General features: G+C 35.7%; 1 protein-coding gene and 1 long non-coding RNA gene across 3 annotated transcripts; one reads left to right on the plus strand and one right to left on the minus strand.

Annotated features, from left to right (window-relative positions):
- Positions 1–11,737: 11,737 nt before the first annotated feature.
- LOC127544390 (uncharacterized) lies at positions 11,738–71,912 on the plus strand. Of its 2 annotated transcripts, none has more exons than XR_007949434.1 (3): positions 11,738–11,822; positions 20,208–20,328; positions 71,830–71,912. It is a non-coding gene; the product is annotated as an uncharacterized LOC127544390 (long non-coding RNA). The 2 variants fall into 2 exon arrangements; XR_007949433.1 differs by lacking the exon at positions 71,830–71,912 and adding an exon at positions 47,546–49,023.
- A 4,239-nt stretch (positions 71,913–76,151) lies between these two features.
- RAD21 (RAD21 cohesin complex component) lies at positions 76,152–106,106 on the minus strand. The gene is made up of 14 exons (XM_051971010.1): positions 105,817–106,106; positions 101,377–101,538; positions 94,417–94,546; positions 93,244–93,343; positions 90,401–90,507; positions 89,338–89,544; positions 88,956–89,081; positions 88,462–88,584; positions 85,692–85,915; positions 84,459–84,624; positions 83,939–84,090; positions 81,384–81,533; positions 78,989–79,072; positions 76,152–78,200 (listed from the first exon to the last, which is right to left on the minus strand). Exons 2-14 carry the CDS (start codon positions 101,518–101,520, stop codon positions 78,009–78,011), a joined length of 1,905 nt encoding a protein of 634 aa, XP_051826970.1. The 5' UTR covers positions 101,521–101,538; positions 105,817–106,106; the 3' UTR covers positions 76,152–78,008.
- Between the last annotated feature and the right edge of the window lie 38,073 nt (positions 106,107–144,179).

A 144,179-nucleotide genomic window follows, 5' to 3' on the forward strand; every position in this document is an offset into this window, starting at 1 on the left:
TTTGACAACCCTTAGAATAATAATCTGAAGTGTATAAAATAAAATACATAGGACTACAAAGGAAACTACATTAAATCCAGTTGTCAAAATATTGAAACCAGTCTACAGAGCTTATGCATTGTATACACATTGCAAAATACATGAAGTAAATATCATTGTCCAAATTGTAACACTGTCATGGAGGAATGGGCTTAGTTTTTCTCTGTAGATCAAATAGCTTGTTTTCTCTTTTCATGTCTGAAAAATCAGTGTGCAAGTAGCTTTTAACCCCATGGTTCTAAATTGTATTATCTCCCTACCACCTCCAGCTTAACTGCCTCAAGCACTCTTACACTTGCCCCCAGTAGCTGCTTCCTGAAACGTGGTGGGGGAGAAAAGTTAGAGGTTAAAAGTGTCCTTGTTTATCAAAGGTCAGAAAACTTCCCACCCTCTATACAAATAGAGCATAGGAGAAGGGGAGAGTTGTTATACATCAGCCTTATGCTATCAGTCACATGAGATAAATGCTTTGAAAAGTCTGAAGTGCTATATTGATGCGAATTACTATAATTACTACATAAAGACCCGGAGGAAGAAAGTTGCCATTATGGCATGTTTAGAGCACTAAACTTGGATTCAGGGAGACCTCAGAGAGTTGGGATGTCCTACCACAGACACTAGCTGTGGGTACCCTTGGCAAATCATTTAATCTCCCTATCAATTTCCTCTTCTGTAAACTGGATATAATAATAGCATCTATGTCCTAGAACTGTGAATATTAAGTGCTTTGTAAAATTGGTTATTTAATACTAGCTTTCTACACATGTTTGAAATAGGAAAAGAAAAGGGGAGGGAATAAGCATTTTTAAAGCATTTACCATGTGCCAGACACTACAAAGTACTTGACAAATATTTCATTTGAGTCAACAACCATTGCAGTGACATAGATGTTATTATCATCCCTACTTTACAATTTAGTAAATTAGTTTGTTGTTTGTCCTTAGTTTTTGAAGAGGACCCTGACATCAGGGAGGTGATGCCATGACATGCAAGTAAATTGGATTTAAGTGAGAGTGGGACTGTGCAAAGAGAGAGAGGTTAAGTGACTTGCTAAGGATCACACAGCTAGTAATTTTTGACACTGGATTCAAACTGAAGTCTTGCTGGCTTTAGCTAGGCCCATTGTTCTACCTATGCCTCAATAAGAATTAGATTTATGTAGCCTCAATAACTGCCTCAATAAGAATTAGATTTATGTAGTTCAAAAAAGAGAAGCAAAGTGGGACTAATGGATAAAAGTAACAAGTGGCAAATTTCGGCTCAGTATGTGGAAGAACTTCCTAATGATTAATTCTATACAAACTGCTATAGGCAGACTCATATGATGCTGGATTTTCCACCACTAAAACTTTTTTTTTTTTTTTGCTTAGGCAATTGGGGTTAAGTGACTTGCCCAGGGTCATACAGCTAGGAAGTATTAAGTGGCTGAGGTCAGATTTGAACTCAGGTCCTTCTGACCTCAGGGCTGGTGCTCTATCCACTGCCACACCAAATACCCCTACTGGAACTCTTTAAGTGGAAGCTGGTTAACTGACTCTTTACTGGGGATTTTGTAGAGGAGATTGATGCATTGTGTAGAAGGGTGAACTAGTTAATCTTTCCAATTTTAAGATTCCATGATTATGGTCAAAAGATATTAACACACATTAAAATCATTTCTAGTCATGTGAAAAAAATGCTCTAAAACATTATTGATCAAAGAAATGCAAATTAAGACAATTCTGAGGTACCATTACATACAAGATTATGCCATGATCAATTGTGATGTACGGGCTCTTTTCAACAATGAGGTGATTTAGGCCATTTCCAATAGATTTGTGATGGAGTGAGCTGTCTATACCCAGAGAGAGGAATGTGGGGATTGAATGTGGATCATAATATAGTATTTTCACCTTTTTTGTTGTTTGTGGTTTTTTTTCTTTTTTATCTGATTTTTCTTGTGCAGCATGATAATGATGGAAATATGTATAGAAAAATTGCACATGTTTAATGTATGTTGGATTACTTGCCATCTAGAAGAAGAGGTAGCGGGAAGGGAGAGAGAAAAATTTGGAACACAAGGTTTTTTGCAAGGATAAATGTTGAAAACTATCTCTGTGTGTATTTTGAAAATAAATAGCTATTAAAAGAAAAGACTCTATGATTGCCATTGCTTAGTGCTCCAGTTCATGCAAAGTTCACTGTCTTATCCAAGAGAGAAAGCTTTGAATGAGGCTTACCTTACCCTCCTAAGCTTTCACAATCATTCAGACAAAGCAGTCTTCTACATGGTTGACTGAATATAACTATAATATATGGGATTATGTTTAGTTTCTAGTTGTCTATACTTTAATGTTCATAAACCTTTTCTAATTACTAACAAAGGTACATGCCAGCTCACAATATGATATTACAAATACTGCTGATTTCCAATAACCATCAGAATCCCTTTAACCTTTTCCCCTGATCATTTATGAAGGTGATGATTCTTATGTGTCTTTTCTCTTTTCCCTCTCTTCCATGGCAACACGACCTTATATTCAGCAGAACTTTCTTATCACTTTTCTTATGGTGTGATGAACTTGGTGTCCTTAGCTAACAGACATCCTATCCCTGGCCTCTTCTACCTTTACAAAGCAGTTAAGAAATAAATGTGGGTCACCTCCTTAGGATATTGGGATGAACACTCCACATACAGGGGCAATAATATATTCCAATGTATAAAACTACCAAAGTCAGAATATAAAACCAAAAGTATAATTTCCCTAAGTAGCTACATACCAAATTTTTTAAAAACTTGGAATGCTGGCTTTACACTATGAACATATTATTTCCTAGATAAGAGGAACAATGATTTTAACTGCTAAATGCTGTTTTACTCTCTGTTGGATTTCTTATTTCTGAGTTGAGTTGGATTTTCTTTGGTTTTTTGTTTTTGTTTTTTGGTGATGTTGGGGCATGCCCTTGGAATCTTTCTAACAGTTGATCTGATCTAGTTACAACATTCCACAATGATAATTAATCTGTTTTATGTTTGTTTTTTATAGACTTCAATATACTCCTTACCTACTTAAATGCCCCAAATTTACTAAGTCAACTGATGTTACATTGCATTCATAAATGTCACTTCTGACTTTTGAGTTTGGTTACTGAAAGCTATACAAATTGTAACAAATAACAAAATGTTGAGTTTTCTAATTTTCTAATACAAGGATGAGCATAATGAAAAAGTTCTGATAGCCTTGCAAGAAAACATCTTTATGGGAAGAATTTAAAAGATATATTTATCTTTTTTCTCACAATGTTTTGAGTAAATCATAATCACAAGTTATAGTGGTCCTTGATTAGCTCATCTACTTAATGCTGTCAGCAGATGTTCAGGAAATGATTTATATTATAAACAAAACCTACCAATGTTATCTCTTGCCTGGACCAATAGCCTCCTGATTGATATTCTTTACCCCAATCTCTTCTTCATTTTCTAATAGTAATCCTTCCCACAGCTGCCAAATTGATAATTCTAAAACATAAATCTGGCTATGTCATTCAGGTCATTCAAAAAATCTTGAGTGATTTCAATTCCTTTAGGATAAAACACAAAATGTTCAATTTGTCATTTAAAGCCCTTCACAATGTACCTTTTACTTGTATTCCAGTCTTATTGTAGATTATTCACTTTTATTCATTCGCCATTACAGTCAAACTGGCTCATTAATATTTCCCTGTACTTGAAATTCCATTCCTGTTCTTTGAGCTTTTGTATAAGTGATGTTTCATTTATGGAACTCATTTCCTCCTCACTACTACCTCAAAGAACTTCTTAGGTGCTCCATTTTACCTGAGGCTTATCTGTTGGTGCCCACAGCCACACCTAGTTCTTTGGGTATTTTACAGGAAAGACTACAATTGGCTGCAAGAAACAGGGTAGCAGTCACTTTTTAGGTACAGAGGACACAAAGACAAGCAGAGAAAGGGGTACAGGGGCAGAGGGCAGGCTGGGGGAAAGTGTGGCTAAAGGAGGTGGGCAGCATGGGGAGGAGGATAGGGCAAGGCAACAATAAAAAGTATCACTTCTGTAACCATGCAAGAGTGCTGGGGTAGAGATGGGAGGAATAGGAGTTTGACTGCTCGCTTTTATAGTTTTTTTAATGGGGGAAACAGATCTATTCCTATCTGTGCCATTGGTTGGTACATTAACATCCAAATTATCTCAAAGTTATCAGCACCTTTTGATGTTCTGCTGGTCTGGAACTGTGGAGGTCTAGATTTTTTTTTTTCCTGAGGCAAATGGGGTTAAGTGACTTGCCCAGGTTCACACAGCTGGAAAGTATTAACTGAATGTTGTCACATTTGAACTCAGGTCCTCCTGACTTCAGGGCTGGTGTTCTATCCACTGCACCACTTAGCTGCCCCAAGGTCTGGATTTTGTCTGGATCTTACATATCATAGAACCAAAAGTCCTGATAGCACCTATATCGTAGACTGGGTTAAAGTCTCCATAACCTTGCCATTTACCTTGAGCATTTGCCCTAAGTGCAAAAATTCTTAGATAACAGTTCTGAGTGTAGAATTTTCTGCCTTTAAAATGAGGATGTTTGACTACATGAGATTTAAATTTCCCTTCCTACTCTGACAGTTTATTATTCTTTGACAACAACAGGTGCTGAATGGAATTAGCCTGGGAAGGCAATGTTTTATAATTGCTATCAACTTATGCCATATCCTAGGAGTCATTTCTATATGGCACCAAACAAAGGCTTGTATCCACTGATACAGGAAAAAAATATTGGACTGACCTCCTAGTTCCCCTGGAAGATCCAACAACAATGTGATTCATTACCATTTTTATTTATATTTACCTACAGAGACTACCTGGAACATCATTGGAACAGAAGTTGAACTACTCTATCCAGGCTTGAGGGCTGCCACACTGGTGACTCTCCTAGCTCATCTTGCCACTCTATGGAGAATGGTTGGATTTACCCTATTGCTCCCTTAGAATTTGGACTAGCAACTTCACTCCTGTTTGGTTCTCTGTGATTTCTATGTCAGGTGACAATGAAATTTTCATTAGGTAATTGAATGGACTATTCTAGGGTCTATGTATATGGAGGAAAGGGAAGGGGATAACAAGCTTCCTTTCCTACTATTATCTTTATACTTTAGAAACCAGTGATGACACTGTATAAATATTGAACTCATTATACTTGTAGGAATCCAAGTAGTAAGATCTTTTGACTGTTTTTCATATCCTACTGAGTCACAAAATCATGGAATTTCAGAATTAGAAAAGAACTTCTTAAGTCAATACATCAATAAGCATTTATTAAGCCCCTACTATGTACCAGACATTGTGCTAAGTACTGGGATTAGAAAATCAAAATGTGGTCCCTTCCCTCAACAGTATTCTATTGAAAGAGTTCACAATATAATGTTTCACTTAAATCTATCCTTCTCCAGATCAAACACATCCAGTTCCTTTAACCAGTCCTCATATGCCAGAATCTCAAGACCATGTACTATACTAGTTGGTGAGTCCACTTTCTGTGGACCACTCTCAAGCTTTTCTATAGCCTTCCTAGGCTAACCAAAAACAACACTCTAGACATGTCTAAATGGAACTAAATATAGAAGGGTTATTGCCTTTTTATTTCTGGCATCAGTTCAGTTTTTCATAACATTGGTTCAGCTCAGTTGCTATAGCCTTTTATAGCTCTTTTAAATTTATCCCCAAAGGCAGCTAGGTTGGCAGGGTGTTTAGAGTCCTGGGTTTAGAGTTAGAAAGACTCATCTTTATGAGTTCAAATCTGGCCTCAATACTTCCTAGCTGTGTGATCTAGGAAAGTCAACTAACCCTGTTTGCCTTGCTTTTCTTATCTGTAAAATGAACTGAAAGAAGTGGCAAACGACTCTAGTATCTTTACTAAGAAAACTCCAAGTAGAGTTAGAAAGAATCAGACATGACTGAATAAACACTAAATGACAGCAACAACATACCTTTCAACTTTGTGAAATATATAAATTTGGGAAGCATGCCATCTGGGCTTTCATTTAAATAAATGATAAAAACATTTAAAACCACAAAGTGAAGTAGAGATCCTTGGAAAACTCAACTGGAGACATCCTTCCACACTGAAACATCTAACTGTGCCTTCTTACTCTATGCTGTTTAATTTCTTTTCAACACTACTCCCATCACTACTTTCAGTCTTCCATTAAAGCAATAACTTAGCACATATTTTATGTCTTTGTTTATATTTTGCTTTGCTTTGTGATTATAAATTAAATGGTGCTTTTGTGTGTGTGTGTGTGTGTAAGATCTTTTCTCTTTGACTTGACTCCCTGGAGAAGTAATTTATAATTCTTTGGCACCCTTCAAAGGAAGGCCCTCTCTTCCAAAGTCTGTTAATATGGTATTAGACACGTGAGAAATGTAAAATGAATACTTATTAATGGATTCAAATCATGTAACTGCGTGTTTGGATCAGAACACAAATCAGCTCTTTAGAAGTAGTTTAATGTTTGAAATTAATTAAAGCCTGATATTAATGTCTGAAGGAGATATCTTTGTACTTTGAATAAAATTTTAGGAAATAGGAATACTATTTTTCTGGTAAGCAGTTCAGGGGCCAATATTTCAATTTAATTTTCCTCATGAAGTGAAAGTCAATGACTCTTTGCTAGTGCTAACTGTCCATTCCCTAATGGTATCAGAAAGACACCATTTGTCATCTTTTGCCTGCCAATCTATTATAATGTAAGTCTTTCTACACTTAGTAGGTGATACCTATTGAGAATGTTAACTTGTTTTGCTTAACAACTATTTTTGGAATAATATTTTATAGCGGTTGCTCTCTCTCTTTAATAGTTATTATAATCACAAAATATCTTAATCTCTAAAAAATGGATGAGATGGCCTCTAAGAATCTTTTCAGGTTTAAATTTAAGGTTCTTTAATCCTTATATTTGTTGTTTTCAGTCTTGCTGAGATCTTGGAGAAGTTTGTCATTCCGTTCTCTAGATCATTTTATAGATGAGTAAACAGAGCAAACAGTATTAAGTGACTTTTCCAGCTAATAAATGAATGTTTGAGGATAGATTTTGAACTCAAATCTTCTTGACTTCTGGCTCTGCACTCTGTCCACTGCACCACCTAACTGCTCTTACATATTAAGTGAATTCAAATATTGGAAATGATGGATTAGAAGAATAGTGGATTCATTAAAAAATGAATTAATTTAAGCTGCTCTGGTACTGTGTAGTTTACTGAAGTAATATCATTCAAAATAATACTTTAGTTTTCATCTTTCATAAGTTAAATTAATATTTAATTTTAATGAATTAACATTTAATTTATAATTATTTAACAGATAAATGAATAAAGTTTAGAAACAGATTTTATAGTTTACAGATTTAGAGTTGTCTAACCCACTTATTTTTAAAATGAAGAAACTCCTTAGTGCTAGAGTTGTCTTTCTGTTGTTTATTTATAATTTATCTTGTATATTGCTTATTTGTTCCCCCTAACTGGTGTCAATTGGACTGGAACCAGTCCCTGATTGGTGGATGACTGGAGTTGCACCAAACAAACTAGAGGTAAAGTCAGGACACAAACAGACATTTAATTAATTTCAGAGAGAGGGAAACAATACCTGCAGGCATAAGTCCACCTCCTAAGGAGAAAGCTCAATGCTACTGATGCTGGGACCACTTATATACATGAAAGGTGTTGGACTACATCACAGTCATTCTTAGATCTTGAGATTGGTTTCATGGTTAGCATTTCTTGGGAAAATACAGGTGTTTTGGGGTCCTGGAGCCATTATTTCAAGTTTTGCAGGGTTGTGGCTATCCAGCAGGACACAGAATCAGAGTTCTGTAATGGGAATAGGGTTTAGTACCTATCAGTGACAAGGAACAAGGATTCTGAATATGTGATGGACGGCCCTGACAAATAAGAGGAGCTAAACACCTTAGTGAACTGGTACTGGTTCAAGCAATATACTTTGTCAGAGGGTGATATCATTTAAAGTGCAAAGGATTATTGTTAAGCCAAGTCCAAGATACAAACTGCTTGCTAGGCTTAGCTCTGGAAAAGTGAGTATCTCCAAAATATTTTGATACTTATATGTTATTTCCCTCGTTAGTCTGTGAGCTCTTTGAGAGCAGAGGCATTTGTATCCCCAGGACTCAGCACAGTGTCTGGCACATAGTGAGCTTTTAATAAAAATTATTGATTTAATGAGTCAAAGAGAAATTAAGAACCCAAGATCATTAAGAGATTTGAGCTTAGATTTTCTGACTTTCAGGCCTACTGTGGTGTCCCAAGAATGACTTTGGGTTCTCAGTCTCTGAGATTTGTACATTTTGGTATAAAAAAATTGGTTCTTGAAAGTCCAGTACTGAATCACAGAAAAGGGGGCCCATGATAAGGTGTTCAATTAACCATGAAAATTTGATCCATTTATGAGGTGTGAACAAGTCCCCTGAGTGATTTAGAAAGAAAGTAACAAGGCAGAGGATGAACAATGAATGGGCACTGACATTTAAAAATCCATTTAAGCAGTTTAGAAACCAAGCATAAGAGGAAACCAGCTCCTGATGAAACAAGCAGAATGTATAAAGAGCTGGAGAATGGGAGATCATGAAAAGTCATGTGGAATAGGTAAAACAGAAGCCTTCTAATTGAATGAAGGTTCAAAATGAAGCTGTTTGGTGGCAATAAGGCAGAAAAAGTGTAATTCATATAATCTGGACCCCTTTCTTTGGGGCACCTATCTCTACTTGTGATTCTGCTCTCTCAGTTTAAGAGGTCATCTCTAGCAATGGGGATTCCTTTATATACATCTTCTGGAGATTTGGAAGAGAACTGAGATTCTCTTCAAATGCGGCTGCAACTTGGAGTGGCTGAATTGATTTTGCTTCCTTTTTTTTCTTCTTCTTTTTTTTAATAATAGCTTTTTATTTTTCAAAATATTGGCAAAGATAGTGTGAGGAATAGATAAGGTGAAGAACTTACAGGGATGTATGCATTCTTTTTCTGTATTTTATTATTTCTGTGTCTCCCCTATGACCTGTATAATATGTGCAGGCTCATATCTATTTGAGCCTTGGCCAGCTAGAAACATATTTACTTAACCTGAACTGATGACATTTATTGGTATTTGACATTTATCAATATTTAGTCTATTAGCTGGACCACTGTCTGCTTGATTAAGCCTGAAGGCCTGACTTTGTTTCCCAGAAATCAGGAGATTTCAGGGAAACAGAAACCTTCCATTCCAATCTCCCCAACTAGCAACAACCTTAGATGCCTCCCCCTCCCCTTCTCAATGCTCTCTTACTTGTGATGTAATTTCTTGTATAAAAGCTATGTATCTTTACTACTTCTTTAGCCCTCCTACCTCGAGCTTATCTTGCGATGGGACGGCTCATCCTCTGGAGGTTTTTCAATAAACAACTTTTCTGCCTTCTACTGAGGGATCTCTGAGTAGTCATTTTGGGTAAGGGTCTTCTACATCCCTCACAATAGTTTTCAACATTCACCCTTGCAAAACCTTGTATTCCATATTTTGTTCCCTACCTTAGACATTTTGTTTCTTTTTTAATCCACATAAGGGATTGCTCCTGATCAGTTGATCACTTGGTCTGGACACATTTTTGCAGTTAGTTTATCTCCTTGTTTTAGGCACCTTTTCGGTAAAAAAGCCCCAAACTTTCAAGGATCAACTCTGTTACAACTATATAGGTATTTGTGTTAGTATTTACTCTTAATATGATAAAGTTTCTCATGGCATTTTTTGGTAAATACGTGTGAGCAGAACAAAAGAACAATTGGATAAATTTAGAAATTTAGAAAGGGATGGATCCAAAGAATAGTCATTATTAATGGCTCTATGACAACTTGTAAAGTCCTAATTGGAGTGCTCCAGAGATCTATCTTGATCCAGAACTTATTTTTTTTCTTAGTGATTTGGACAATGATATGAACAGCATGCTTACCAAATCTGTAAGTTCCACAAAGCTGAGAGAAGTAGTAAATCCACTGGAGGACAGTTTCAAGAGTTAGTCCCTCTTATAGAGCCTCTTGGAAGAAATCTGTAACTACTTAAAAAGTAGAGAAAGAACAATTAATGATTTAGGACCTAGACTAAGTGAAAACAGGGAGGGTAAAGGTATTTTATTTCAAAATACTAGTGTTGATCACATTTCTTTTGTTTCACCATCTTTTTTTTTTTTTTTTAAGAGATTTAACAGCAAGGAAAAGAAGAAAGTGTAAGAGGATGTGATGATGGGAAAAATAAAACTTAAAATTATAACCAGGATTGGGAATGGGAAGAATTCACCTATAGAAGGAATGAGGGTAGCAAAATGGATGAGAAATCAGACTCAAACATATGTGTTTTATAATAAACACATTTGAAACATAAAGATTCACACAGATTTCATGCAGGTTTTTGGGACAGCACTGTCTCCTGAAAAGTCTTTTTAATGTCCCCTTCCTTCTTAGTTTCCTCTGCTGGATCTACATTCAGAACACGCCTTTTTATAATCCTGTTAACTATAAGGGTTCTGTCTGGACCCTATTCTCTTCTCAGTCTGTACTATTTAGTGATCTCATCAACTCCCACTGATTTAATTATCATTTCCTGCTAATGAGTCTTAAAATCTGCCTATCTAGTTCTAAACTGCTGACCTCTAATCTCCCATCTCCAAGGGCTTTTCAAACATCTCAAAATGTCCTGTAGATATCTTAAACTCAATATTTACAAAACATGATCTTTCCCTCTATATTCTCTCTACCTCCAACTCCTACTTTGTTTGTTACTATAGGGGGCAATCCAATCCTCCCAGTCACTCAGGTTCACCACCTAATCCTCATTCTCTCTCGCCTTCCATATCTAATCTATTGCTAAAGCCTATTAATTTCACCTTTGCAGCATCTCTTGAAAGTACCCCCTTATTTCCTCTCTTACTGTCCCTACTGTGACAAAATGCTTCATTCATCACCTCATGTCTGGATTATTGCAATAGACTACAGGTCTGCCTTAAGCCTCCCCATTCTAATTCATCCTCCATCCAAACATTAAAGCAATTTTCCTAAATTGCTAACTTGAACATGTTAACCCTTCACTCAGTAAACTCCAGTGGCTCCTGATCTCTTCCAGTATCAAATATAAAATATTTTTGTTTTGTTTTTTTGTTTTGGCATTCAAAGCCTATAACCTAGCTTCCTCCTATCTTCCCAGTCCTTTTACACCTTATGCCCTACCACATATTCTTTGATCTAGTGATACTGGCCTCCTGGCTCTGGGCATTTTCTCTAGCTGTCCCTCTTGACTGAATGAGCTCCCATTTCTGTTCCAACAGATCTCCCCTAGCTTCCATTAAGTCCTAACTATAATCCCACCTTTTGCAGGAAGTCTTCCCCAAACGCTCTTAATTCTAGTGCCTTACCTCTTTTAACGATTTCTTATTTAACCTATAGATAGCTTGCTCTGAGGGTAGAGACTGTTTTTTTTTTTTTTTCTCTCTCTCTCTTTGTAACTCCAGAATGCTTAGCACAATTTCTGGCACATAATAGATTTTAATAAATATTGATTGATTGATTGAGATAAAAAACCCCATTCAAAAATTTGGTCTACAGAAGTTAGAGGAACAGTTGTTACTTTCTCTTTAAGATCATAGAAGCAAGGAATTACCATTGTAACTGTCATTCTATGAAATGACCCCCTGTGGAGTTAGTGTGAGGGTGGTGGTAACTTTGATCTTCGAGGATCTATGAGAAAACAGAGGAAAAGAAGGTAAGAAGAAACTTGCATATTATTAGAATTGTATATGCTAGATAGTTGTATAAAAAAAATTATAAAGACAATTTATACAGAGGGCAGAAAGATTGGAAAAGAATAGAGAGAAAGAAGTTGCTGTCTTCTGTTATGAAACTGACATAACTTTCATTTTGTGGGGAGGATAAAGAAAGGGGATCTAATAAAGATAGTAATCGGCTATCCTATGTCAACTAAATGTGGTGGGACTCTTTTTTTTCCTCCCTAAAAGTTTAGAGAAGTCATCTGCTTTATAGTGAGCATTTGAAGTGATTTTGGCCATGGTCATTCTCATAGGTAAAATATAGTAAATAATGAATTTATTGTTTTTAATTATTAATAAGTTGTACACTTAATAGCTTTAATAGAATTTAATTGTAAGAAATTAAGGGCTTTAATATCTCTATATACATAATTTTATGTGATATATAATTTAAGTTACTGAATTTATAATATATTCATATATCTAGCCATATAAGAACAGAGACAGAAATAGGAATAGTCAAAGACAAGGGAAAAGACTGAGATAAAGAGAAAGAAAGATAATAACAAAGACAGACACAGTAATGAAAAGATGAGAGATATGAAAACAGAGACTGAGATAACAGAAAAAGACAGAAAAGAGAAAACAAAAGACAGAGAGAAAGAAACAGGGAAGAAAAGACACAGAAGAAAAAAAAAGACCAAGACAGAAGAGACAGAAAGGAGATGATCAGAGAGTCAAAGAGAAAGTAAAAAAATTTGTGTATTCAAATTGAATTGTGCAATAATGTCCATAATTATAGCTTTCTGATTCCTAATAAAAAGTTTAAAAATATAGAAAATTTAGTTATAACACTACTAAAATGATTTCTACTTTTAAAAAATGGAATATTAAAGAGGTTAGATTTAGAAAATCTTTAAGATCTTTTCCAGATCTAAATCTGTTTTTTTTTTATTTTTAAAAATGCCCTATTGATGCTTTTCAGTATCATTATAGTTTTTCAATAACCCTCCCCACTCCAAAGAATCTTTTCCCTGCATCAAAGGGATATAGTTAAACTTTAATGCTGAGGTACTGCTATTAGGCCTACAAGGCCTGGGGAACATCAATATCCTTGTTCTACAAGCATGACATTTGGACTGGATTAATTTCAGGGGTGCCTGAGCTCTCTCTAATAAGGGGATCTTCATTCTTTTTGGCCTCCCGATAATCTTTGACTCTGTTGATCACAGTCTTCTCTTTGATACTCTTTTTTTCTCTTGGTTTTTGTGATATGCACTCTCCTGATTCTACTCTTACCTATTTGCTACTTCTCAGTCTCCTTTACTGCATCTTCATCCAAGTAATGAAGTAGGGTCTGGAGTCAGGAAGAACTGAATTCACATCTGACCTCAGATAGTATTAATTGTGTAATTGAACTAATTACTTAACTTCTTTTTGATTCAGTTTTATCACCTATAAAATAATAATAATAGCACCTACTTTATAGCATTTTTGTGAGGATGAAGTGAGGTATTAGTAAAGTACTTATCACAGTGCTTAGCACATAGTAGGTACCATATAAATGCTTATTTTGTCTCTGCCTGCCCCCAAGAGACTCATTTCCAACATTCTATATAAATCTGTAAATATAAGCTTTTGTAAATCTTAAGTTACTGTATAGGTCCTAAGAAAGATGTAGTTCTCCAGAGTAGAGAGCTGGCTTTTATGCTTCTGATATTCTTTGTGTTTTCCATCATGTTAAAGAAAACCTGTTCTGTATTTTATGTTTTGCTAATCTAGATGCTTACTGGGGAGCTAAGGATCCTCTCTTAGAAGTATATGTACTAGGAGAAATTTAAGGGGTTTGAGAGAGAAACCTGCAAGGTGAATCCTGGTCTCTTCTCATAATATCTAGATCTGATTGACATAATAATTATAAGATTCACTAAAGTTAATAATTAATAACCATGTATAAGCAAAATACTAAATTAAAGGCTAGTTAACACCTGACTACTAAAATATTAGGAAAGAAAATAACAATAAGATTTATTAGTTGGAACTTGTTTGGAATTAGTTGGAAATGAGTTTAAAATAGCAAATACTGTTTGCATAATTCATTTGGAAATAAATCATGTGTTGACTTAACTATTCTAGATTTAACTTGTTAAAAGACCCTTTATTGTTATATAAGTTTCCACCTGTTTATGTCTTATCTCCTACCTATGTTGTAAGCTTCCTGGGAGGCCAGAAACAGTCCTTTAGTATTCTTAGTATCCCCCCCAGCACCTGGCATACTGCCTTATGCACAGGAAGAATTCAACAAATATTTATTGATCTGATTGAAAAGGACAGGAAAAAAAATCTCATTAATTCAGATTGTCTTAATACTTTTCAGTGGCATGTTTTTTTAGGTGTTTTTCACATTACTTGCAAACTTTGTATAAATAGAGCAAAGAAGGAAAAAAATAATAATGTCCCCGGCTCTGGAACAGAGTTAATGGTTTCCGAATTGAATCAAGGGGTTAAGTATTATGGAACTCTGTTTAGATAATGGGTACTTCCAAAGAAGAAAAAAGAGAAATCAATTATTTCTGCCACCAAAGATTCACTTATAAGGTAATATCAAATTTAGATTTGAAGAATTAATTACATTTATAGTCTGCATCTTAGTGTACTTCATATAATCATACAATATGGAAGAGCTAACTTTATTTTGGGTAAACGCCTATCTCTCACCATTATCTGACTGACTCAGACAGGTTACAGTCCACTGAACAGAAAAGCTAAATGAAATAGCATTTATAATGCAGAATGACTAATCCTGCAGTCAGGGTGATCATCTAAGAAAATTCTCTATGAGTATTTGCTCTATCTTGAGGGAAAATAGATTAATAGAACTCCCGGTGACTTCAATGGACATGGTCCATTTAATTAATTACCATCCATTCTAGATGCCAAAGTTATTACTGAGTTTCCAGCAGATATAATGGGCTAAAAAGGCTGGAGAGAGAGCTTCACTGTTGATACTTTCCTAACCCTCAGTGACAAAATCAGACTCAAAGAGATTACCAGAATTTCAGTCATATTCATGGATCTAGAGTAAGAAGATACCTCTTAAAAATAGGAATGGGCACTAACTCAGGAAGCCACTTGGGAGAAACCTGAATGACTGTATAATTGGCTAGCTCTCTAGCAATTCTCTATGCTAATTCTCTAGTAATGCAAGTTACTTGTCTATAACCTCGTTTTAGTTGCCTAAGGGACTGAGTAAATTACACAGCTAGGTATGTTACAGGCAACTCTTTCTGAATCTTAAGGCCAGCCTTCTACCCATACTGTTTTTCATAATTTTATTGATGTTGAAACAATTACATGTTCATAAAGATATAGTCCTCTGTTTTATTAGCAGATGTTCTTACCAGAGACTAGTAGGGACTATTTTGCATACTAATTAATGAAAAACGTAGACCACCTTTATATCTACAGAGAGAGCAATTCTTGATATAAAATTTAAAGTACTGTATTCATTTAAAAAAACCTTCAAAAAGAATTTGGTCAATATCACTTCTTAGAGTGAAACTTGGCTGTTACCTGATACTAAGAGGAAAAACTCATTGGTTTTATTTGTTTCTGTGAAGATCTGTGATAGAGTTTCGATCCCGAAATTTTAGACTCCAAAATCCTTTTCAGCCTCTGAATAATGGCCATGAGAATTCTGCATGATAATATCCCCAATGCCATAAACCCCAAAAGCTGGATTGAGCTTTAGAGTATCTTAACAAGTTTGACCCTGCTTACTTTGACTTCTGAGGATAGATTTGCTTATGTGTTATATCTTTATATATCCTTATGAATTACATCTCTCTCCCTCAGGGCTTCAGCTCTGGGTTCCTTAGGGAGAGGAGTGCTAAACCCAAAGAGAGAGAAAAGAGTTTTCTCACATTTTCATTATTACTACTCGAGAATTCAGGGAAATAGCTTTTAAAGCAAAGATTAGGTATGGCTCATGCCTAGAATAAGTGGTCCCTTTTTAGAAAGAATTCTCAACGTACAAAGTACAAAGTCTCATACCATATATGGGGCAGTTGCTTATTTCCCACATGAAATACCACCTGGGAAAGGATTTAGGGGAAGTTCCCTTGAAGTATAGTTCTATGACACTGTGTGTTGTGTACATCAAGGGAGATCTACACAGAAGTGTAAAGATACTTCTGAGAAGAAACAGAGGAGAGAGACTGAGCAAGAGATGCATGCATGTCAACTTCTACATAGATAAATGAATTCCTCAGGGCCACAGGCATGTGAGGAAAGCCAGCACCCTACCATTGTTACTCTCTTGATTCCCATCCCCAGAGATGGCTAAGAGCATACTTCTTTAGTTAGATTGTTTATTTTCATTGTTTGGGGTAAGCTTTTATTTCAATAAATAAATTGAAGATTACTTTTCCCTTTATGTATTTGGTTGTTATCAATTAATTAGTATAACTTTTCTAGGTTTTGCTTTACTACTTTCTTGGACAAATGTTTGCTTGTTCTCTGTGATTGTCTTTTGTGTAACAAGGAGGAGCTTAGTTAGCTAAAGGTAGGTTAACTATCATCTTCCAGTGTGGGATGGGACCACTTCCCAAACCAAGTGAACAACAAGAATGTCATTTATCTTCAACCCTTAAAAGAGCATCCTACCTAACCTAGTGTGTAGTAAATACAGTTCTAACCCAGGACCTCTTGGAGACAGGAGAATAAAGAAATGAGACCCAGTCAAGTCCTTCTTCATAAGGTAGAAATCAGTTTGTCTTGGAGATATGGAATAAAATGTTCCAGATCTTATTTATTTAAAAATATCTCTATAGCTTGGGCTGCCCTGGGTGTCTGTGGCTTGGGTTAAGCTCTTATACATAAAATAAAAAAAGTACATGTAAACAAAAAGATAAAGCATGAAATAATAACCTTATATTTTTACTACCCTCTCCTAATAAAGTTTGTCTCTGTTTCCACATTTGTAAAATTAGATTACTAATAGCACCTACTTCCCAGGATGGTTGTAAAGTTCCGATGAGATTTGGCCCACAGAAGGTGTTAAATAAATGCTAGCTACTATATTGATGATGATGTTAAAGTTTTGCAAAGTATTCTCCATAGACTTTCTTGAGCAGGTATTCTAGCTGCCAAGTGCATGATAATAAATGTCACTGTGTACTGTTCCTGAAATAGGGATGGGGAGGACAAGCTTAAGAATGAACTGTCACTGGCTACATCTCAACCAAGAGATTTTCTTCAAGTTTCTCTTCATTTCTTATAGCCCACAAATTAGGCAGCTTTCCTCATTCAGTTTCTAACCTTCTTTGATATAATCCCTACTTCAGAGTTACACGGAGACTGAGCAGGCCACTGGAAGGGGTCAAGATAGTCATACTTATCCTCATCACCTAATTTCAAAAATAAAGCAGACTGAGTGCTCTGAGAGAGGAGCCAAACCACAAACGAACAAAAGGAAGTTCAGAAGGAAGCACAGATAAACTAGGATTGTTTTGAAATTTATTTTTATACTTTATTATATAATATACTTTGTAATATTTATTATATACTTCTTTTAAAAATCAATTTGTGTAGAGATTCCCAATCTATTTATAACACAAAAAGCATATGAGGATCCTTTGTGGAGTAAGTTCAAAATAAAAATAAATAACATGGTACAGAATCTTTTGGAAATACAGAGAAAGATAAAATTGTACCCTCTTCTCTCCTCATTGGCAGTATTGGGCAGAGTTTCATGAACTTGGTTGGGGGTACTAGTTGAGTCATCATACATTAGTCCTGGTACTTTACCATGGTAGAGGACAGCACTTATAAAAATGGCCCATAAATCAACTTGAAAGACCCCAGTCTCATATTAACTCTATTTACTTACATTATTCTTGAAGAGTAAATTGGAATCATACAACAGTAGTTTGACCAGAACTACAACTTGTATAGATCAAACTTGAGATTAAAATGAAATGAGATCATTGTAGATAGAGGTGTGCTGACTCTTCAGTAAAGAAAAAAAAGGGACATGACATACTTTTAAGTTAAAACTGCATTATTAGAAACAGCTAGTTGGTGCAGTGGATAGGGCACTAACCCTAAAGTCAGAAGGACCTGAGTTCAAATCTGACCTCAGACACTTAATACTTCCCAGCTGTGTGACCTTGGGCAAGTCACTTAATCCCAATTGCCTCAGCAAAAAACAAACAAAAAATCTGCATTATTAACATTTTCTCCATCACTTAAGTCTAAACAATCAAGAAAACAACCAACCCCAGATTTGTAATAGTTAGTGATTTCTGAGGTATAAATGATCATGGAATATTTAATAGTTAGCTCTTGAGCTAGTTCAAGTTGGCTCCAGTACACTTCAGTTTATAGCCTTTCTGACAGTTAACAAAACATTTCCTTAGGGATAAACTTGAGTTTCCAACAGTAAGAGAAAGACCTAGGAAAGATCTGTAAAATGGCTGTGGAAACCTTCCAACAACTCTGGCATATGAGAATGAATCCTTCAAAAAGAGGTGAAATGGGGTAGTGCCTTTTATTCAGACCACCCATCTCAACAAAATTCATCTAGTTCTCTAGGCAGTTATAGATCAGGGAGTTTATCTGGCTAGATTCAAACCACTATCTGGCTAAGTGGTATAACATAATTCCAAAGGCCAAGGTTGGACATGAGTTACTATTTTAGCAGATCCCTAAAAAACTCTTTGCTTCTTCTTTCTTTTGGCATAAAATCTGCTAATTCCTTGTCTCCAGCAACATTGTGTGAGATCATTACATTTTCCTGTCTTGAGTTTTCCTTTTCCGCTTAAATTTCTATTTTCCAAGCATAACCATATTTCAGATCTTGGCTTTCCTACTAAAGAAAGAAAAGGCAACACAGCTTGCTTCCCGCCCTCCTGACTTCCCTTCCTTACTTTCATTTTGTATGTGGCAGTTAGGAAAGACTTCTTTTTTGAAGCTATCACAAATTCCCAACCGCCAACTCATAAGTTTGGCAGTACAGTCCCATCCTGTGGGAACAAATCTCATTAAAAATCAAGAAAACTCACTAAACTCTTTTCTACCTAATATTTTTTAATATAGACTCTTAGTCCCTATTTTCAGTTATTTATTGACTATCATATTCCCTATAGTAGTCTGGGATGGGATGATGCCATTCCAACGTTTGCATGGAATTGCATTCATTTCATTGATGCTGATGGCTGACAATTGTTGCTTTTCATACCTGCAATAAAACTCCTGTTAGTCCACAGTTGTAAATCTTTTATGTAGCTATCATTCTATGTATCACTTAATTTGCAGTTCTGATTGGTTTTTCCATCACACAACTATGAGTGTAAAGACCTCAAAAAAAAAAAAAATCTACATTCCAAGCCTACATGAAAGACATACAGACATTTGTCTTCTTAGTTTATTCTGTTTTTACTAAAATTGTAAACTTAGAAGTATTGGTTGCTGGTCAATACTCAGAAAAAGTTATTCAGAAGAAGTTGAGTCTAAGATGAAGGCATAAGAAATAGAAGGCTGCTTGACATTCAAAAATAATTTTATTTCTTGAGTGAGTAACATGGGAGAGAAACTAGATAGGACAGAATTTTTAAATTGTGTGTGCTTTAAAAAAATGATAACTGTATTTTAATTGGTTTCCTTTGTAATCCTACATATTTTGCACATTTAAAAATATTATTTAGAGAAGGACTTTTCTAGATTGACATAGAAACCCATCATACACACAGAAACATATACACATATAGACACATACAGACATACAGACACAAGGGTAAGAACTCCTGGCTAGAATTAAATATCAGTGAAGAGATCTGGCAATATCTCTTCCATCAAAAACATTCAAAGTAGAGATATTTGAAATCTCGTCAGAAAACCACATTCATAAAATGAGAACAATGTACAGGGCATATTGTATTGAACTGAATACGAACTTATCCAGCTTACTTCTCACTTTGATAGAATCTTCTTAAAATAGGCAGTTTATACTGAGGAGCATGAAACTTCTGTCTAAAATGAATTTCGCAACATGAAATTCCAGTCATTCAAGAACCTCATTTAAATTTGTTTTCAGAAGAACTGCAGGCCATGGGGAAAATAAACGATTTGGGGTATTCGTGTTGCTCTGACACCTTTTTTTTATATTTGTGCTATTAAATTCACTGACAAAGCCAAACTGAAGGATGAATTGAGTAGAGAACCTATCTTCATCCATTTGTTACCCCAAAATGGATTCAGCTGCAGTCTGAGATGCATTGTTTGACCATAACAGTATTTAATCCCTAGCTGTCATCTGCAGCGATCTTGATGGATAGGAGCTGTCAAACTGACCTTGACAAGCTTGCTGTATTTATTTTCAGGGGCATGTCGCTTCCATAGAGCAAAGGAACCAAAATGAGCTCAGCTCAGCTCCATCAATCAGCTTCACAACTCAAACCCTGGACACATCAGACATTCCTGTAGAAATTGCTCCAATATCAGGTCAGTGACAAGTTGGCCCAAGTCTGTAGCTGATGTAATACTTGAGTATTCCAAGTCATTCCAATCTACTCCCCCCACCCCAAGTCAACAAACAAGCATTTATTAAGCACCAGCTATTTTCCAGATATTGTGCTAAGTGCTGAAAATATGAACGCAACCAGAAAGAAAGATTATCTGTTTCCTCAAGGACCTTACATTCTAATGGGCTAAGATAGAACACAGAAGGAAGCTTTTTTTTTTTTGGGGGGGGGGGGGCGAGAGTGGAGGGTGCAAAAAAAAAAAAAAAAGATACTTTCACTGGGGCATAGTAGAGAGAGTCTGGAGAGTCAGGAGAAGAGCCCAGAAAGGAAAGAAGATATAATTAACTTGGGTCTTTGAATGGAAACTCTGGAAGGAGTCATCAGTAGGGGCCCTCAGGATGAGTGTACTTCCAGTGTGACAGGTCCAGGGGCAAAACAAACTTTGACTTTGAGGAGGCTTCTGTTATTGTCAGCAAGGAGAAAATAAAACAGGACTTTCAGTTCTGGGCTACTTATGAGAAACAAGCCGGTGTTGTCCTAAACATGCCAGAACATGAAAGGGCTAAGTGATCTATTTAGTCCAACCTCATTTTTTTGACAGGCAATTGAGGTCCACAGTATAGCTGACCCAGTATTCTGCTTTTATCAGACCTTATGTGGAACATTGGGTTCAGTGCTGGGGCCCACCATTTAAGGACTTTAATAAGCTGGAGGATATCTGAAAGAGGGAAACCAAAATACTTGGAGTCCATGGCAGAAAAAGACTTATTGAAGGATATGGGCTGTGAAGCCTGGGGTAAAGAAGACTCAGTAGGATATGATAACCATTTTTAAAACCTGAGAGTCTACTATGGAGATAAGGGATCAGAGCTGATCCATTTGGCCCAAGCAGGAAGAATCAGAAACAATGCTTGGAAGATGCAAAGAGAAAAACTTCCGGACTGTTTTCAGATCTCCTGGGCCAGTTTGGAGAACAAGAGCCACAGGCATGAGATAATAGTTGATTTTTTTCTTTAGTACCTTACAGTCTCAGAATATTTATAAATATAATTACTTTATTTGATTTTATCAACTCTGTAGAGAGAATATCACCATTCCTAGTTTACAGATAAGGAGAGTGAAACTCAAAGAATGTTAGTGACAAGGTTGAGAATCATGGGATCCTAACTTTAGAGGCCATTTACCCTCATTTGTAAGGATTAAAGGACCCAGAGAGAAGCAATTTCATTAAAATCACCCAAGTAATCAATAGAAAAGCTGCAACATGAGTCTAGGACTTGCCAAAATAAGAATCTAACTGCTAACTTTGCTGTCCTGCTCTGGGCAAAGTCAGAGCTCAGGGGACCTCTGTGGGTTTTTCAATCTCTCCCCAAATCTCTCCATGCTTGGACTTTCCGTTAAAGCTTTGCATGACTGAACATCTTGCACAGATGTTCCACCTACGGTTTGCCCAAAGGACAGGGCTTTCAGCTAGCTCTTTGTTTGATGTTTCTCTTCTCAGCACTGTTCAGCATAGTATTAAATGTCATTGTGATCACCACATCCTTTCCTTTCTTTTGACTGGGGCAAAGGATAGGGACCAATTTATTTTGTCTCTGTATATGTAGGGCCTAGCACAGTAAAAGAAGCCTAGGTCCACTGCTCAACCTCATAGACTTTTCTGGATTACATTGCTGTTCATCATTTTTCTTTCTTTCATCTATGTTTTGGTCCTCAGGGGAAAGTTACTGGTTGGTAGAGCTGAATAGTGCAGGGGAACCTGACAAATGCATTTCCCTTTGCAACAGGATTAAAAGTGAGGGCAAAATGCTTTCTATTATTTACCTCTCTAGGACAGAAAATAAATTGCTGAGAATTCTAAGGATGCTTTTGAATTTATGCAATTAAAAGTAACAGAGACTCCAAATTGGTTCTGATAAGCAGAGAGAAATCTGAGGGTTTATTATATATATATGATCATATAAATGTATATTTTGCATGTTTTATATAATGTTTTTATGTGAAACATCACAATTCATTTAAGTCCTCCTAAAATAGCATGCCACAGTGGTTATACTATTGGATGTAGAGTTAGGAAGACTTGGGCTTAAATCTTTCTTCAGCTGTCAATAATCACTTAATTTGAGATGTTTGCTTCTATAAAAAGGCCATACTATTAGCACTGAACTCGTAGAGTTGTTGTGAGGATCACAAAAAAAAAAAAAAAAAAATGCATAGAATGTAAAGCACATTGCACATATTACAATGCTTAAAAACTATGAACTATTACTATTCTCTGAGTTCTGTTAAGAGTTGGACCATCATAAAGTGAAAACTTTAAAGTTCATTATTTCAGTCTCTTCCTGTTGAAATCATAACTTAGGAATGGTGTCACCATGCATATGCTGCAGCCAGAATTCATTAGCACTGAAATGGGAATTGGGTGGGGCTGCTTCAAGGAAAATTTGGGGGAAGAGATATCAGAAAGAAAGGACCAAGGAAACAGGTTTAGAGTAGATGTAGTGGCCTCCATCTTGGCACCATTTAGGAGATGCTCCCTCTCCCTTCTCCCTCTGTTTTTCTTCAAAGAAACTATAACCAGCCATTGAATTTTTCAAAGATGTGTGTGGCATTGATAATAAGGACAACTGGTGAGCTAACATAAACAGCCCTGACAAATGTTACTCATCATCCCTATTTTGGAATAAGGATGGGGGGGAAACCCTACCTCTCTACCTGAGAAAAATTTCCAAGTTTATCTTTCCCTTCTCCCTATAGTAGGGGAGGAAAAGACAAAATATCTAAGCAGACAAGCCGTTTCTGCTCTTGCTGTCAGAAGCTCCTGAAGCTGGCTACCATATATCCAACCACCTCTTTTTTGTTCTTTTGCTTTCCTCCTGTTATTATATCATCTACTCCTTTTAATAAAAAAAAAATCACTGACCACTAACCTTTGTTTCTTGTTTGATGTTGGCTAAGGAGATGAAGGTTTGGAAATTGGGTAATCTGGGAGAAACTGGAGATTACAGCTAAAATTAGGTGAAGTACTAATCTCCACCCTGGGCATGTAACTCACAAATTTGACTCTGCTGTGCTATTGTTCAACCATTTCAAGGAGATTAGCTGGTGTTCTAGTAAGCAAAGAACAAATTAAACTGAAGAGTTATTAGATTTTAGATCAGGGCTTCTTAACATATTTTTGGAAATCTCATAAAACTTATGGAGCCCTTTTCAGAATGTTTTTAAATGCCTAAAAATAAGATACATAATATTACAAAAGAAATTAGTTAAATTGAAATGCAGTTATCAAAATATTTGTTTTCAAAAGTTCCTGGACCCCAAGTTGTCCTGGGCTTATAGAAGAGATATTTCTTATGAGCCAAAGTTCAAGAGGAAGCAGGGAGAGAGAAAAACGTTTGTCCTGTGGATCACACAGGTGCTGTTGGATCCTTTATAACTCTATACGTGGAGTTTCTTTTCTATGTACTTACTCTTGAGTAGTTTACCCTGAAAACCTACAACTCATAAATTAAATGATATATATGAGATGGAATCTTAGAATTTCTTTAATTTACATTACTCTTAATTGGTAATGTTTTGGAGAAATTTGTAATTTGTAATGTCTAGGTTTCTTTCCTAAAGAAATTCTCTTTATACCTATAAATCATTAATTGGGTAATGTTTTTTTTCTTATAAATTAAAATCAATTTCTTGGAAATGAGACCTTTATCAGAGAAACTTGCTACAAAATTCCTATTTCATTGTTTCCCTTATAATCTTAGATTTATTATATTTTTTGTGCAAAATCTTTTAAATTTTGTGCAATCTAAATTGTCCCTTTTATCTTTTGTGACATTCTATGTTCTTTGGTTACGAACTTTTCTCCTATTTATAGCGCTCTGATAGGTAACTTAAAATATTTCTCTAATTTGTCTATCATAAGTCTTATTGCTAGGCCATGTTCTCATGTGGAATTTATCTTTAAGATGTGAAGCACTGGTCTCTATTTAATTTCTTCTATACTATTAGCTAATTTTTTAAAGCAATTTTTTTGCCAAATAGTGAGTCCCTCTCCCAACAGCTGAGGTCTTAATGATTATTAAATATAGAGTACTAGATATGTTTATATTTGCATGTTGTGCATCTAACCTGATTGATCACTGCCAAATTATTTTAATAACTGCTATTTTGTAAAACAACTTAAAATTTGGCACTGTTAAGTTACCCTTATTTTGTATTTCTTTTCATTATTTCTCTTGAGATATTTTTTACCCCTTCTCCATCTGTAAAGATGCTATTCATTACATATATGAAACAGATTTAGAGTACAAAATGAGACATATGTATATATACATATATATATGGATGTTTATATGTATATGTATTAATATGGGTGGGTGGGTGTACCAACTGAATAATTTATTTTGCTTGACAATGTATTTTTGTTACAATTTTTTTCTGTTAATTTTTTTTTTAAATAATGAAGTGGTTGATGGATGTGACAGATGTAGAATTATTCATGTACTTTTGGATGAATTCAACAAATTATTAGTTTTACTTGACTATTTTATTTTGTTACAAGAGACTTCTTACAAATAAGAGTAATCTATAAATATTTATAAAGTAAAAACAAAACAAATCAATATTTTTCATAAGAAAGAATATTAAACCTAAAAGTCAGTACACCTGGGCTCCTGTCTTGACCCTGCAATAATTTAATTCACTACAACAAATAGCTATTAAATGCCTTCCTTTTGTGGCTAAATTTCTTCAGAACATTCCATAATTGAAGCCTCCACTTCCTTCCTCCCCAATCTTTTTTTATAGTAGTCTGGCTTCTGATTTCATCATTCCATGATCTCTTAATTGCCAAATCTAATGTTCTTTTCTCATTTTCCATCTTTCTTGGTGTCTCTGCAGCTTTTGATACTATCCATCACTCATTCCTCCTTGCTGTTCCTTTTTCTTTAAATACTACTCTTTCTAAGTTCTTTTCTTACCTATTGCATCACTCTTTCATAGACACTTTTGCTCAGTCTTCATCCAGATCACTAATAATCATGGCTGCTCTTCTCTTTCCTCTTTGGGCTATTTCATTCATCAGATCTCTTGGAATCAAACATCATCTCCATGCTGATGATCCTCAGGTAGATTTATCTATCCCTAAACTCTCTTCTAACTTCTTGTCTTGCTTCTAAAACTATGTACTGGACATCTCAAACTAGATGTCCCAAAGGCATCTCAAAAACAATGTATCTCAAATTAAACTCATTATCTTTCTTTCCCCTTTCTCTAATGTTTCTAATACTATGAAGATTATCACTATCCTCCCAGGCACTAAAGTTCACAACCTAGATAATATCCCCAATCTTCAATCTCAAATCCCACCCCCATTTCTAATCTGTTGCCAAGTTTTATAGACCTTACCTTTGTAAAAATTTCTTAATATATCACCTTCTTTCCTCTAAATTGCCTCACTGATACAAGCCCCCATTATCTCACCCTTGGACTATTACAATAGCCTCCTGGTTGGTCTCCTCCTAATCTAGTCTATTCCCCACTCAGCTGTCAAATTGATCTTCATAGAGTTCATGTGATTATGTCACATGTGCACATACATGCTTTCAATAAACTCTAATTGCTCCCTATTATCCCCAGAATCAAATGAAAAATCCTCCATTTGATATTTAAAGTCCTTCTTAGCTTACTTTTTTCCTATTTTTCCAGCTTCTTACATTTTATTCTCCTCCACATACTCTGCAGTGGAGTGACACTGACCAGTTGCTTTTCCATGCTCAAGACACTCCATTTCTTGACTGAACATTTTCACTCATTGTCTCTCATGTGTGGAATTCTATAGTCCCTTATTTTTGACTCCCTGCTTCCCTGGCTTCTTTCAAGCCCGAGTTAAAATTCCATTTTATGTAAGAAACTTTTTTTAATGTCCTTAATGCCAATGCCTTCCATCTATTAATTATCTCCAATTATTTTATATGCATATTTTAATTTAATTTAAATTTTAAATTTATTTTTATTATATATTATATACATATTTTATATAAATATTTCACTTAAGTGAATATATATTTATTTAATATCTACATGTATATGTATTGTTATATGTGTGTGAGTATATATATGCATATATACACATAGTTGTTTGTTTGTTATCTCCCATTAGATTAGTGTTTGAGTTTTTGCACTCACTGGCTTTTAGACTTTTTAAAGGTATTATCTTTTGCCTCTTTTTGTGTCCCTAGACCTTAGCACAGTGCCTTGTACTTAGTAAACTCTTAATTCAAATGTCAATTGCTTGGCTAATAATTGCTGTGGCTAATCACCATACCAGTGGTGGTATGAAGTTCCATCACTGAATCTCTGTTCCACTGACCTTTTGAAGCCTTGTAAAGCCCTGTACCAAAAGAAGGAAGATATAAAAAGAAAGTGGACCTTTCCCAAACAGAGGCTCCATTAGGAGGTGAATTCCTCCAAATTCCTTAGCTATACAATATGCTTTTCCTTCCCAAATGATTATTAACTTGCTAAAGTTCTTTATAACAACAACAAATTATATATATATATATGTACACATATATACATATATGTATATACATATAACAACAATAACAATATAACATATTATATTCTTAACATGCAATGTATCTCAAACTAAATTCATTATCTTTCTTTCCCCTTTCTCTAATGTTTCTAATACTGTTAAGATTAGCACTATCCTCCCAGGCACCCAGGCTCACAACCTAGATATCATCTTCAATCTTCAATCTCAAATTCCACCCCTATTTCTAATCTGTTGCCAAGTCCTAGAGACTTTACCTTTGTAACATCTCTTGATTATATCATCTTCTTTCCCCTGACACTGCCACACTGATGCTACATGTTAAAATGAGATAAGAATATTCTTCTGGACCAAATTATCTGACCCAGTTTTGCTCTTGGATGCATCTCAGCTTATCTAAACCTTCCGTCAAGGTCACAGCTGTGAGAGGGAACAGGTGAGGATGACCAGATCAGGAAGAACAAAAGCAAGCAGCTGCTTTTTGGAGATCTCTGATAATACTGGCAAGATTATTACCTCCCTATTTTAGCCTCTTTCACTATGGGTTGACTGAGCCAGAATAGCCAAGAGCTACAGCCATTTCATCTGAAACAGTTTAAAGAACTCCAGGAAGATGTGCCTTTGCCAAGTGACCCTGGGATCCCTCTGTGTTAGACCTGGGCCCTCCTCCACCATCCCCAGGAAGCTTTCAGCTTGTATTTCCATGTGTTTGCAATTAAAACAGGACTATGGGGGATGATTGCCTTGCCAGGGTAAAATGGCAACCTTTTATTACTTGCTCATGAGTTTTTCCCCATCATACAGAGAAGCAGGAACACAGTGCTCTTGTGAGCATTTAGATTAATTTGAAAGGTAGCTTTCTTTGTCCAAACATTTAGTTTTAGTCCTAGAGTTACACAGGGGGAAAAATCAACCTTGAGACACGTAGGAGGGAAAGCTAAGGAATTTGGAGAACACAGAGTGCTAGAGATGACTGAGAGGCTGATGTGCTTATTAGGACAAAAGTCTCAGCTGCAGATAGCAACAATTTTGAAGACCACATGAGTTATAGGCTGGAAGTGTTAGAGGTTCCAGTGATCTCCTTTCATGATGATTGATGCCTGGTCCCTTCTTCATACCATGAGGTTTGAATGCTCCTTTAATTACTAAGAGTGCTAATCAGGGCCTTTAGGCCCTGATTTGTACATGTCTCATACATTATAGGGTTTGGGTTGGATGAACAAGCACCAATCAATGCAGCATATTATAGTAGAAAGAGAGAAAAGGATTTAGAATCAGGAGCCTTGCATTAAAGTGTTTGAGTTTTTGCACTCACTGGCTTTTAGCTATGATTATTTTATGATCAACTTAACCACATGAAGTTTGAATTTCCTTATTTAAAAAAAGGGAGAATAATACTTCCAATACCTACCTCACAGGTACTGTGAGGAATTTGCTTTGTAAACCCTGAAGCCCCACAGAAATCTAAATTATTGTTAACATCCATTCACTTAAAAATTTTATTATTCAGTTATCAAGCATTTTTCCCTCCTTCCCACTTCTTCTTCACTGGAAAAAGAAAAACAAAATCCTTGTAACATTCATTTATTAACACCACAGGAATTCCTTTGGGGATATAGCTAAATTTGTTCTCCTTGAATTAGGGGAAGGGACATACCATCGTGTTCCCCATACTCCTAGGATAGGTAATTGCTTTTATATACCTGGAGCACAGGATGATCCATGAGTTTATAGAGGATGGGCAGGAACAGATATCCTGTTGAATAGATACCAATGAGCAGAATCCTAAAGAACAGTTCTACAAGTGTGGAATCTGGCTAATTCACCTGTCTCAAGTCTTGTAGTGGGGCAATTAGTTCTGTAATTATAGATGTGCAGGTAAATGTTTAACAAATTAGCTCTTTGAGCAAAAAATAAATAAATAATCTGTGCACATAAACTTTTAGTTTAATCTATATTATTAAAACCTAAGAATAAATCAAGTCTTGATTTTTAGCAATTTTTGAAATGTAAATGGCCAAACTAAAAATCTAATAATAATAATCTGCTCTCACTTAGAGCTAGCACCAGTCCTCCTCAGAGCTCCACAGATGAGATAGGGTACTTTTGAAGTAGCCAAAACTGTATATGGAACCCTACCTTCAGGGATAGTTCTCCATCTGGGAGAACTTGTCTAAGAGTAACCCTGGCTAAGAAGAATATGGGCCAATAAGCTTGTTTATGAGATCCTACAATTCATGGAACTGCATTGTCAATTTGTCAACCATAACAGAGATCACATTAAGTCATGGTCAGTCTAAGTTTAAAGTGTGCACGACAAAAGAAATGGCACTGGATTTGGGGTCAGAATATTTGACCCTGGTTCTTCTATTTACTGCTCATATCACATTGGCCAAATTATTTCACCTCTCTGTGCCTCAATTTATTCATATTTTTATTGGCATAGAATGGGCAGGCCATGTGACATGGCACTTGCATCCCTTTTCTCTTTTGAGGCTGGCTCAATCATTTCAACTTATAGTCATTCTGGCAAGTTGGTGGACCTTCCTCTGGAAGTTAAGAGGAAGAACAGGTGGTTATGCTGTTATATTTCAATCTCAGTATCATAGAGGTAATTAAATGTGGATGAAATACTTGTCTATATACATAATGATAGTTGATGAGTCCTCTCCAGTGTGCTTCTCATTTATACAAATCAGTAATAATGACTTTATTAACTCTTAATCATAAAATATTTACTAAATGAGAAAACAAAAGCAAGAATAATCATTCTTTCTTCCCTCCCCCCCCCCAGGCAATTGGGGTTAAGTGACTTGCCCAAGGTTACACAGCTAAGAAATATTGTGTCTGAAGTCAGATTTGAACTTAGGTCCTCCTGACTTCAGGGCTAGTGCTTTATCCACCGCACCACCTAGCTGCCCCAAGAATAATCATAACACAACATTTAGTAAGCAGAATAATTAGACTACTAAATAGAAAGTCAAAGCAGAAATAATCTAAAACATTAACAGTCTACTCATATACCTTAAACTTGGAGTTTGCAGTGCTAACCAGGTTTGCCCCTTTGACCAGGCAAGGCAAAGATATTTACTGTAAAGCACTTCTCATTAATTCTACGATCTGCAATGCCAGTCAGATCTTGATCTCAAAAGACTTTAAATAGTTTCTTAAGAATATGCCAGAGCCAGATCCAACCAGCTTGTGATGCTGATTGTTACATTTTCAGTGTGAACATTTACACTTGAAAATTGGCAAATTCTATAATCAGGATTTGTTTTGTTATGTTGTTTGGTCGTCTAGACTGAAGAAGTGTTTGAGAAAGTGTTGATAATGAAAATTAAATTTTAAAGTGTGTTATGAGTACATTTTATTTTCTCTGAAAGTCAGTTGGTAATTCTTTATCAGGCTTGCCTATTGTAGCCAACTTCTCTTAGGTTCAGCCGCTTCTTAGCTCTTTAGGCTTATGGATTGTTTCTATGTACCCTTCATATTTCTCCTACACTGAGTTTCTTCAGTCCCTGACTCTTGCCTGATCTGATCAGATATTTAATACCTAAAGTCATGTGTAGACTAGGACATTCTCAACCCTTAATATAGGTTGAAACACTAAAAATCCATATTTTCGTTGGATAAGCCACAATTTTTTTCTTATAGTCTTCCCAACTGTTCTTTGATTCTATTTGCCAGCAGTACACTTCAAAGTCCTATAAACAATTGTGCTAAAAGTAGTTGTTGCTATCTCTGTAATCATTCAGTACTTGATAGAGCACTGAAGTTGGAGTCAGGAAGACCTAAATTCAAACCTGCATCAGATATTTACTAGCTGTGTGACCTAGACAAGTCATTTAACCCTTCTGATCATACCTCAGGTTCCCCATCTGTAAAATGAGGATAATAATAGCACTTTGCATGGTCAATAGGAAGATTACATGAGAAAACACTTGTAAAGTGCTTTGTAAGCCTTGAAGCCATACATAAATGCTAGTTAGAATAATAATAATAATAATCACCATTATCATCTGCACTGTCATTATTATTGACTTTTCCTTTGAAGAGCTGTTCCCTCTCAGGTCCTTAAGAATCTTTATTTAAACTGCTTTTCTCTCAACACATTTTTTTTTTTCTGTTCAAGCTTTTGTTTTGTTTCTTTGGTTCACATAAAATGTCTTTTATGCACCTATCAGCAAATAAAACATCTACATAAGAATGAGGACAGTATCTTATAGGTAAAATGAGATTGTTGGACTAGAATAATGATTCTCAATGTGTGATTCAGAAAATCCTGAAGTCTCTGAAACTCTTTCAGAGGGTCTACAAATTCAAAATTAGTATTTATTTCTAATATGGTAAATATCTATAACTATAACCCACATAAAGCAAAAACTTTTGGACTGAGCCTCAGCAATTTTTAATAATATAAAGACATCAAGAACAAAAGTTTGAGAAGCACTGGGATTAGCAGACCACTAAGGTGCCTTTTATCTCTCTCACTCTCTGGCGCTACAGTTGTTTGTTTCCTTGGATACAATGCCACCTTGGATTCCATGCTATTGTTTGCTTTGCCCCCTCTACTTGCTCAGATTTGTCCTGCAAAATGATGTCCTTATAGCCGCATTCTCTCATCCTGTAGGGCATGGATTATCACTGGATCTTGCAGGTCTCTGTGCTGGAGATGGGGAACGGCAAAAGCAACTATGTGGTTCAATGGTTTGAGCAGTTGGCTTAAGATCATGAGAAGCAACTTGCTTCACATACTTATCTGTGTGAAACTTGGTAAGCCTTTTTAATAGTCTACCTCAGTTTCCTCAACTATAAAATGAAGACAATAATAGTTATCTACCTCCCACGATTGTGAGAATAAAGTGAGATTATTTGTAAAGCACTTAGCATAGGGCCCAACACATAGAAGACATGATATAAATGCTAGTTATTATTAAAAATAGTATGTGTTTTGTCATAATTTTCTTTTAAATGTAGTCTTCCTTAGACTTGAAGCCTTTCTTTTCGGAATGATCATACTGGGGGCATTGGGGAATTATCTGGAAAGTCACAAAGTGACTATGGTCTCAGATTTATAACTTAGAGTGGTAAAAACTTAGAGTGTGTATAACTGTAATCTTTTGGGGAGACTTTCCCAGGTTTCCCTTATGGGCAGCCTGGAGGAAAGCCAAAAATTGGCACCTTATCTCTGAGGTCATGTCCAAAAGGAAATGAAGGTTCCTGGCACTAAAACTTCTGAAGTCATTCCTTTTGTATCAACCCTAACAGGAAGTCCATGTCTTACCATTTTGAACCACTTAGGGCTCATTTTATAGATCTTCTTGACCAATCAGATAGAATTAACTAGGAATATTATTTTGCTTTATCTCAAACATTGTGGAAAATGAAGTTCTCTCGTTTTACCTGCTATATTAAGGCGACCAGCATATGCCATCTTGACAACTTTCAACTTTTGGCAAAAGAGATGCATATGTCAGAAAATAGGAGCTAAGCCTCCCCTTCTAAATGAGACTGACTCTCGAACATTTTCAGACTGAGAAATTCAGTCCCATCTCTCTCCAGACAGCTTCTGTGATCTAGGGGGGTCTGGACAGTCACTGGAGATATATGACTGGGCAGTGTAAGCCCCAGAGGTGGCCCTGCCCCCAGCCAGGCCCTGTCTTACCTACCAGACATCCATTCTTGAGGCAATCTTGCTCATTTTCTCCTCAGCCACCAAGCATAACTCCAAAGATAGGTAACTAACTCTTAGGCTGAGTTTGTTCAAGGGAGAGAATTTGCTAAGTAAGAAGTCCAACTGTACTTTCATAAGCTCTTGCCCTCTCTGTGACTTGATTTTCATTCAAAGCTTCACTCCCAAAAAATAAGGTCTACATTTCATTGTACTGCTTTGGGCAATGAAGTGCTTAAGGATCTTCCTTGATCATTTTGCAGCCAGGGGTGGATTTCTAGGGAAAGGTCAGAGCTCTAATTAATCACCCATGGAGAATAAAGCAAGTAGGACTTGCAGAAATGGGAGATCTTATTCTAGAAAGCCAAACACATAGAGAAATTATTGGAGGAGACTGTCCGTGGCTTTCAATCATACAAAACCTTTTCAAAGTCTGTTTTACTAGCTCTGTTATTTTTCATTTGTTTTGGAAGAGGAAAAATTCTTGGGATTCACTGATGCTGAGTTTGGAAGGAATTTCTTCATTTAGATGGTAATGGTTGTAGCTGGTAAAATGATCCTGAAAAGTAATATTGCCCTTGGAACTGAGGAGCCCTCTCCCTGTTTGTCCAGGTGCGGGCCTCATTTGCAAACATATCCACTCACCCCCTTTCTCTGTTGCTCAACAGAGAAACCCAGGGGTGCTGATTGGCTACAGCTTTGTCTCATATAAGTATGCAGTTTGATTCATTTCAATTTAACAAATGCTGATTGAATCCTTAAGCGACATAGCAGATAGAGTACTAGATTTGGAGTCTGAAAGACCTGGATCAAGTCCACCCTCTAATTCTTTTTAGCCATGTAATCCTGGACTGGTTTCTCAACCTTAGCCTCATTTTCTTTATCTGTAAAATGGGAATGATAAGAATACATCACAGGAATGTTGTGAAGATCAAATGAGATAATGTAAAAATCAACTGTTAGTTTTGAAAGGCCTTGTGCTGGTTCCCTGGGGACCCCAAATGAATGGGCTACATCTGGCCTCATAGAGTTTACCACTGGTAATCTAATGAAATGGTGTGTAGTGGTGGCACTGGGAGAGATCAAGGCTGCAAACAGCTGTGGCACTGCAAGGTGAACTGATATGTTTGTAAAGAATCAAAGCAAAGCAATTTAAACTAACGAAGTACAATAATGAATGGAAAATATCATAACTGGCACCCAAAATGGAACAAGGGCTAACCAGTCAAGAGGTATAGAAGCATAAGTAGAAATGTACAGCATTGGTGGTGCAGTGGAAGAGCACTGGGCCTGGAGATAGGAGGACTGCCTTCCCGAGTTCAAATCTGGCCTCAGATACTTACTAGTTGTATGACTGTGGGCAAGTCACTTAACGGGGTTGATCTCAGTTTCTTCATCTGTAAGATGAGCTAGAGAAAGAAATGACAAATCCAATATCTTTGTCAAGAAAGCCCCAAATAAGGTCAGGACTGAAATGACTGAACAATGAATAAAACTTTCAAACTTTTGATTGGTATTGGTTAAGTAAATGTTTTCGGTATTTTCTTTAGAAAGATTAATGTTAATTTCAGAATCCTACAAACATGTATAGTGGTTTTTTGGAACTGCTATTCTACCCATCTAACTGATATTTGTGGGTTTAGGGTCTAATAGGTTACACAGTGTATAGAACATTAGACTTGGCATCAGGAAGGCTTACATTCAAATCTGGCAAGTCATTTAACCTCTATAAGTCTCTGTTCCACATCTATAAATTGGGGATTAACAGGAATTGTTAACTCTCTCCCAAGTTTGTTATGAAAATAAAATTTGTAAAGCTCTTTATAAATCTTAAAAGGAATAACTAAGGTAGGGAGAATATAAACTTGCCATCTTACACTCTAACTCTTGGACCTCCCTAGTGCGCTTTCCATTTGACAAAGCATCAAGTTGAATTCCATTAAATCTTATAAAAAGAGTTTATTAAACAGAAAACAAAAGCAAGACTCATAACCTAGCATTCCATTTCTAAAACACGGACACACTGTCCCATGGGTATACACAGTGTCCATAAGGAAAGAATGAACACACAATTTAAGAAGTAGTAGAGAGGCACATATACAGCAAATGCACGTCCAAGGTAACTCATAAGATAACTCTAGACCCAGGGCCTTGAAGTCCTTTGTCTCCTTAGGAAGAGTAATTCCCTGATGGCGGGGAGGACCCTTCTCTATGGGCTACTCTGGTTAGGGCACTCCTCTTTTACTCTCCAGAGGGAGTATTATGCTCTTTTCAGAAAAAGCAAAACCTCTTAAGCCAAGGATTTACAGAATTTTTAAAGTCAGTTCCTTTTCCACCTCTTAGAGAAGGAGATGGTCATTTAGGGAAAAGCAAAGTTCAGAGATTTTCCATTTTCAGGCAGCTGTGTCACAATGTAAATGCAAGGTCTTTCTTCTTCTGGTCAACTCTGGCAAGCAACAGGTGGCAGTGCAAGCCCACTTCTTCTCAGGCCTGACCTGAAGTTTCTAATGAGATCAACTTTCTGAGGTCTGAGCTCTTCCATCAGTTTAGGTACCCTACTGGTCCAAAGCAGGAACTCCTTAGTGAGATGATCCACTTCTACCTCATGGTAATAAACTAAAACACTCCTTTTTATCTTCTGGACCAGAGCTAACCAATATGGAATTGTCCCAGAGTCACCAAACAGTTCTGGGAAGCAAGGCTTACCTTCAAAGTCCTCATCCTAGTCATATGCAAATCAGATGTTCAGAAGCAGGACACTTTATCCCTCTTTACCTTAAATGCCTCTTCTCGGTGGGGCTGCTTTTTTTTGCTGCTATCCTTGATACTCATCTTTTCATCAGCAAAACTGTCCACATTTGAAAGGGGCCATCCTTGACATAAAAAATAAATAAAAGTAATTTGGAGATGTGGAGAGGTCACTAGCAACTGGAGAAGTTAGGAGAGATTTTGTATAGGAGGTAGCAGTTAGGATGGGCTTTGAAAGAAGCTAATATATCTAAGAGATAAAGGTAAAGAGGGACAGCATTCTAAAGGACAGCCTGTGCAAAAACATGGAGATGGGAGATTGGCTTTTGTGTGAGAGAAACAGCAAGCAATCAATTTAACTGAAACATTGAGTGTATGAAGGGAAATAAGAGGCAATAAACTTGAAAAGATGGAGCAGAATTAGATTATTATGAGCTTTAGCCGCAGAGTCTCTGGTACTGTATCTAGATTACTGGGGGTTACTAAAGCTTTTGGTGTGGTAGAGGAAACTTTTCAGGGCTGTCTTTTAGAAATGTCCCATTTAGCAGCTCTCTAGAGAATAGATTGAAGAGGGAGAGATGAGGCAGAAAGGCCAACTAGTGCTTCAAGTAGCCCAGACAAGATGTGATGAGAGCCTGAACTAGAATGATAACAGAGAGAAAAGGATAGGCACTAGAGATATTGTGAAATAGTATTGCGAATAATTAAGCATACTTCTAAGATTGCAAACCCGAGAGACTAGACAGAGGAAAATGGGAAAGGGGGAAGATTACTGAAAAAAGATAATGAGTTTTGTTTTGGACTTGATAAATTTCAAAAGCCTATGGGACATCTGGTTGGAAAGGTCCCTGAGCTGGTTGGTGGTAGGAGCCTGGAGCTCAAAAATAACACCAAGGTTAGTTATATAAATTGGGGTGATATCTATATAGAGATGATAGTTGAATTACTAGGAGCTGATGAGATCATCAAAAAGGAGCATTGAGAGAGAAGATTGAAAAGATTCAGTAACTCAGATTAGCCTGAGCTCCCCATTAATTAATTTATTTTGTATCACACTTTTTAACACATCCCTGACAAATTATCATCCAGCCTTTGATTGAATACTTCCAAAGACAGGAGATATAACATTTCTTTTGAAGGAGCTAGTGCCATTTTCGAGCAGCTTTCATTTTGAGGAAGAACTTCACCTTAGCAACAGGAGGATCAAGATAGTTGAATGAGGTTCTTTATGTTCCTCAGTGTGGCTTTTAGTGGCAGAAAAGGTTAAGGATCAAACAAGAGAGAATAGGAATAAAAAAAGGAAAGGTTTGGAACTGTTTATATTGGTCTCATAACTCATCCTTGAAAACTCAGCTGTTTATTTATCTTCTCCTTGTGCCTGACACAATATCATGAACAAAATAGGTGCTTATTAAATGCTCATTTGCTGGAGGAACAAGGGAGTTTTCTGATAGAAATTCATCAATATATCTTGAGCAGAATCTGGTTTCAATTCAATTCTTGAAACCCCTTCCAGTACTAAATTCTATTATCCTATGATCCTTAGTCTCCCCGTTCCCCTCCCCACCCCCCTACTCCCCATCTATCATCTATCTTCTAGCCCTCCTGCTTGGGAAAGATTATTTTGTCACTTTTTTTCCCCTATGACAGCTGAGTGTGGGATAAAATTCACCAGTGAGCTGGATCTTTGCCAAGATAAAGTGATTCAGAAAATTTGGGAACCATGACTGAGAAGATTGTGCACACTTGGGATTATTTAGAACTTGAATGGACTTCAGAATCAACCAGTCCAATCCCTTCATTTTGTAGATGTGGAAATTAAGATTCAGGGAGGTTAAACGAGAGCTTAATTTTTAATGCTTTACTGCACAACTTTGCAGGTGAGAAAACTACCTTTTCCAAAGTCACACAGGTTTCCAGAACAAGGTCATCTGACTTCAAATCACTCCCTTGCACCAACCCTCACCAGGAACAGTGTGAAAGCTGGGGAGAGAACCAGAAGATGTCCTTTTGAACTGTATTTAATATTTTCTGGTTGCTCTCAGAGTGCATCATGCCAAGGAATCCCATTTCATAACCAAAACAGAAGAGAGGAGGAAAACAGAAACATTTCCCCTCCATCTAAATGAAAATTTTTGACTTTCCCATAGAACGATGCTGTGCTTTCCATATTTAGCCCATCATCACCATCCCTTTCCCATGACCCTAAGTTATTGGAGGATGGCATCTCAGTCCATTTTATTTCCATTGATCTGTCAGACTTTGGACTAGATACAAAGGCATAATTCCAGGAGAACAGGAGAGTTCCAGTGCTCTGATGAATCAAAAGTAATACCCAAGTTGCAGATCGAAAAGAAGAGCTATTTAATTTTAGAAGAGTATTTCAAATGGAGATAGAAAGGCCAAGGGATAGTTTGGCAAGGAGACAGGTGTTTCCTGCTATGCTTTTATTGAAATGTGGTTGATTAAGACACTGGCTATGGATCAATGCAACAATTTATCACAGCTCCTGCCTTCAAAGATAGCAGTTTTGGTCAACATTAACCTTCTGCTCTCATTACCTTCCAAGAACCTGGGGCTGATTTCTCCCTGAGGCACAGAAACCAGCAATGACCCATTCCTTGGTGATCTTGAAGTTGGATAAGTCTAATGTAAACTCTCTAGGAGTTTTGGTTTGAGAGGAAATGTGTTGACTGATATCTAAGGAGTCAAGAAAGAGAAGGAAGGCACATCCACAGAATGGGATTTTAAAACTTTTTTCATTGGAGGAGGGAGGGGAAAAGTTAAATGAGTTGGTAGAAATAGCCAAATGTATGAGATGTAGCTCTTTGGACCATTACTTCATACTTCATACAATAAGACTGAATTAGTGGAAGGAGCATTGACTTAGAATCAGGGAGAACTCACTTAAATCCCACCATTCATGCTTCCTAGTGGGGTGATCATGGGCAAATCATTAAGTCTCTTCTGGCTTTCAGTTTTTTCTTCTGTAAAATGATTTTCTAAAACATGCATTTATCAAGCACCTTCTGTTTGCCAGGCACTATGCTTTACAAATACAACAATCCTTACTAGTGTCTTTTATCTTCCCCAAATTACCAAATGAGGACACTGAGGCAGGCAGTGGTTAAGTGACTTGAATTTAGGTTTTTCTGACTCTATCCACTAGATCACTAATTGCCTAGATGGAATTAATAATGCTTGCCTAGGAATCCTTCTCTGATGTCTTATGATGATGGGAGAGTGACTGATGACTCTTGAAGGCAAATCTGGCAGAGTATAATCTCTAGCAGGTCCTACTGAGCCAGAAAGGCTTTATATGTGGGCCCATGGACAGAGCTTATTTTCTGGTGAAGGATTAGTCTGGCTAAGCACAGAAAGAGCAGCCACTATTCAGTCAGGATGGTGTCATAGAGAATGTGTTAGATTTAGAGTCAGGAAAAACTCAGTTCAAATGTTACCTCTCAAAATCCTTGGTGTATGAGACCTTGAGTAAATCATAGCCTTTCTGAGATTCAGTTTCTTCATCTACAAAATGAAAATTATTATAATTACTGTTTGTAGGGTTGTTATAAGACTCAAGTGAGATCACCATGTGAATAAAATGCCTTGCTTAATGTCAATTATTAGGTGATAAATATTTTGGCTTTCCAATACCATTAAATAGAGAAAAATATGTCACTCAGTCAACAAGAATTTAAGTGCTTGCCACATTCCAAGCTTTATGCTAAGCACTGGGGATAACAAAGAAAGGCAAAAAACAAACAAAAAACACAGGCCTTAATACAACAATTCAGACAACATCAAAGGACTAATGATGAAGCATACTATCCTCATCCAGAGAAAGAACTGATATTATTTGAATACAGACTGGAGCATTTTTTAAAATTTCTTTTTATTTTATTCTAATGTTCTTATACAAAATCACTATTATGAAAATGTTTTACATGATTGCACATATAAAAGCTATGTCTGTTTGCTTATTGTCTCAGGGAGAGAGGAAAGAAGGGAAAGAGGAAGGGCTAGAATTTGGAATTCAAAACTTTTTAAATGTTTAAAAAATTGCTTTAACCTGCAATTGAGAGGAAAATACAATAAAAATGTAAAACATATATAAAAAATAAAAAAAATCAGATAGGCCTTACCTTTAGGGAACTCACATTCCAACAGGGAAATAATAATATGCCAAAAATTATGTAAATATAGTAGATATTCAGTATAAAGAGGGTGTAATCTCAGAGGAAAGGAAGGGAATGAGGAAGGACTGGTAAAAAGTTCCTTTGAGAAAGTAAGCTTGGAGCTGAATCTTGAAGGAAGTTAGGGTAGCCAGGAAGCTCACATTTGAAGGATATGTCTCACAGTTATCAGAGCATCTCCAAACATCAATCTGTTAATGAAAGAGCAAAATGTCATGGCACAGCATTTCCAAATATAGCCACGAGGGGGCTGTAGTTGTGGAGAGAGAAATGGCAGTCGTAATTGGCACGGATGTCTCAAAGCAAAAGGCAAGTCATGAGCAGTACTTATGGAGAGGAAAACGGGAGTGGAAGCTGGCACTGTTTCCAGTCAATGCCAATTACAAAAGGGGGAAAATAAAGTAGGAGGAAAACAGGTAGCAGGCTAGGGAATGGGTAGATGTTTACTGGTAACTTAAGGAACTTGACTAGTTGTCCATCAGTGTGGATTGACAGACACTCAAGACAAGATTTGACAATCTTATTGGAGACCTAGAGAGAGAGTCAGCCTAGAAAAGTGGGGATGCAGTGGATATAAAGGTTCTGCATGGTTGAAATGAGATAATAATGATTAAAAAAAACCCACCACCACCAAAAAACTGAGCAGTGGAAATGAATGGGCAGCTCCTTGGAGCTTGATTGCCCTTCCTGTCCCTCAGAGGCAGATTTTTTTTTGCCTTCAATACTTGGCTGTAACTGCCCAGACTAGAACGGCAACATTTTCAGCTTGAGCATTTATACCTTTGAAACTGGCAAATCTACAAATGATGGCTTGATTTGTCAGCTTGCTGATTATCTAGACTTATGGAAGTGATGGAGAATGTTAATACTGCAGATCAAAATTAAAACACTCCTTCATCCCAACTCAGAGAGCTGATTGTAAAACAGTACTCCGGTGGATGGATGAGATCTTTCTGACCTAAAGAGGGCAGCCCAAAGAGTGAAGAAACTTGAAAAATCCAGAAGCTGGCTCCATTCCTTGCCTTAAGTCCTGCCTAGGCTGCGATCAAAGTATTTAAAGCTAGAAGGGACTTCAAAATTGTCTGACTCAATCCCCTTAATTTACCGAAGAGATAGCATCTGTAGTATCTCTTCTATAAAAAGGGTTTCTTTTCTTTCCTGTTTTTATTTTTCAACCACACATGTAATTTTAATATTATAGAGAATTTTTAGAGAGGAATCTCCCTCTACAGGAGCAGATCTTCTATCTGTCCTGCAAATCTTAGTCCTAGAACATGATGGTGAGGCCCTGAGAGGGTTGCCAATTTGTCAGAGGGTTAGTGTTCATACAAGAAGAGTCTAAGATTCAACCACACTCATGCCCAGAGCAGAGGAGAGGCTCCATGGTTGGAATGGAGTGTGGTATAGGGAGATGTGGCACCTGGAGAACAAAATATAAAGGAAGAAAGATGCATTTGGATGATGATTTCAGCTATCTTACAGGCGCACTTGCCTCATAAAAGACTCTAAAGGAAGTCTTAAGTTTTCTCAGAAGACTAAGAAATGTGTCTCAGTTTAATATAACAATATATGAAAACCTATATGTTTGCTTCACCTTGGGAACTCCCAATAGGAGATTTCCATCCACCCATACAGATTGCAATTCATCTATAACTTAATGTCTTTGAGAGTTGCTTGAGGTCCACAGAGGTTAGAGAGTTTGCCTATGTCATTATTATCACTATCCATGAAATGAGCTAACTGTTCATCCCTGGTCCCTAAGAATTCCTATCCATTGTGGCACACTGCCTTTTGTGCTGGTTCAATAGTAAAACCAGGTCTTAAGATTTAATGATTGGGTCCCTTTTCCTCAGGCATATGGTAAAACTGGACTATGAGAAAAGAAAAACTATTTGGAGGTGGGAGGGGAAAAGAAAAGAAAAATAGTCTGAAAGGTGAAAGAATAAGGAATGAGAGAAGAGAGGTTCTACTTGGGGAGGAGTGCAAAGAAAGCTGGAAGAGATAAGAAAGAGAGAACTGGCTTCCTTAGATCACAAGACACTGACCCAAGCAAAGGGAGATATTCTGTAAATAGTAAAAGAAATCCCAATGCTGATTTAAATGTCATATAATTTGAAACCTATTTCCTGACCTACCTCTTGTGTGCCTGGCTTTAGGACTCAGCTGAAAGAAAAAATCCCAATCTGCTCAGAGAATATAATAGAAAGTGACCTTCATTTTTCTGTGTATCCAGAGGTTGATACTTTAACAATGGAGCCAGAGAGAGAGACAGAGATAGACAGAAAAACAGAGAGGGATGGAGGGAAAAGGAGACAGAGAGATAAGAGAGAGACATATACACAAATGACAGAGATAGAGACAAGAAGAGGCAGAGAAACAGAGACAGACTAGGGTGCTGTGTTGTGTGTATATCTATTTTGCAAATATATCAGTTAAAGAACCTCTCTTCTTACATATGTTCCCCCACCAAATATATATACATACAGAGACAGAATACATATATAAAGCTATCTAGGGTTCAAGGTATTCTGCAACTATATCTGCTCAGAATCAGAGCTCTCCAGCTGCTTGGATGTGCTTTTTACAAATCAGTCAGAAGACACAATTAGATCCAAACAAAGGCCTTTAATGAAAAATAAGACAAGTGGCTATAGAACATTCCCCTCATCAAGCTGGGGCACACTTCCACAAATAAACACACCATCTGTTGGAAGAGTAAACTCAAAAAGAGAACACACAGGAGGGCCACTGGGCCCGGGTGAACACAAGTACTCGGTACACATACATGGAGGGACAACTCTGGCCTATAGTGCTGCAGGGACCTTATTGGGGGCTAGGTTCTGCTGCTCCGTACCATTCTCTGCCTCTGGCAGCTAAGCTTTAGCTGGACTTTTCAGTCCAATGGACTTCACAAAGTTTGTGTGAACCCCGTTTGGCTCCAGAATAAGGCAGCTTCTGGTTATCTGCAGGCAAGAACCTTAAATGACATCCACCATGAGATGGAAGCCCAGTATGTGATGACAAAGTGTGACCCGGTAGTGTCCTTAGGTCTGTAAAAATTTCCCTGGCACCCTTCCTACTACAATCGGTTTTTCTCCCCCACCTCCATCCCCCACCCCACCAATGGGGATTTGGATCTACTTATTGAGGCCTTGAGACAGAAGATCTAATTTAGCAGGTTGCAAAACACTGCAGCAATTATGATCCCAAAGAGATTATTTTAAATGATAATTTCCTCGCCTGTATTTAACTGAACCATAAAAGCCACTTAGGAGAGAAAATGATTTGAGTACACATAGCCTGTGTACTCAGCCTATGAATTTCCATATCATATTCATGTCTTGCTGAAACTTGGTAAACATGTGGCTTCATCATTCTTTTTGCCTTTCAATTAGGTTCTTGCAAATGCAGCTTTTTGTTGTTGTTGTTGTATACACAGGAGGCCCTATTTCATTAAACTTTTTCTGCTGCATGGAGATTCTGGGGTAGAAGAAGATTAGATTAAAGAATGAAATATTATAAATCCTATATTCCCTTTCAATGGCAGGCTAAGCTGGTAAGGATTTACAGGTGCCTTATTTATGTGGGTTATTTTGCAGGGCTATGAAATTAGAGACCCTTGCCATCTCTCATGTCATTGTTTGTAATCCCAGGGCAAATAGTTCATATTTCTTAGGGCCTAGCTTAACAATAACAAAAATCTACCACTGACAATTTTCTCAAAGCTTCCAAAGTTTAATTTTTTTGATTTGTCTGTTGCTGAAAGTAAATACATTCCCTTCTCCATTCCAACTCTCTCTTTAGTAGAATAGTGTTATCAACCTGCATCTGACTTAAAGAAATAAACCTGGCAAAATCATGTGAGATTTTCCCTTTCACCCTCCCACCCCCATAGAAAAGAAAACAAAAATAAAAACAAAAAACAAACCCCAAACATCATATTTGTAACATATATACATAGTCAAGCAAATACAAATCCTTCCCCTGCCATCCTATCACCACCACCATCACTATCAATGGCCACACCTAAAAAGGTATATCTCATTCTACTTCTTTGAGTCTATCACCACTCTGAGGAGACAGATAACATGTATCATAAACTCCTGGATTCAGTTTGTTATTTCACTCAAAATTGTCTTTACAATGTTGTTTAATTGTTAAGTGTTTTTCTCCTGGTTCTGCTCATTTAACTCCACAGCAGTTCATACTAATCTTCTCAGGTGTCTCTGAAACCATCTCTTTCATAATTTCTTTAGTTCTTTCTTTTTTCTTTTTCTTTTTCTTTTTCTTTTCTTTTCTTTTTTCTTTTTTTTTTTGCTGAAGCAATTGGGGTTAAGTGACTTGCCCAGGTTCACACAGCTAGGAAGTGTTAAGTGTCTGAGACTAGCTTTGAATTCAGGTCCTCTTGACTTCAGGTCTGGTGCTCTATCCACTGCCCCTCTTTCATAATTTCTAATGGCACAATTACATTCATTACTTCCATGTAACATAATTTGTTAACTTATTCCAGATTTATGGACATTGGCCTTTGTTTCCAATTTTTTATGATCACAAAAGAGCTGTTAAAAACATTTTTGTGCATATGGATCCCTTTTCCTCTTTCTGTGATCTCTATAACATCACTTTTGTATAACTTTGGGGGCATAGTTCTCAAATGCTTTCCAGAATGGCTAGACCAATTAATTCATAGCTCAACCAACAATACATTAATATGTATGTTTTTCTCAAAATCCTTCCTACAATTGCCATTTTCCTTTTTTTAAATCAGTTTTGACAATAAAATAGGTATGAAAGAGAATCTCAAAGCTGATTAATTTGCATTTTTTCTAATTATTAGCGATCTGGAGTATTTTTTTGAAGTATCGCTGTTGATAGCTTGAAGTTTTTTTTTTTTAATTGTCTATTAATATTCTTTGATTCCTTCTCAATTGGAGAATGGCTCTTACTCTTATAAATTTCAATCAGTACTTTATATGTCTTTGGAATAAGTACTTTATCAGAGAAACTGGCTAGATATTTTCCTCCAGTTTATTGTTTTCCATTTAATTTTAGCTGTACTAATTTGTTTTTTGCAAAAACTCTTTTAAATTTTATTTTATTAAAAATGTCCCATTTTATCTTCTGTGATCTTCTCTATCCTTTGTTTGGACTACAACTCTTCTCTTATCCATACATTTGAAAGATAATTTCTTCCTTGCTTCTTTAATTTAGTTCATGATATAACCTTTTCTACCTAAGTCATACATTTTTAATGGATATAGTGTATAGTGAAAAGCACTGATCAAAATCCAATTTCTGCCAGATTTCTTTCCAGTTTCTCCAGCAGTTTTTGTTGTCCATAGCCAATAGCTTGGACTCTGGGGCTTATTGAATGCTGAGAAACAATGTTGATATACTTTTATATGTTGATATACTATACCATTGATCAGTCTCACTATTTTTTAGCCAGTACCAAATAATTTTGATAATTTTGGAGTAAAAAGGATAACTTTGAAGTAAATGTTGAGACTGAGATTGCTGGGGTCCCTTTCTTTAGTTTAATTTTTTTTCCCTTGAAATTTTTGGTCTTTTGGTCCATTAAATGAATTTCATTTTTTTTTCTGAATAAATAAACATAATGTAGTATTGCCATTTTCTTGTCATTTATTTATTGGCTCAGCCTGCCCTCTTTTGCTAATCTTCAGTCAGTTTCTCATTACCTATGGCTCCTAGTTACAAACACATTTAAGTCTCCTCCAGCTTTTAAAAAAAGCTTTTTTTGATTTGCCTATTCCTGATAGCTATAACCCAACATTTCTCCTTCTGTTTTGAGTCATCTATACTAGATGCCTCTATTTCGTGTCATCTTTCCTTTAAATGCTCTGTAATGTGGCATACAGCTTTATTATTCATTTGAAACTGTCCTCTCCGAAGTTAATGATCTCAAAAGTTAAAAAATCTAATGATCTTTTTTTCAATCTTCATTCTTATGAACCTCTCATCTGGTTTTGACAGAGTTAATCACTATTTCTTTCTGGATACTTTCTCCTCTCTAGGTTTCCAAGGTACTGCTCTTTTTGGGTTCTCTTCCCATCTATTGGACTGCTTTTTCCTACACTCCTTTACTAAATTTTCATCTAATAATTCTAGATATTCACTACCCTTATCCCCAAGCAGGGACGAGTGGGCAAATGTTTAACCATTGAATGTCAAAAAAAAGTACTCAGACATTTTAATGTTAATCTTATTATTAACACTTTCTTAAGTCCAGGGAACAGAACAATAAACCAAGCTCTGCCTTGTTTTTGCCTAGGTATAAAAGCCCATAATGAAAATTTAACAATCTGCTTTTGAGAACCGGTTCAAGTTAGCTTCAACTAGTTCTCTCTTCATCTCTCTTCTCTTTCTAAATTATCTCATCAGCTTCCTTCAGGTCTGTTATCATTTATATGTTGATAAGTAAAATCCATGTTTATTGATCCAGCCCTAATTTCTCTGTTGACCTTCAATTTCATATTTCCAACTGCTTATGGATGTCCCACACAAATCTCAAACTGGAAGTCTACATCTAAAACTCAGTATGTCCAAAATAGAAGTAATTATCTTTTCCCCAAAATCTTAACCTCCTCCTAATTTTCCTTTTATCATTTAAGATACCACCATACTCCAAGTTTACTCAAGATCTGCAATCTCAATGTAATCAACTCCTTACATGAAGTCAATCTAGTCTATCAATGAATCTTGTCATTTTTCACAACATCTCTGGTATAAGTCCCCCTTTGCTGTATTCACATCATGTTGGTATAAACCCTCATCACCTCTCACCTGACAGTTTTCTTATTGTTTTCCCTCTCTCAAGTATCTACCCTCTTCATTCTATCCTTCTCTCAGCTGCCAAAATGATGTTCCTAAGGCATGACCAGGTCACTCTCTGTATTATACTACATGTAGTATACTACATTATACTATAATGTGATCCCTATTTCTTTCAGGATCAAAAATAAACTCTTATGGTATCCAAAGGCTTTCATAACCTGGCATCTTCCTAACCTTTCCAATCTTCTTATATTTCAGTTTATGTACTCTGGGTTCCAGCTACAGAAATTTTCTTATTTTTTCTCACATGTGACACTCCATGTCTGAATTCCATGTCTTTCATTGGTTGTTCTGTCATTTATATCTTTTATCCCTGATTTCAATCTAAATTCAGAAAATGTAGACCAAAACAAATCCAAACAAACAAAAAACCAACTCCCCAAACAGTTTCTCCCTTTTAAGGAGCTCAAATTGTAATAGAGGAGATAGCAAGCAAACTCATACATACAAATGTATGTACAGTCTAAAGGGGAGGTAGGGGATTGGGGTAAATGGGAAAGGTCACTTTCAGATGGTAGGATATGAGCTGAATAATAAGGAGCCACTGGAGTTTACTGAGTAGGGAAGTACTAGGGGTGGGGAGGAGAAACGAGGGAAGGGGATAAACAGACTTGTATTTTAGTAATTTACAGGAGGAGGATAAAGTTCAGGGCAGGGACTGGGGGAACAATGCAGTTATTAAATGTGACTCTCTATGCAACTCAGTTTTTTCATCTGTGAAAATGTTTTGCTTTGATTAGATTATTTTCTTAGGCCCTTTGAGTGCTAGGGACTATAGCTCTCAATCCTAAATCCTTCTCTTACATAGTATTAGAAAACAAATTTTCTCTTGTTCCCTGGATAATAGATGTAAAAAGTAATCCAAGTAGTAGTGGAAACCTGTCATGGAACACTTTTTTAGGGGCTATCTTGAGTTATGATTTCATTTTATCAATAGGCCTTCATTTCAATTTATATGTGATTATTGAAAAGAGAATATAAAAGGATTTAGTGAAAGGGAAACTGATTATTGCTAAATTTCTCTGCAAAGTAAGCCACTGCAGGGAATTCCAGTCCACAAATACTATCACAGACTGTGAAATGGCAGTTTGCCGCTGTCATACAGCAGGAGGATTGCTCTTTGCTTCCTTCTAAGTTTGCCCTTTTTTTTTTTTTTTTTTTTTTTTTGCAGGCAATCAGTAAAAATGACAGGAGGGCAGAGTTGGACCCTAATTAGCATGTGATTGCTGTCTGTGAGACCATTAATAAAGACAAGACTGTCTGCCAACAAGGACTGTTTTCAGTAAGCATGCTTTTGCAGAGAGAGAAATTGGTTAAGGCCTTAGTATTTTTCAAAATATTTCCCAAAGATTCAGGTGGCAGAACCTTTTTTTTTTCTCAAAGTTAAAGAGTATCATAGTACCTCCTTTTCCACAGAGGCAGAGAAACTGGGGCCTTCAAGGCCTTCTCTTGCAACTGTTCCTTTAGAGATGAGGAAATAAGAGCCCACATTTGATGTGATTTTGCCAAGCTGAGACAAGATAAACCTTGTTGTTCATGTCATGGTTGAATTGGGGGAAGAGCCTTAAAAAGATAGAGGAGAATGGAATGATTAGATAATAAGACTCTCTTATTTGGAACCTTCCAGATCATACCTCCAAAGGCTTTTCTGTGGGACAGGGAATAGGCTCCCATTCAGGGAGAGGGATTAGTTCAGTGAGGACTGGAATAAGGTCCAGAAAAGGTTAAAAAAAAAAAAAAAAAAAAGCACCAAAGCCAGCATTTTCTGATTGTTGACTTTTGCATATGTTGGAATGCCAGCATTAACACACACCAAAAAAAACTAGATTGACTCATTCAGCATCTAGAAATAAAACTTTCAACTTTCTAGGACTCAAGATCATCTAATGAAAGATATCTTGATAAGTATCTTGATAAAGATAAGGACTGAAGGGTTTGATCCAGGAACCTCCTTAAACAGACCATTCCTGCTTTACATAAGTGAACAGTTCTGCAGATCTCTATATAAGGCTGTTTTTATTTATTTATTTTATTAATAAGACAATTTTTAGAGAAAACACTATTTCAGGGACAGAAAGTGAGAGCAGGAGGAGAAACACATGGGGGCCCAGCTTCACCCCAGAGGAAAAGGCAGAAGCAGAGGGCCAAATATGGACACACTCATGAGAAGACTCAGGGCAATAGGCAATACGTTGGGGCTAGGGACAGACATGCAATACCTAACGGCAGATGAATGGAAGACATTCGTGTTGGGGTGGGCAGGCAGAGTGGGCGAAGGTCTCACCTCTTTGCATGGGAGGTCCCAAGCCAAGCCCTCATTATTCTGTTTTTACTTGAAAAGTTTTTTAGGTTTTTTTAGTTGTTTTTTTTTTTTGTTTTTGTTTGTTTTTTTTGGCGGGAGAAGTTTGGGAGATAAAAGTGGTTGGTGGGAAGCTGTGGAGCTGAGGGGCAGGAATAGAGAGAGAGTACAGTACTGTACAGAAAAGTTAACATAGGTATGTAGAGGTGTGGGGGTAGTTTTTTGGAATGCAGATTTCTTCCTTTTTTTTTTTTTTTAATAACTTTTTATTGACAGAACCCATGCCAGGGTAATTTTTTACAGCATTATCCCTTGCCTTCACTTCTGTTCTGATTTTTCCCCTCCCTCCTTCCCTCCATCCCCTCTCTCAGATGGCAAGTAGTCCTATACATGTTAAATAGGTTGCAATATATCCTAGATACAATATATGTGTGCAGAACCTAACAGTTCTCTTGTTGCACAGGGAGAATTGGATTCAGAAAGTAAAAATAATCTGGAAAGAAAAACAAAAATGCAAGCAGTTTATATTCATTTCCCAGTGTTCTTTCTTTGGGTGTAGCTGCTTCTGTCCATCCTTGATCAATTGAAACTGAATTAGCTCTCTTTATCGAAGAGATCCACTTCCATCAGAATACATCCTCAAACAGTATCGTTGTTGAAGTGTATAATGATCTCCTGGTTCTGCTCATTTCACTCAGCATTAGTTCATGTAAGTCTCGCCAATCCTTTCTGTATTCATCCTGCTGGTCATTTCTTACAGAACAATAATGGAATGCAGATTTCTTTCAAAATTTTTTACTAAAGTCAAATTCATATGATGTGAATTTACATAAAACAAAAACTGTCTGTAATCTCTGACCCAGAAATTCAGGTTCAGAGTAAGATAGGAGCCTAGACATTAGAGGAGAGCAAAATTGGGGCTGATGGGGGAACTCCCACTCCCGGTAAGAATGTTTCAAGCTTATCCTATCACTATTCTTGAGACCAAAAAGAGTGATAACTTGCCCTAAGAGAGCAAGAGGTAGTTTGCTTCCTTCATGTAGGGTTGGAGAAATTCAAACAGAAATCTAAAAGGTGCCTGGTTCTTTATTATTATTAATTATATTATCTATTAATTATTTATTAATATTAATTATGTTATTATTATTATTTTGTTTTGAAAAAATAAATTTCTCTTGGAGCCAGCTCACCAGCCCTTAAATAGGAAATAAAGTTCCTAAAGGAAATGAGTGTGATAATTTGGATTTATGCAACATCTCCTTTCTCAGTCCCTATGGACTGTCACACACTATACCCAGTCTTTCTCTGGGGCAATTAGAGCTTACCTTCTGAGTGGAACTCCACCCAAACAGCTTCAGATTTTAGCTATGGGTTTCCCCAATTACATAATCATAGAGATGTGGGCTGATAAAATTGGTAAAATTTGGGTTAAATGTTATAGTGATTATGGTTTGGGCAAATACTGCCATCAGTTTGAATAGGTATTCTGGGAAGGGAGGCAGAAGGGAGAGGCAGACAAAGCCCTCTGTCTTGTTAGATAGGAGTGAGCTTTGAGTGTGGCCCTGAAATATGGACTTGATAAGAGTGTAAATTGATGACTGGCCCATGGTGGGGAGCTAGTAAAACTATACAGGGAAATTCAGCACCAAGGCTCTCTCCCTTGCCATTGCATTTTCCCTCTATTTCTGTGGCAGAGACTAGTCAGGAACAATTTGCTTTCAACTGAGAAGTAGTCGGATATATCTTCACCATGCTTTTCTGGAGCTACCTGAACTCATGTTCATATTGCCACTTTATAGCAGGCACAGACCTCCTTCCTGAGGGCACTGATACACTATATCATTGACGTAATGCTTGATGGGGCCTTTGCCTTTGATGATGGCCCATCTGATGGCAACTCAACTCTAAGAAAGTCTTAAGGTCCAACCTGCTCGGTCAAGTTTTGGAGAATATACTGAGTGGGGAAAACCTATGGAATTCCAGGCCCAGTCTGGATGGAATAAGTTACTACCATTTGCTTCCCCACAATCTAAGAAGAAAAACCAGACATTTACTACATATTTTGGAGAACCCATATTCATCACCTAGATCAAGTGGATGGCTCCCACTTAACTTTCAACTCTGTCCCTTGCAAGTAGAGCTCAGAGCAGGCTATGATTGTGGCAGATAAGAGTAGGCTGTCTTAACAGTGTCATCTTTTGGGTTCTTGGGACCCTTCAAGGCTTATGTTTCTGGAGATCTGTTCATAAACACCACGCTGAGTATATCCTTTGGCAGGCACCAAGAGGTGCCCAGGGTAAGCTATTGTTAAGAATCTGGAGTTCCAAAATTTCCTAGGACACTCACTCCTTAAGTTGCTTCTGAAAAACAGTTGCTTGCCTCTTCCTAGGGAGGCTACTGAACTAATGGCACAAGGTCATACCATTAATCACACTTTGCCCAGAGCTGCCTATTGTGGGCTGTTGGTACAAGATGGTTCCTCTTAACAAAATGGGTAGAACACAAGAGGATTCTATTGCTAAATGGAAATGGCACATCAGAAGCCATGCTTCCCTCTGGTATTGATACTTTTCACAAAAATTCTGCCAGAGACAGAGGTATGGTCCAGACCTTTGAATGCTATCTATTCTTCTGGTCCAGTGGGCCCTCACCTATAAGGAATTAGCTCCTGATAAAAGCAGTTTTGCCTAGTTAATTGATAACTGCATCCATTACAAGAAAGGTTTATGCAGCTGGACTAAAACAGCCACTAATCTGCTAGCAGGAGAAAGCAGAGATCCTAGAAAGTCCTTCCAGTCTGCTGAGCTTCAGACAATAAGGCTAATACTAAGAGAACCTTGAGGAGTAAAGCAGAAAAGATCTTCATCTGTACTAGTTTCTGGACGATGATTATAGGTCTGACCAACTAGACTTGGGCCTGAAGAACACAGGGTTAGATAATGAAAGCCTCTCCTCTTTGGGGTCAAGATTAGTGGAAGAATTTTGCCAATACCTCCTATTGCATAGTTTGCATATATTGCATAGTTATTTGTAGTACATGTCAGCATTTATCAGTCATCATATGCTAAATGACCAAGTAGGATTTATAACAACAGCAGAGGTTGAGAAGTAATGCCAGGGTTAATTTGGACCTTTGGGTGATGTTACCATACTGTGTGGGACCATATAATCCCCCTCACTAAGGACAAAGCAGATATTCCTAATCTAAGTTGCTCTCAACCTGTCGTCAACTAACAAGATGGCATTCTTCTAGCTAGGGACAAGAAATGTGTCCCTCCTGATTCACAGATGTGTCCTTATGCATCTGACTACCCTTCCAGAAGTTATGTCTGCAACAAATCAGTACTGGTATGGACAACATATGAGCTCTTTGGTTCAATGGTTTCTTGGAGTCTCTAGGAAGATGTATCTGCTAATAATAGACTATTTTTTACTGGGGTTCTGGCTGACTCTCCAACCTTTCTTTATTCCTTCCTAAGTTCAGAGGCCTTAAGGTCTTTGTCCCCTCGGAGGCTTCCATATTTGGAGAAGTAGCTCCAAATTCCAGGCTGCCCCTCCTCCAGGATAGTTCATGGAACTCTCCCAAAAAAGGTTTGAGCTGGGAGGGGATTAAAGAGCGGTATCATGGGGGTGGCCCTTAGCTTTCTAACAGAATTAGAGAAATGAAATTCTGGCTGTGGTGAGTTTGTATTGACCCGAGGGGATCCCTTAGTTGACTTTGTGATTATTCTGAGTCACTACACACAGGTGAGAGAGATCTTTTTTAGCCAGTGTGGAAGAAAAGGATAGCTCTTTCATAGAGGCCTCTTAAGGACGTAAAGATTTTGTATCACATCTCTGATGTGACTCTTGGAAAGGAGGAGGCTTTAGCAGACAACTGGGAATACTGAATATATGGCTGTACAGGGAGAATCTCAGTATCAAATTAGATCGGAGAACAGGTTGTATGTAAGAGGCTTAAGACCTCTTAGTCATTTTACTTTACAGATGACCTTGCTGTCTGAACTCTACTGGGAATGTCCATCATGTGGCCCTGATGTGACTGGAGCTGCCCCTGCTCATTATTACTGCTTCCCATCAGGAAAAGAAATCCGAAGGCATAATTATCTGTGCTGTGTTTCTGATATTCTTGGTGCTGCTCTGATTCTCTGTCACCACCTTGTATAAAGAGACCCCTGGGAACTGCAGGATTTAACATCACTCACTACATGGACCAGGAAAGGACTTGAGACTTGATACTTCTACAGTGGAGAGGGGTGGGACCAATCTGTTACAACATTAAAGGGATAGAATCATCTCACAGAGAGTATGTACTCAGAACAAAAATGGGGAGAACCATAGTCAGGGAACTATATACTCATTAAGTACATGGGTCATCAGTGGAATACATATTCTACTTCTGGGCTTCACATGAGTTGTTAGGACCCTTACTAACTTATTCATGTTCCCTAGAAAATGAATTATGGTGGATTTTTCCTTTTCTACCCATAGCATGTCGGCTAAGTGGCAAGTGGATGGAGAGGGGGACGAGTCAGGAAGGCTCCTTTTCCTGAGTTCAAATCTGGCTTAAGACACTTACCAGCTATATGACCCTGGGCAAATTATTTAACCCTTTTGACCTCAGTTTCCTCATCTATAAAATGAACTGGAAAAGGAAATGCAAAGCACTCTAGAATCTTTGCCAAGAAACCCCCAAATGGGCTCATGAAGAGTCAGATGTGCTGAAAACAACAACAAACCCACAGCATAAAGAAGCATAAAACCAAATAGTAACCAGGTTAGGGAAATCAGCACTTTATCCTATAGAATTGATCATTTAAAGGGCTGTGACAGTGTTTGTGATCTTGTTTCAGACAATAATAATAGCTAACATTTCTATAACACTTTATTATCTCCTCTGATCCTCACAATACCCCTGGGAGATAGGGACTATTATCTCTATTTCATAGATAAGGAAAGTATTGCAGAATTTTAAGTGACTAAGCCAAAATCATATAGCTAGCAAGGGTCTGAGGGTGGATTTGAATTCAGGTTTTCCTAACTCCAGTCCTGGTGCACTAACTACTCCACTACATAACCTCTAGTTATGTAATCCTGGGGAAGCCATTTACTCTATCTGGACTTCAGTTTTCCCGACTATAAAATGGGGATCAGAATAGTACCTACCTCTTAGAGATGTAAGAATCAAACATGAGACCCTTTCCACTTTTTCTCCCATGGCCTCCTCCCTGACTTTGCCCTGTCCTGTTATGGACTATTTTTCCAGAACTCTTAATGCTAGTTTTGTGGCAGAACACTGAAAGCCACTTCTAAAGAGCCAATGTATTGATGTTGGAATAAGCATATGGTTGACTAATATGCCTACTCTTAAAGTCCACTCATTTGAATGCCTAATCTCTTGTTATTAGGGGCAGAAGAGGTAGTCAAACAATAGCTTCATTTTAGAGTCACATTTCATCTAAGTCTCTGTCATGATCCCAGAGAGTAGAGAATGTACACCAATACTGAAGTACTTCAGAGAAAAGGGCAAATGTTCTCAGTGGGGACTCTGCTTGACAGATCAGAGAATGTAATTTAACTCCTGGATCACCAGAGACCTTGGACCTTTATTTCAGGCTTGATAAACTGTCAAAAATCCCAAAGTTTCTTTCTGATTTGATAGCTCCCATTAGGAGCAAACCTTACTGGGCTTTGGGAACTAAACTTCTCTTTTCAAGGCTTTGTAGAGGACAGATTCACCTCTTAACCATTCTTCCCTAGGAGCTGCCTCTAAGATGACTTTTTACATCAGTTAAATAGCTTAAAATGCTATCTCCTTTCTTGTTGAAGTTTGCATTTTGGCAGGTTAGCTTGATCCCCTGCCTCTGCATTTGCCTTTTATGCTTAAAGAACATGATTTATATCATCTTAGTTTTTTCTTCTTTCTTACTCCTTTGGCACTTTCTGTGGCTGATAGGTGAAAGTGCCAAGTGATTAAAGAATTTAAGCATCCTATTCTTGTAGGCTCCTTATATTGTGACCATCTATCAACTTTTGCCATTTCATATAAAAAAAAAAGAAAATGAGTTGTAGGCACAAAGGTCATGTAGGGCTTGGATTGAATTTGACCACAAATCTCTCTTTGAACTCTTTTTTTCAAGATGATCCAAGAATAAATCTTAAGGTAATAGAAAGGGCTATTCCTGAAAGTGAGAAATTGATGGGGATTCCTTTCCCAAAGTAAAGCACACAAATGTATTCTTTAACTGTGTCCTGAATTCCTGAGTTCTAGTTCAGGATTCTTTCTACTACAAACTTTCTTAGTCAATCAATCAACATACATTTATTAAGCACTTCCTAAGTTCAGAACACTGAGCTAAAAGACGCAGGTACAAATACATGCAAAAAGATTAACAAAGAATAGATTAGAATTAGAATTAGAATAGAAAGTTCTATTCTAATGAGGAAGTTAATACATAAAAAGAAACCAAAAAAAGAGTAAAAGTAGAAAGGGGGAAGATACCTGAGCGGAGGCAATGATAGGAATGTCTTCAGGGGTCTCAAACTTCGGCCCGCGGGCCAGATGCAGCAGCTGAGGACGTTTATCCCCCTCACCCAGGGCTGAGGGACAGTGAACTGGCCCCCTATTTAAAAAGTTTGAGGATCCCTAAATTAATTGTAGCCTGGTAGGGAATGAAGAAATGACTGATCCAGGCTTTCTCCTTAAATGAATGTTCTGAGAAGATTCTACCATCCTCCATTCAGAGGAAAGGGCCTCTGGAAATGGAAAGTTCTATTTTTTTATCTTCTTTTCTCAGCTGTCTCATTTGATATAGGGTTACCATGATCCTTTACCCCTCATTCCATGTCTAGGAATTGTTTCATGCTCTACTTTCCATCTCTTTTCCAATGCAAATAGAACCAGAAATGAAGTCATGATTCCCTGATTCTTGATCCAAAATCACCTATCTGCTAGGCTATGCAAAGAAATCCAGGTTTGATAACAGTACCTTTTTTTTTTTTTCTTTTCTGTCTTGTATTATTTTTGAGTGTCTAGCATAGTGCCTTTCATAAAGCGCTTAGTCAGTGTTGGATAGGTGAATAAATAAATGAGTGGGGAAATACTTCTGCACTTGAATTTCATTTCTACAGGATCCTCAAGTGGGACTCTGTCAAGATATTTTTTCCTCCCTCTTTTTCCCCCTCCTTCTCCCCCTCTTCTGCCTTAGGAACTTTCCTTTATCCAGCAACTTTCATTCTTAACTCCCCTTCCCCCGCTTCCTGTCCCCTCACAGTATCTCCATGTATTGAGGGAAGAATAACTTGGTCTCAAGAACCTTTGTTTGCTAGGTCATGTGTACTGGATGGTATATGCATCTGTGTGGTTGAGACAATATTTACTTTTTAAGCACCAACCTATATAAATATAGCAGGGCTTTTCATGAAGACCAACTACTTGGTGATGAATTCTTTAGCCATGGCAACCTGTGAAACAAATAAAAATACAAAATGGCCCTCAGAGTGTCCTCTGCTACCCCTTCTTCTTTTGTAATGATAGTGGCAAAAAGGATATAAAGGAATATTAAGACTCAATAGTTGGTTTTTAGATTAGGCAACTTTTAATTTTCCTTTTTTTCTAGGCATAGAGACCCAGATTAGGAAGAGAATAAACATGTAAATAGTGTCTACTATGTCCCATGCTAAGCTAATATCATCTTATTTAATTCTTACAACAATGCTGTGAGGTAGGTGTATTGAAAACTCCGTTTTACAGTTGAGAAAACAGGTTAAAATTTGTCTAAGGCCGGCTTTAAATCCTATTCTTCCTCACTCCAGTCACTGTACTCTATCCACTGTAGCACCAGTAGTCTCTGATCAAGGCCTCCATGTCAATCAGCAATAGCATTGACCCATAGGTAACTGTAGCACCTCCATTCCAGGCAAAAGTGGGAGATAGTCTCAACAAAAACTCCCCCAAAACCAGCAAAATAAAACAAATACATAATTTTTGACAGCATTTTAGACACTCACATTAGAAAGCTAATGAATCCTTATTTCCCTGGCTCCCCTCTCACTTTTTGCCTTCCCTCTGAGATAATCTTCCCTTTATATTATATATCTTTTATATATAGAATGTTGCCTTTTTTACTAGAATGTGCCCTCTTTGAGGGTAGGGACACTGTTTTTTTGTCTGAATGATTAGTTCAGACAGTGATTATATTTAGAAAGAAAAATCTTCTTGAGATAAGGACTATATGCTAGTTTTATCTCATCGTTTTATATCTGCCCCAGGACTTTGCACAATGTTCTATACATCATAGGTGCTAATTAAATTTTTGTTGAATTGACCTGAATTTACAAAAGATTTCAATTATCAACATGCCTATTAGTGTATGTATGGTGATTTATTTGTGTCTAGAAAGATATCTATCATAGGAAATGAACTTTGAGTTCTTTATCAATTGGGATTTTATTGTTGTTATTCAATCATATCTGACTCTTTGGGACCCCATTTGAGGTTTTCTTGGTAAAGATATTGTAGTGGTTTGCCATTTTCCTTTTACAGCTCATTTTATAGAAGAGAAAACTGAGGCAAACAGGGTTAAGTGATTTACCCAGAGTCATATAGTTAGTAGGTGTCTAAGGCCACATTTGAACTCAGATCTTCTTGATTCCAGATCCAATGTTCATCCATTGCACTACCTAACTGTCGACATCAGTGGGGAATGGATTTGTAGAAATCACTTCCCATGTTTGTTAAATTTCATTTGTGATCAATGGGAGACATCTGCTCGCTGAGAGTTGCCTCATTCCTGATTGCTATATTTAGTGAGAATCACATAGTTTTAAGACTGTCTATAAACATTAACTTAGCAGTTGGTATTCTAAATTTGAGATCTTTGTCCAACAATCAGTGGGTAAGTTGGCAAACTGCTAGAAGAATTGAATTGTTTCAATTTTTAGTATTTATACCATAAATAAGAGAAGACCAAGTTGTAATAGAAGGGGAATTGTCACACTTGATTTTATTGTATCCAAAAAGTTATAAGCAACATAAAAACTTCACACTTGTATATCTTTGTGTACCTTTTAGAAAAGAATTCAAAGGCATTGAGCATGGAAAGTCCCAAATAATATCACAAAGTAGAAGATGATTATGTTTTAAAAGTCAGGAAATGACTAACTACTCTGGGAGTCATTACTGAATCAACTGTGTGTATAATCAGTCAAACAACTTGTTAAGAGTAAAGACACTCATTATCATGAAAATAAAAGAATAAAAAAGAAAACAATTTGGTATGCAACTTTTTGAAAAAAACATTTAAAAAAAATTTTAATAAACATGGCATTGGTGTTGAAATTGGGAAATAGATGGAGGAAAGGATATCAACACTGGTTATAAAAAATTCATAGAGAATTTTAATATAAATTAATTTTTTATAATAAAGAGATTAGTAATTTTTCAGTCATGTCCAACTCTTTGTGACTCAATTCAGGGTTTCTTGGTGAAGATAAGAAAATGGCTTCCATTTTCTTCTCCAGTTCATTTTATAGATGAAGAACTAATGTAAATAGGGTTAAGTGATGGGCCCAGGATCACCCAACTAGTTAGCATCTGAGGCTGGATTTGAACACATGAAGAGATCAGTCTTTCTAACTTCAGATCCTCTACTCTTAATCTACAGTGACACTTAGCTGCCCAATAAAGAGAACAAAGCAGCCTAAAACATGCCTGAGCAAACAACTGAATTGTATACCAAGTAGAAAGGATAACACTGAAATAGAACATTAATTTTCTATAAAATTTTATGCAAAAGGCTTGTGTAAGATTATGAACAGTATCACCTCAGGAAGCAAGATGATAAGTGAAGAAAAATGACTTTTTAAGTTATAGTTATAGTTATATAGTATATAGTTATAGTTAAGTTATAGAAAAAGCATCCACCCACATCATTACAGGGAGTTTTCCCATTTAGAAGTGCCCCTTAACAATTAAATCACAGGACCAATCTCTATCCTCAAAGAAAGCTCAGAGTTCTGAATTCTAGAGACTGAGAGATCCTACTAAGCAAAGTCATGCGGAAAGCATCCAGGCATGAAACTGGAAGGACTAAACAAAGGGAAGAAAAGATCTGCAAAAATATTCTAACATTCTTTTTTTACTCTGGGAAAGTGGAACCTCCCCATTTGAACTGTAATATTACAGGCCCAGTTCTACTTACCAAAAAGCACTAATGTAAAAGTAAACAAAAGAAAGAATGGAAAAGCAGCATAGTGTACAAATAAAAAAAAAGTTTTTATTTTTTAAGAAAACATAGTATTGGTGCTGAAAATGGAAAATAAATGGAAGACAGATTATCAACACTGGTTAAAACAATTTCATAGAGAATTTTAATCAATATAAATTAATTTTTATAATAGATTAGTAAACTATTTTTCAGTTATGTTCAACTCTTTGAACTACATTATTTAGGACATGGGGATTATCTATGCATGCATTAAGGATATCATTGATGAGAGAGTTAGGAAAGAACAAGTTATCATTTGCAAGTAGTCCATACAAGTCACATCTTTATCGTTTTAGAACTGACTGAAAGATGTGGAGAATAAAAGATCTCCTTGTATTTATTTTTTTAAGGTGATTCAGTAAAGCAAAACTATTCTTTAACAAAGTGTCTTCCATGCACATACCAAAATTTCCTTGAAAGAAAAAACAACAAAAAACAAACTTCTGATAGAGAAAACAAGGAGCAGTACTCTAATTAGAATGTTCAGTAATGCCAAGGAAGAAAATCAGAACAAGTCCTGGCAGAAGAGGGAAGTTTAACTTGGGGTCCATGAATACTTTTAGGATAGATAGGTGACACAGTAGAGAGAGTCCTCAACTTGGAATTAATGAAGACTTATCTTCATGAGTTCAAATCCAGCCTTGGGATTTACAGTATGACCCTGAATAAGTTACTTAACTCTATTTGCCTCACCTCCCTCATCTATAAAAAGAGCTAAAGAAAATAGCCAATATCTTTGCCAAGAAAACCCTATTGGGATTATGAAGAGTTGGACAAGGCTAAAAGCAACTAAAGAACTACAATGATGAGCACTTTAAAAATATTTTGATAACTATATTTAAATATAATTTATTTCCTTTATGACCTTATGTATTATGTATTTTACTTTATGTATGCAAAAGCATTATTTTAAGATGGGGTAAATAAGACTTCACCAAACTGCCAAAGTAGTTCATGATAAATAAAAAATACATAAAGATTAAGAACCTCTGTTCTAGATGGCAAGGGTTTGTAGATGCACTTCTTTGTGAATGACTAAGCTAATTGCATGAGGCCTCAGAATACTCAGTCTCCTAGATGAGATTCACACTCACTCAGAATTGGACCTATCCACACAAGAAGAAAATAACAAAGATTATGATTTGCAGTATGTAAATAACCTATAGATCTCACCCATCAATGCATTGTCTTAGACATTTTTATAAACAGGCGAGTTGGGCATAGAATTAAACATGAGAAGGAGAAGGGGCTGCAAATTTTTTTTAATGACCTTAAATTTATCCCTGAAATAAAGGTCCACATTTTTAATACCAGAATATTTCTGGTGGTACAGGGGATAGAGTCTTAGACGCCTCAGAAGACCTAAATTCAAATGCAGCCACAGACATTTACTAGCTGGGTGATTCTGGAGACATCATGTAACCTTTGGTTACCTCAATTTCCTCTTCTGTAAAATGGGAATAATATACTCTAGAGTTATTATGAGGATTATTGAGGTAATAATTGTACAACACTTGGAACAGTGCCTGGTACAATGTAAGTACTTATATAAATGTTAGCTGTTATTATTATTGTGATGTATGATTGTGAGTCATGGAACTCTACCTGGTCTAAGAATTAAAGCTGAAGTTTATCCAGAGACCAATAGAGAAACACTAGTGAGAATGAGTAAGGCCTAACACATTGCAAAGCAGTAATTGTGAAGGAGGAGCCAGGTAATAAAGGATATGTCTAAAGTCATCCTTTGATATATTAAAAAATGTGTATAATTTAAAGAGATGTAATGAGAGTGAGAGAAAATTGATGGACAGTTCACATATTCTGTCAATATCTTCATGGTGTCAAGAAGAATCAAGAAGGTCCTTCAGCACTTTTGTTGGATCAACTATGGTGGAATCTTGGGAAGACAGACAAGAATCACTAAAAAAGACATGCCAGGATTGCAAATGTGCATAGCTGAAGAGAATACCCATGTCAATGAGATCACTGATAGGTTGGAATATTGGAGTATGTGTAAAGACTCTATTTAGATGCTTTAAAACAGATTATTCTTTGCAGCAGATGGAACACAGACTTAACTTCATTTATTTTATTAATTTATTTAGTGGGTACTTTTTTCTAGATAATGCAGTAGATTCGTAGAATCTGAATTGCTTGGTTTTACTTTACATTGGGGCTGCCAACTATATACTCTATAAAAGATTGTCCTAGACTTCAGTTTTTTGTACTATTTTGCAGTGTCAAGATATATAAATGGTTCTATATTTGAGATGGGCCAGATGCTAATAGCACCGAGGTCTTTCTTTACTTCACCCTATCCACTCTGAACTTAAGGCTGTGTTCTCCAAACTGAAACCTGGCAACCTTAATGTACATAGATAGTTGTACAAACACCCCGAACAAACCAAGCCTAATATTTACATGACCTATGAGTCATAGTGTAAATAATGGCTTTAGTAGAGTGATAAGAGAGAGTTAGGAAATGGATGGATAATGGAGGCATTATACCTCTAGGAAGCCTTTTTAGGTACCCAGAAAGGCTACATAAGGTTAAGATACTCTGTGGGTCCACATCTACTCAAATTATGGCTCACAAACCCACACAAATGTGCATACTTTTATTGCTAATCTATAGTTATAAATGACATTTGCTTTCATATGGATATAAAGTTGATTTTTTTTTTTTTAGAAAGGGCAACTTGCATAGGGGACTAGGATTAGGGGATCAATAAAGGCCTTATTAGCAGGTGATAAAAAGTGAGCCTTGACTAAAATTTAGGATTCTCCATTTCAGAGGTGAGAAGAGAGTGCATTGGTGTGCTATTTGAATAACTCTGGGCTTTTTTTTTTCCTAGTGGTTCATGTCCTTTCCTCTAGCTCTCCCTGTTTCTTCCTGTTGAATGATTGAGTTTTTCTTAAACTCAAGGACAGCTCTTTATCCACTGTAATACCATGCTCCTCCATAAAATTGAATAAGATTGGAACAATATCTGTGCCCCTTTCCCTTTTTTCTAATATCATTAAAAATTTTAGTAACGGTGCTATTGAGGGCATATTTTTCACTGCCTACTAACTCACCACTTCTTCTTTAAACAGAAAATCTCTTATAACTATTTATAATCAAGCAAAACATAATAATTCATTGGCTAACTGGGTAGAAACACCAACTCTTCCACTTTGGAACAGCTAGGTAGAACAGTAGGTAGAGGATTGAGTCTGGAATTAGGAAAACTCATCATCTTGAATTCAATTCTGATGCTAGACAATTACTAGTTGTGTGATTCTGGGCAAGTCATTTAACCCTGTTTATCTCAGTTTCTTCACCTATAAAATGAGCTGGAGAAAGAAATGGCAAACTACTCTAGTATCTTTGTCAAGAAAATCCCAAATGTGGTCATAAAGAGTTGGACATGACTTAAATGTCTGAAAAACAACAAATGGCTAAGAATATATCTCATTCTGCACCTCTAGTACACTATTTCTCTACCATTTATGGAATTAATACTCTTTACTATCCTCCTTAAATTGGTTAAGAATCTGACCATGTTTCTATAATTTAGGTGATAGAAACCATATTCTTAAATTCAGATAGCAGCACAAGAAGGGCAAAGAGTACTCTAGTGGGGGCTGACCAAAAATTAGAGCTAAAAATTTGGGCTAACACTGTTGATTTCTGGTCCTTGATGTTAATGTTTTCTTTGACCTTTCAATGAAAACCCCAAGCCCAGGTGATAGGAGAAAAAGCTAAAGGGAATATGGAAGAACCAAGATCAGTGTTGCTGGGATCACAGCAACCAATACATTTAATAGGCTTGTAGGTTCAGGGATCGTGTGACTCATGGTGTCCTCAGTATTCCAGAGGTATTATTCAAGGCAGGTAAATGTGTAATGGGACTTACTCCCCAAAAGAGGGAACAGGGTGTTAGGTGTTATTTTTGAGTCTCAATTACTGGAGAGAATATGTGATTCCAAAGGCAAGCCCACCAATTATGTAGAAAGAGGAACAAAGAATAGGTTTGAAGAACAAGGCATTGGGATGTGGTTTTGGAAAGAGCACATTTAGGAAAAAGTATGCCATGATGCTTTGTGCTAAGTCTTCCATACTTCGAATAATATGTCACTTTAGAACACTCAGCAGTCATGGACAAATGCTCAGGTGTGATAGCCAAGCCTACACACCTTGGCTGACTAAAAGTAGAAACAGAGCACATTTTGGTCTGTGCTTTAGAACTTCTAATCTATAATTGCTTAGGATTGCAGAAAATGTACATTCCATGTTATATATAAATCTCTTATTCTACTTTAACTATCTTTAGTCTTAGTCTCTATTCTGACCTCCATCTCTTCATTGTTCTACCTTACCCCAAATTCAACATATCCCAAACTGGGTTTGTTATAATTTTTTTATTCTTCATATAAGAATTATTTTTCTTATACATAACTCTGATCAAATCATTCCTCTACTGAGCAATCTTTTTTAATAATAACTTTTTATTTTTAAAATATCTGCAAATATAGTTTTCAACATTCACTCTTGCAAAACTTTACATTCCATATTGTTTCTCCCTCCCTTCCCCCATCTTCTCCCCTAGACAGCAAGTAATCCAATATATGTTAAACATGCAATTCTTCTATACATTTTTCCATATTTATCAAGAAAAATCAGATCAAAAGGGGGAAAAAATGAGAAAGAAAAAAAAGCAAACAAACTACAACAAAAAGGTGAAAACACTATTGTAAGGGTCAAAAAGCCTCTAGGTGCAAGGAATGCAGTTCAAGGTATGTGGGAAGACCTGAGGGATGAGAAGTACCAGTGCAGGCAAGTCCTACGTGGAGGTGGGGCATAGCCCCAGGAGGCGATGTCTGACCCCAGGTACCATGTCTCCCTCCTTAGAGCTCTCACAGCCTAGCACACCTCCCTCCCTCTTCTCCGGCCAATCCCATTATGCCAGGTTCCTAGAGGACCTTCCCCTTCCTCGAGATCCTCAGGGGGGTATAAATATGTGCTATCTAAGAATAAAGTTCTCTTTCGCTTATGGAATTAATACTCTTTACTATCTTCCTTAAATTGGTTAAGAATTGATGCCCGAAGATGGCTAAGTGTGGTCTAGCTGTAGCTCTAAGGGGAGTTACAATGTTAGGGTAGCATTAAGAGACCCTATACACTATGTTGTGATCCACATTCAGTCTCCACAGTCCTCTCTCTGGGTGCAGCTGGCTCTCTCCATCACAAATCTATTGGAATTAGCCTGAATCATCTCATTGTTGAAAAGAGCCATGTCATGAAAATATGCTCCAAGTCATTATTAATCAGAGAAATGCAAATTAAGACAACTCTGAGATACCACTACACACCTGTCAGATTGGCTAGAATGACAGGGAAAGATAATGGGGAATGTTGGAGGGGATGTGGGAAAACAGGGACACTAATGCATTGTTGGTGGAGTTGTGAACACATCCAGCCATTCTGGAGAGCAATTTGGAACTATGCTCAAAAAGTTATCAAACTGTGCATACCTTTGATCCAGCAGTGTTTATACTGGGTTTATACCCCAAAGAGATACTAAAGAAAGGGAAAGGGACCTGTATGTGCCAAAATGTTTGTGGCAGCCCTCTTTGTAGTGGCTAGAAGCTGGAAAATGAAAGGATGTCCATCAATTGGAGAATGGTTGAGTAAATTGTGATATATGAATGTTATGGAATATTATTGTTCTGTAAGGAATGACCAGCAGGATGAATACAGAGAGGACTGGCGAGACTTACATGAACTGATCCTGAGTGAAATGAGCAGAACCAGGAGATCATTATATACCTCAACAATGATACTGTTTGAGGATGTATTCTGATGGAAGTGGATCTCTTCGATAAAGAGAGCTAATTCAGTTTCAGTTGATCAAGGATGGACAGAAGCAGCTACACCCAAAGAAAGAACACTGGGAAATGAATATAAACTGCTTGCATTTTTGTTTTTCTTCCCGGGTTATTTATACCTTCTGAATTCAATTCTCCCTGTGCAACAAGAAAACTGTTCGGTTCTGCATACATATATTGTATCTAGGATATACTGCAACCCATTCAACATGTAAAGGACTGCTTGCCATCTGGGGAAAGGGGTGGAGGGAGGGAGGGGAAAAATTGGAACAGAAGTGAATGCAAGGGATAATGCTGTAAAAATTACCCTGGCATGCGTTCTATCAATAAAAAGTTATTTAAAAAAATAAATAAATAAACTAAAAACAACAACAACAACAACAACAAAAAAGAAAAAAGAAAAAAAAAGAAAAAGAAAAGAGCCATATCCACCACAGTTGATCATCATATAATCTTGTTGCTGTATACAATGTTCTCTTGGTTCTACTCACTTCACTTAGCATCAGTTCATGTAAGTCTCTCAAAGTCTTTCTAAAATCATCCTGCTGATCGTTTCTTATAGAACAATAATATGAATAACATATGTTATTCATATACCATAACTTATTCAGCATCCCCAACTGATGGGCATTCACTCATCTACTGAGCAATTTTTAGGAGCTGTCTATTGTTTCTTGCATTATGAAAGTCTGGTACCTCTCCAGACACAGCAAATACTATTCCTTGAATACTCTCTCTCTGCTTCAGACAAAATGAACAATTTTCTGGTCTCCAGATCTCCACTACTTTCTCCTACCTTTAAGTATTTGCTCAGACTCTTCCCTGTTGCTAAAATGCTTTCATTCCCCATCTTGTCCTATTGAATGCGTATCATCCTTTTATTTTTATTTATTATTATTTTTTGTGACAGAGTCTCCCTATCTTACCTTGGCTGAAAGTGCAAAGACAACTTTGGTTGTCTGATCTTACTACTGATCAGCACTGCTCTATTTCAAACCAGGCCTATCTCATCCTTCCTCAAGCAAACTTATCTTCCCCACTTCCTGGTTCTCCACCTTTATTCATGTCAGACTTCATGTGGATACCACAGCTCAGAACTCTCAGACTCAATTGATCTATCAGCTTCAGCCACTTCAGCAGGTATTGTAGGTGTGCGTCATCATGCACAACCTTACTCTTTTTTTAAAGCCCAACTATGATACCCCCTCCTTTAGGAAAACTGATCCTTTCTGAATGGCCTGTTTGTCCCCTTTAATGAACTTGCCATATGATTTTACTTAATAAAAGTTATCTAAGGGACAGCTAGATGGTGCAGTAGACAAGAGTACCAGCTCTGAAGTCAGGAGAACCTGAGTTCAAATGTAACCTCAGACATGTCCTAGCTGTATGACCCTGGGCAAGTCACTTAACCCCAACTGCCACAGCAAAAAAATAAAATAAAATAAAAGTTATCTAATTTCGGTTTCTAAAGGGGCATAAACCCTTTTGGGTCTTTGAAGACAGGATCCATATTCATTTTAAATTTTGTATCTCTATCGGTTTCCAGCATAGGGCCCTGCACTTAGAAGACATGACATAAATCATCACTGATGAAAGGCAGTTGGCTCTTAATAAGACTGGGACCAAAGGAAGGGCTTACAAGATATTGACCAAAAACCAAAATCCATTCAGTAACTCCTTTCCTAATTTTTACTTCACATAGGAAGCTGTCAGCAGCCAGAATAATTGTAAAGGGATATGAGCCCCTTTTGGGCCAGATGCCTTCTGGAAATAACTCTGTGTATCTCTATAGCATAGTTGGCCTGCACAGTTGGAAAAGCTCAAAGAAATTGTAGGATTCTTGAACTGCAAAATGGTGTACCAGTGAACAGCTGTTGGCCAATTGAGAGCTAATTAATCCTTGATTATAAATCAGGACTGATCACTAAGGGCCCTCCATCAGAGCAGCTGGGGTTCCAGAATATAGCCAAGAATTCAAAATGGCAACTTTGGAATGGCTCTGAATTGGACATTTTGCCTCTGTTACATGTTTTTTAGTCCTGTCTTCTACAAAAGCTATACTTTTGATTGGATATCTCTATTAGAATACTGTCACTATATTTGGAGTGCCAGAGTGGTCAGAGAAATTGAACAGAGAGCTTCACTGGAGGTCCTTCACCACACTGGGGAGACTTTCTGTGACTAATTGTTGAAAAAACAGAAACTAGAGTTAAACAAGATGGACAGTCAAGAATGGATTATAATCCACATAGTTCAAGGGAACTCTTTAATAGATGAAATGGAAATAATCCATTTGAGGTTTGATTTGTTACCACAGAAAACTAGTGAGTTAGCCTATAAGCACTTCCTATCAACTTAATAATATAAAGAATAATATAAAGAATACTAAAGCTTCATTTTATTATTTAAATAATAATAAAACATAGCTCATGAGTCTAGAGGGCTTTGAGATTTCCAGAGTGTTCATTTACCTTATAAAGACTTTGTGAGGCAGATGACAGAATTATATACAGTTTCAGTTACCTCCTATGATCCAGCTTCATTGGTATGGACATTCCCTCCAACTGGATCAAATTGAAACCTATTTAGCAGTAGTAGTAGTAGTAGTAGTAGTAGTAGTAGTACTGATAATGACAGCTAGCATTTGTATAACTATAAAATATGGAAAGTGCTTTACATATATTATCTCATTCTACCCTCATAACAACCCTGGGAGTTAAATGCTATTATTATTCCCATTTTACAGATAAGGAAACTAAGACTGAGAGCAGTCAAATGACTTGTCCAGAATCATCCCACTAATAAGTGTTCAAAGGAAAGATCCAAACTCTGATCTGCCCAAAGCTAATTATGCCACCTAGGTGAAAGGTCAAAGAAGTTCTCAAAGCAAAAAGCCAGGTAAAAAATAAAATGTTATGAATTGGGATCCCTCCTTAAATGGAGGATGAAATACAATGACCATATACTACCTAGCATAGATGAACTTTAGAAGATGAATTTTATTTCAGCAGATAAATTTTGTGAAATAAATTTTTTTCACAACACTGTTGGTATCTTAGAGTTCAAGTCTTGATTACTTCTTTATTGAATTAACAAGTTTTCTAACTGATCTTTACCTTTTTACCCTCCAATTTATTTTCTGTATCACTCTACACAAAAGATGTTTCTAAAACCAGGTTATACCATGTCATTTCCCTTCTTAAAAATCTTCTGTGAATTCCCTATTTCCTCTTGGCAGAAATACAAGTATTGAGACTTTGGATTTTCTTTTCCAACCCACATCATACTAGGAAGTTGTGTCCTTGAGGGAGAAAGGCAGCATCTTCCACTCTAGATTCTAAGCATAGTCCTAATTGATTGACATTTTTTTTTTCCTTTAATGCTTTGACTGGAATCCCATCTTGGTGTTTTCTTCTAGTGATTGGAATGCTAATATAATGTAGATAATTAGTATCAAATAGCTTTTACAGAGAAATATTTACAGGGAAGACATAGTGAGACCAGATGCTCAAACATTCCCTCCAATACCTGGAAGTACAATGGAGTCCAAGTCTCCTCAGTAATTAAGGACCAGTTCTTTTATAATTGTAAAAGCTGAACCTCAAAGGAACAAAATAGGTGACACAGTCTGTGGCATTGTGGACATTATTGTTATAATTGGCTGGAACCAGAGAATGGGGATTATTCACAACCCGCCACACAACAGCAACAATTTAGAATGCCTGAAATATCTGATATCCAGTTGATATCCAGTCTTCAAGGATTACATTTAACCTTTATATTAAAAGGAAGTGGTTGGTGACTTACAAGAGTGAAATAGGGAAGTAAAATTACAAACTTCAGGAATTTTTAAACTCACTAAATGAGGGAAAATAGTAACGTGATTAAACCTTATTGAAGTAGAGTAGTATGCCAAATTTCATTATCACAGGGCTTTTGCACAGGTTGTTGTCAATATCTAAAATGCCCTTCTTTCTCTCAGCTATCTCTTGAACCTCTCTTTGCTCCCTTCAAGGCTCAGTTCAAGTTCCAACAAGAGGTTGTTTCTGATTCTCCCAATTGTTTATCATTCATCCTATCTTTTTACTCCTCTCCTCCAATAAATTGTTTATATTTACTTATCTATGCACATGCGAGTTTTTACCCCAGAAAAATTTAAGTTCCTTGAGGGTAGGTATAGTTTTGGATTTGTTTTTATATTCCCAGTATTTGATTTATATCAGGCAGCAAGTTAGTCAATAAACATTTAGTAGATGTTTACTATAAGTCAGACACTATACTATGTACTGGGAATACAAAGAAAGGTAAAAACAGACTTTAGCCTCAGTGAACTCATATTCTTATGAGAAAGAAAACTTACAAACAGAATAAAATAGGCAGAAGATAATTTCAGAGAGAAGATACTACCATGTGAGAACAGGGACCTGGAAATGCCTCCTATAGAATGAGGAATTTGAGCTATCTTTAAGGAAAACAGGAAAGCCACTGAGTGAACATGAAAAAAGAGAATTCCAGGCATGGGGTGTGGCCCGTGAAAAGTCTAGGAGGCAGGAGATGGGAGTGTTATGTTGGGGGAAAGCAAGGATAGAAGAATAGATCATTTGGAGGGGGAGTAAAGTATAAAGAAGGAAAGAACAAGGATATGAAAGATTGGGGGGAAAAAATAGAGGAGTTGATATTGATCAGAGGAGTAATAAGGAGCTACTAGAGTATTTAATTAATTATTAAAATTAAATTAAAATTAAATATTTAATCATTATTTAATAATAATAAATAAATAAATATTAAATAATAAATGGAGTGTGGAGAGTCGGTGACATGACCAGAGATTTGCTTCCAAAGATCACTTTGGCAGATGGGTGAGGGATGAATTGAAGTGGGGAGAAACTTGAGACATGGAGACTAATCAGAAAGCTATTACTGCAGTGTAGGCAGAAAATGATAAGATCTCATCAGCTTTGTTATTGGAGAAAAAAAGGAAAATATGAGAGAGATTGTAAAAAGAAAAAGACCTGACAATAGATTGGATGGATATATATGGGGTGAGTATAGATGAGAATTTGAGGATGATACTAGGCTGGGAAGCTTTCTCTACAAACTGACAGGCAGGGTCCTGCTGACACCCTCTGTTTCTCTATAGAGAAGTTGGGAAGAGGAAAGAGGAACATATTGTGAGATATTCAGTTTAAGATGTCTAAAAGGCAAGAGCTGAAGAGAGAGATTAGAAATGGCTACATACACATCAACACCCAAATATACTCATCTAATCTATCTATCCTCTCTATATGATATACATATGTGTACATGTTATACATATATATATGTACATCCTATATATATACACACTATATGTATATTTATATTTAAGAATACTTTATATATATGACCATAGGATATCCAATTTGAGATGTCTAAAAGGCAAGAGCTCAAGAGAGAGAGTAGGAGTATATATCCCCATACCAACACCCACATATACTTATCTATGTATCTATCTACCTACACTGTATACATAATATATATTGTGTGTATATATATACATATATACACATCTACCATATATTTATAAATATTTTATATATATGGCCATGGGTTATCTAGTTCAAGATGTCTAAAAGGTGAGAGCTCAGGAGAGAAATTAGAAGTGAATATATACACATCTATACCCACATACACTCTATCTATTTACATATAATAATACTATTATATTTATGTATATATACACAAACATCCATATATTTATAAATATATAATTACATGGATGCTAATTTTACTGCCTTCCCTCTGTTGATTATCTACAGTTTTTCCTATCTATGTCTTGTATATATATTGTTACTGGCATATTATCTGTCCTATTAAACTGTAAGCATCTTGAGAGCAAGGACTGCCTTTTCCTTTGTTTGGCTGGCACATGGTAGATATTTAATCAATGCTTATTGATAGATAAATTGTACAGCATGAACTTTAAAGGATGAGGAATAATGGCAAAATGAATACTTGAACTGTCACATGATTTAAGGAGTACTTCATCTCTGCCACTTCAGCCAGTGAGTTGAGGGATATGAATGAAAGTACAATTAGGATTGGAAGTAAATGGTAGCCAGTGATGTAATATCATCAGGAAGGAGCCTGATCTTAGCCAGAAAATGGAAGGCATGAGAAAGGAAAGGATTTTTTTTAAAAAGCATTTTTATTAATCATGGAGTAGGAATTCCAGAGAGTCTAGTAGATGTCATAGATCTGAAATGGAACACTTAGCAGAAAAGGATTGAGGGGACTAGGAGAGAAGGAACAGGCAGTAGGGGGATGGGTTTGTACTTCAACAACTGGGATTCAGCATCACTGAGATGAGAGTATGAGAAGGGAGGAGGATACTAAGCATTGAAAGGGTGGGCATTGAGCCAAGCTTTATAAGATGTTTAGAAGCACTAGCAGCTCTGGTGTAAAGGCTTTTCACCTTTTAGTAACTACCTGGCACTCAGCTCTTACTTGTGGCTCCAAAAAGCTATAGGAATGTACAGTGGTCACACTCTGGTAAAACTGTCACAGCAGACAAGCTACACCAAGTTGAAGGTAGTCAATAGGCCTCATCCTTCTATTTATATCATCCCCATCCTGTCCTCTAGTCTCCAGGCATTTTTACTCCTGCGCCATTCCAGAAAGCACTATGGCAGCCCAGATCATAAGCCCAGAGTTGGCCCACTTGCATTACCTGTAAGTATGACAGTTAGGGACGATATAAATACTTGGTAAGTTAAATTGAGTTGAAGTAGTAGACAAGACAAGTTTCTATTGATGAATTTGCTTGAATTTAGGAGGGTAGGTCTTTAAAGAAGACAATCTGTTGGTTAGTGGATACTTGAAACCTCTCTAGCTTGCTCTTGATTGACTTAGCTTTTACGAACCCTAGAGCACATCTCCCACACAGTAAGACATGAATGTAGGAAGGACTTTAATCTGTGTCATGATATGGTATTAGAGTTGGATTTGAATAAAAGAGAGTTATTTCTTCCATGTCAGGAGATTGAGACCTAATGACTTGTCCAAATCAATCATCTAAGAAAATGACAAAGCTGGCACTTAAACCCCCTGATCTCTGGCTCCAAGGTTAGTACTTGCCTCACCACACCATTCTACCCTTTTAATGTTCACATAACATTTATATTATAAAACCAGTGCTTAATACTTGGATTATATTTCTGAATTGGACACTCAAAATTAACACCAGAATGAAAACAGTTGCTTTATCACCAATGAAGCTGTCAATATGGGAAACTTAGATATTCTTATATACCCAAGAAAGCCTGAACTCCTTTTACATATAGCTTTCACCATATACTTCCATACTGTTCACTGCCCAGAAAAGAAAACCCCAAATTCATCCATGAATATGTGAAGAGAATAAAAAAAGAAGAATGGATATGTTAAACTTTGATACCAATTCATTTTATTTATTTTTTTGCTAAGGAAATTGGGGTTAAGTGACTTGCCCAGGGTCATATAGTTAGGAAGTATTAAGTATTTGAGGCCAGATTTGATGCCAGGCCGGATTTAAACTCAGGTGTTCCCGACTTCAGGGCCAGTGGTCTATCCACTATGCCATCTAGCTGCCTCTACCCATTAATCTAAAATTAGTGATTTTATGATTATAAATCATATAATTAGATTAACAGAAAGGCCTGAAGTTATTTAGTGAATGAAAATAAGTATTCAGTATGACACTTTTTTAGGACACTGAAGTTATATTTGTTCATTAAATTGTATTGATATCATCTCTCATTGTTATCTCAGCTTTATTTCCAAGTATATCTTCTCATTCTCAAAGAAAGTCATCTTTTGAAACACAGAATTTTAAAAAAAGAAAAAATAGCAAAGCAATAAAATTAATCAAACATCAGCTTGGTTCTATAGTATATTTGAAGTTCCACACTCACAGTCCTCACCTATACTCTATTTTCATTGTTAGCATCATTAATTAAGCATGTGGTTTTCCTTGGTTTTATGTATTTCACTCTGCCTTAGTACACATCTTTACACGATTCTCTAAATCTTCATATGCAATCTCTTGTATATTTTAAATACATCTTATTTTTAATATTTCCTACATTTCCTGGTTTACTTCCCCTATTCCCTGCCATAGAGTCATCCCTTAAACAAAGAACAAAAATATTCTTTAAAAATTCAGTAAAAAATAGCCAACATATTGAAGAAAGACCATTTTATGCAATGTTCCACATCCATAGTTCACCTCCTCTGAAAATAAAGCTTGTTCTATATAATTTCACATTATTCACTTTTGTTTTGTGGTTATTTTTTGCATTTCTGTTGCTCTAGTCATTATGCATAGTTTCCTAGTTTTACTAACTTGAATTTATATAATTTAATATAAATTTTCCCATGCTTTTTTTTTTTATCATAGTTATTCTATGGTAATGTTCCATTGCAACTTAAATATTACAAATGGTTTAGCCATTTCCCACTTGGACATTTGCTAAATTTCCAGTTTTTAATGAGTGTTCTTATGAGTATTTTGGCAAATGTGGGCTTCTTATAAATAAATAAAGGTCCTATATTAGACCTTTGTTTCATGATAGACTTCTTAAATAAATGCTACTTTAGAAATCTGAGGCATCATTTTTCAGGACAGTTTAGAGGACAGGAGGTAGTACCAAATGATCTCTGAAGAACCTGCTCATAATTTTATTATTCAGTTTTCTTTTTTCACAGAGATAGAGAAACACAGTAGAAAAGAGCAGCAAATCTGGGGTGAGGACAACTGACATCAAATCCTGATTCTGACACTAGCTGTCAAGTTGTTTCTCAACATGGGCAAGTCACTTAATTCCCTCATCTAAAATAGGGATAAAAATATTTGCAACTACTTCAGTCATGGTTTTTTTGTTTTGTTTTTTGGTGGGAAAAGTACTTTGTAAACCTTAAAAACCTACATAAATGTAAGTTATTATTGTCAGTTATGAAAATATCCTAAGAACTGAAATTCTCTTCGAAGAGCACAGGAAAGTTATGGGTTTCTTAGCGTAACTTAGCAATCTGTAATTTTTCTTGGCCTCCAGTTCTACTGAGTGAAAAAAACATCACCAGATTATCATTCTTTTGTCAAGAGTTTGAACTTGGCTTCCTCTACCAATTTTTTTCCTGATAGTTCCATTCACTCCAATAGCTTAGTTTATTACTATGCAGTTGTCTTCCAAGGTTTCAATCCTGACTTCTCATTTGAATTCCAGGTGCTTAAGGATATCTTGATCTGAATGTCTCACCAATAATTCAATGTCTCAGACTCATTATATTCTCATCACACTCTATGATATAGTCAAACTAGATGTTTTTCCATTCCTTACAGTGTTTTCTACCTTCCCATACCTCTTTTCAGTATACTGCCTCAAAGGCACTCCTTCATTCCCTCTTCACTTCTTCCTTATATAATTGCTTCCTTTAAGAGGCATCCTGTATCACCTTCTCCAGTCTTTCCTGATCCTACTTCCTAGTACTAGCCCTTTTCCTCATTTTTATTATTTATTCTGCATATTCACACATTTTTCTCTTAATAGAATTTTAAGCAGCTTGAGTTTCCTTCTTTGATTTTATTTTCCCAGATACCAATACTTGATTGGTTGAATTGGCCAGGATACATGTACTTGGATTCATAATTGGTCATTGTTGTTCATTAGCTTCAGATACAGCTGCCATTTATTAGGAAGTCCTATCTATGTCCTATGAATGTTTCCATGATTAACATTATCTGGTCAGTGACATTAGGAAGTGGTGATGGAAGTCTGCTTAACTTGGATAATAATACATGTCCTAAGAATGTCTTTGAGAGAAGCTACTGTTATATTAGAATCAGAGTTGAAATGCAGGGGAACATTTTGCTTAAAAGGAAAAAAGTGTACTTTTGACAGTACTATGAAGCTATTAATTCAATATGTAAACAACCACAAAAAAGTACATAATCAGATTTATAGGTAATAGAAATGTTCCGTTTATAAAGAATATCCAAAACTGGGGGTTGAATTTTGCAATTTTAGTAGATAGTAAGAGTAATATTGACAGTATCAGTAATTGATATAATTATTGGCCAAATCCATCATTTACCCTAAAAATTCATACATTAGGAACCAAGAGATGAGTCATAGTAGTCAAAATAAAGCACTGGTAAGTGAAGAGAAAGCCCTCATAGGAAATTTCAGTACTTTATGTTCACAACAGGTCTACTTATTTTGCCTTCCCAGATTCCTGGCTTGCTTAATAACTCAATTTAGAACAATTACTCAATGTAAAATTCGTATTAGATCCACTGAAGGAGGTATTGGCCAACACTTTTCTTCCTCCACCCCTCAAAAATTATTAAACTATACTTTGGAAGCATAGCCAAACTCTGACTTTTAGACACACTACAGCTAAGTTTCTCACACTTTAGCTGCTTCATTAGCTATACGCTGCTCACTTCAGGAACCTCAAAAATATAAAGATGTTAAACAGCCAACACTTCATCACTACCCCATCTCCTAAAGTCAATTATATCAAAACTGAGTTGGAATTCAAGGGGAATAGTCTAATAGGAATCCTCTCTAAATCATCTTCTATTTAAAAAACTTCTGATAAGGAACATTTTATGTACCAGCTACCATGATGCTAAGAGCTTTACAAATGTTATAGTACTCCCTATTATTTGAAGCAGCTCATTGTTGCTTCTTAGTTTTGTTGTGTGAACCTAAAGCGTTTGTTTCCTCTCAGTCTTCTGTTCTCCAGGTTAAACAGTTCCAGTTCCTTCAAATGACAAGCTGTTTTTTTTTAAAGCAAGAGTTCCAAGTTCCATTCTATTTTATTAAGATGGTATAAATATTCCTTCTAACCCTGCATTTTCTATTAAAATCGTGCTGATACCACTGACTAGAAAAGTTCTCAGAAGTTAACCCAAAGAAATGGAGGCTCTGATGAGTCCTATTTCAAGAGCTTGATAGCACATTTTATTTTGCCAATCTGAAAATCAGCCCAAATTCAGATCATCACAAGATTGACTAGAATGAAATTTTTTGACCAAGATTCACGAAGAACCAGGTCTAAGCTGTGAGGTGACTACTACCTGTAAAATATTTCTATTTGAGGTGAAAAAAAAAGCAAAAATTTGAGGTATTGTTTATTTTTCCTCATTAAGAGAAAGCAAAAGGTATAAAGCAGTCTAAGCATTGCACTTGGGTTCAGAAGATCCGATTTCATTTAGTGGCTCTCTCATTTACACTATGAAAGGACTAATTAGTTGATCTCATAAGTTGCCTTCCAGCTATAAAAATTATTTCATCTCAAATTAAAAATAAGAAAAATACAGCTTATAACACAACTTTTATTAGAAAAGTTATACATAACACAGCATCAACTATTTTCAAGAACAATATTAAACCTGATAAGCAACAAAAACCAGACTAACAAAATGTGTAACAAGAAAACTAATGACCTTTCTATAATTAAACATTCAAATTATCTACAATGTCTTTTTACAAAGGGGGAATTCCATGGTTTACAGGCACGTCATGTTGAAAATAAAGCTGCAGTAGCAATTTTATACAATTACCTTTCTCAAGAAATTGAATTATTAAAACAGTAATTATGCAGTCTCACAAATTTTTAAAACATTTCACATAATTTTACATTATTGGGTATATATGGAAATCTGAGTTTCAAAAGTTAATCTTTTCCACCAAAGTGCCAACATTTATGCCAGAACTTTTAAGTGTAATTTTGCCCTAAAAAAAGTTAAGACATGTTTTGATAATCAACATATTCACATAATTTCTGGATCTATCTGGTCTGTTAACAATAAAGCCTTTATTTATTTATTTATTTATTTTATTTATTATTATTATTATTTTTTTGCTTTTTCATTTGTTTTAATTTTTTAAATTATAGGAAACCAGGTGCAGGATTTTCTCTTGCAAAGCTATTAAAATAAAGGTCCAAACACAGGAGTGTGCAGTATTGGAAAAATAGATCAATACTAAGACTTATAATAAATATCAGAAAAGCCATTACAGTTAACATAGCATCTTCTGCTTAATAAGTAAAATCAGGTAAGTGGCTTCCCATTAGTCTGCCCCTTTGACATATAAGACAGTTTATACTATTTTAATCCTTTATTATTTTTATTTTCATGATTTGAATGTGCCAAATAAGTGGGTCATTATCTGAAAACTTTTTTTTTTTTAATCCTTGATTATTTTCATGATTTGAATGTACCAAATAAGTGGTTCGTTATCTGAAAACTTATATTTTAAAAAGGCTTGATTTACAGCTTATTACATGTAGCTAAAATTCCTCTTTAATTCTGAAAGAAAATCTGCCATTGCTTATGCTGGAGTCATAAAGCTGACTTCAGTGCTCATACAATGAAACTAATTCCTTTGCTTTGATAGGTTATTATACCAAGCCTCCAATGCAATAATAAAAATGATGGTATCTCTACAATGAGCTAGAATGACATGGATTTGAACTAAATGATTCAGAGAATACTGGGTACACTTTTAGCCTAAACAAGTCTGGCCATTCATCTCAGGCGGTTGTTTCATCAAGTGCTCTGCAGAGATGTTAGCCTCCTGCTAAATCATTGTAAGATTTTCTATGTAGTATAAAGCCAACTCCTAATGTTGTAGGAACTATTAAATCTATCAATTGCTGGAAAATTTGACCATGATTTTCAGACAGCTAGAGACCAGAGCAAAAATCCAATTCTGTTTTTTGAAAAGCAGATGTGTGTGTGTGTGTGTGTGTGTTTTTAAATCAAGTAACCTATTGAATAGGTACTTAATGTTTGAGGTTGGCAGGCTTTTCCCAGAGGTTAATTTTTCAAATGCACTGATGGAGAATTAAGATACATCAAATCATGACTTTTCATTGCAACTCAACATCATTACATGCACCAATATTGCACACATCTGCTCTGAACTGTTAAAAATCACTATCTGGGTTTCTGGAGAGTATACTCTAGCAGAATACAAACAAAACCCACCCGAGCAGTTTCCCTTAAAAATGAAGATGGTAAATTAAAAATATAAAAAGGGGCAAGAGATACTTTGTACAGACAAAAAAAAATCTAAATTTTCTGTAATGGTCTTATGTGCCCTACACATTGGGGGCAATGCATTTGTACTAGTGAAATAAACACTAGCTGTAATCCATTGAGATATTCAAATTATATGGAATCTTGGTCCAGGTGTTGCAACGATGTCACTGTAAGGCTCCTCCTGCTTCAGCTCAATAGCCTGCTGCTTTTTAAGTACCAAGAAGCTGTAGAATTTTGCCGCAGCTTGCTTTCTGTTCGTATTTCGGCACAAATCAAGCAAACTAATAGATTCAGCCCCAGTTTTAGCAAGAGCTCTCTGAAAAGCAAATAAAAGACAGATTCAATAAGCAATTCAGTTTTTATAATTTGAGTTGATATAAAATAAATTTTCTACATTAAGTCTAAGTCAAATAATATTAAATGAGGAAGAGTACCTGCAAATCAATTTTTGCCCAAACATAACATTCAGCACATTCTGAACTCTGTATCAAATTCAAATTTACGTATTCTTTTGGGTACAATTTGATGGGTATAATCAGGAAAAGCTATTCTTTTAGGCACAATCTAATGGGTACAATCAGAAAAAGCTAAATGCTAATCAGATTATTCTGTCAAAAGATCTAAACTATTCCCACAGATGTGGTGGACAAAAATTAAGTCAAGCATAATATATTAGGACGAAGTGGGAATTAGGGAGATGACTACAAAGATAAGACAGTTTCCTACAAATTCTAGCTATGATACACCCCCTCAATATATCCGAGCAGAGGAAGGGCATTGTTAGAATCTACAAAGGTTTATTTTGAGAAAAAGCCATGCTGCTAGCTAGGACCTAGAATTGCATTCACTGGGGAACTTTTCTGTCTTCATTGGATAGCATAAAATTCAACAAGAGTTTATGTACTTTAACTAATTTAACCTTCAATAATGTTGTGACTAAAGTATTCTAAAGGTATCTCAAGTTTACATTATGCTAAAAAAGTTTTCACATAACCATGCCTTTTCATAAAATGATAAAAATCGTGTAAATTTTGAGGAAGGGAATCATTACTTAGATTTAACATTCCCTTTTATTCTTCTTCTCTAAAAGCAGATCAGTAATACCTGAAGACCATGAAGCATCTGTTGAGTTCTTTTGTTCCATCTTCTTTCTTCTTGATCCTGATCACCCCCTGTAGCATCTTCTTCCTGAAAGGGAGGGGGAAAAAAATTACAGCCAAATTAAGACTCAATGTTACACATCAACTAACCAAATTGGAAAAAACTATTTCTAAATATCCCCAACTGAATAATTTCTTCTCCCTTCCCCAAAAACCTGTCATAGCAAAATATTTAGCATAAAGCTATATGATTCATCATGAAAGATGGCATAGTCCTTCAAAGCATTTCCGGAAACAAGAAAATGGTATACCAAGATGTCTTTTACTCCTTTGTTTCTTTAAAGGCACACTTTCCTAAAAGTTTTTATTGCTACAAAGCTTGAGAACACAGAATACGTTGGTGTTTATCTAAGAACAATTATCTAAAAATGTATACTTGGAATAGCTTTGGCTGCATCACAATATTAAAAATAAATGATAAACACTGGAGACCAAAGGACTATCAGAAATAAATGATAAACACTGGAGACCAAAGGACTATCAGAACTATAAGCAAATTTATGGTTACTACCATAGGAACTCATAGGGCTACTTTACATTTTTCTAGCGGTTTAAAACATTTCACACACTTCATCACTTTGTTCTATATTCTATAAAATTAGCAGAGCAGACAAGATATTTCTATTTCATAAATGAAGAAATTGAGATATAATTAATACATCCAGTATAAGAAATTTGGGTCTAATGGCTTCAATTCCAATATTCTTTCAACTAGAGAATACTGGGCATCAAGAGATTCTAAATATGATTTTAAAAGATAACCAAATAAACTAGCCCCTCTGGCCACTGTAGAGCTCAACAAATCTAGTCCCAAGCAAAATAAATCTCTCAATTTTATCAAATTCTAACACCATCACTACATTACGGAAATTTATTTCACCTTTACCTCTTGCTTTACTATTTGTACATTTTATATATAAAACTATATGTTATCTTTTCTTTGTGGTAACTCGTTATTATCACAATTAGGATAAGGTAAGGATTAAAAGGAGTTAATGTTTCTAGATAGGCAAGAGTCCAACTACTACAGAAACTTAAGTTCATGGCCTGTTGACTTCATAGAATTCCTTAGACCAGTGAAATCAAACTCAAACAGAAATGGATCCTTGCAATTACATACTGATTTAGAAAACTTCAAAATGATTTTTTTTAATGATTTTTATTTTGTTAAATAGCCAATACTCAAATTTTGCAGTGAATTCAATGCCTTTGCCGATTGTATTTATTTTATATTCAATAAGGTTAGAAATCTGCCTCAGAGGAGTCTGAAATAAAACAGGGAAAATACACTAGAACAATCACAAACAGCATTAAGCAAGGAGATGATCATTTTAAGAAAGCAAATTATAGAAAAGAATTTCCTAACTCTGGAAACATTTAAGTGTTGGACAAGCACCTCTACACATCAAAACATCATAGCACATCAACATTAATTTATATTCAGAATTATCAAGTGAGAAGGAATCTAAGGGATCTCATCAAGTCCAATCCTTTTGCTTTATAATTAAAGAGGGTAAGAAGACTTGGCAAAAGGGCCCACAAAAAGTCAAAATGTGAAGCCAAGTCTGGTTTAGACCCAACCACACCACACTATGTCCCTTTATACTATAGGTTTTTAAGAAAAAATTATTATGAATCTAGTTTAAGTAGGCACAGGGCAATACAAAATTCCCATCACAAAGCAACCAGATAACAGATTTTGGTGTTTAAAAGGAACACTTCAGTGGAACACTTCCCCAAGGACTGATTCAATGTTATTTGGGTTTTTAAAGAAATTATTGGACAAAGAGTATCAAAGTTCATAGCTTAAGACACATTAAAAATTTTCAAGAAAGATCCTCCACACCCCTCTTCGTAACAATGAGGATTCACTGATGCTCACAAATGTGCCTTAGAGACTATTTCATTTCATTCCTTCCCTCTTCTAGGCTTAATCCTCTTCCTTCCCCCAAAATGGGGACCCAACTTTTAAGCTTGAATACACATACACAAGGACTTTCTTATGCAGTCTACTCCCCCTTCAAATCAAATCAGTTCTAATTGTGAGGAAATTATCTTGTAATTTCCTTACAATGATACTTTGTATCTTCTCCCTTGTATCAAAAAATATCCAATATATCTTCCAAATGACAATCTTCCAAATGCTTCAAGAAAGCAATTAATTATGCCTCCCTCATACATTCTCTGGGATAAATATATTCAATTCCCCCATCTCTCTTCTCTCATGGAGCCTTTGTGGCAGTAACTCCTTTAGATGTTCAGTATCAGTTAATATAATTTACACATTTAAAACAAAATCATAAAGTCATTAGGAAATAGAAGAAAATCCCTTTTATTACCTCCTCCTCCTCTTCTTCTTCCTTATCTTTCTCTTTTTCCTTTTCTTTCTCTGGCAAAAGTTCCAGCTCAGGTATTAGCTGACAGATATTTGGAGGCTCTTCTGGAGGAAGTTCTACAGGTGGCATTTCCAGCTGCTGCAACTGTTCAGGCTGGTATTAAAAGAAATGATGAGAAGAAATGTAAATGTAACATACTAGTTAAAAATAAATGGATTCACCACAATACTGGGTTCAAAGAATAGGAGTTCTCAAAAAAAAAATTTAAACTATTAATCTTATGAAAGATTGTTCCAAATCACTGATAAGAAAAACACAAATCAACACTGTTTTACCTCCTAATTACACAGGTGGCAAAGATGAAGAAGAAAAGAATGATTCTAAATTTGGAGCAGTCCAGAAATGCAAGCTTAAAGTTAGTGGAAGTGCAAATGAATTCAACCATTCTGTAAAGCCTTCTGGAAGTTATGCAAAAACAATTAAAATATCCATACCCTTTGACCCATATATCACAAGGCTAGCCATACACTCCAAGGTCAAAAGTAACAAGGTCTCATGTATACCAAAATAGTCAGAGCAGGACTTTTAGATGATCACTGATTATGGAATTATTGTGGCATATTAATATTAACTGCACTATAATAAATGAATATAAAGAATTCAAAATATAGGAAGATAAATATGAACCATGGGGAAATTAAACAAAACTAGAAAGATAACATGCAATTAGAAAAATGTAAGTGGAAAAAACAAATCTATAACTGAATGCTATGTTAAGCACGTTATGTAAATTTATTCCAGGAAAACAGAAAAGTAGGGAGACTTGAAGTACGAAATATAGATGTGGCCTCTGCATTGCTTTGTTTTGCTCAACTGGTTTTTTTTTCCTAGAATTTTTAACAAAGAATGACTTTTTGGATAATTCAGAAATGAAACATTTAAATAAACAAATTTGCAAAATAACCCAAGGTCAAATTTTACTTTCCCTTCAAACCTAAGTATACAGAATAATGATTTTAATATGGGTACCTTTTTTCTTAAAAGCAAATTCAGAAAAAAGTTCTAATTAAAGGAAAAATTCTGCCAGCTGCTTTAAAAATCATTGAAAAAAAGAAGTATTTTTTTCCAAACACAAAAATTCATATGGCAAATATTTTAGTATTTTGGTCATGGCATTAGGTTGACCCTGTATTAAATATAATGCCATGACCAAAATACTATGTCCAACTAAATGGCACATTACTGTTAGTGATAAGAATGAAAAATTGTCTTATACTATTACAATGTTTTAAATAAGTGCAAGTTGGGAAAAGCTCAAGAAGAGAGTGAATAGTAGAGGGAACATGTGGCTCACATTTGCAAACCACGTTCCTCATAACAAATGAGTTGATAGTGGCTCAAAAGAGCTTTTTATTAGTATCATCAAAAATTTTAAAGAATGAAGTGACCCCACCTTCAGGGTCAGTCTTAAACTTCTTCTCTCAGCTTTAGCATCTTCTCTTAAAAATACATGTATTATACTGTTCTGAAAAAAAAGTTCAAGAAGCTATGTTCTAATCCAACTTTAAACTGGGACAATGCAGAACCTGCTTTTATTACAACTCCAGACCACCAGGGGGCACAGAACAGCGGTTCTTATATAATCAAAATAAATCTGCAAGACCATTTCTCAATACAGGCTAGGCAAAAAAGGCCTCTTGCTACTAGAGTCTTGTGCTAATAAATTCCATTATCATGAGCTAATATTAGGGGAATCAAAAAATGAAAAGAAAGTAGACTTTTAGCACACATCATTCCCAGCTCCTTCTCACATGGCTCCTTAAAAGCTGGGTAAACAATAGCATCCTGGAAATTGCTACCTCCCCAAAGCATACTCAGTAATACAAAGTAACACAAAATTTAGGGTAATTTGCATGAGACCACAGATATTGCTGACTCTCAATACCTATATAGGAACCAAGCAAAATGAAGACTAATTCTCTGTTTCAGGTCTATTAAATGCTTCACTTCATCTGTATGGTTTTTCCCATAGCAGAGATTGTTCCCCAAACTAAAAGACTAAGGAGCAGGAATTTCAGATCTGGGGAATCAGGAGTAGCACTGATGAGAAGAGGTAAAGAAAAAAAAAAGCACAATTCTCATTTGATCATAAAAGCCCAAAAGAAACAGGATAACTCAGATTTTCATCAGTGAAGAGGAATCTTTTATAAGAATAATCCTTTTACCAATACAATTTAAGTCTGAGGTAATACTGAAAAATCAATTGACTTTCCCCAGGCTCACACAGACAATTATGTACAAGTAAACTTTGAATGTAGATCTTCCCAACTCAAAGGTCAGCACTTTATCAATTATGTCATGTTCTTTCTCTTAAATTATGAGTACTTTGAACCAAATGACTTTTTGCTTTTTATTTTTTTCCCTTTGTCAACAATACTTATACTACGTGATATCCAACATGCCTCTCCTAACAAAGACTAACTATATTCAAATTATCAAATAGGTATCATAGAAAGATACGCCAAAATCTTTTTGTTAGAAAAAGAACATTTTCTTACAGGTAACACGGGTTCTGGCTCAACTTGCTGTGCCTTTCGTTTTACTCCTGTTTGAGGTGGTGGAGGCGGCATGACAGATTCATCCAAATTGGTTCTGCTGCCTTCCATGATTGATTCCTGTAGGTGGCTTGGCTCTTCTATAATAGGTTCATCTGTAAGCCATCACGTAAGAGATTAGATATGACAAAAAACTTGAGGCCTAATTCAATATTATTTCATTACCAACATGAAGCTATTTCTTCAAACCTGAAAATGCTCTATTTTATGCTATTACAATAAATCACTATATTGTTTCATCTAAAGCTAGTACTCTTCCCTCCTTTATCAAATTTGACTTTTGTGCAATTTAAATATGGCCTGCAAAGCAAACGTTTTTTCTCTTTCTATTCTTATTTACTTAGGTTCAAAGGAATTTCATCCTACAGTTGGTTTATATTCAGACTAATATGGTAATTATCCATGCATTTCAAACCTAAATAACGGTTTAATGCTGGGGGAAAAAAATCACTACATTACAAACCAATAACATCATGTTGTTGCTGCTGCTGCTGCTGCTGTTGCTCCTCTCTGGGTACCTCTGGATTTTCAAAATCTTTGAGGAATTCATCCAAATTATCTGCTTCTCCACCTTTCCTCCTTTTCCTAAGATCTTCTGGCACAAGAGGTGTGAGACAACGTGTAAAGAGCTAAAAAAGATGTACATTAGTATAAACAACTTGTTCTACACCATACCTCATGTATTAAATGTGCATGCTTCATATCCTAAAATGGTCCTCAATTCCAACAATCTGGAAATAATTTGAAAACAAAAGTTTTCAAGTGACCATCCAAGAACAATATACCTTTCTCTCATGTAACCCTCAACCAGATAACTCTGCATACATACTTACAATTATTTAAAATGACATATAATAAAACTAGGGCCAACAATTAGGGAATGACTAAATGCAGACCAAAAATACAATAGTAACCCATAAAAAATGACTAATGAATACAAACATATGGAAAAACAAGAAATAGTATTAAATCAAGAAAATAGGAATAATTACACCTTGATTACAATTTTACAAAAAATAACAAAGGCAAGAAAGATCACAGATTGGGATTAAATATTCCAAAATAACTATTATATATTCTATTTTGTTGACTTACACAATCAAAATGCAAATAGCTACAAGTCTTAATTGGAGATTTACTCCAGGTTTTTTTTAGCCTTTTTGTTGAGTAGCATGATTTAAACAAAAAGTATTTGCAAAAATCTAAAAATATTACTAAAACAAGATTCTGAACCAAAGCAAAAAAAAAAAAAAAAAAAACACCCAAGCACATTTTGAAACAACGTCTGGGCACTCCAATAAGGAAATTTTTGTCAAATTTGTTCTTTTTTGGATAACGCCAAAAAATACCAGTGGAATGGAATGGAACAAGTATCAGTGTCAAGTGCTGTGTTAAGCATTTTACAAATATCATCTCAATTTGGTCCTTATAATAAGCTTGTGAGACAGAGGTGTAACTTCCCGTTACACTGAGAAAACTGAGACTAACAGAGGTTAAATGACTCTCTCAGGATCACATAGCTATTAAAAATCTGAGGGATGTTTTAATGACTCTCAGGATCACATAACTATTAAAAATCTGAGGGATGTTTTAAACTCAGATTTTCCTGAAGTCCATTATCCATAGCTCTACCTAGCTGCTTCTGCTTCTGCTCACCCAAAGACAATCAAAATCACTTGACAGATTCAAATATTACCTTCAGTAGTCTATTGTTCCATAAAGGCTGAGCAGGCAAAGAGAAAAGTTTTTCTACTCCTCCAGTCTCTTTCCACATCATCAATTTTTTGGTGGGTGGAGCCAGGTCCAAAGTAGTAACAATATCGGAGTAATCACTTAGCTGGGCTCTAATTGTTTTGCTGTCCAGCTCTTTTACGCTGTCAACAATCAGCTTCCTCTTTCTTTTGGCTTTTGTCTCCTTGACTAAAGCGACAAAAAAAAATGTTATGTGAAACAAATTCAAAGGCAAAATGTAGACACTAAAACAGAATGAAGTAGTTTTAAGTTATTCTGCATATCTATTTGAAGTATTTAGTAATATTCAAATATTAGAAAATTGAAAGATGAAATTGAGTACAAATAGTTGAAGTTTTTACAGACAACATAATTACAGCATTTGTGGGTGGAAGTCACCTTAGAAATGAACTAATCCCAATTTTTCATTTTACCTATGAGGGAAACTAAACCCAGAAAAGATGACATGCTCAAAGCCACATGACTAATTAAGCAGAGAGAACATTCAAACCAAGCTCCTGTTGCCAAAAGTGCATTTTCCACAATGCCACTGTAAAACAGAATTTGTTTTGTGGTTCTGTACAATCATTTGTTCAAAATAATGAAACTGAGGTATTAAGTAAGATTCCTCAAAAACCTTGTGAATAAAATAGTAAATTACATTCAGGGAAAGTTTAATGTTGTATGTATTTTGTTTACAAATGCAGTAATTCCTATGGATTCTCAGTTAACCAAAACAGCAAGAATATCCTGCTTTTGTGTGTGACCTTGGACAAGACATTTATTTAATTTCTCTGGGCTTCAGTTTCTCTAGCTGTATGATGAAAGTGTTATATTAGAAGGTCAAGATACCTTTTTGGCCCTAAGTCTATAACCCTACAATCCATTCTTCAACCACTGTAGGCAGTTTACTGCAATTTCATCACAAATCTTGTTTGAAAGCAATTTTCTTTCCAAGCCATTTTCTAATCCAAGATCATCTTGTGACTAGCTGTGCCTTACCTACTAAATTAACATGTTAATAAAATTTTTAGAAATTTGATTAGTTTTTGTATTTTGCAGCAGTCTCACTGTGAATTCACCACCCCCCCCAAAAAAATTGCGCTTTAATTTATACCTGTATTATCTCATAGGAAAAAAAAAATTGTGAAGAAAGCTTAATTTCTGTTAATGAGAATTTACCCATCAAGAGTCATGAATGGGGATTTTTGAATTATCAATACAAATCTTCTCCTAAGAGCTAGAACTTAGATATAACCAAGAAGTGTCATTTCAATAGTCTTAAAATAATCTTTATATAAGTTCTTGACACTCATTCATAAGCATTTATTTCCATTTCTGTGTGTAGAACTTATAGGAATAAAAGAATAAATTCTGAAAAGTACCTCTAGACCTAAACAGAGAAGGTTGTTGAAGTTATTTTAATCATTCCTGACTCTTCACAACCCCATTTGGCATTTTCTTGGCAAAAATACAGAAATAGTTACCATTTTCTTCTCTGACCCACTATACAGATGAGGAAAACTGAGGCCAACAAGGCTAAGTAACTAAGGTTAAATTTAGATTCAGTGCTATCTGTAGCTATCCAGAGAGCTTTTTTATACTATAGTTATTGATACTTTTTTTGCACCATTTGCTAATTAATGATTTTGCAGGGTAATTCATGCTGGAATGTGCAAGGGCAAGAAGCTTCTTCCTAGGTTTAACCTTTCCTTTCTTTCCTATTCTTTTTACTCTAGTTCCACTCTTCTAAAGACACTTGATAATTTTTGGTTTTGGAATTCACATCAGGTATGCAAGTGAAGGCAAAGAAAGGCAATGATTCCTAGGTGGCAAGATGGTTTAGGAATTCTCACCCACCAATAAGAACTACTTTTTAGTTAACTTGTATTTTTGACCAACTGTTTCCAGTCCCCTCAAATTAGAAAGGGAGCATTTATAAAGAAACTACTGGTAAGGGAGAAAATTTACATCTCCCACAAACATCTATAAATTTAGTAATCTATTATTAGTGCAATTCCTTAAAGGCTCTAAATAGAATATGTTCACTTGAATTTTGAAGACAATAAGACCATTTCTTCAAACATTACCTATATATATAAAAATTGAGCTAGCCTACTAATTAGTTTGTTAAAAGGTTAATTGTACTGAGACAAATTAATATCTAGAACTGATAAATCCCAAAACGGCTTATTTTGGATTACTCATTTTAATTCTGACATGAAACAATGCTTTAAGATTTCTCTGTTGTATAATTTTTAAAAACTCGTACCTTACATATTTGTATTGCCAGTTTTTACAAGCGCTTTATCACCAATTTTCTTATCCTTTGCACTTGTATTTGTAACATTCATTTCTTTTAGAGCTTGACTTGGCACTGCATTATTCCCTTAAGATACAAATCTAATATCATGTTCTTTAAAAAATATTCATTTCCATAAAAGTAACTGCTAATAACAAATGTAAATTTAACTTATTTCAGTAAACCTTGTCTAATGAAATTAGATATTCCAGGGTCAGGGACAGTGTGTTATACAACATACAATCACATAATGTTAACACAAAGTATACACCCAAATGAGAGATAAGGATTTAAGGTCTCAAAGTGGCAAGTTAAGATTAGTACGTCCAGGGTCTCTTCACTTCTATTCTATGCTACCAAGACTCCTATATTCATTAACATTATCTAAAATTTCCATTACCAAAAGTAGTCAAAACGTATTTTGTTTACTCACCAGTGATATCAATAGGCTCCAAAGCAAAAGCTTCCTCTTCATTTGGAACAAGTGTTGTTTGATCAGTCATAGTTGGTAATGGTTCAACAGGGTCTACTGAATCTGGACTATCTGGTCCGCCCACTTTTAAAAATAAAACCAAAGACACACAAAATTATTTTCACCAAAAATCCCAAAGCCAACACCAACCAGAATTTCCCTATGAAATATAAATGTCTTTAAGAGAATCAACTCAGAATCCAACTACACACAATGCTTTTCTCTCAATTCCTTTTTCCCCTTGAAAAATGAGTCCTGGCATGAAGGGAGGTGGAAGAGAAGAAACAGAAATACATACTGCAGTAGAAATTGGCTTTCTAATTTATCTAGGGATATCCTGATGTGACAAAAATGCAAGTGATGGTGTATAAAAACCTTACTTAGTGAGTATGGGTACCACACAATCTCAACTAAATAAAAACACTAGAAATACATTCATAAAGTGGCATGCTTACTTGATACATTGTCATCATCATCCATATCATCATGCGCAGGCTGCTCTGGCATCATGACCCCTCCTTCAGAGAGGGCAGGTGGATCATCAAATATACCTCCATCATTATTACTTATGAGTTTGTCATCTGAAAATAGTGAAAAAAATTAAACTATAATGTCAAATAGACAATTCTGTCAAATCCCAATTACTGAAAAACAATAAAACCATAACAAAATGTTTTAGTAAAGTTGAATTCACAACCACCCAACTCCAATACAAAATGGAAAATTCCTTAAATAACTTGTACTTGATGTAAATTTCCTAAGTTGGTACAACAACTAAAAAATGTTAATTAATTGTAATCTGAAAAATTAAATTGAAAACCATCTTTTTAAACATACCCAGTATACCACCATCATTTCCCTCTCCAAAATTGTCATCCTTGTATTGGTCTTCATATTCTAGGTGGTTGATTTTTTCATTCAGGTGGCTGGTACTCTGTTCAGGCTCCAATAAAAGGTTAGAAGCACTAGTGCTCACTAACATGTCATCATCTTCAAACGCACTACCTTCACGCATCATTTCACGATCATCCATCCCAAAGTCACCTAGAAAATATAAAATACTTTTTTAGTGAATGTATATTTAAATTCTGATAAAAAATTACATTTAATACAAACGTGTGTGTATACAATCTCCATGTTATATAACATGTTATAATTTTGCACAATACTATGACTATCAAAACCATCTACTTCTTTAGGAGCAGTTAAAGGAGAACTTTTCAGAACTTTATTTTTAGTGAATTTGTTAGACCTAACATATGGTTTAGCAAAGAGAAATTCAGGCAAGGTAAACAAGATGAATTAAGACTACACACATGTAGTATCTAATATTATGCACAGATTATAAAATAGAACATTCTTTTGATGAAAAGGTATTACTTGATACTTTTACTTCTTAGTACTAGTATCTTTTCTTGAGTAAGCATAACTTCATACTGAAGTATCTAATTAGATATATGAATCAATCAGAAATCTGCAGAGACAGAATTAAATGAGAATCTGGAGAACAATTTATATGACAATACTGTAAAGAAAAACAAAATTTTAAATGATTTAAGAACTCTGAGCAATATAATGACCAATCCCAATTCTAGAAAACTTAGACGTAGCATGTCACATTCCTGAAAAATTGCTTTAAAGAACAGACATTTTTAGAGGGACATAGTCAATCTAGGAATTTATTTTGCCTTACTATACAAATATGTAATAAAAGATTTTGTTTGGCTTTCTAGGGTTGGGGGATGATAATATTTCACATAAAGAAAAAAAATCCATATAGAATCAAGTATCCTTCCCATCACCATCATACCCATTTACCCTAACCAACTCCCAAACCTCTAGCTCATTAGAAGTTATGGATTGTGTTTCTTTTTCTTTCACTTTAAAAAAAAAAAATTACCAAAGTCATTTTCCTGGAGGATACTGATGTTTCCAACTTCTTCTCTCATTGTAATCTCTTCCACTCTACTCTGGTTAAGGCTGAACTGCTGAGCCACATCAATGTCACTTTTAAAGAAAAAGTAGAAACTGCTTAGACTTTTTCAAAATAATACACTGGGCTAATATATTAACCACTTAAATATTTTTGTGTTATGGAGAAAAAATACCAAGGCTCAAGGGAAGACCAAGAATATGTACAAACAGAACTGATAGGCTCTTGTCATTTGGACCAACCTGTATCAAGAAGCAGCAAAATTTGCCAGATCTGATGCAACTAGTAGCAAAGTTCCATAGGGGAGAATATATTAAAATGATAGCAACTTCAAGAAGTAACTACAATCAACTATACCACTGTAGAACTTAGGATAAATACAATGTCTTGCATATCCATAACTTTGAGAGAGATACAAGATACAGAGAATTAAAATAGGGAAAAAATGAAAGGTATTTAAAAAAAACAAAAGACAAGAAGAAAACAGTGGTAAGAAAAAACATTATCAAATTTTAAATTGTTTATTTTGTCAGTCAAAATGGTTTTGGAGCTTGCTTTGGGAAAAGAACAAAAATGATCCTGAGTTTCAATTTCTTGTTAAAGTGATATAAGATTTTTAACAACATGCTGTTCTTGATAAGCTGAAGTCACTACATCCAAATAAATTTTCCAAGGGGAGTATAGGCCAGGTTCAGGTTAGTACATCTGTCTTCAATTCCTAGTCCAATACTAGGACACAACATTATAAAGGGATGACTTGAGACCATGTAGAAAGCAAAGCGATCATTAAAGAGTCAGAACAAACTAACCTTACTTCCTTTTTAAATAGGACTACTGGCAAATTGTTAAGTTCTCTATAGAGACAACATGTAGATTTAGAGACAACATACATAGATTTCAGCAAAGCAAAGAGACAAAGCCTTGCATGTCGTTCCTCTTAGAAACAAACTGGAAGGATCTGAGTTAGATGACATTATAAAATAATTGTATCCAAAAAACAATCAATGATGGATTGAAGAGCCTTGGAAATTTAAAAATTTTACATAATTGTAAAGGTACAATGAAGAGACTCCCCTTCATTGGAGTTCTTTATGAGATAATAAATAGCCACTTATTGGAAGGAATACATAATTATGGTGGTATGAAAGTCTTTTCTCAAGTTGAGATTCTATGCTTCTCACCCAGGGCAGAAAGCAGTGTGTGGTGTGTGTGTGTGCAGAATGCCACAAGTATTGTAAGTATTTAGAATGTTAAAGCCCAAAATAAGCTGAATCTTGCATTGAAAAGTCAGACCAAAAAAAAAAAAAGTATAAAAACTTGAGAGCATGTTAGAGCAAGTACTGGTTCACCAAATAGCAGATCTTATTAACCCAATCTCATTTTCTTTTTGACAGTTACAAAACTGTCAGTTCAGATCTAGAGAATGGCAGTGGGCACACTCCAATTTAGTAAGGCATTAAGTCAGTGATGAGAGAACTAAGGAAAGATGAAAAGATTATAAACTGGGATGGTAGTATAAAGAAGCAGAATCAAAACTATATAATCTGACCCAGAGGGAAAAGTGATATCTCTAATAGAGCACCTTAAAGTATGTTTATTTAACATTAATAACAAATAACTTGAACATACTTGTAGCATATTTACAAAATTCATAAATGACATAAAGTTGGGAAGGACAGTCAATAATCTGAATAATAGATTCAGGATAATCCAAAAGATTATAATTAATCTTTGGCTATATACTATCTAGAATGAAGGCTATAGTCCTATTGTGCTTAAGACAGCTGAGAATCTGTTACAGACACTATTTTAGGATATACTCCTGGTTAAGATGGAGTACAACCAGAGGAGGGGAACCAGTATGTAAGGAAATGGAAATTATCATGTAAAAGACCAAAGTATCAGGGATGTTCAATCAGAAGACAAGACTGGGGGGGTGGGAGGTGGAAAATGGATAAGAGAGAAAAGGAGGATATATGATATACCTTTAAAATAGTTGAAGACTGCTATGTAGAAGGAGGATTTAATTTGTTTAGATCTTAAGAAGGCAGAATTGAGACAGGGAATACACTTTAAAGACAGGCAAATTTGGGTTAATAAAACAAATTTTCTATTAGATACATTCAAAAGTGGAGTGAGATTATTTTGAACGATAAGTACTACATGATTAGTGATATCCAAAAACGGAGGTTGATTAAGGGAAGTTATAGAAATTTCTGTCAAATAGGTTGGCCTCAGTGACTATGAATATCTTTTTAAGGTTCTTACTCAGATTTTCTAAGATAATCTATCCAGAACTTTGTTTTAAAGAATTATATATTTTCTTAAATCTAATCATGCTATAACAAAACTAGAATGAAGCTGAAGTTCCATTTCCTAAATTAATCTGGCAAATCTCAAGCTAGGGGAAAATTTCTAATAATTTCCCTCTTTTGATTTACTCATATCCAACAGCTGAAACATGAAAAGAAATGCATATTTTAGCTTCTGGTCAAATTGCTCCCACAAAAACTGTATCAGGTGCTTATTATAGAAAATCTTCATTTATAAAGATAACTTGACCTCCACTGAATCATCAGAACTAGCATAGCCGCTGTGGTATGCCACTTATCCTATTCTATGCCAGATAATACAAAACAGTGGTCCTACAAACCAAAATGATTAACAGTAAAATCACAGCATGTGCACTTCCAAGATAATAGCTGTATAAAAAACAATGCCAAGACTTTCTTTAGCTAAGATAATACTAGAATGCACCACTTTATATATCTTGTAGGCAAAGCCAATAATAAATAATATAACAATCATACTCTAAATCAGGCAGTGGCTGATCAAAGTCATGGAATTCCTCAGGTAAGGTGATTGCATTGTAAGCAGCTTCCCGATTTTCTTCAGGCAAATCAACAACACCTAAAAAAAGACAAAATCCAGTTAAGAAGTGGATGGCACTACCTAATCTCTATAGAACAAAAGATGAAGGCAGTGAAATTTCCTGAACAAAATACAAAATGTCTTTATATATGGTACTTTTAAGTTAAGACAGTCAGTCTTTAAAAGCTGCTGGAGGCATAAAAAATTTAAAATTGTCTTCTCCAGGATCAAATAGTCATTATGCATAAAGAGATGACACAAACCCAGATTTTCCGGACTCTATGGATGCCACACTGCCATATAGCATGTTTATCTTTCTAAAAATTAGGTGATATGAATTTAGGGCAAACATTTTAGCATTTTAATAATTACTTTTCCAAGTAAAAATCAACTGTTGTGCAAAATAAGCAATATGCATTTTGTATAGTTTTATGTATAAGTAAAAACTGCAAACCATCCACCAAATTAATGAAAGCTATGCCAAATAACCCTTATGGGTCAACATAATTATAAAATTCCTCTGAAAGTTATGAAAAATAAAATAACAGCAAAGTACAATTATCTTTAAACAATATGATAACAAGAAACATTTCTTTGTTCCAAGGTTCTCAGAATCAAGACAAAAATCAACAGTTTTGGATGTTGATAAAGGACAAGTTATCTTAGCTTTTAAAAAAGGAGTTCTTAAACAAGATGCAACTCATTTTTAAAAATGAGGGGTGTTTTTTTGTTTTTGACAACTACATTGTGGTGTAATTGGCTTCCTTTATAATTAATTGTACACATTCTATTTTATGCATTTAAAAACATGATTTTGAAATGGGATATATTGACTTCATCAGACTACAAAAGGGCTCCAAATGACAGAAATGCTTTAGAAAGTTAATAGGAAACAAAAAAGCTGATTAGCAACTATATAGCATTAATTTAAAAAATGTTTTCCTTTGCACTTAAAAAATATAATGGTTAATCAGATTTATAATTTTAAGATGACTTCTCTTCTAAAAGATGATAGTATTTGATCAGTTTTATTATTGTGAATAGTTTAGAATATCACAGCAAACAATACGAAAATAGTGAGCAAAGTAGAAGAGAAGAAAGCTCGACAATACCTGGCCGAAATGCCATCTTTATCTTAATAAAAGCTTCATTACAATCTGCAAGAAGATATTTTGCTTTCCTGTGATAGATTCGAACTACTCCCAATAAGAGATGTCCTGAGGTTCGAAGTGCCATCTTTACCTACAAATAAAATATTATTTACTATTACTATGACTATAAAATCAATTGCATAGAATAAGGTCAACATACAAAACAAAAATGAATAGGAAAACTGGTTTGATTTAATAAAATCAAACAACCCTCATCCCCAACAGTTTTCTTCATTTACAATAACCAAAAGATTTATCTGGAAAAGCATACATGATTAAAAAGTAAAGACTATTTCATTCATCATCTTAAGTTACTATACAATTTTATCATACAGTGGGAACTGATAACTGTGAAAAGCAGTCCACCTAAGTTTTTAATTTCTTTCCTTTGGGTAGTAGGTAGGATAGGTGTTGCTAAATATACAATTCCCAAACACACGAATCTGATATACAATATAAAAATATTGCTATGATACTAAGGAAGGGTAGAATGGGCAAGAGCCATCTATACTGACCAATGTTTTAAATAAATTAATGAAGAAATCACCATAACAAAAACCTACATAAAAGTCATGAAGAATCATTCAAGTAGGTCAATCTTTAGTAAATTATTATATTTTACTCTAGTCTAATGGGAACTTTAAAATACATCTGAAATTAGACACAAATGATATCTCTATTCCACAGTACTTAGCATGAATTTACTATCTGTTAAAACTTAAGCCGTCTTCTGACCAAAGAAGTAATGACAGAGTAATTACTTGAATAGATTTTTAAAAAGGGGCTAAATTTTCTCTTAAGGATGTATATGTATGGATCACCAACATTCTCTCCTTTGACTCTAAAGAAGTACACACTGCCTTACTGTGGCAAATTAACATGTATAGTTTTCAATCCTCTTGGTAAGGAATTATGACATGATATTTTTTTAAATAACATTTATTGGTCAAAATATTTGACACCCCCCAAAAAAATCTCCCAAATAAAAGCTAAATTTTATACACAAATTTAACATCTTCTGACCTACCACTAACTTAATTTATATATTTCAATGAAGCTTTTGTAACCATTTCTCTCTCTTTCAGCTATTTTACACATCCATAAAATTGCCTTTGGATTACATGCATAATTCCCAACAAACACTGCCTCAGCCAATGCAATTTTGCCAATATACTATTATCACTAATCAATCAGTAAGCATTAAATGCATACTATGTGCCAGGTACTGTACAAGGGTTTAGGGATATCAAACTGACACCAAATCTTACTAAAACATTACTTATCGTAAGTAAAGTTCCTCATCAAAAATCGTTCTCAGTAAAATAGTTTCACAGCATTTGCTTGCCTCATTTACTCTAAAAAAGTATTCTATTTTTAACTCCCTTTAAGCATAGGTTGTTAGTTCAGTACAGTGAGTTCTACAAATGACCAAACTTAGTACCCCTTAAAATAATAGATCACATTTAATGATGTATAGCAGAGGACTATAGAAAGCATTATTAGATCTCAGATTGGCAACTCTGTCAACTTTAAATTGGCAACCATTTAAAACATAGTGGCAAATCATTTAATTTCTGTAGGCCCCAGTTTCTTCTATAAAAATAGGTAGCTGGACTAGATAAGCTTTCAATTATACTCGGTAAAGGAAGATCAGGACATAACAAGAGTTTTTTGTGGTCTACAAGATAGTGACAATTCAGAAAGCATTACTCCAAGAGGGATGCAATCAATTATTGTCAAGAGGAAGACAAATTGTAGTAGACAGCAACTTAACGATGAAGAATTGTGGCTATATGTGAGAAAAGTGTGTTGTCTTCGTTGGGCATGTAGCTAAAGTAGTAAAGATGAAAAGCTGTCTGGAACTGGTCATATCTAATAATCATCACTCAATTTTGGTGATTCACAGAAGAATGTGGAAATACTTTACATGAATGATTATAAATCAGTGGACAGGAAACTAAAGGACTTGTGATTGAAAATCACAAGTAGGAATTTAGAAAAAAGGAGCGAAGAATGATACTGAAGAATGTGATAATGTTCTAAAATAAACAAATGATGGGCCAAGGATATAGTGTATCTATAATATAGGTCTGGAGACTTGATCTGATGAAGGGCACCTTATTCAAGAATGAATAGCTGAAAAAAGTTCTTTGATACAATTGTAAAGGAGCAGCATTTGTATCCTAAAAAATGAGATAGAGTTTTAAGAGCTTATACTCTTAATGAGGTAATCTCAGCAAGAAAGCAAGAAGGAAGTACTGGCAAATGTATAAGAAATACAAATACACACATGCGCACACATACACACACGCATGCGTGCGCAAGCAAAAGGACACGAACCATTAAATTTAATCTACATTATTTACATTTTTGTAAGACTTGACAATCAGTAAAAACAATAGAGTCCTGATTTGTAGCTTTTGCAGATTTCTGTAATGCTGATATTGAAAATTTAACCAGTTCTCAAAAGTCAGTACCAGCTAGCTCAACATATCAGTGGAAGGCAGGCACTAAGAGTAAAAAGGACCAGGAATGACTAGTTCAAAAGGTGGGAAGAAAAAGGTTCAAAGTAGTAGGGACAGCCAATTGAAATAGCTGGGATCTGGGAATGTTTTATTCAAGAGATTGCAAAGAGGTGTTAGCAGATGGTAAGAGTATTTGATGGTAAGAGTATTTGTGGTATAGAGGAAAAAGTAGATGTAAGAAAACTACAAAGTAGAAAGGATAGGAGAGGCTAGATTCTGAAGGGCTTTGCCACATTAGAGGAGGGAGAGAGAGAAGCCATGTCAACAGAGAAAACGGGGCCAAGAAAAGTAGAACAGGACTTGGCAAATGACTAGTATGAGGAGGTAAGAGATATTGTATGGTGGTGTCTTCCACAAGCAACAGGGAAATTGGGAAGAGAAGAAGGTTTTGGGGAAAAGGTGGAGTTTTGGACATGGGTTTAAGATGTTCAAAAGGTGATCAGGAGAGATTTTAAGCCTGGACAAATAGATCCGAGAATCATCCACTGAGATGAAAATTGAATCCATGACATTTGAAAATTACATGGAGAGAAAACAAGTCCAGCACAGGACACTTGTTTTAAAGGTTCAACATGGTAGCATTATATATGAACAAGGTAAATGGGTGGAAATTCATGAATTTGAAGGGAGCAACAGTATGTGGAACATCTGGGTAAGGATCAAAGGTTGAAGGGTAAAAACAATAGGATAGAAAATAAACTACAGAAAAACCTGTAAAGTTTGATTGTTCCTCAAGATAAAGCTGCCAAGAAGGTAAAATATAGTCACAATGGGAGATTTCTTGAATTTGGACAATGTCCCATGTCATCTTTCAAAAGAGAGAAGCAATAATTCAAAAATCTGATTCAGACCCAATTATTTATTGAAAGAAAAATAGTTCCAAGCAATGAAATCGTTAAGAGTCAGACTTAATTAAGAGTGGTAGTTGAATAGAGAAAAAGGTAATGTATCAGACAGAGATCCAGTAGAGAGAGAGAGGACAAACTTGGCAATTAGATATTTGGTATAAAAGGTAAATGAAGAATTGAAAATGACTGCAAGGTCTGAACTTCAAAGGAGGGTAGTGCCCTCAACAGAAATGGGAAAGTTAATAAGAGGGCTAAAAGATATGGAGGAAAGAGGAGTTCTGTTTTTAGAAATATTGAATCTGAGGTAATTACAGAATACCCAGATGGAAATATCCAACAGACAGGTGTTAATGCTGGACCAGAACTTTAGGATAATAGAACTAGATATATGGTCTTGTAGAGTTAATTAAATGTAGGGAAACTTATGAAAACAAGAGAATGAAGAGTAGGAAAGGCAGGTACAACCTTAAAGTACATCCATAATTAGAAGGCATATAGATGATAAACCAGAAAAATGAAATTGAGAAGTGGTCAGTCAAGAGATCAATGTCACAAATACTAGAAAGATAGGGAGAGGGGAGTCTATAAGGTCAAATACTTCAGAGATCAAGAAGGATGAGGATTAGAAAAACCATTTCATCTGTTTATTAAGGGATCATTGTTAATTCTGCACAAGAAGAAACTTAGAACCAGCTATGTGGTGCAGCAGAGAGGGCTAGACCTGGAGTCAGGAAGCTGTCAGTTCCTATCTGACCTCAGATACCACTAACTATGAATCCTAGGTAATAACCTCTGTTCCATTTTCCTTATCCATAAAATGGGAACACCACCTACCTCAGCAACGTTGAGGGCAAAATGAGATATTTGCAAAATCTTGTAAACCATCCTTCTTGATCTCTGAAGTATTTGAGTATTTGAGTATTTTTATTTTATAACTGAATATTTTTATTTTGCTTTGAGAGGCTAGTTTACAGTTTACTGAGTAAAGGAATATCATGATCAGATCAGCGTTTTTAAAAAATCATTTTAATAGCTGAATGGAGGATGGTAGGAGTAGTGAGAGACTTGAGGGAAGCACACTGTTACAATAATCAAGGTGTGGCAGTGAAGTGATGAGACGCCTGCACTGTGGCAGTGTCAGAGGAAGAGAAGGGGGAGTATATTGAAGAGATGTTGCAAAAGTAAAACTGAGGGTGGAAGTCAGATTGCAAGGAACTAAGTAAGAAGAGAGGAAGTGGGGACATAAATGTAAAAAGCCTTTTCTAGCAGTTTAGGGAGGAAAACTATAGGCTATCAGCTGAAAAGACAAGAGGGACAAGTGAAGAATGAGAGATATCTGAGCATGCTTAGAGCAAGAAAGTAGTAGTTAGAAAAAGAATTTAGATTAGGTTAGAAAGGGTTGACAAAAAGATAACTAAAGATGGAAGAGGATGACCAAGGTTACAAGCTGAGTTAGACTTAGTCATGAGAAGGGCCATCTCTTCACAAATGAGAGGAATAAAGGAGAAGAGGAAATAACATTAAAAGATTTTGCTATGAAAAGAGCTTAAATTGCCTCTATTTTTTGAATACAGGATTGTGCTGAGGAAGGTAATAGGGGAGCCTAGAAAATTTGAGAAGGGAAAAAAAAACATTTGTAACTACCTGCTATGGGGAATGCCAGAATCAGTAAAAATGGATAAAGTGGATAGGGATCAGTTTCCTTTAGTACTGTTTTAGCAAGCCGTGAATTTGGAAGAAGCGCTTTTAAGCTGTTTTGAGACTAGGAAGTATTTCAAATCTAGCGCTTTTAAGCTGTTTTGAGACTAGGAAATATTTCAAATCTTTTTGTTTCTATCTCTACCCAGGGCCCAAAAGAGCACCTGCCACACAGTAGGCATCTAACTTGACACTTGACTTATTGACAAGGAAGGGATAAGAGATTCATGAGCAGAAGACAATGAAATTGATTAGCTAAAGAATCAAGATAGTAAAAGGGGAAACAAGAAAAGAGATGCTGGCCATTGCAGTGAGGAGTAGAGATCATTGTGAAGATGAAGAATAGATATAAAAATGTTGTCTTGAGGGCAGTTAGTTGGCGCAGTGGATAGAATACCAGGTTGGAAGTCAGGAGGACCCAAGTTCAAATCTGGTCTCAGACATTTAACACTTCCTAGCTATGTGACCTTGGGCAAATCACAACCCCAACTGCCTCAGCCAAAAAAAAAAAAAAAGAGAGAGAGAGAGAGAGAGAGAGAGAGAGAGAGAGAAATAGAATCCTAGAAAAGTATAGGTAGATAAGAATTTCACTTTTCTTGATCCTAGTAAGTGAATGGGAAGATCAAGGCTATGGAGTATGACTGTTCCTATCTGGGGCTTAGATGGAATGGATATTAACGAATTATGAGGCTAGAGTGTTTGAAATAGAAGTTTTCTAATTTAAGAGCAGGGTACATATTTATAAAGTACTCAGGTGCCAAGCAACAGGGATACAATGACAAAAGCAAAACAATTTCTAGTTTAAAAGAACTTTTATCATCAGGGAAGATATACATAAATTAGCAAATTCCAAACAAATGCAAGCAGTTTCAGGGGAGCCTCAAGGAATAATCCCTAACCCTACAAAAGACCTAGGAAAGGTTTGATGAAGGGTTGAGGGTTAGAAAGACAAGACCACTATCTTCAAATTGCTGAAAGATTCAAATGTGGAAAAGACCTCTCTTCGTAGAAAATCATTAGGATCAATGGACAAAAGTTACATGGAAGAAAATTCTGGCTCAAGACAAACACAAGTTCCTAATGATAAGAACTGTTAAAAATTAGATTAGCAAGGCAATGAGTTCACTGTCAATAGCAATATTCAAGCAGAGGATAGAGGATAACTTGTAGAAAATGTTCTAAGAACTGAAAACAAAACAAAAAAAAAAATAAAAACTGGAACTCAGTACAGTAGAGAGCAACTGAAAAAAGCTTTCAAAATTCACAAAACCATACTTCTCAGTCCAAGAAGCTATGACACAGGTAGATTAAAAAAGAAGACAAATTTTTTAGGCTTGTATTTAAATGGTAGAAATTGAAGAGGAGAATAGCAAAACTTTCTGGAGGCTCTTGGGGCAAGAGGCAAATAGATCTAATGATCAGGACGCTTTTTATTCAACAAAAGTGCTCCTTCCAGTAACCTTCACCCAGTAGAAGTGGACTCTTTGAATAAAGGTACCCAAAGACAAAACCTGCCTTTAAAGTTAAACATTTACACACACCACAAAATTTAGATTAGTGAGGATGGTATCATAAATTAATAGAGAACTGGGTATTAAAGAATCATGCTAAGTAGTTTATTTAACAGTTACTAATTATTAAGACATTGTTTAAAAAAAATAAAATCAAAATGACAAACTTTAAGCAAATTCATCTGATAAAAGTTTTGTGCTAATCTATTAAACAACAGGTTATTTGGGATGATCAATTTCATCCATCTTTAATAAACTTTTAAGGCATATTTATGCTTCTATAATTAATATCCACAACAAATATACCAAATTATCTATTAATATTGACATAAAACATACCTTGGGTGAAATGATACTCTCCACACTGCTTTCTAAATTACACTCAAATACATGGGCTTTGGTTAGCTTCTTATCCCAATGGGCCGCTAGCCAGATTTTGGCCAGCGGCCCTCTCTTACTCAGTACAAAGTGAGCGTAGAACATGGTGCCAGTTGATTAAACCTGTTAAAAGACAATTTTTTAAAATCACATATGCAATTACAATCCAGCTCCAACTTATCTTTACAGATTCATTTTCCATTATTTTGTTCACTCTTCTGTTCTAGCCAAGTTTTGATTCCCCAAATTCAACATTCCACTTCTATATACCTTTGTGCCTTTACTATAGGTTGTCCATCCTACTTCTGACTCTTAGAATCCCCAATTTTCTACAAAGATAAGTTCAAATTCTATCTTTGAAATGTAGCCTTTTCCTGTTTCCTCAACTATTACCTTAAAGTATATATGTTGTATCCCCCAATAAAAAGTAGGCTCCTTGAGGGTTTTTTTTTTTTTTAGTCCAAGTGACTAGTACATAGTAGATGCTTAATAGGCCCATTGATTCAGTGTTTTCATTAATAGGGCAGAAGGATCTATCATTTCAAATAGGAAGTTTTATAATTTTCAGTTCTGAATTTTTCTTTTCCTCTCCCTTTCCCACGATGACACATCAGTCTCTGAAAACCTCTTTCCCCTTTTAATTTTTGAAATCTTGAAGTGCATCCAAATTTTATTAACTTTTCATACTCATAGATATTTGAAGATACCTTTTCATTTCATTGACTAGAAATAAAAGAAAATATTATATCAGCATGTAAATGCTCCAGAATGAAAACATCTCACTTTTCAATCAGGGACTAACCCAGAGAGTAAAAAAAATCATACTCCTCCCACCCCCGAATTTAAATCTGAATCTTAAGAGCTCAGCTACAATCTTATTAAGAGTTTATCATTCCCTAATTCCACAAATTTTGAAACTGACTTACTGTTCATTCTTGACTTAGTAACTTTTATCAGTGAACGAAACAGTCATAGTAAAGCAAAAGCAATAAGAAAGCAAAGTAGATAAAACATCAACACACCATAAATAAATCATATAGGAAATAATTATTTTTCCTTTGGTATATTAATATGCCATTTAAAAAGACTGGGAAATTTGGTGTTGAAACTGTCTTGGAACACTTCTCACATCAAAACTGGTACATTCTGATTACTTTTAATAGTGAGAATTAAAGTTCCTTTCAGAATAGAAAATATTTGTGATTCATTGATTGAAATACCTAGACAGAAAAGTCTATTTAGGGATAGAAAGAGAGAGGCATTCACGTCACTGGCACTTCTCAACCACTTAATAGCAAAATGTTCTGAAAATTTTCATTCATTTAAACTAAATGCTCTCAAATGATCCTCATTTATTCTAAGACATTATGCCCCTAAAAGAAGGGTTACTATTCCCTAATTTAAAACTGAATACTGATTTTTTCCTCCCAATCAATGATTCAAGAGGATACTGAAGAATTTTAAGTAAAATTATTTCAAGCTAGGATAATCTTTAATGATGATTTCTCAGTTCTTTTTCCCTCAAGTACTTTTCATATATTTACACTCCAAAACTCAAGAAGTTGACTTGCTGGTGCCTAGGACTAGTTTCAATTGTTCAAAAAAGACTATCATAGTAACAACTGCTCTAAAGAATGTTTATTCCTAAGAGTAAAATACCAAATTCAAATTCCTGTTCAATTATCTTGATATTAAAAAACTTTTTTTGAATGATTTACTATCCGTTGACACTTTTAACTCACCCACAGAAGCATACACCCATATTAGTAACTTCAAGAACAAAAAGTATTTTTTAAACACTTGGAAAAGTGATTCTACAAGGAGTTAAAGTCAAACACTTTCTGAAAGTTCTGCAAATTAAGCTGTTGGCACTTTCTATCAGGTGTTATCAGCTCATGGTAGCTCTTCAGCTGTTGGTTGGACTGTAACTCAAAATAGTCAATCCCCATTCTACCACAGGAACCTAAGTTCCTGAGCAGATGCAACTTCTTGGCAACATTTGGCTTGGTAAAGTTGTAACTTGTAAACTTGTATGGAGAGTAGTATGGCAAGTCAAGTCAGAGGAAAGCAATGTTCTTATTTCAATATGACCAACAGTTCCTCCTATTAGCATATGTAATTTAGATAACAGTATCCTGATAACATTATCTTTTGGTTTAAAATAGTAACAGAACTGTAGGTCACCTGTTCTTTCAAATTAAAAAATGTATTTCAAACTCTAAAAAACTCTGAATTTAGGACTAAATTTCACCAACTCAAAATAAGTCTCAATTTTGCTATGAAAAGCCAATTTAATAAGAAAATAGCATGTTAGCAAGACATAAAAATTAATTGATGTTTTAGTACATTTTAAGAAATACAGAATCCGGAAAGTTACTTTTTCCCATATCAATTCAAAATGCCAAGTTAAATTTCTGGGATTTTTATGTTGGAAGTTAAACATCAATAATGCTTCATTCCTGTTTTTATCAGCATCATTACACATGGAATTCAGAACTCTATCTAATAACCCAACAGCAGAGTGTATAAACAATGATTGATGATAAGCATATATAACATTTTTATGAAGTAGACACTTTAATACAGATACTGACCTTCATTGTCAATTAGATTCTCCTTTTACCAGACTACTTATATTCTTCAGAGAAAATACTGTAGTTTATAGTACATTAAGAAAATTTGAATTGGCTAGTATTGTTTCTTCTCCAGTTCTATGTTTATAATCTAAACATCACAAAGAAGCTGAAGTCATTTCAAATAATGAAAATTTTTTTTAACAGAAAGAATAAATTCTTATTTTAAACATATTAACTAATTGAACACACAGGCTGTAACAGGATCTAGATCTGTAAGTGATTTTAGCCCAAATATTCTTTTTTCAGAGACCAACTAGTTTTTTTTGCTTAAGTAACTTGTCTGGTAAACTGCCTCTCTTGTTCTTTACCTATACTGGATGGTCTATTTTCTAGATGGAATATTGGTATTTCTGATAAGCAAATTAAAATATGGAAAAACCACAAAAACATTTAAGACTAATACTTTAGAAAACTTAAAATCTTTAAGTAAATGGTCTACAAAATCCAATCAGACTGTATGATTAAGTTATATAAAAATTATTCTGAACAGCAAATTTTACTAATACGAAAGGGTATGATGCTAATCACTCTGTATAGCTTGAGTTTATTCAATGTTACAATTAATTTACCCACAACATATATTCCCAACTACTCCAAGATTTCTTTAAAATAAACACAATTCTCTCTGTTGTTCTGACATTAAAACAAAGTCCTTCATTTTTCATTAACTCTCATGACATTAAATGATTGTATAACTCACAGGCATTTATGTGTGAAATGTTTTCAAGTTATACTGAGAAACAAAATTTCACTAGAAAATAAAGATGAATTCTACAACTTTTTACAAAGCAAAAGACGGTATAAAAAGGTCGTAATTTTTCAAAGGCTCGTCTTTTCGGGTTTACTCCATTCAAACTAGAACTATATCTACCTAGTATAAACTTTAGCACATAACCTTACGTAGCAGGATACTACACAGGATCATCTAATCCTCTAAAAAACTGAGCTATTTTTTCCAAACGTCCTTCCCCGATCTCTGCCCTTTTTGATCCAAGAAGACTTAAATTAAACATATAATTTCCCCCCAAATCTCCAACAAACATTAAATGCATTAACCAGCAGAAAATAAACAGCGGTTAGGAAAGTTGAGAAGGAGAAACAAACAACTAACTATAGTACTCTACGCCGAAGGGTCCAAAGCATGTATGTCCCTTTAGAGTTTTTCCCCCTTTTTCTATTTGGTCTTTCCCAATTGTGATGTTGCCTTAAAGGGATGAGTGCCTTAAAGGGAGGGGGGAGGAGGATAGAGGAGCCCTCGGCCCTTGGCTGCCCCCGCCCTCTGGGCACAGCCGGCTCCTCTTCCTAGATTCCTGCTTCCCAAGCTCTACAAACTGTTGCTCTTCCTCTGAAGTTGGCACTGGGGTCGGGGGCGGGCCATTTCCCCGGAGATCCCGCTTCTCCGAAGGATCACCCCCCACCCCCCACCGCACGGCCAGGCCAAGCCCCGGGGGGTGGGGGGGTGGGCTCTCAACCCTGCCTCCAGCGCCGGTGTTTCCAGATCCCACGGAGCCCAGAGCTGGCCGCGGAAGGCTGCAACGAGGGGCGGGGTGTTTTTAATTAAATCTGCTCCCCCACCCCCAGCGCGCGCCGAGGCTTGTCCCAGGGAGCCCGGCTAAGAGGCCGGGCCTGATCCCGCGGGCACTGGGCCCGGTTGTAGCTCGGTTCTCGCTCCCTCTTGCAGCGGGCCCGGACGGTCGGTGCCCCGAAGGTGGAGGAAGAATTGGGGGGGGGGGGAGGGAGAGAAAGAGTTGGTAGAGTATCTCACCTCAAGCTCCTCTGGGAGCGGGGACGGGCTGGGTGGCCGAGGGAGGGGAGAGGGTTAGGGGGAGGGGGAACGGGGAGAAGGGGGGACACCCCTCGCGCGGTGTGAGGGGAAGCCTCTCTCGCCGCCCCTGCTTCTACCACCTCCTCCGCCGCCGCTGTTGCCGCCTCCTCCTCCGCCGCCGCGGCAGTCGCTTGCCTGCCGCCTCCGCCTCCTCTCCGTTTCACTCAAACAAACAAGATGGCGGCAGCTATGGCCGCGGCTCTTCCTGCCGCCCAAACCCTCCGTTCAAATCGGCAGGATGTTTACGGTCAAAATGTTCCCAAGGCGCCTGCGCCGCCAGCCGAAGCCTACGAAGGCAACTGCGCAGCCGCGAGTTCTCTTTCCTTTTAGCCCGGATTCTGTCCCTTCCCTTTTCAATTGACGGAACAGATAGGCTGAGCATGCGCCAGCAGGGCCGCGCAGTTAAACTAGCGCTTGGGTGACCTGGCGCATGCGCTGCGATTGCAGACGTGGAGCATGAATATGTTTCGACATTATTTAATTTATCCGTGGTGTTTTTTTTTTTTTTTTACCCACTTTAAAGAGAAGGGGGCCGTTGCAGCGTGAAAGTCAACACGTAGTTGTCAAACTAACTCATAATTTAGTTGTGAGGCAGTAGAATTAATTTTTTCCCCTATCACTAATTCCAAAATATAACAAATTCAGTTGTTAGTATATTCAAATAAACTTAAATTTAGACAAACTAATAGAAGTTAATACTCTCAAAAAATTTAATCTCCTGAGACGCATTTCCAAGTTAAATTTTATTCCACGTTGTTTTTCTAATGCTGTCTTCCCACTAATGTAATTGGTTATATTTTAAATTAAATTATTGTAAAAGAGAAGTTAAACGTAACCTGGAAGAAATTTGGGGCAAGGAGAGTATTTTACTGGAAATCATACGAGATTTTGAACCGCTAAAAAGATTAAGAGGAGCAGATGTGTTTTCTGAAAGAGCTATTCAAAAGTAGAACAAGCTGCAGGCTGTAATGGGCTCCCTATCACAGGTGTACAAAGTAGGGAAGAGGATATTATTGTCAAGTATATTATAAAGAGCACATATGCATAAAGTATGGGTTGGAATAGAATTCCAAATTCTCAACCAAGGCCAGGTTGATAAGACAGATTATAAAATATAAATATAAACTGATAAAAATGACACTCCATTTTATCCCATTTTCAGCTCACCACTTTTTCTAGGATTTACATGTATATTTGGTAAAATTCCCACATGTCAGCTCAGCTAATTCTCACACACATTATCCAACTTGGTTCTCTTGATTCTGTGTACACTGCGCAGCAAAGTTAATTTTTGTTTACATGGCACTTTTATACCAGAAAAGGAATACTTTGAGAAATTTCTGGTCACTAGAAAGTCATATCACCATAGTAAATTAATAAACTGGCACTCTGGTTTACAAGTCAGTCTTTTAAAAGTTTGATTAGTATGAATGATAACTGATTATCAAGTGTGGTATAGTAAAGAAAGTACTAGCTAGAGCTGTGATGCTGAAGAAATTGAGCAAGACAGAGAGTAAGAGTTTATTGAATGGACAGAAATACTAGGACCAAGGAATCCATGGTTGATCCCAGGGCCAGATGAGACTATCATCTCAGAGTCTAGCCCCAAATAACAAGAACAATGACATAATGGAGGTACCTAGGTGGGAATAACCTAATGGAGGGATGTTACTGATATTCTAATGACATCTAAAATGTATAAACCTCTATCTTGTCAAACATTAAGAAGGAATGTCTATAAAACCTAAATCTCAAACATTAAGAGGGAAAGGTTATAACCTAAGGCAGAATAACTAAATGGTACAATTGGAGAAACTGGGTCACAACATTAAAAGGGAACTTTGGCATTACAGAGCTAGAACTAGAGCGTCAGTATTCAAAACTATTCTCTGATATTATCTATAGGATCCCTGGGTGAAATTTCTTAACTTCTTTAAATTGAGAATTTTGCCATTGTGGAGAAGAATGTTAAGATTCTTACAAGGTGCTAAGTCAGTGGAATTGATAGAGACAATAGTTATCTAATTTAGCATGGTTCAGTATGATTAATTTAATCCTACAAGGAGATATTATGGGCCAGAACTTGAAACAAGGTACTAAGTAGAATTGAGGAGACAATGGTTAAATCTAGTTTAGCATTGATTTAATCCTACAACAAATAATGGTTTCCTAGTGATATAATGATTGGCATGTACTCAGTGTGGGGCACATAAGGGAGAGCCAGGAGGAGAACTGAGGAAGACAGAGAAGTAAGTGGTGACAGGCTGTCCTGTGGAGAACACTGAAATCAAGATCCAGAAGGCCTCTTAAGAAAGCTAACCAGGACGCAGGAAAGGAGACAAGACTTGGAAAGATGACAAGACTTGGAAAGACTTAGAGAGAACATTACAGTATTTGCACCAAGTCTGCATTTCATCTTTGCACAATTTAGCAGTGTGCTGTGATTTCATCAGTGTGATTAGTCTCTGAAACAGAGCAGAGCCAAACCTACCTCATGACTTTGAGAGTACCAGTGGAACTTCTACACTATCTCTATGTTATCCTTTACATGATAACTTCTCTTTTCCTGATCATTTCCATAATGATATCTCATCTTACTTCTTGATCATAACTCATGGTTAGGCATTCTCTAGACAGCATCCAACAAGATGGTAAAATGAATGATGAAGTTCAAGTTCCTTTTGCCTCTTCAAAACAATTGAAGAATAACAATAAGTAAAGTGAGGGAATAGAAAGAAATCTTACTAGCCCTCTCTTGTGCTGAGACAATAGCAGCCTAATGGTCTTCCTGCCTTATGTGTCTCCCCATATAATGTGTCCCCTACAGAGTTGCCAAAACAGTTTTCCTTAAGTGGTGTAATTCTATGTCACTCTCTAATAAAATAAACTCTAGAAGCTTCCTGTTTACTCTAGAATTAAATATAAATTCTTCTATTTGACTCAACAATTTGGCTCCAATTTATCTTCTATGCCTTATTATACATTAATAAATAAATATTAAGTGCCTACTATTATGCCAGGTATTAGTCTTTTCCATACTTAGTATACACTGACTAAACTGGCTTTCTTATTATTTGTAATGCACAACATTCCACCTTTCATCTTCTTTTGAATAAAGGCTTTCACCCTATTAGGGAATGAATCCCCTTTTTAACCCTTTCTTTTAGAATGTTTAGTCTTCTTCCTAGTTCAGTTCAAACATCAGTTTCCATACAAAGCCTTTCTTGATTCCCTTTTCCTGTGAGGGCCTTCTCTCCAAAATAATCTTGTAATCTTAATATTTTTTTTAATCTCTTCTGCGTATGTTTGTACTGTTTCCTTGAGCAATCTCCTTAAAGGCAGAGATTTTTATTTAATCAATACTTCCTGGCTGATTAAACCAGTAAGGGACCCCCCCCTTCCCCCCCCCCCCCCCCCCGAAGGAAACAAGATAAACAGCTTCATTCTATTTTCTAGGTGGGATTGGTTCAGTCCTAAGCTAAAGAATTCCAACCCCATTCAATTAAAGATCTTTTATTCAATTCAACTCTAGTTACATTGGGAGGGAGAGCAGGCCTCACTTGCAGCTAAAGACTTCTTTATAAAATGGCAATTAAAAACTCATTTCTTTGCAGAGATTCTAAACATGCCGTGCTATGCCATGCCATCCCAAGGAAGCCTCTGCCCACTGGATAATATTCTTTTCCAGTGCTACCCTCTCTTTATCCTCACCTATTTCCCTAATGAGACTTTATGCCTCTCTGTCAGGATTTCTAATCTTACTTCCCAATCCCTATAATAAACCTCTTTTATCAATCTAGGTTTTCATGTTTGTAAATTCCTTTACAGAGAATCCCTGTGCCCCTAGAAGGGGGTTCCCCAAAACACCTTTCCCTTGCCCCAAATCCCAAGGGGTTTCAGGGGAGCCAGATTTCTCCATTTGGTTCCTTGAACCCCAAACCTGCCACTAGACCTTATCATTTAACTCCCTGACCACCAGAAACCCTAATCTCCTTTTGGTTCCCTAAATCTAGACTTCATCATTTGGTTCCTTACAAAAGGGAACCCCAAAACTTAAACCTCATCAATCAGCTAGAAACTGAAGCACAGGCTTTTTAACTCCAAATCCAATGCATTAGTCCATGTTCACACTCTGGTTTTTTTTTGTTTTTTGTTTTTTGTTTTTTGTTTTTTTGTATTATAAAAATCCTTCTACCTTTCTTAGGGAAAGTAACTAGATGGCATGGTAGAGTGAGCACTGAATCCTGAGTCAGGGAGATAAAAGTTCAAATCCAATCAGACATCATCTAGGTATGTGATCCTGGGGGAGTCACTTAACCCTATTTGCTGCCGCAAATGAGCTGGAGAAAGGAATGGCAAACTATTCCATTATTTTTTCCAAGAAAAGCCCAAATGGAGTCTTCCAGAAAAGTTGGACATGCCTAAAACAATTGAATTTATCTTGCAAACAATAATAATTTTCCTGAATATGAGAATTATGCCTGATTCACTTTTATCTTCCAGCGCATATTTTATTGGTATTTTATACACAGCGCATATTTTATTGGTATTTTATACACAGTACCTACTTAATGTTTCAATACTCATAATTTATCTCTTGGCAAATGCAGCTTTTCATTCAAATATTCTCCTGGGAGCTTTGAATAAAAATCTGACTTACGTTAACATCTAATGGAATTTGTAGAATGAGTGGCATATATAAGAAGGATCATATCTCTTACTGGAGTTCCAACAAACTAAGTAATTTCCTTTACTCATTTATCATGATGATAAACTTTGGTACCCCAATTTCATTTCCTAAACATCAGAATTATATTTCATTTTGAAAATGCAATCAATCACTTGAGCCCCACAAATTTTATGGTCCAGCCAAATAGGTCTATTAACTGTTTTCTGAAATTGGCATTCCATCTCCTGCCTCCTTAACTTTGCACCAGTGAGACTACACTCTGCTTGCCTACACATTTTATAATTTTTAACTTCCTTAACTTTAACTCAAATTAACTCCACTTCATATAAGAAATTTTTCCTTGATCACTCTTAACTACTAGGCTTGGGTGATTCTGCTAGAGCAGAAATATTGCATGAAATTTGTCTATGAACATAAGAACATCAAAGGAATGAAAAATGTCTGTTACCCAGATTTCAGTATACATCTGAATGTATATCTTGCAGAATTTATCCAACAATATGTCTATGTGGGACAAACAATACAGAGAGACAATGAGTTGAGTCCAGAAGAAAAAAGGTAAAAGGAAGAAGAAAGCAGGCTGACTTGCTTTTGGAAAATCGTAAAGCCCTTTTACTGTGTACAAACTTTGTAGGACAACAAAAGCCTGTCTTTTCAATACAAACACTTTAATGGTATTTTGGTATTTACAGAAAAACCTGGGACAATACTGACACAAAAGCACTAAAGAGAAACATCACATGGAGGGCAATGGAAAAGCATATGGTGGGTATTGAGCATGTGACAATATATATAGCTAATTAAGATTCTGAAGAAGAACAAAAGTAAATTTAGTATGGCATTAAGGAACTGAAAGACTAAGAATGACGAAGTCAGATGGCAAGGGAAAGTATGATGAGTGCACAGACAGAGTTCTTCACTGTAGAGGAGAGAATGAGAAAGGTCTTTATCCTATGGAGTTGATCCATTGGAGTGAACTTTTAAGAGCATAGGTATGAAAATCTCCTTGGGATGGGCAGGCCTGGGGGATTTGTGATCAGCAACATTGCAAAGAATATCTGGTGATATCACAGATCTATTGGAAAATTTCCTATTTGCCTATGATTTGGGGTTATTTTAGATAATATTAATAGGCATTTGTATTCTGTACTTTAATATTCATTTAATACTTAAAGGTCCTGAATGTCATTGGTGGAAGTACTCCTCTACAATAATATAGGGTACTCCCTGAACATATAACCCCCTCTATAGCAGGGCTTTTTCACCTGAGAAATTTTTACCCAATTCCTGGTATATAAATATATAAACAAATCAAACATTTATTGATAAGAAATCATAATTTCATGACCCCTCCTATGGAGTTACATGGTCCCATGTGGCATCATGATCCACAGTTTAAGAAGCTTTGCTCCACACTGTAAAAATTCTCTCTATTATTACTGTAGTGCAAAAAAAAAAAAAAAAAAAAATCCCTTCATTGTATCCTACTTGCTGATGAGCCTTTCTGTATTTGGAGGGGTTGGTCCCCAAGTGATGGACTTGTACCTTTAAGCTAAAACTAAAAGTCTTTCTGCCTTGTTAGGACTTTTCAGTGGTTAGCATAACCATTGGCAACTCAGTATCATTTCCATATTGCAACAAGACACCTAAATCCTTGAGCAGGATTTTCTCAATATTATGGGATAAAATCTTATGCTTCCTATTTTATTTTGGCCTTTAGTAATGAGTTTTCTGTAAAATCATGTTGATTCTACCTAAGGCACATATTTTGTATACATAAACTTTTCCCCACTTTTATTAAAAGCTAGTTTATTGTATTTATATAATTTATTTAATAATATGTGCTAAGCAGTGGAGATACAGAGAAAGGCATAAAACAATACTTGTCCTCAAGGAAATGAATTAGAAAAACAATACATAAAAAATAGCTAATTGGGAAATAATATGAAGACATGTGAGTTTCTGAACTGACTTCATTTTCCAGAACAAGTTTCTGAAAATGATGAAATTCAAGAACAATCCCAGCTACCTCCTTGTTGGATTACTCGTAACTTCATGGGTAAGGATATTTCTAGGCCCCAAAAGCCCCTTAGCATCTGAGATCATCAATTAGATACTTCTGATCTGTTATGGGCCAGAACTCTGTACTTAAAACAAAGAACCCAAAGTATAGCTCTGGAAGAAGAGGTGGTAGATAATACCTTGCTTCCTGCTAAGGGATATGCTAAAGCTAGCTCTGTTGGAATCTTTACAAACTGCTAACTCATTAGAGTTGATAAATTATTGATCTGATCTTACAAGAAGATGTTTTGGGCCAGAACCTGAAACAAGGTACTAAGTAGAACTAATTGATACAATGCTTGTGTTTGCACCTTTACTCGTTGGAGTTCACACGTCTGGGAAATTTCAGGGTTTAGTATGAGAGATCTGAATTCACACCTCGCTTGAAACTCTTAGGGCCAGAGAGCACTATGGGAGAAAACCCATAATCCCATTCTCTCAGAAGAGTCATATATAAGCCAGTGAAGAGTGATTCATTCCAGAATATTTTTCCACTTGGCTGGCTGGTGGCGGAAGAAGAGTTTTCAGAGGAAGAAGCTACGAGTCGAGAGTTCAGTGAAGATTGAGAAGGCTCTCTCAGAGGCAAGACAGATTCAACTTGGCTCTTGGAACCAAGCAGAAAGAGAGGCCTCAACTAATTAGTCTACTTTGGAAGGAGAAAATAAATGTTTGTATTTTTACCAGCTGGCTGCATTTGGGGTAATTATTGATCTGAACTGATACCAAAGGCTGCCTCCAAGAAAACCTCCCTGAGAAACCTGCACCTCTCCCAGAGAGAACTATTCTACTTATTTTAAAAGAAGAAGATCACCACATAGCTCTAACCAGCTCACAAGAATCCAGTGGAAACTGACAAACACTATAGGCCTTGATCTAATGTTTTGTTGATTGTCTAGAGTTAATTGTGGAGAGAAAATGTTAAGAATGTAGATAAAACTTTTTTCTTTTTTTTAAGTTTATTTTTCCAAATACATGCAAAGATAGTTAACATTTACCTTTGCAAAAAATCTTGTGTTTCAAATTTTTCTTCTTCCCTTCCCTCTCTCCCCCTTCCCCTAGATAGCAAGCAATCCAATATAGGTTAAGCATGCAATTCTTCTAAATATATTTCCATATTCATTATGCTGCACAAGAAAAATAATATCAAAAGGAAAAAAAAAACAAGCAGTTATAACAAAAAAGGTGAAAATACTATGCTTTGATCCACATTCAGTCTCCATAGTTCTTTCTCTGGATGTGGAGGGTTCTTTCCATCACAAATCTATCAGAATTGCCTTGAATCACCTCATTGATGAAAAGAATTAAGTCTATCACAGTTGATCATTACATAATCTTACTGTTACTGTGTACTATGTTGTCTTGGTTCTGCTCACTTCACTTAGTATCATTTTGATGAGGTCCAAACCTAAGCTTAGAGAAGGAGAAAAAGGAAAAGATAGAGTGAGAGGAGTCCATGTGACAAGAATTCATACTCCCTTCCCCTCCCCTCCCCCCAGCCCAGTTATCTTTTCAGAAATCAGTCTTTTCATTCTTTCTTATAGAATAATAATATTCATTACATTCCTATACCATAACTTATTCAGCCATTTCCCAACTGATGGGCTTCCACTCAATTTCTAGTTCCTTGCCATTACAAAATAGCTGCTACTAATATTTCTGTACATATGGGTCCTTTTCACTCTTTTATGATCTCTTTGGGATACAGACCCTGTAGAGACACTGATGGATCAGAGAGTATACATGATTTTATAGCCTTTTGGGCATAGTTTCAAATTCCTTTCCAGAATGGTTGGATCCATTCACAACTCCACTAATAATATATTAGTGTCCCAGTTTTCACTTCCCCTCCAACATTGATCATCTTTTCCTGCAGCAGAGTTTTAAAAAGATGTTTTATGGGCACATTTCCTTCCCCCTCCCCATAATTCTCCATCCCCACTAATTACCATTCTGGAATACCACAAAAGGAGGGAATATTCTTCCCTGGGGGGAAGTTAGGTGGCAAAACAGAAAGAATGCCAGACCTGGAGTAAGGAAGACCTGAATTCAAATCCAGCTTCAACAAACTATGTCCCTGTGCAAGTCATTTAACTTTGTTTGCCTCAGTTTCTACATCTCTCTAAAATGAGCTGGAAAAAGAATGGCAAACCATTCCAGTACCTGCCAAGAAAATTCCAAATGTGGGTCACAAAGAGTTGGACCTGACTGAAATGAGTGAATTAGAATTATATTCCTAACATGGTCAGAGATGGATTTTTTATACAGAAGAGGAAAAGTGGGATGTTATATTTGGAGCTCCTGAACCCCCCACCTTAAGTAGCTATATTTTTTTAATAGAACACTGATCCTAGAGTCAAAAGGACCTAAGTTCAAACCCAGCTTTAGATACTAGTTGGCTGGACAAATCTCTTAACCTCTGTTTGTCTCAGATTTCTCAACTATAAAACAACTAATACCAACGCTTACCTGACACATAATGGGCATTATATAAATTTGTTTCTTTCACCACTTCATCTTCCTGACATTGATTTCCTGATATTATCTCCCATTGTAATGCCAGAGAAACTGAGGCAAGATAGAGATTAGAGAGTATTTAATAATTTATTTAAAAGGGAGAGATTTACTGGGACTAAATGGATCCATGGTTTGGTCCCAGGACAGAATGAGACTATCATCTCTAAGAATCCACCAAACAATGTGAGTTCTCAATGACATAGATACACATGGCTCAGACTTGGGGAAGACTGAGGGAGGGGCGGAGTCAAGGTGCTGAGACAGGGTGGGGTGAGCCTCCAGAGAGGGGGATGACATAATAGGGGGAGGCACCCCAGAGATGGGGAGAGGCATCTTGATAAAATGGTATCTGATATTCTTGATGAAGTAAAGTCTAGTTTTTGGGGTTCCCTTTCAGGGAATCAAAAATATGATGAGGTAATTGATAAGGTCTAGATTTAAGAAACCAAAATGAGATTAGGGTTTCTGGTGGTCAGGGAATTAAATGATAAGATCTAGTGGCAGGTTCAGGGTTCGTTTGGCTCCCTTGGGATTCGGCTCCAAGGGTAGGGAGTTTTGGGGAACCCCTTTCTAGTGGTGCAGGGATTCTCTGTAAAGGAATTTACAAACCCAAAAATCTAGATTGATAAAACAGGTTTATTATAGGGATTGGGAAGTAAGGTTAGAAATCCTGACAGAGAAGCATAAAGTCTCAGAGAAATAAGTGAGAATAAAGACAGGGTAGCACTGGAAAAGAATATTGTTCCAGCAGGCAGAGGTTTCCTTGGCATGGCATGGCATAGCATGACATATTTAGAACCTCTGCAAAGAGAGGATTTTAGATTGGCTCTTTTATAATAGGAGCTTTAGCTACAAGCTGAAGGGGGCTAATGGGTGGAGTCCCAAATTGGCTTATCTACCAATTGGGTTTCAGCTTGAGCTGGAATTTGAATAGAATTGAATGAGTTTCTTTAATTCAATAGGGTTGGAATTCTTTTGTTCAGGATTGAACCAACCCCATCTAGATAACAGAATTGGGCAGGGTACCTCACTGAGACAGAATTGAATTTTCTCCAAGGAGTTCTAGAGTTTTGGGGTCCCTTCTTCATTCTGATACCTTGGGATGGGAAGAGGCATTCTGATATTCTAAAACATAAAATCTTTTATCCTTATAAAATATTCTGATAAAGTGGGAGGACAGGTTTTGCAGGATTGAGCAGACAATTATAAAATGAAGCAGAACAATTAGGGAAACTGAGGCAGGATTGGGTCAGGATAATTAGGAAAACTGAGTCAGGACAATAAAAGAGAACTGTGGCATAATACCATCTGGCTGCTTTTCTGGACTTCACAATCTCTAGAAACTCTTCATTCTGCAAGATGAAATTAGTTCTGAAATTATTACTTTCTTAGATTATTTACCACTTTGGCTGCAAAACTTCATCATACCTTCAAAGTAGGTAACTTTCTCCTCCTTTCTCTAATCCTTATCAGCTTCTTTTAATGTGTTATCTACCCCTTTGGATTGTGAACTCCTTGAGGAAAGGAACTATGTTGACTTTCTTTATATTTCCAATGCTTAGCTTAAAATTTGGCACAAAATAAATGCTTAATAAATGAAATTAGAAGGACCTTAGCACCCCCTTCCATTTTTAGTTGGCTGTAACAAATCTCTTCTTGATACATTAGTCCCCTGTGGGCTTCCTTTCCCCCTTGGTGTAGATGATGAGTTATCAATTATCCTTTCAATTTAGAAGCCTTTGCTGCCAAATACAGGATTTCCACTAAGAGCCATCAGTTACTGAGTGATCCTAATTTATCTCTCCAACAGAAAGTGTCCTCTCTATCTTCAACATTATTTGGTTTCTTTTTTGTTCTCTAAAGATACATAGCGATTTTATTCCTGGAAGGAATACAAAGCATAGGCAAGAGCACTGAACCAATCAACATTATTATCATTAGGCTGCCAGTTATGTTGCCTTTGTTTGGTCTTTTCAGTCTTGCATGAAGTGAATTGTCATGGAAACCTGGGGTACCTGGGAAGTGGAAAAGAGTTTTGTCATCCTATTCCACACAGTCACTGATTAGTGGCTCTTTCTCTCTGTCCGATTTCGATTGCTTCTATCATTTTTCCTTTTATCATTTTTCCTTTTCTTCTCAACTGTTATTGATTATCAAATAACATTGCCTCCACCTTCATGGAAGAAGACAGAGTTTTCTTATTTGGGCTTCCCCAACCTCTTTCTTCCATTCTTCAAAATTTCTTCAAATCATTACCCCTTCTGTCCTTTTCTTTGGTCACAGAAGAGGAAATAATCATATTCCACACTATGAACTTCTTCTTTTTCTGTGCCCTTGATATGATTCCCTCTTGCCTTTTCCAGGGTCTTATTTGAACAATCATTCCTATTATTTCCACATATCTTTGTCTTTATCTACCTACACATATCTTCAAGTCTTTCCAATCCCCAGTAGACCTTATCTTGGTCCTTATGATGAGGACAATACAACCTAGTCCAGAAGAACATCTACTTTCCCACACCTTATCTCAAGTATGCACCTTTTGGATGCAAAACTCAAATTGTTTTGTTTCTGTATAAAAGTAAGCCCTGAGAAAATGTCTCTTTGCAATTCTTTGTCATTGCCCACTAAGTGAATATCTTGGTGTCTCTCTCTTTAATAAAGTGCCTTTTTTTTATTACAGCCTTTTGTGTAGCAAATTTCTCCCAAGGAACCCTCCCTAACTTGGTGTTCTGGAGAACTAGGAGACCAACCCATATTCCCGCCATGATCTATATCTCATCACTTATGTCGATCCAATTATACTGTCATATCTTTCTCCCTATGGAAATTCTTTTAAAAAGCTGATTGTTTCTAGTGCTTCTAGTTCCTTATCAACCGTTCTTCTGTCTTTACCTTCCACTCTTTGAATCCAGAAAAATCATTTCCATGCATAGATATTGTCATGTTATTGCTTTAGTCAGACATCTTCAGTAAATCCTGATGTCAATCAAATAAAGTTCAAACTCTTCCTGGCCTTTCAGGATCTCCCAGACTCACTGCTACATTACCTTTTCAGCCTTTTTGACATCCTCCTAATATGTAATACTCCCTCCAGTCAACAGGTCCTCTTTGTCTTTTAAAAGTGCATTTGCTCTTCAACCTTTTTTGCCTTTGCTTATTCTGTTGTTCAAGCCTTCTATCCCCCTTAGACTGTGGAATTCTTTGCTTAAAAAGCCCACTTCAAGTGTTTTGTCCATCATGAAGTTTCCTGATTCTCTTGATTGGTTAGGACTAGTCTTTCCCCCTCAGACCTTACATTCTGGAACTTTTTTCCATAATATTTAAATAGCACAATGCCTGATTCATAGTACATGTTTAATAAATGTTTGCCAATTGATTGAACAGATTTTTTAGGACTTACTATCAACCAAATCTGAATTTTACAGAAAATTAAGATATATACATATGTATACATACATATATCTTTTTTTAACTGTAGTTTGCTTGGAGGTAGTGGGGGGGATGGTTGAAAGGGAGATAAGTATATATATGTATGTATATATGTATATATGTATACATATATTATACACACACACACATTTGTATATATATATACATTTGTATATATAAACATATTCTTTCTTAACTATACCCTGCTTGGAGATGGTGGAGGGAATGAAAGGAGGCATACCTTCACACATTCAATCATTCAAAAATATGTGTATACTATATGCAGATTACTATAATTCACAAAATAACAGAAGTACATGCTTGTCTAAAGATATTGATGGGGGTGAACTCTGAAACTAGATTTGGGGTCTCAGACTCTCCCATAGGATAAAGCATACTTTCCCAGACAAACCCTTCCCAAGTTAAGTGCCTGTCATTCAATTGGAGATCTTCTCAAATCATCCTTCCTTGATCTTTTGGGGATTGCCAGGAGCCTCTTCAGGAAATTGCAGCTTCTGGGAAAAAGCCTTCAAAATCCCTTCAAATCCCATTCAATTGGAGATCTTGGTCTGATAATCAACTCAAACTGCCCCCCACCACACACACACACATCCCAGGTCAAGACTTACCCATAAAACAGGGGTCTGTTAACATACTCTTTGCAAAATTCCTCATTAGGAATTTGCCCACTAAGAGAGCTTCTTAAGTGAACAATAAACTTTCCTTTTCTGCCATTCAGACTTTTCAAGTTTGCAAATTCTTTCACATTGGACCTGCCCCAACCAGAGGGAATTGATTTCTCCTGTAATTCTCACAACTCTCTGCACTATCACTAACCATATCAGCATGATTCTAAGGCCTGTGAGATCTCTTACTGTGGCTGCTGATAAGTCTTGAAGCTCCAGTGTCTTAAAAAATTTTTTTTTCTGATTTCTTGCAAAATTTTCTTTTTGAAATGAGGATTTCAAATTTTGACAATAATATTCCTATGTGTTTTCCACAAAGGATCTCTTTGAGGTAGTAAACGGTAGTTTTTTTTCTATTTCTGTTCTCCCCTATTGTTCTATTACTCCAGGACAATTTTCCAGGATTATTTCCTGTATTATTGTGTCAAAGTTCTCTTTTTAGTCACAACTTTCTGCCAAAGTTTTTTTGTTATTTCTTGGTCTCTCATAGCTTCACTGACTTTCCCCTTGCCCAATTCTAATTTTCAAAGAATTATTTTCATCTTTGAGACTGTATCTCCTTTTCTTATTGGTTAACTTTTCTTTTTGATAATCTTGTTTTTCTTGGATGGTTTTAATTTTTTCTTTAGTTTTTCCTCAATGTCTCCGATTTTTGAATTTTTTTTTGGAATTCTATAAATATTCTCTGGGCAGAGAGCCATTTCAGGTTACTCTTTGGAGTAGTTTTTTGTTTTGTTTTGTTTTTTGTCTTCTTCTGAAGATTAGTCTCGGTCTTCCTCTTCTCTTTCAATGGTGGGGTTCTTTCTTCTTTGATGGTTCATTTCTTTTTAAATGAAAGGTATTTTAAATGAAAAGTGTAAGTACCTCCAATCATGGAATGGAAGAATGGTACCTCAAACTTCCCTTTAGCTCTTTACTCTGACCAGGAAACCCAAACCAAGAGCTCCACACTCCTGCAAATGCCCACAGCCAGCATTGCCCCTGCCCAACTGCTTCTACACTCACCAGGTGCTGATTCCTTCTTGCCCAGGGTGGGTCTCAGCAGCACAGCTGCTTTCATCATTCATCATTCCCTTTCATCTGAAATTCACTCAGTCTTCGCAGACTCCAAATCCTTACTCAAACAAACCATATGGTAGGTGAAAGCCTGTGTGATTCCTGCTGAGGCTCCAACTACAAATAGATAGCCCAAGGGCCCCTACTTGAGGTTTTTTTGAGAAGCTACCCTGGAGGTGTTTGTACTTTAACAGGTTAATCCTGGCCTGGGGTCTTCTTCAGACTTCTTCTGGAGGACTCCTGTTTTGACCAAAGTTCTGTTTTTTCACCAGTTTATGTTTGCCCTGAGATGCAATTATGTTCTATTTGTGGGAGAAGTAGGGAGAGCTTGAAATTTACCAACCTACTTTGCCATCTTTCCAGAATCTTCCCCTATAGCAAAACATTTTATGGTAACAAAGAACCAAAAACAAAATAGATACTCACCAATTGAGGAATAGTTAAACAATCATAAACAAATGGGTATCATGGAGTATAACTATGTGGTAAGAGATAACAAATATGATGACTACAGAGTAGCATGAACTTATATTAAAAAATGCATGGTTAAGTAAACAGGACCCGACAACAATATATACACTGATTACAACAATGAAAATGGAAACAATAATTAACCACAAAACAACTGATAACGAATGCTACAAAATTACAAAAAATAAGTTTGACTTGAGAAGAAATATGAGATGGTACCTCCCCCATTTCTTTGCAGAGGTAGAAGGTCCATGACTATGCAACTGTATATTGTTTTTTCAGATTTTTTTCAATATATTGATTGGTTCACTAATTGTTTTTCCTTTTTAAGGTATTATTTTTAATAGAGGATGGCTTTCTGGGCAGGGGAGGAGGGACATAGGGGAAAATTTTGTCAATATCAAAACAAAAATTTATTTTAAAAAATCCTGTCTTGCAAAATTTCTTCAATTTGGGGTGGGAGCTGGGAAGGGTGAATCAGAAATAAATTCATAGGAAAGATATGGGAGATTGACTATAACAAAATATATTACTCATTAATAGACTTTTAAAGATAGAAGACAAAGATACCATTTTGAGTATGCAATTACATTACGTCTCATATTACCAAAGGAGTAATCAGCAAGAGCCAGTGAGTCATGGGACCATGGAATTCTAGGAACCAGAACTGTAACAGGGATCATCTTAATTCATCATCTTTATTCTGCATTTGAGTCCTGTCAGCATTTTGTACTTGTCCATTGTCCAATAGTAGGAAAGCAGAAATTCCAACTCAGGTTTCCAGACCTGAAATCCAGTATCATCTTCAATTCTATAAACATTCACTAAGTGTCTACTACATGCCAAACATTGTATTGATTTAGTTAAAAGAAAACAAAAATCCCTAGTATGTACTGCAATGAAAACTTGCCAATCAAAGAATATAATTTTGTATCTTGAATCTTGATCTTCACAGCAATATATTCCATTTAATTCAAATACTAGGAATAGAAAACCAAAAATAAAAGTCTTGTCCTCAAGAATCTTATATTTTGCTACACATAAACATATAATATAAAGTAAATTTCTGAAGAAAGAAGAAAGCACTAACCACTAGTATGATAGTGAGGGACCTCATGTAAAAATTGGCATAGGAAGTGAGTCTTGAAGGAAGGTTTAAGAATTCCTAGGTAGTGAAAAATCAGAAAGATTTGTAGACATGAATGACTGTACAAAAATATATAGAGTGGATATTTAATAGTTTAAAAAATATCACATAAAGACATTTCATACACATCAACTTTAGATATGAACAAAGTGCTCAGATAATAAGACCGTACCAAATATGCCTTTGGGAACAGCCCTAGAAGGCAGTTGAAACAGGTGTGAACTGACAATAATGTGAACAATGAAAATAAATTCCTGAAACAAGGACTTGCCTTTGATTTGGAGCAAGCTACAATCTCTACTGGACAGCTAGCTGGTACAGTGCTAGGCCTAGAATCAGTCTAGAGTTCAAATCTTGCCTCAGAAACTTATTAGCTGCATGACCTTGGCCAAGTCACCAGTTGTGCGACCTTGGGCAAAATTTCTGTTTGCCCTAATCCACTGGAGAAGGAAATGGCAAACTGCTCTAGTACCTTTGCTAAGAAAACCCCAAAAAAGAGTCACAAAGAGTCAGACATATAGCAATTTCTATTCTTTTTATTTTAAAGCAGACTATGGCTAACAATATTGATTGTTTATTGTCAGCTAATTAGGTGAATCAAGTTTCATAGAGAAGAGGCTGGCCAAAAGGCTTTCATAATAAAGCTTCTAAATCACCCCGAAAGAAAGGGGACCTGTATGACTTAAAGAAACATTAACAACATATTGAATAGATGCTTAAAAACTAGATGGAAGCATCATTATGACCATAAAGTGTAATTATTCTTTTCAGTTAAGACATAATTCTGAAAACTACATATAATACCAATCAAAGATTAGCTGAAAAAAAAAGTTGAGGATATCTGGCTTGGAGAAGAGAAAATTTAGGATGATATGATAGTTAGCTTCAAGTGTTTTTAGCATCAGCATTTTGATAGAACATCAAGCCTGGGGTAAAGAATTCTCCTCTTTTTGTGCTCCTTGAGTTCCTTGAGTGGCCTTAAACACTTACTAGCTGAACTATTACTAAGTCATTTAGTCCTGTTTGCCTCAGTTTCCTTATCTGTAAAATGAGCTGGAGACAGAAATGGCAAACTGGTCTTTGCCAAGAAAACTCCAAATGGGGTCACAAAAAGTAGGACATGACAAATGATTGAACAAATTCTTGGAACAGTTTATTTCACTGAAGAGGGATTGATTTGTTTTGAGCAATGTGTAGAAATTTTAGAGAAGATAGTGGATTGATGTAAGGAAAAACTTCTTAGCAGTTTAGAGCCATTCAGAGGCAAAATGGAAGTTATTGGTTTTCCTTCACTCATGGGAGATCTTCAAGCAAAGTTTGATAACCATTTGACTGATGTGTTCAAGTGGAAGTGTGATTAGATAACTTCTGAAATTCTCTGCAGGGAAGGGTGTTGTGAAAGTCAAATGAGAAAATTCATGGAAAACACTTTGCAAAACTTAAAGTGGTAAATAAATATTAGTTATCATTAGTATTATTAGTCTCTCATCATCATGTCTCTGCATAATTAAAACTTTCTGAAATTTAGAAATCAATAAAACAAGCCTCATTTTTAGCATTAGCAGATTTTCAAGAGATGAAGGCTCACACTGAAAATTTAATAACTAACTCTCTGAAAGCCTATTAAAGTGGCCTGCAACCCTGAATTGTTGTGAATTTGTGACTGACAAGTATGGCCAGTCAACTAGAATTTATTAAGTTCTTACTATACATCAGGCACTGGGCTAAATGAGAGAATTACAAAAATTGGCAAAAAATAGTCCCATGCTTGTAAGATAGTAGTCTAATGGGGAAGATAACATACAAACAATTATGTACAAAGAAAATATAGACAGGACAATTTGGTGGTACTCTTAGATATAAGGCACTAAGATTAAGGAGCACTAGGCAAAACTAGGAAGGAAACTTAGGGGCACAGTGGATAAAATGCTGGGCCTAGATTTAGGAAGATTCCTCTTCTTGAGTTCAAATCTGGCTCAGACATTTTGTAACTTTGTGATTCTGGGTAAATCACTCAACCCTGTTGGCCTCCAGAATGAACTAGAGAAGGAAATGGCAAGAAAACCTCAAATGGGATCATGAAGAATTAGACAATAGCTTAAACAACTGAACAACAGCAGCAAAAGGAAAGACTTTCTGCAGAAAGTGGGCTTATGGCTGAGACTTGAGGGAAGGGAAACCAGTAGTCACAGATGAGGAATAAGAATGTTCTCCAATCAAAATGCTTAAAAATGGGAGATAAAGGAATATGAAAATGTGAGGAAGATAGAGGAGATCAATACAGAGAGCATGGAGAGGGAGAAAGTCATACCAAGACTAAAAAGGTAGAAAGGGGCCATAATGTGAAGGGCTTTTAAAAGCTAACTGTAGATTTTATCCTAAAGGTAATAGGGAATCATTGGAATTGACTGAAATGTGTGTGAGTGTGTGGGGTGTGTGTGTGTGTGTGTGTATGAGAGAGAGACAGAGAGAGAGAGAGAGATGTATGTATTAAATAATGTTTTCAGATCTTCACTTTAGGAAAATCAGTTTGGCAGCTAATTGGAGAATGAATTGGAGTGGGGAAAGACTTGAAGTAAGAAGACAACCAGCATGTTATTGCAATCAGTCGAAGTGTGAGATAATAAATGTCTCACTAGGATGGTTGTAGCATTAGAAGACAGATGGACTGTTATTATGCTATAAATCACAACAAATGTTATAAATATAGACTTAAATTAACTGTTACAAAGTTAAACCACAGCCCTCCCCCTCTTAAATCCAATTCACTTGTATGTCATGGCATCACTTCTCTCATGTCGTGGTCTTCTTCGAAAATGAAGGGTAAACAATAACAATGACAACAAATCAAAAAAATAGGAAAACAACATATGTGATAGTTCTAACAATATAAATGGAATAAATAATAATAGTAGATAACAATACTTAATAGTAGCTAACATTTTTATAATGCTTATGTGCTAGACATTGTACTACTTTACAATTATGATATCATTTGATCCTCACAAGCCCAGAAGGTAGGTGCCATTATTATCCCCATTTTATGGATGAGGAAACTGAAGGAAATAGAGGTTGTGTCTTCCACAGGGTCATATGGCTAATAAGTGTCTAAGGCTATATCAGATCTTCTTGATTCCAGGCCCAATACTACATCAACTACAGCACTACAAAACAACAGAAAATGAACAGTGCAAAATTACAAAGAATAAGTTTAGGCTCAAAGGTGATATAAAGAGATCTTTCCTCTAACTACTTGTAAAGGTCCACTGATATGGAATATTGCATATAATAATGGAAGATTTTTTGATACATTGATAGGTTTAGCTAAATTTTTTCTTGTTTCTTTCAAAAATAATTCTTTGTTATAAGAGATAAGTTTGAGAGGGAGAGAGATAAGAGGACAACTCAGAGGGATATAGGTGATATAAAAATAAAATGTATTAGTAAAAATCTATTTTTATACACAAAGGAAAGTACAGTGACTCACATATAGCTGATCTTAATAACTTGAAAGGTTCTAAAAACTTATTCAGATTGAAATATATATGATTGATAATGGTTTTAAAATGTTACTTCTAAGAAGATTTGCATTTTAATCAGAAATTACAGCTAAAAGAATGAGCTGAGGGAAAAAAAAATTGCTCCTAAAATAACTCAAATTCTGCTTACAAAAGAAGAGGCAAGGAGAAATAAAGCTGGCCCTGGCATGAATTACAATGCTTATGACTCAGTCAGCAAAATAATCATTCACTAAGTACCTATCATGTTTCCAGTACTGTGCTAGATGATGCACTTGTTGTTAGGGGAGACAAGTCAAAAAAAAAAAAAAGACATGAAACAATAAATGAACAGTATGAGCACATATGAGGTATATGATCATTAAGGCAATCACAAGACTTTCTAAAGTGCATAGCTTATGGACTCCATCTCATAACTTGAAGATAAGTGTGAGCTGAAAGCAACAGTTCACTTGTTTATTATAGATTATGTGCTCAATAGAAGTTTATGGAAAAGAGAGCTTGGCTTTTTCTCAAAGAAGTCAGGATGGGTTTTATAAAGAGTTGGGACCTGAGTTGAGTTTTGAACTCCTTCTCATAACATTCTCCTTCAGATCTCCCACAGTCCTTTGTTTTTCTTGTTGGCATTTAATCATGCACAATTTGTTACTTTAATAAAATGTGTATTTATCCCCAAATCCAAATTTACATGAAGGCACCAACCTTATGGAAATGAATTGGGCTAGTGATGGTTTAAAAAACCCTATTAACTAATGTCTAAAATGCATTCAGTGCAATGGGACTAGATTAAAATTGTGCCATTCTAATTCTATTTTCTATCTTTATACTGTTCTAGGATCCTAGGTTTGTAGGGCAAAAGATTGGAGAGATATTAAGACTCACCTACCCATTCATCAATATTAATCAACAACTACTTTCTAAATGGACACTTATAAGGTACATGTGATCTCTCCAAGACCAAGAGGGTAAAAACAAAGCTGAACATACAATTAATGTATGGGATTTATTGGATGATATTATGGTCAACCAAATCTGGAGCAGCTAAAAAATTCAGGGAACATGAAAGGTTCCAAGTTTTCCTAAAATACTACCAGATCAAGGACATACTTTTCTGGACCTGTAGAGTTACTGATTCTTCACAACCTTTGGAATGTTGAACTAGCATCCATATCAGATTTGCAGAATGAATTATGACACCAATGCAATTTGAAATAGCTTGCTCTTATTTTATAGGAGAAAAAAAGCTCTGAATCTGATACTACTATCAGCAATCCTACTTTCAAATGGCCCACAATTGCCCAAATGTCCATTGTAGCAATGAAACAGAAGGAAATAAAGGTCCTAATATAAGGAGGCAATTTAACCCCATGGGTATTATGGCAATTTAGTGGTGTGAAACACATGATTGGATCATGTCTCTGAGTGGGTGTATCTTATTCAAAAGAAGTAAGATAGATTAAAGAGTGTGGATTTGACATAACATTATAATAAGACAGTACATTTATTCAGTATATTGACATACTATTATAATAAGACAGCATATTCATAATAAAATAAAATATTCACATTCATGAAACCTAGGATCCAGAGAAGAGAAAAATGATAAAATATTTAAGTGAAGATCAATGGAGGGAGAAACAGAAATGATTTTTTTTTCCTTTGGAGAAAATATAGACCACTTAGATGACATGAAAAAATAGATAAGTAATTTGCAAAACGGATCACAAGCCTGGCATAGAGCCATGATTGAATAGAGATAGGGGACTTCAATTAAACAGACATCTTCTAAGACTTTTTTTTTTTTTTTTTGCCAAAAAAAGAACAGTTAATAACTTTTTGATTTCCTTAATGTTATTTCCATTCTTCAAATGGTAGAGAAACCAACAAAGTGAAATTCTGTGTTTCATCTTCACCAAGAAGAAAGAACTGGTTCTTAATGTGAAAATGATAGGAGCTCTGGGAGTAGTGGTGGGGCAGAGGGCAGGGAAAGTAACTTTCCTAAAGTTTGTGAGAAAGAAAGAAAAGGAATCTAACCACAACCTGCCATACACCATTGATTTTGAGAAGAAAGATTTTAAAAGATTTTGGAGGAAATGTATGTAGACTCTTAAGGGATAAAATTCTATAGAGGATGTCAATTTAGGAGGAATAGGATAAATTCAAGATTGAAATTCTGAAGATGCAGGGTAAACAAAGCCAATAAGGAGGAACAATTAGATTTATCTGAAAAGACCAATGTGTATGCATAGGAATTCACTTTTCAACTTAGTTTTCTTTGAAAAAAAAAATGAACCGGAATCTATTTTCTCTCCCTCCTACACACCATCCTATTAAGAAAAAGAAAATCCTTGTAACAAATAGACATGCATACACCCATTATATATTTAAGTCAAACAGATTCTATCATTAGCTATATTCAAAAAATATGTATCATTTCATACCCTGAGTCCATCATCTCTGTCACGAGGTGTAGCATGCTTCATCACTGGAATAAAAAATGGTCATTTTGATGAATATTGGAGGGGATGCGGGAAAACTGGGACACTGATGCATTGTTGGTGGAGTTGTGAACGAATTCTGGAGAGCAATCTGGAATTATGCCCAAAAAGTTATCAAACTGTGCATACCCTTTGATCCAGCAGTGCTATTACTGGGCTTATACCCCAAAGAGATACTAAAGAAGGGAAAGGCACCTGTATGTGCCAAAATGTTTGTGGCAGCCCCGTTAGTAGTGGCTAGAAACTGGAAAATGAATGGATGCCCATTAATTGGAGAATGGTTGGGTAAATTGTGGTATATGAATGTTATGGAATATTATTGTTCTGTAAGAAATGACCAGCAGGATGAATACAGAGAGGCTTGGAGAGACTTACATGAACTGATGCTAAGTGAGATGAGCAGAACCAGGAGATCATTATACACTTCGACAACGATATTGTATGAGGATGTATTCTGATGGAAGTGGATTTCTTTGACAAAGAGATCTAACTCAGTTTCAACTGAGCAAGGATGGACAGAAGCAGCTACACCCAAAGAAAGAACACTGGGAAATGAATGTAAACCATTTGCATTTTTGTTTTTCTTCCCGGGTTATTTCTACCTTCTGTATTTAGGATATACTGCGGCACATTTAACATGTATAGGACTGCTTGCCATCTGGAGGAAAGGGTGGAGGTGGGGGGGGGGGGGATCGGAACAGAAGTGAGTGCAAGGGATAATGTTGTAAAAAAATGACCCTGGCATGAGTTCTGTCAAAAAAAAGTTATTAAAAAAAAAACAAAATAGAAAAAAGGAAGACAAGAAAAATGGTCATTTTATTGATCAGAGTTTTTATCGTGGTTTGTTTTTACAATGCGGTTCTTATTGTATAAATTGTCCTCTCCTGATTCTCTATTTGTTTCATTCTTCATCAATTTAATAAAGTCCATCAAAATTATTCCTTTTTGTGATACTGATGTTATAAAATAAATTAATCCACTGAATGTTTTATTTTATGCCCATGACATTGGTAAAGTTTATAAAACATGAAAAAGGCAAATATTGAAAGGGCTCTGGCAAAAAAAAGTACCATAATGTTCTGTTAGTGAAGCTGTAAATTGGTATAGCTATTGTAGAACAATTTTTAAATATTTTCTGAAAGTTATTAAACCATTTCTATCTTTTGACCCAGCAATGCAGTTACTAGATCTGTATATCTGAAAAAAAAAAAAAGAAGAAAAAGTCTCATAGGTACAAACATGTTTATAGTAGACCTTTTTATAATGACAAAGAACAGGAAATTGATTGGGAGAATGACTGACAAAATGATTGTATATGAATGTAATGGAATGTTCTAATGGAGTAGTTAAGAAATGATGAGAGATGGTTAAAGGAATGCCTAAGAAGACTTGTATGAACATTATTAGTTCATACTGTCAGTTGAGCAGGATCAAGAGAATAATTTATACTGTATCAATATTTTAAAAATGAAGAATATTGAAAGATTTAATATCTCAGATCAATACAATGATCACTCATGATTCTAAGAGGACAAATGATGAAACATCCTATCTACCTTCTTACAGAGAGTTAACAACTCAGCATTTAATTTGAAACATGTTTTTTGGACATAGCCAATACAGAATTTGTTGTTGTTGTTGTTGTTGCCTCACTGCATATTTATTATAAGGATCTGTTTTCTTTTTTTTTTTTTTTCCTTTCATTTGGGAGCTTACCACCCTCTCCTTGAAGACTTCAAATAGAAGAAGATTGATGAATATGTGAGAGGTATGTAATGTTGCTGATCCATTTCATGCATAGATTGGACTAGATGTCCACTTCCAACTCTCAGTTAATGATTCTTAAAGTTAGCATAGCTATTGGCCAGGATGCAAGTGGTTAAGCTAATGAACACCATTTTCTGAATTTATGATTAGTCCTTCAGATAACTTGGCTTGACACAGATACAACTCTTAGTGATCTCAGATATAGGCAGTTGTTATCTAGGAGAAATCTATAGTTAATCTAACAATGATATATGCATAGTGAATTTCTGATTCAATTCTGATATAGAGGGCAGTATAGTACTGTGAAAAAAATACTAGCTTTTCTGTCAAGAGGACCTGGTTCAAATCTTGCTTTTAATGTATAATATTTATAGTAAGATTATGAGTAAGCCATTTAGCCCCTTGGGTCCCCATTTTGATCACTTATAAAATAAGCATGTTCAGGGTAGTCTACCCAATTCAGGTATCAATAATTATCCTGAAAATGCCCTTGGCAAAAATATCATTATCTTTTTTTTTTAATAGTTTTTTATTTACAAATTTTATGCATGGGTAATTTTACAGCATTGACAATTGCCAAACCTTTTGTTCCAATTTTTCCCTCCTTTTCCCTATCCCCTCCTCTAGATGGCAGGTTGACCAATACATGTTATATATGTTAGAGTATAAATTAAATACAATATAAGTGTACATGTCCAAACAGTTATTTTGCTGTACAAAAAGAATTGGACTTTGAAACATGTACTATTAGCCTGTGAAGGATATTGAAAATGCAGGTGAACAAAAATATAGAGATTGGGAATTCTATATAATGGTTCATAGTCATCTCCCAGAGTTCTTTTTCTGGGTGTAGCTGGTTCAATTCATTACTGCTCTATTGGAACTGATTTGGTTCATCTCATTGCTGGAAATGGCCACGTCCATCAGAATTGATCATCATATAGTATTGTTGTTGAAGTATATAAGGATCTCTTGGTCCTGCTCATTTCACTCAGCATCAGCTCATGTAAGTCCCTCCAGGCCTTTCTGAAATTATCCTGCTAGTCATTTCTTACTGAACAATAATATCCAATATTCATATACCACAATTTATTCAGCCATTCTCCAATTGATGGGCATCTGCTCAGTTTCCAGTTTCTGGCTACTACAAAAGAACCTCCACAAACATTCGTGCATATACATGACCCTTTCCCTTCTTTAAGATTTTTTTGGGCTATAAGCCCAGTAGAAACACTGCTGGATCAAAGGGTATGCACAATTTGATAACTTTTTGAGCATAGTTCCAAATTGCTCTCCAGAATGGCTGGATGTAGTCACAGTTCCACCAACAATGTATTAGTGTCCCTGTTTTCCCACATCCCCTCCAACATTCCGCATTATCTTTCCCTGTCATTCTAGCCAATCTGACAGTGGTATCTCAGAGTTGTCTTAATATGCATTTCTCTGGTTAATAATGACTTGGAGCATCTTTTCATATGGCTAGAAATAGTTTCAATGTCTTCATCTGAGAATTGTCTGTTCATATCCTTTGACCATTTATCAACTGGAGAATGGCTTGAAAACTATCATTATCTTAAAGTAGATGGCAAAGATCTTTGTAAAATTTTTCAAAAAAGAAAAAAAACTCATTGAAACTTTAGAATATAAATTATGAAGTCAAAAAAACTTCTATTTTAAAGAAAACTATTAACACAAAAGCAAAAAGAATCACAATAAGCAGTACTTGATAAAAAAATATATATTTTTTCCTCTAAGGGAAGAAATCTAAATAGGAATTTTATTGAAAATTTCAGTATATGATAAATATTAATAATTATAATGAGGGTTTGAGCCAACAGTTGTTTATTTGGTATAGGGAGTAAATTTCCTCTACTAATGCAAAACTCTAAAAATTTGGAATCTTATGATCTTAGAGGACTGCCTAGACTACTGAGAAATCAAGTGACTTGTTCAGAATCCTATATTCAGCATGCTTCAAAGGTGGGATTTGAACCCAGATCTTTCTGACTCCAAAGTGGCTTTATGTACTATGAAACAAGGACTTTCACTCTTAATTTCTAAAAGTAGAAATTCAGAAATCAATAATACCTAAAATCATGAATCAAAACTAGTCAGTAAAAAAAGCCAAACACTGAGATTAGGAGAGTGAAGGTGATTTATGGCAAATTTTTATCTGCATAATTTCAAAATTTCTACCTTATCTAAACTTATGTTCCCCAGATCTTATCAGAGTGTTCTGCAAACTGTAGGAGCATACTAAATTTAGTAATTATTTCCTCAAGTGCTCTGATTTATTGATCACTTGCTTCATTTCTTTTAGGTATTCATCTAATCTTTGTGGAAAAAACAAAGACATTTTTTTCCCTTTGAGATTCTGCTTGTAGTTGTTATGGAATTGTTCTTTCCTTATAGGTTGGATTTCTTGACATTTCTGGAACTATTATATTTCTTTAAAATGGTTATTATCTTCTTTGGTTTATTCATTTTTCTAGTCTTAGTTCCTGAACTGAAATTTTGTTCCAGAGACATGTTTCACCTTCTTATATAGTTTTGGATGAAATGGTTTTCCTTGCTTGTTCTAGACGTAGACTAGTTGGACTTCTGTACTGTTTTCCATCTCTCAGGGGTAAGCGCCTATCCATCTTCATGGTTTAAAGTGTTAGTATTTCAATGCCCTATATAACACCTCATAGCTTCTGCCTCAAGGATGGCCTGAGCAGAGTATTGTACTTTAATGTTTCCACTGTGGATTTCTGACTTTTTGGGTTTTCTCAGTCTTCTGCTTTTATTGCCTCTGGATATAGAGGTTTACATCTATCTCTTCTGAGTGTCTACCATCTTGTCTCAAACATTTGTTCTGGCTTTTCTGATGACTTGCTTTTCTATTTTTTATGAATTTTTGATTGATTTTTTGTACAATTGTGGATTGGAAAAAACCATTCATTATAGTTTCTAGATCATTATTTGGTCTGATGTTATTTTTAGGTCTTTTGTTTTGTTTTATACTGAAAATATATATGCGATTTTGGTTGCTTGCAATCAAGAGAGATTCAAGTTTCTATTAAGTACTATTACATGTTCTTTAAAAACTGAGGTGCAAAAGTTTGATGAAGTACTACATTCCTTTTTATAGTAAATAGAAAAAAAAGAAAAAAAATTCTGTTTTTGAAAAATATCACAGCAATCCCTTCTTTTTCATTTCTTCCATTATTCTGTTGGTTTCCTATTTGATTAAATAAGAACAATTTTAATGTTAATTTACTTACTTAATAATTTTGACTGAAAATTTATATTTAAGGGAATAACCAGAAATGAGCGGGCAGAAATGGAAGGGAGAGAATGCTTCAGGGCATTGGATTTAGAGTCATAGAAGCACAGATTCAAGTCCTGCCTCCTTCATATATTTATTGTATTATTTCATCTATCAACTCTAAACCTGTAAGTCCCAGATGAGTTGCTGATCTGTACTAATAGAATGAATTTCCACAACAACAATTTCCTATATTAATGAAGTTAAAGTTATACTCTGCCTCCTCTCCACCATAAAGTCATCTCTATCCCTTCTTGTATTTGAGCTGTTTGTGTTGTACTTTTTCAACTTTAATTAAGAACCATAGATTGAACCTGGAGAATAGTCCAGAAATATCTCCAAGATCCAGGACAAAGTTTCTAGATAGTTTCAGTGTAAGACAGTTTATAATGAAAAAAAGCAGACATTTAGTTCAACAACATTTATTAAGTATTTTCTACATGTCGAATAATGCATTAGTTATTGAGAATATCTGTGTCACATCCAGCCATTCTGGAGAGCAATTTGGAACTATGCTCAAAAACTTATCAAACTGTGCATACTCTTTGATCCAGCAGTGTTTCTACTGGGCTTATACCCCAAAGAGATACTAAAGAAGGGAAAGGAACCTGTATGTACCAATATGTTTGTGGCAGCCTTGTTTGTAGTGGCTAGAAGCTGGAAAATGAAAGGATGTCCATCAATTGGAGAATGGTTGAGTAAATTGTAGTATATGAATGTTATGGAAAATTATTGTTCTGTAAAGAATGACCAGCAGGATGAATACAGAGAGGACTGGCGAGACTTACATGAACTGATGCTGAGTGAAATGAGCAGAACCAGGAGATCATTATATACCTCAACAACGATACTGTTTGAGGATGTATTCTGATGGAAGTGGATCTCTTTGATAAAGAGAGCCTTAATTGATCAAAGATGGACAGAAGCAGCTACACCCAGAGAAAGAACACTGGGAAATGAATATAAACTGCTTGCATTTTTGTTTTTCTTCCCGGGTTATTTATACCTTCTGAATTCAATTCTCCCTGTACAACAAGAAAACTGTCCGGTTCTGCACAAATATATTGTATCCAGGATATACTGTAACCTATTCAACATGTAAAGAACTGCTTGCCATCTGGGGGAGAGGGTGGAGGGAGAGAGGGGAAAAATCAGAACAGAAGTGAGTGCAAGGGATAATGCTGTAAAAAATTACCCTGGCATGTGTTCTATCAATAAAAAGATATTAAAATTTTAAAAAAAAGAATATCTGTGTCATTTTCCAGATGACAAACTGAAGTAGAGAAGGGTTAAATAATGTGAGAGTAAGGTTCCTTAACTAGCAAATGAAAGAGAAAAAATCTCTTCTCAGACCTTCTGATTCCAAATCTATGATTCTCTTATTATAACAAAGCTGTCTCCTTTTGATATAATATTAGTCTCTTTCTTTCCTTCCTTGCCTTATCCCCATTCTTGGTTTGCAGACCTCTCTAAAGAACTACTATTACTGTGGCCTATTATAAAACCATAGGAAATAGTTTCTATACAACTAGGCAATCTATTAGGGTGACATGTATGGACAGTATGAAAAAAAGTTCACTTTTGCTGTCTAGCTCTAGAAGCCAATGAAGATATTTGCCAAACCTTAAGTTCTTGTGATTTTTGACTTGATGTCTAAAAATCATAGATTCTTACAGATGCAATCTCTCTGTCTTTCTTTCTGATATTTGTGTGGCATCATCACTCAAGGCCTTTCCTTATCTTTCTCATCCACTTTTCAAACCTCTCTATCTTATAAATCGCTCTCTCAAAATTTGTCACTACACATGTGGTCTAACTAGGGCATAGTAATACTGCAATTTTCACCTCCCTAGATCTGGATACTGCCCTTCAATGTCTCAATGTAGCCTAAAATTATATGATATTTCCTGGCTCCCAAAACATACTGTTGACATATTGAGTTTATAATTCACTAAAACTCCTAGTTTTTTTTTTTCCATATGAATTTTTCTCTAGTCATACCTCCTCCAAATTATTCTTGAGAATTTTTTTTTAAAACACAAATATGATTTTTGGCATTTATTCCTATCAAATCTCATCTTAAAACATTCAAGCAGCATTTCAATCTGTTGAGACTTTAGGTGGTCATCTACTTTGTTTTCAAAGCACAAAAAATGCTGCTATAAATATTTTTTTATTTTTGGACTACTTGGAGTATATGCCTAGCAGTGTGATTTCTTTGTTGGAGAGTAGCCCAGAGAAAGTTACATTTTAGTCAACTACTTATAATAACAATAATTCCAAATTACTTTCTGAAATGGTTGTTTTAATTCATGACTACATAAATGGTGTATTATTACATCCCTAATTCCACAACTTCTCCAACATCAACTATTTCCATCTTTTGTCATTTTTACCAATTTGCTGGATCTGAGATAACAATTTAAATGTTATTCTGATTTGTATTTTTCTCATTAATAGTGATTTGAAGTAGTCAATAATATGGTTGAATAGCCTAACCTTGACAAAGTCATATTATTGACCTTGTGTGTAGGGTTATGCCAGTAACGTTCACTAGGCTACAGTCTTCTTTTTATTAAAAATTACGACATTGGCTTTCCTTAAGTCCTATGGCACTTATCTCATTTTTTCTGCTATTTCAAATTAGTTAGTAGCTCAGCAAAAAAAAAAAAATCTATCTGTTCTTTTAATACTCTGATTTTAGTATAACACCCCTCCCCCCCACATATATTTTTTCATTATAATCTAAATTTTTGAGAACAAGGATTGTCACACTTTTCTATTTGTATCCCCATCTTGACATGAAGAATGAATTTATTAAATGTTTTTTCCATGTATGAATGTAGCATATGTTCAGGAAAAGGACTATTGAATCTCTAAAATACAGCAGTGTTGGGTACTTTATCCTGGTTCAGAAGCCAGTGAGTCAGCAGTCTAGCTGTGAGCCCTCCAATGCAACTACAAAGAGGCAAAGAGTGAATCCCTGAACCCGAGTATAACAGGCAGGACTTGGCCAAGCCCATCCAGCACTGGAAGAAAGTCAGTAGCATTGGCCCCAAGTCAGTATAAAGCCATTGTCACTCTGTAGAGGAAGCTTGAGACAATTTCCCTGGTGCCTTAGGAGTAGACCTCAACCTTTAAAAACAAGCAAAAAAATCATAAAAAGCTCTGATCATAGAGAGATATTATGGAAACTGAGAAGAACAGAGCTCAAACCCTGAAGATACTAAAGGCAAAACTCCTTCAGATGAAGCCTTAAAGGGGGATATGAACTAATTTCCAACTCAAAAGGCTCTCTAGGAAGAATTCAAAAAGGATCTTAAAAGAGAGAAGAAAAAGGGAAAAAGAAATGAGAGTTTTGCAGGAGAGTTTAAAAAAGGAAACACAGAAGGTATCTGAAGAAAACAGTTCCTTAACAATACATTTGATGAAATAGAGAAAAAAATATACTTAAGAAAACCACTTCTTAAAAATTAGATTTGGAGGAACAGTTAGATGGCAAGGTGGATAGTGACTCTGAAGACCTGAGTTCAAATCTGGACTCAGACATGAATATTTCCTACCTATGTCTTTTTCCTATTTTGGAATAAGAATCTTCTTCCTTCTTTCCTATTCCTACCTATGAATACTTCCTACCAACTCATTTAACCCCAATTGCCTCAGAAAAAAAAAAGTTTGGAGAAATGGAAAAAAAAAAAAGCAACTCCTTGAAAAATAGAATTTGTGAAATGGAAAAAGAGGAAACTCCTTAAAAAAATAGAATTAGTGAAATGGAAAAAAAAATCCAATGAACAAACTGATACTTCTTTAAAAGTTCAATTGGCCAAATGCAGAAGGAAATTTTAAAAATCTAACAGGAGAAAATAATTCGCTAAAAATTAGAATTGGAAATGAATGACTCAATGAGACTTACCATAAATTGATGCTAAGTGAAGTGAGTAGAACCAAGAGAATATCATACACAGCAACAATAAGACTGTGTGATGATCAGTTCTGATGGATTTGGCTCTTTTCAACAATGAGATTATTCAGGCAAATTCCAATAGGCTTGTGATGGAGAGAGCCATCTGCATCCAGTGAGAAGAGTATGCAGAATAAATGTGGATTACAACATAATGTTTTCACCTTTTTTATTTGTTTTTTCTTTCTCGTTTTTTCTTTTTTGATCTATTTTTTATTGTGTAGTATGATAAATATGGAAATATGCTTAGAAGAATTGCATATGTTTAATCTATGTTGGATTACTTGATGTCTAGGGGAGGGAGATGGAGGGAGAAAAATTTGGAACACAAGGTTTTGCAAGGATGAATTTTGAAAATTATTTTTGCATGCATTTTGAAAACAAAAAGCTATTTTTAAAAATTTAAAAAGAAAAGACAAAAAGAAAACCTGGATTCCAAGCTAGCTTTAAGCACTTACTAGTTTCGAGACCTAGAAAAATATTGAATTTCAGTCTTCTTTGGCAGAGTTGTGAGGATAAAGTGGGACTATATTTGAAAGACAAACCCTAAAAGGGCTATCTATATAGATGATTGTTATTGTTACTATTATTATTATCATCATTAGAGACATCTTGCATGATAGTAAATCAATAGAGAAGTCTTTGGGTCCAACAGTCTCTTTTAACCTTCAAAATAATTCCATTGGGATGAAGCAACTTTTTAGACAAAGCATAGCCAATAACAAAAAGTCAACTTCAGTTTCTTTCAATAATACAACTATATCATATTCAGTGTATTTTTCACCAGTCAGTCCAGAAATTTTTTTTTTTTACAGGGAGGATAATTTCTAAATGAGGGCCATAGAGATTTGTTTTATGTGGCAAAGGGCAACAAGAGATGCCTTTGTGGGTTTTTTTTTTTTTTTTTTTTTTTTTTTGGTTTTGTTTTGTTATGTCTTACTGTGGATGGTAGAGTCTCTGTAATAACCGCCTGTGCTTCTATTAAGGACTTCCCATTTGATACTTTGCGTCCATATGTTTTTCAAAATCCGTTTATAGGAAACCATAGCCATTTTCCTCATCCCAGAAGTCAAAAGTTACTAAGTATGACAGCAAATTGACTTTTGTGTAATTTCTTTAGTTCATTGATGCTGAGGAGCCTTTTACCATCTGAGATTTCTGAGTGGTACTCAGAGGAAAATGGGTCTTTCCCTTGAAATAGCATGAAACATATGGGAATTAGATCTTCTGTGTTAAATTAATAGTTTGGGGAACCAAAGTTTTTGCCAAGTTTGTACCAAATTCACTATATAAGGCAAGTCCTTTTTCCTCATGGAAAAACTTGATTGTTAAACTGAGACTGAATCTGTTAAGAATTGCAATTTGCACATTGGTTTAATTTGGAAGCTCACATTCTATTTTACTTTCAAAAAAGGTTTTCTTGGATTTTGTTGTAGTTATCTTAAATGCTAAAGTTTGCATTGAAGTATTTACATTAACAGACATATGGTATGTAAAAATAAGTCACCAGCCAGTATTAGAAATGGGAAAGTCAATTATTATGCTGACAGACTGCTGTTAGCCTGTGCTTTGGAAATGTCTTTCAATTCAGTGTAGATCAAATGGTAAGAACTGAACATGTTGTATTCTAAGCTAAGAGACCTTTTGTTTTTTGCCATTTCTCCTTTTGGAATAATGTTCACATAAATATAAGAAGCAGTGTGACATGATGTATGGTGGCTGGTCTTGAAATCAGGAAGACATAAGTCTTCAGTACTGACTCAACCTAGTTACCACTCAGTACTTTAGACAACTTTCAAAGAATGTATATTTCAGAGCAAGATGCCAATATGCATTATTAGAAGGAGTTTCTATATCAATGAAATCACAGGCCAGGTATCTATTTACACATATACATATATAAATATAATATGTAGTAATGTAATATGAATTGATTACATGCAATATAAAATTACATATTATATATTTTATATAATCATATGCATAATTATAACATATAATATATTCAAATGTCTATTGTGTATTTATGTAATTGTGTGCATAATAATTATAATAATGTGTATAAAATATTCAGATATGTATAAATCCATGTATGCAAACAAACTCAGTCCACATGTCTTTCCCTTTCTGTCTGGATTTCTATGGAGGAAATTTGAGGTGAGGATATTTAAGGTAAGAGATGAAAAGGGAATTCCCTAACCTGCAATACTATTGCTAATCATTTCATCTCTCAGGGTTTCATTTTATTCATCTGTAAAATAAGAGTGTTAGATTTGAAGATCATTAAGTTCTCTTCTAACTCAAGATCTTAAGAAAATTGGCTGGAATTTTCAGGAAATTTGAAAAAGTTGAAGAATTCATTAATTCAAAAGAATTGGATATCTAACCCTTATCTCTCTTTAGAACTCCAGCATGAAATCACCAACTAAGTTTTGAATCTCTCTAACTGGATGTTCTGGAGACATTTCAAATTGAACATATCCAAAAACAAAAGACATTATCTTCCCTCCTAAACCTTTCTTTCTTTTAAACTTTCCTGCTAAATTATCAAGGCCCCATCATTTTTCCAGGCTCATAGCCTAGAAGCTAATCTCATCCTTAATTTCTCTCTTCACTCATCTCATACATCTAATAAATTGCTAAGTTTTGTTGGTGTTGTCTTGAAAAAGTGTCTCATACTTGTCCCATTTCTTTTCCACTCACACAGCTGCCCCCCTGGCATAAAGCTTTCCAGTTGTTCTCTCTGCCTGAAGTCAATCCTGTCAGTCCATCCTCTACTTAGATATTAAAGGCATTTTCCCAATATGCAGATCTTATGATGTCACCTTCCCTATTTCATAAACTCCTGTGATTCCCTATTACTTACAAGATTAAATAAAAACTCTTTTGTTTGGTATTTAAAGCTCTTCACAACTTGCTCCTTCCTGCCTTTACAATACTTTTATCTTTACTCCCCTTCAGCAATATTGGTCTTCTTGCTGTTCTTTGCACACAGTATTACATCTCCTATTCTTATGCCTTTTTATTAGCTTGTTCCTCATTCCTAAAATGCTCTTCCTTCTCACCTATACCTCCTGACTTCCTTGGTTTTTTTTTCCCAAAGGGTCAGTACAAATCTTGCTTTCTGAGGAGAATTCTTTCCCAGTTTTCCCATCTTCTAGCCTTTTTCCCCCTGAGATTTCCATCCATTGTGTAAATATTTTGTATATAAAGGATTATTGGCATATTGTGTCCCTCATTGAATGTGAGCTCCTTGGGGATTTGAACTATGTTTTTGCTATTTAAAAGAAATTTTCAATGCTTAGAACAGTGCCTGGTTCATAGTAAATACATGATAAATGCTTGCTATCTGATATAACTGCCTAACAGTTGCCAAAAAGTCAATTATGTTCACTACCCTCAGATAATGATGGTATCCTACCTCAGAAACTTATTAGCTGTATGATTTGGGCACATAATCACTATCTGTCTAAATTTCCTCATCTATAAAATGAGGATAGTAATAGCACATCCTTTCCAGAACTATTATAATAACAGGGTAAGATAATGTTTGTAATACATTTTGCACTCCAGAAAGTGCTATATAAAGTCATCATCATCATCGTTGTCGTCGTCTTCATCATCATCATCACACAGTAGCTAAGGACTTTCAGACTCATTAAGATGGTTTTATTATTACTACCTTCTCTCCTCCAATATTGAATCCACATATTTTTTCCACCATCAGTATAGTTCACAATTGTCTTTCTATGATTTCCTTGTGAATTTGTTGTCTTTTTTTGCCAAAATATTTTACCTTCTGCAAAGACTACTATCATCTCTTTACTTGAAATGCTTTTATGTATTTGTAAAATGTTTATTGAATATGATATTTTCTTATCACGATCTTAAATTCCTTCTTGTTTTGAAGTCCAAAAGCACTGACCATTGTATTCCTCATTTGATATCAATCATGGAATTCAGAAGATCCGAATTTAAATCTAGCTTCAAACACTTAGTAGCTGTGTGAACCTGAGCAAATCATTTAACCTGTCTGCCTCAGTTTCCTTACCTCTAAAAAAGGGAATAATAATAGAACATGCTTTCTTGGATTGTTGTGAATAAGAAAACATTTATAAAGCAGTTCACAGGGGACTTCTGGGAGTAGAGCTGAGATGGCAGAGACTACACACATTTCTTTCTGACCTTCTCTACAACCCTCAGATTAGTTAGCAAATCCATCCTCTAAATTAGCTCTGGACCTGCAGAACCCACAAATATTAGGAGTGCAAAGAATTATCAGCAGAAGATAATTTTGAAGATCGCCAGAAAAGTTCTGTTTCAATTGGAAATGGGAGGGAAGCAGCCAAACACAAGACTGAGCACAAATGCCAGCTCAGACAGCACAGAACCCTGGGGTGGTACAGAGTCCATGGGTGTTGCAGATTCCACATAGTAGAAAATCTATGGGGAGGAATCTATAGGAATCAACAGCAGTTTTGGCCACTCTGCCTTTGGCCACTGGATCAGCAGAGAAGTTATAAAACATCCAACACAAACTCAAAAGATCAGTAGTGGACACCTAAATGCCAGAATCTCAAAGGACCTGGCTACAGCCACCCAATACCAGGAGTGAATCAGCATGGCACCAGCCCAGCCACATCCACTTTTAAAAACCTCTCCTGCCCTAAAAGCAGGCATTAACTTTTTTTTAAAATTAGTACAAAAAGCAAAGAGGACTCTGATGATAGACAGCTTCGATGGTGAAAGAGAAGAACAGATTTCAAACTCTGAGGAGACTAAAGATAGATTGTCTCCAGAGGAAGCCCCAAAGGTGATATAACCTGGTCCTTATTACACAGGGCTCTCCTAAAAGAAATTTTAAAGGATCTTAAAAGAGAGCTAGAAAAAAAATTGCTGAAAGGAAATGAAAGCTTTGCAAGAGGGTTTGAAAAAGGCAACACAAAATAGATAAAATGAAATGGAAAAAGCATATAACTCACTAAAAGATAGATTTGATAAAATGAAAAAAGAAAGCAACTCCCAGAAAAACAGAATTTGTGAAGCAGAAAAAGAGAGCAACTCCCAGAAAAACAGAATTTGTGAAACAGAAAAAGAAAATAACTCCTTAAAAAAAAGAATTTGTGAAATGGAAAAAAATTCCATAGAACAAAACAACTCATTTAAAAATTCAATTGGACAAATATTTAAAAAAGTAAAAAAAAAATAAATGAAGAAAATAATTCACTAAAATTCAGAACTGAACACATGCAATTGAATGACTCAATGAGATAAGAATCAGTCAAACAAGATCAAAAAATGAAAAAAAAATAGGAAAAAATGTAAAATACCTAATTGGGAAAATAACTGACCTGGAAAATAGATCTAAGAGAGACAATCTAAGGATTATTGGACTTCCTGAAATACATGATGAAAAAAGAGCCTAGACACTATCTTTCAGGAAACCATCAAAGAGAATTGCCCAAATATCATAGAATCAGAAGATAAAATGACCATTGAAAGAATTCACTGAACACCTGCTAAAAGAGACTCCAAAATTAAAACCCCAAGTAATATTGTGGCTAAATTTCAGAACTATTGGAATAAGGAAAAAATATTACAGGTAGCCAGAAAGAAACAATTCAAATACCAAAGAGCCACAATAAGGATTACTCAGGCCCTAGCAGCTTCTACATTAAAGGACTGAAGGGCCTGGAATCTGATCTTCCAAAAGGCAAGGAAACTTGGAATGCAGCCAAGAATAAATTACCCTGCAAAACTGAACAATTTCTTTCAGGGAAGAAGATGAACATTCAATGAAACTGGTGAATTCCATTTATTTTTGATGAAAAAAACAGAACTAAACAAAAAAATTGACCTGCATATATAGAACTCAAGAGAAGCATAAAAAAGTAAAAAAAAACAACTCTTGAGAACTGTATTTCTGTTATAGGTATATAGAGAGAGTACATGTATAATCTGATTTTACTGTTATAATATAAAAAAGAAACTAGAGGTGGAAAGGGGATTTTAACAAGAAAAAAGGGAAAGTGGAGGTAAAAAGAGGGAAACTACATCTCACAAAGAGGCAAAAGAAACCTATTATATCTGAGGGAAAGAAGGGAGAGAAATGAACATTATGTGAATCTTGCTCTCCTCAGATATGGCCCCCCAAAAAGAATGTTAGATATATTTGGTTTCACCAAGAAACATCTCTCCTCTTGTAGAAAAGTGGGAGAGGAAAGGGGAAAAGGGAAGGGGTGGGCTAAATAGAAGGGAAAAGAGAAATAGTAGGGGAAAGGGATAAGAAAGGGACATGTTTCTCTAAAGGGGTACTATAAAGATCACAGGAAGAGAAGGAGTCACAGCACTCCACAGTCAGGAAGTAAACAGAGACTTTCAGGCCCTGAGATCCCCAGATGTGATTTGCTGTGAACAAACAGGCACCAATTGCCTCGTGAGTGGGAACCCTGGCCCCACTGAGATTGCATTGTTAATGAGAAGTGTCTCCTTCTCTGATTGGCTCTGTGTGTGACCTCATAGACTTTATTTAAGCAATGGGATGAAGAAGTAGGTCCTCTTTGACCTGGTGTTCATTTGGAAGTCAGCAGGAGGTCAGGGGCAGGATGTGAACACGTGAACAAAAGATCTTGAGCTTGCACACAGCTGTACTTGAGCCCACTGCCATGTATATAAACCATTGTTCTTATGAAACAATGGCCAGAGATCTTTGAAGATCTCAGCTAGAGATAAGCTTGGTAAAATTGATTTTAAGCACTACAAAAGACAGTGACCCGAGATTTCTCTGAGGGCCTGGGAATTAGGAGAGACTGGCAATAGTAAATGCAGAGTGTTACAAGGGTGTTCGCAAATGTAGTGAATGAGTAGAGTTAAGCATTTACAGGCGAGGACTGCTTGAGGCAAGTAGTGTGCATAAGTAAAATACTGGGAAGGAGGGAAAGGGGAAAAGGAAAGAGAAGTATAATTTGGGGTTAATAAGATAGCAGAAAATACAGAATTAGTAGTTTTAATTGTAAATATGAATGGGGTGAACTCTCCCATAAAATGTAAGCAGATAGCAGACTAGATTAAAAGTCAGAATCCTACAAAATGTTATTTATAAGAAATACATTTAAAGCAGAATGATACATACAGAGTTAAAGTAAAAGGCTGGAGCAGAATCTATTATGCTTCAGGTGAAGTAAAAAAAGTA

The sequence above is a fragment of the Antechinus flavipes genome, chromosome 1 (assembly GCF_016432865.1).
Source record: "Antechinus flavipes isolate AdamAnt ecotype Samford, QLD, Australia chromosome 1, AdamAnt_v2, whole genome shotgun sequence".
NCBI classification, from domain to species: domain Eukaryota; kingdom Metazoa; phylum Chordata; class Mammalia; order Dasyuromorphia; family Dasyuridae; genus Antechinus; species Antechinus flavipes.

Bases quoted from the DNA above. Each gene is read 5' to 3' on its own strand.
- RAD21 (XM_051971010.1), bottom strand. From the start codon at position 101,520: ATGTTCTACGCTCACTTTGTACTGAGTAAGAGAGGGCCGCTGGCCAAA. The intron at 89,545-90,400 runs GTAATTTTTTTT...TATATTTTCTAG, and splicing joins CCTCCAGGAAAATGACTTTG to GTGACTTTGGGATGGATGAT. The intron at 79,073-81,383 runs GTAATAAAAGGG...CCTCCCTTTCAG, and splicing joins AAGAAGAAGAGGAGGAGGAG to GAAGAAGATGCTACAGGGGG.